The 144,179-nt window shown below is 44.5% G+C and overlaps 1 protein-coding gene across 3 annotated transcripts; it reads left to right on the top strand.

Annotated features, from left to right (window-relative positions):
• The first annotated feature begins 34,704 nt into the window (after nt 1–34,704).
• Nucleotides 34,705–138,212, top strand: DVL3 (dishevelled segment polarity protein 3). Of its 3 annotated transcripts, none has more exons than XM_088479727.1 (16): nt 34,705–35,372; nt 92,745–92,814; nt 97,989–98,110; nt 98,533–98,639; nt 115,449–115,584; nt 119,521–119,614; nt 119,759–119,828; nt 120,902–121,041; nt 121,527–121,603; nt 121,729–121,796; nt 129,973–130,122; nt 130,893–131,024; nt 132,215–132,382; nt 133,069–133,281; nt 136,375–136,776; nt 137,190–138,212. In XM_088479727.1, exons 1-16 carry the CDS (start codon nt 35,212–35,214, stop codon nt 137,219–137,221), a joined length of 2,142 nt encoding a protein of 713 aa, XP_088335853.1. In that variant the 5' UTR covers nt 34,705–35,211; the 3' UTR covers nt 137,222–138,212. The 3 variants fall into 3 exon arrangements, with proteins under 3 accessions (XP_088335853.1, XP_088335852.1, XP_088335854.1); XM_088479726.1 differs by having other exon boundaries at nt 137,187–138,212; XM_088479728.1 differs by lacking the exons at nt 34,705–35,372; nt 92,745–92,814; nt 97,989–98,110; nt 98,533–98,639 and adding an exon at nt 109,515–109,915 and having other exon boundaries at nt 137,187–138,212.
• Nucleotides 138,213–144,179: the final 5,967 nt, after the last annotated feature.

The following is a 144,179-nucleotide window of genomic DNA, read 5'->3' as shown; positions in this document are numbered from 1 at the left end:
CCCTCCCTCTGCCAAACGGGGGAAAAAACGTTGACAGCACTGGCTACTTTTCCCACACTCCTTCTGTGCTTGCCCCATATTCCTTTCTGGCCAAAACTTCCCTCTCCTTTCTTGTGAATTGTTTTTAATTTTTAGCTTTACGTTTCCATAACTTTTATGTTTGCACAATTATTAAATTTTTTGGAATGAACACTGCAAAAAAATGTTTGGGGAAAAAATGTGCATGAAATTGTTTTTATTTTCCAATAAATTTGAAAAAAATGTACGACATTGTATTCTGACATTATTGTAGAAATGGTTTACATTTAATCCTGGCCCACAAGGCAAAAACGCGCACCACCAACATTTTACCTGAGAAAAAAAAAGGGCTCTTTAAGGAACGTTTTTAAATTTACATAAGGATGCAAATTCACCAGCCAAAAGCAAAATGGCCAAAAACACACAAACATGATGACATTATTGTTACAATAGGCCAAAAACCAAATATCAACCCAAACCCCCCCCCCACAAATGTACGCTAATTGATTGTGTAATCCTGACATTAGCAGCTATGATTTCCACCTGCGTACGGTTTTGTGCTAACCCAAAAAACTGATTTCAAAACACAATCCAAGCCGGTTTTCAATACAACACTAATTGATTTTCTGACAAGCCGTGATTAATCGATGCAACATCGTGGAGTGCCGGGACGGAGGAGAAGGCCATCGCCAATGTGGTCGAGTAATCCAGACCCTAAGCTGTGCGAGCATTTTGAACGGAAAGAGGATCATCCAGTGACGTATGACTTGGTACGAACACATTTGACGTTCGCATCTGATAATGTATGTACGCCCCAAAAACGCCTCGCCACGCCTGCGTTTTTCCATCTCCACCCCCGTCAACGCCCAAAAACGCCATGTTCTGTCAATCACATTTGACATGTCACTTCCTGTACGCTATTTGACGAACGAGACAAAAAAAGCTCGCAATCTGCCGTACGCACATGCGCAGTGTTACACCGATGCATGCGCGCTTTCTCAACATCGGAATGCAACGAGCGTACTGCTGTTAATGAACGGCTCTGAATCAGGCCCTAAATTTGAAGCCGCAATTTGTTTTAAGACAGATTACTGCTTCAAATTTAGCGGCTTTATAATGCCAAAATCATGCCGTTTCCTTCAAATGATAACCTATTATATATATCTATGTCTGTTTCATTATGTTTTTATACAATAATTAGTTGAATAATTGGTAATTAATACGTTCAACTATAATTAGCAAACTTCTAAATGTTTGTCTTCTTCATTGCTAAATATTAGAGAAACTAGTTTTGGTATGTGGTTTTTATAATGGTTCTGTAACAGACAAGAACAGTACAGGGGGAAGTGTTTATTATAGGGGCAGGATGGAATAGGTCCCAAGGAAATTAGCTCACAGACATGCACATCCTCCTGGGCATGTGGTGTTCTCACAGTATAGTAGAGGTGTGAGCAGTGGCATCCCTCCCCACAGTGTCACGCGGTGCGGGGACGGATGCTGTGTTCATGCCAGCGAAAAGGGGGCGTGGCCTTGTGGACAGAGTCGTGGCCTCGCGGCCGAACCCCCTGTGGTCCCGTTATTACTGAGGGGCTAGAGGGTTGCCCGACGTGCGGACTGCCCTGTGTGCAGTGCCGGCTGGCTCCCTCACAGTGTCAGGAGTCGAGTGCTGCGCTTATTATACAGTGCAGCACCCGGCTCCTGTCACTTAGGGGGAGTCTGCACCTGGTGTCACCCCTCGGCGGGTGACACCTGGGTGTGGCCAGCAATCCCCTTGTAACGCCACTGGGTGTGAGATAATGAGAGACACAAAGTGTTATAGTGCATTGATGCAGCATTTGGGAAGGAGAACATTACCTAGATGTCATGTTTTGCATAGACTTTGGTGTTTATTATATAGATGAGCTCTCTGGGGAAAAACTGTTTCAATATAAAATAATCTGCTAAAGGCTGTCCCATCTCCAACATGCCTGTCACTACGACTCGAACTACTAGGGAGACAGAACAGACCCTAGCCTAGCAGGAGAGGAGGATGACAAGTACCCAAACTGCAGGAAACACGGTAAGTATGGGAGTGGGATAGAGCAGGGGCAGGACAGTGCGGGTGGGAAAACAGTGTGGGGGAAGCAGCAGGACAGCAGCAGAAAGAGAGGAATGGGGCACAGCAGGGGATCAGAGCAGTAGACAGAGAGGGGACGGAGCAGAGCAGATTGTGCCAGTCAACCCGCAGCTAATTTAATCAATCCCTAAGAATTTTTAGTACATCAATTTCTGTAACTTTATGTGATCTATTAAAGCAGGGGTGGGGAACCTTTTTTCTGCCGAGGGCCATTTTGATATGTATAACATTATTCACGAGCCAGGTGCAGGCCACGCCCCTGCGCGTGAGTCACAAGGGGCAACGCCACGATTGTCGGTGATTACAGCAATGCCCGGAGCATCCTGAGGATGCTTCGGGGAGTTGTAAGGGCAGCTGTGTGATCGTCTGAAGTATCCTAAGGACGCTCCAGGTGGCACTGCTGCATAGATTCTGGCTGAATGGTCCCAATCTAGACACTCCGCTAGCCAGATGAGGCTAGCAGGAAAAAGCTCAGAGGGCCAGACCAAAAGATACCGAGTTCCTTATATGGCCCTGGGCCTCAGGTTCCCCATCCCTGTATTAAATTGTCTGAATGTTACAAGATATAAAACATTTGACTATAGTTTACATTTGAAATTGGCTGAATGTTGATCTTTCACAGGTAATTATAACACATACATTTGTCACAACATCTAATGACTATTATATTACATGTCTCTTTAATTGCCATCCACTTAGCTCCAAGTTCCTCAAAATATCTGTAACTACAACATCCGTTGCGTCCAGCGGGCTTTGGACTCTTTAGTGGATCAGGCAGAATCCTTCTAATCAATGAGGACACAGATGTCTCAGATCCCTGAGTACATTTCAGAAGTGAATTTCCTATGGAATTTAGATAAAAATAATTAGCAAAAATGTAAAATTAATACTACACAGTGGCGGAACTGCTGGAGACAATGGAGTCAGTTGCCGCCGGGCTCCAGTCTTGAAGTGGGCACCTACTCCATTGTCTCCCGTTTCGTCACTGTCCTTCCTGCTGCTGCCTGTAACACAGAGGAGCTGCAGAGTGGAGCGCCGACCAGCATCAGCTGCGCTCTTCCTCCGTGACCAGGACTCTCTGCTCAGGTCGCGGACGTCATGTGACATCTGACCGCGACCCTGACTGAGCCTGACAGAGGAGCCGGGATGGGAGACAGTGCAGCCGGGTGTGCATGCAGAGAGGAGGACAGGGCAGCGTCTGTCACTGTGTGGAAAGGGACACAGGAGTGGACGAGAGTCGGAAGAGCAGCTTATAAGCGGGGGCAGTGGCCTAAAGAAATGGTCACACAGAAACAGGTGCTGGGGGGGTGCTTGGGGTGGCATTACATATTCCATATTCCAGGTCACCTTTGAAGACAGAGTGATATATTTAAAGAGCAAAGTATATCACTCTATCTTAACAATATCTTTTTCTTTACATTTATCATGACAGAGTATTAATGTTTTTAAGATAGATTAGATAAACCTCCAGTGCTAATATATATACACTATATTTATATTCCATATATAAATGTATATATACAGTATATATAAATATATAATTACACTAGCTTTACACTAACATGCTCTTTAAATATATCATGACAGAGTCATATATTTAAAAAGCATGGTAGTGTAATAATGCACCTACAGTGCTACCCAATTTTTATTTTTTTTAAACACTAAAATCTGTTGACACCTAAGGAGACCACTTCATAAAGGCAAAGATGTAAATACATTTTTATTTATTTGTAGGTTTTAATTAACAGAAACTATTCATTGTCTGATGTATGGTTTTTATTTTTTTTGTTCATTTAGATTTATTCATAAAAAAACACAGTAGTATAGATGGTATAATAGCTAGCATTATGCCTTACAGCACTAAGCGGAATCCCATGGCAGTGGAGCCTGTTGTCAGGGGGTCAGCAGGCAGCAGGGGCACACAGATAAATCCATCTATAACTTCTGCCAGTGGTTATAGGTGGATCTATTTGTGGGGTCCGTGGAGCCGCTGTCTCCTCTTCAGGCACAACCATCGGCGGCTGATGGCAGTGCAATAAAGTTTTTTGTTTATTGCGAGTTGCAATACACTAAAAAAAACTTTATTTGACCAACCGCCGGCGGTTCCTTTAAATATGCATCACGGCATTCAGAGGAGGGGATGTCTGGAGAGACACAGGGCTGGCTGGAGTTAGAGACACATGTCTAGGTCTGGAGCAAGCTGGAGCCTACGGGGCGAGGGGGGGCACCATCATCTATTTTGACTCCGGGTGCCTGGTATGAACTTACGCCACTGATACTATAACAACCATTTGTTTAACAAGCCAAAAATTATTTCAGGAGATGAGTAGTCTTACAATTAGGAGATTACTATAAGATTAGAACTGGTCTATGATGAAGAATTAATATATGAGCCATGCTGAATTTTTAAATCCAGATCATTTCAAAATGTGACTTTTGAGATTTCAACTAAATTTTACAAACTCTCTTCCACTGTCTGACTATAGAGGATGGATGGTGCTCCCACAAGACTGAGGATGTCAATCACATAATAAGCTACTTACTCTTGGTTTTAGAGGTTTCAGGATAACAATTGACATCAGGTGCTCCTGGTAGACTGAGTCGTTCCCAGGTTAGGTAGATATTTAATTTTTTTCATATTTCCTAGCTAAATTAGCTAATCCATTAACCACATTGCTTACTATACCGTACATTAGGTAATGAAGATCATTTTCTACTTTGCCTAATGCATCACAGTGATTATGCACAATGTCTAAGCATCATCCACAATTCTCGATTTCCCACTTTACCTGTTACATATACATTGTATGCCTCTCACATGTTAACACCCTTTTATCTATATGTTTAATAGACGCATTCAAAACGTGTCCATGTCCATGATGAGATGTATAACTAAATTTGGTGCAAATAGCTTAATATGCAGGTCACAACCCTCTACAGCAAGGGTGGTCAACCCGAGGCTGTTGAGCCGCATGTGGCTCTTTTGAGTTTTCGATGTGGCTCCCCGTTCGGCAGACCCCCACTAGTACTGAGAACGCTGGTCTCTGAAGCGATCAGAGACTAAAGAAGCCGCTGATCGCTTCAGAGGCCAGCATTCCTAGTAATGCATTGTGCGGGTGACGTCATGACGTTACCCGCAATGTGAGGAGCCCACGCACCTGCTGGATCCAGTTAGATACAGCAGGCAGCGGCAGTAGCAGCTTGGGAGTTCTGATGGCGTGGAGCGGTGCCAGCATGAAGACAGGTGAGTTTCTTCATAGGGTTGTGGGCGGGGAGTGGGAGCTAGTACTGGGGGCACTACCTTAGGGGGCACGACTACAGGGAGGATTGCAGAAGGGGCACAACTACTGGGGAACATTGCATAATGGGCACAGCTACAGGGGGTATTGCATAAGGGCCGCAACTACTAGGGGCATTGCAGACGGGGCACAACTACTGGGGGCATTGCATAATGGGCACAACTACAGGGGGCATTGCTTAATGGGCACAACTATGTACCATTGCAGAAAGGGGAAAACTAATGGGGCATTGCAGAAGGGGCACAACTACTGGGGGCATTGCAGAAGGGGCACAACTACATGGGGCATTGCTTAATGGGCACAACTATGGGGCATTGCAGAAAGGGGAAAACTACTGGGGTATTGCATAATGGGCACAGCTACAGGGGGCATAGCATTAAGGCCACAACTACTGGGGGCATTGAATAAGGGCCACAACTACAGGGGGCATTGCATAAGGGCCACAACTACTGGGGGCATTGAATAATGGCCACAACTAGTGGGGGCATTGAATAAGGGCCACAACTACAGGGGGTATTGCATAAGGGCCACAACTACTGGCGGTATTGCTTAATGGGCACAACTACAGGAGGCATTGCAGAAGGGGCACAACTACTGGGGGCATTGCATAATGGGCACAACTACAGGGGGCATTGCTTAATGGGCGCAACTATGGGCCATTGCAGAAAGGGGAAAACTACTGGGGGCATTGCAGAAGGGACACAACTACTGGGGGTATTGCAGAAGAGGCACAACTACTGGGGGTATTGCTTAATGGGCACAACTATGGGGCATTGCAGAAAGGGGAAAACTACTGGGGCATTGCATAATGGGCACAGCTACAGGGGGGCATAGCTACTACTGGAGGCAGTGCTTAATGTGCACAACTACAGGGGGCATTGCATAAGGGCCACAACTAATGGGGCATTGCTTAATGGACACAACTACAGGGGCATTGCAGAAGAGGCACAACCACTGGGGGCATTGAATAATGGTCACAACTAGTGAGGGCATTGCTTAATGGGCACAACTATGGGCCATTGCAGAAAGGGGAAAACTACTGGGGGCATTGCAGAAGGGACACAACTACTGGGGGCATTGCAGAAGGGGCACAACTACTGGGGGTATTGCTTAATGGGCACAACTATGGGGCATTGCAGAAAGGGCACAGCTACAGGGGGGCATAGCGTTAAGGTCACAACTACTGGGGGCAGTGCTTAATATGCACAACTACAGGGGGCATTGCATAAGTGCCACAACTAATGGGGGCATTGCTTAATGGACACAACTACAGGGGGCATTGCATAATGGGCACAGCTACAGGGGTGCATTGCATTAAGGCCACAACTACTGGAGGTAGTGCTTAATGGGATCAACTACAGGGGGAATTGCATAAGGGCCACAACTACTGGGGACATTGCTTAATGGGCACTGGCTTTCTCAATGTATTTTATGTGGTTTTGGTTTTCAATATGTATTTTCTTTGGATGTGTATTTTAAATGTATTTATGTAGATCTGGCTTGTTTCTGTGTATTTTATGTGAACGTGACTATTTCAATGTTTTCTATATTGCTCTGGTTTTTTCTTTTACTTCAACAGTGAAAAACTTATATTGGGACTTTATGTAAATTGTGTATTTTCAATGTGCTGGGCTTAGCCACCAGCGTGACTAAAAACGGGGGTGTGACACAAGGTCATGCTCCTGCGAATGTCATACCAAAGGCGTGCGCACAAAAATAGGATGTGGCCTTGTGACAGCTAGGCCCCGCCCCATTTTGAAAGCTTTGAAAGACCGTGAGCAGGAACCTCAAACGCGTTTCATTGAACCCTGAGAAGTTTAGTTCAAACAGAACGCGTTGGGGGTTCCTGCTCATGGTCTTTCAAAGCTTGCACCCATTGAAGATGGCTGTCAATGCACCCATTGAAAATTACTATGGCTGTCAGGAGTTCCCAGAATTCTGTACCATTTTGGTCGGACTATCCAGATCCTGGTTTGGGTGATTCACACTTGTTTATATGCACTGTAGCAAGTGATTTTTATGTACGTGTTCTTAATCTTTACTTTTTGATAAAGTCTTGACATACTACCCTATGAGTTTTTTCTGATCTTGTTTTTGGTGCTGGGCTGTATTCCGATATCGGAGGCTTTAAAGAAGCATTGGATCTTGATTCATCATATCATCGTTCAAAGTGGAATTGAGATAAGCTTGAATATTCTTATTTAATGTACGCACAATACTTACCTTAAAAACCAAACAGCTTTTGATTTATTACACTATCAGCACCTTCTTGTCTTGTCATTTACATTAAAAATAAATGTATAAGTTTGTGAAGCAATGTATTCAGTGGACCTCCCCAATGTACATCTATGGTTTCCTCTATTCTCTTCCTTCTCACACATGCTCCCCAAACCCAGGTTGGGTACGGGATGCTGGCACTCGGGTTCTCGGTGGTCAAAATCCTGATGCTGCATCCCTACAGTGTTAGGATACCGACACCTGTTGGTAGGTATCCTGACCCTTCTCCTACCCCTAGCCCCTCCCTCTCCAGTGCCTAAACCTAACTTCCCCCATGATGCCTAAACCTAACCTTCCCCTCCCCACACCCTAAACCTAATCCTCCCCCCTAGTGTCTAACTCTAACCCTCCCCCAACAGCCTAACCCACCCCCTAACACCACTGCTTATCTTCGGGATGCCAGCACCGGGATTCTGACAGTTGTTGGGATTCTAAGCGCCAGCATCCTCTTTGCTGGGATCTAGACTGGATTCTCTCCAGACTCATATCTGTCTTTATCTGTCATTATTATAGTGTCTAATTTTCATTATCTCTTTCCCTGTTTGTTATGTCACTTTTCCAGTTCACTACAAAGTTCCACTCTTTTTCTGGTATGGTAACACACAGAGACTGGGCCTGATTCAGGGAATCAGGGAGTTGTTTTTTTTTGTTTGGAGCGTCCTCCTGGATGCTCACATAGCTGTGGGTTACCACCCACAGCTTATGCGAGCGTCCATGATGATGGTTGCGATGGTCAAGACCATCGCGACCATTGGGCTTGCGACGAGACCCTGCGGTAGGGTCTCGGTGACCGCAAACCCTGGAGTGATTTTGGCTCTATCAGAGCCAAAATCACTCCCACTCACATCACTAGTGATGTCAGTGGGGCTGGACCCAGACGGTAGGCGTTCCCATGGGAACACCTCCGTCTGGCAGCCACGCCCCCGGCACACCCACCAAAGGGGGCGTGCTGTCACTCAACATCGACAGCACGTTGTCACGGCCAGGGTATTTCAGCATGGTGCTAGGCGGGTGTTACCTGTGAGGTCGTTGTGGTGCGGGCTGTCTGGTGGCGGAGCTGGTGTCTGGCGGGGGGCTTTGGCTGCGCGCATTGTTGTGCGGCCCTGTTGTCACTCTGCGCTGGTGAGGCCTGGCGGTGTCTCCGTTCCGTTTGGCATGGGCGCCGCCATCTTGCCTTCTGGCCATGTGATGCAGCTGGCCAATCCTGGTGAGTCACATGTTCCCTCCGGCCAGTAACAGCACGGCATGGGGTATTTAGGAAGGGTCAGTGCCTTCCTTCTTTGCCAGTGCAACGTGTATCTCAGCCTAGCTGAGAGGGAGTTCTCTGTGCTTTCCTGTTCCTGTGAATTCGCTGTCTGCCAGTCTGCCTGTCAGCTCCTAGCTCCCACTGGACTACCCCGCTTCCTCCATCACCCTTGCCCATACCTGAGTGCCTGAGCCTGCTGACATCCTGCGCTTCTGTTCACTACCTGCAAACCTGGCTTGTTTATTTTCAGCTCACTACAAACCTGGCTTGATTATTTTCAGTTTCACTACCTGCACACCTGGACTTTTATTTACTGCCATTATCCGTCTACTCAAGCACTTATTAAAAATTCTAGTTTTATTTTTAAATCTGCTTCTGTGTTCACTCCTGCTACCACCCCGGGTCCACAAACAACCCAGAACATCACAGTTTGCACTGGCCACATGGAGCCGGCCATGGATCAGGAGTCAGGAGTGGATTTGTTCAGGTGCATTTCTGGTCGTTTAGAAAATCTGGAAAACATGCAGCATCAGATGGCTCAATTTCTGCAAGAGATGTCCAAGCGACAGGATAGTTTGCAAACTTCCTTTTCTACCCCTGGAGTACCAGCATCTACATCCGCTTTAGTGTCTGGGAATACAGGAGGCAGATCATCTCCCCGCTTACATCTTCCTTTACCAAGTAAATTTGATGGCAACCCTAAACTCTGCCGAGGATTCCTAAATCAGTGTGACATACATTTTACCCTGCAGCCTGACAACTTTCTAACTGCAAGAACTAAAGTGGCTTATATAGTCTCTCTGTTATCCGGCCAGGCCTTGGAATGGGCTTCCCCACTCTGGGAGCGCTCAGATCCGCTGCTGGATAATTACGCAGGCTTTGTGTCATCCTTCAGGAGGATTTTCGATGAACCTGGGCGTACTGTATCAGCATCATCAAACATCATGACACTGAGACAAGGGGTCCGTCCTGTCAGTCAATATGCCGTGCAATTTCAAATTTTAGCATCAGAGCTCAAATGGAATGAGGAAGCCCTCACCTCGACCTTCTGGCATGGGTTGTCAGACCGACTAAAGGATGATCTAGTCACTCGAGAGCTTCCTACTAATCTGAATGACATGATTTCGTTGTGTATCAAAGTTGACCTACACTTCAGGGAACGTCAGGCTGAAAAAAAACAGAACTGACCGGCAAAGGTCATTTACCCCCTCCATTTCTACCTGTCCCATTCCTTCCCCTACTGAAGAGGAGCCTATGCAGGTGAATCATACACATCTCTCTAAAAGAAGAACGTCAGAGAAGAATGCAAAAGAACCTCTGTCTGTACTGCGGAGAGTCCGGTCACCTGCTGATCTCCTGCCCCCGTAAATCGGGAAATGCCAAATCCTAACTGACCCTGGAGACATCAAGTTAGGAGTTATGAACCCGTCTCCAAAGATTAAAGATTTCACGATTACCCTAGCCTTGGATCTTAAACCCAAACCTGTCTTTGCTACTGCTCTACTCGACTCGGGAGCAGCCGGAAATTTCATAACGTCTAGTTTCATAGATAAATTTCAGATTCCTTGTTTGTCTCTCAACCATGCCATCTCTCTGACCTCTATAGACGGACGCCCTCTAACTAACGTGATAGTCACCAAAGACACTCAACCAGTATTGGTCCGAATTGGGGCACTTCATTCTGAGTCCCTAAAATTCCTGGTGATATCAGAGGCCTCTCAAGAAATTGTTCTTGGTCTACCCTGGTTACGTCAACATAATCCCAGGATTGATTGGAGTTCTATGCAGATTCTGTCATGGGGTATGGACTGTCTGAAATCCTGTCTTCCAAAAATTTGACCTGTGAGAAAGACAGTTCCATTAGTTTCTTCTGCCATTCCCAATGAATATCAGATGTTCGCCGACGTTTTCTCTGAACAACAAGCAAATATCTTACCCCCTCATAGGGAATGGGACTGTCCAATTGAATTGATACCTGATAAGATACCACCTCGCGGTCGTACCTATCCGCTGTCCTTGCCTGAGACTCAAGCCATGACCGAATACATCCGGGACAACCTGGCAAAGGGGTTCATTCGCCCCTCTACTTCACCTGCCGGAGCTGGGTTTTTCTTCGTTGGCAAGAAGGACGGTGGTCTAAGACCATGTATCGATTATCGAGGCCTTAATGACATTACCGTAAAGAATCGATACCCTCTTCCCCTGATTACTGAGTTGTTTGATAGGGTCAAGGGCTCTGTCATTTTTTCGAAATTAGATCTAAGAGGGGCTTACAACCTCATTCGTATCCGAGCTGGCGATGAATGGAAGACCGCTTTTAATACCAGAGATGGACATTTCGAGTATTTAGTAATGCCTTTTGGATTGTGTAACGCCCCTGCTGTCTTTCAAAGTTTCGTTAATGAGATTTTCCGGGATCTATTATATGTTTCTGTTGTTGTCTATCTGGATGACATACTGATTTTTTCACCCTCTGTGGCTAAACATGTTAAAGAAGTTCTGACCCGTTTGAGAGAAAACCACCTTTACTGCAAACTGGAGAAATGCGTCTTTGGAGTGCCCAGTGTACCTTTTCTCGGCTATGTAATATCTGGCTCCAGTTTAGAAATGGACCCCAAGAAGGTACAGGCAATTCTGGATTGGACCCGACCTCAGACACTGAAGGCCATCCAGAGATTGTTGGGCTTCGCAAATTATTATAGACGCTTCATTAAGGGATTTTCTACACTGCTGGCTCCCATTACAGCCTTGACCCGCAAAGGTGCTAATCCTGCCCAATGGTCACCTGAGGCAGAGTCTGCCTTTCATCTTCTAAAACAGGCCTTTATCTCAGCACCAGTTCTTCGACAACCCGATCTGAACAGGCCTTTTTTTGTTGGAGGTAGACGCATCATCTGAAGCTGTGGGAGCAGTCTTGTCTCAACGTTATGAGGACAACCGAGTCCATCCGTGTGGGTTCTTTTCTAAAAAATTCTCTCCTGCCGAAAGGAACTACGCCATGGTGAGCAAGAACTACTAGCTGTAAAGTTGGCGTTGAAGGAATGGAGATATTTGCTAGAAGGCGCCAAGTTTCCATTTACTGTATTTACGGACCATAGAAATCTCCTATTTCTCAAAAACCTCCAATGTGTGAGTCCTCGTTTGGCCCGCTGGGCAATATTCTTTGCCAGGTTTCAGTTCACCCTAACCTTCCGGTCTGGAGCACTTAATCAGAAGGCTGATGCCCTATCGAGATCTCTCCTCTGTGATGATCAATATGAAAATCAAAGCAATACCCCTGTCTTGGAATCAAGAGTTTTCGCCGCATTACAACTTCAGCCTCCTTCGGGAAAATCATTTGTGGCCCCGGAATTAAGGAAGCAGCTTCTCACTTGGGCACATTCCTCTCGCTTCGCAGGGCACTCAGGCACTCGGAAGACCTTGGAGTTCCTGAGAAGACACTATTGGTGGCCTTCTATAAAGGCAGATGTAATGGAGTTTATCTCTTCCTGCTCCTCCTGTGCCCACCATAAATCATCACGACAAGCTCCAGCTGGGGAATTGCTTCCATTACCTACCCCATCACGTCCATGGACGCATCTCTCCATGGATTTCGTCACAGACCTGCCAGTCTCTCAAGGTTTCAACACTATCTGGGTTGTAATAGACCGATTTTCTAAGATGGTCCACTATATACCGTTGAAGAAGTTACCTTCTGCCCCTGACCTGGCACAGTTGTTTGTCCAACACATATTTCGTCTACATGGCCTTCCTGCTGAAATTGTCTCTGACCGTGGTGTGCAGTTTACTGCAAAATTCTGGAGGGCTTTGTGTTCTGTTCTTCAAGTGAAGTTAAACGGCCTACCATCCGCAAAGTAACGGCTCCACCGAGAGAGTTAATCAAGATCTAGAGACTTTCTTAAGAATTTTTATGTCATCTTCCCAGGACAATTGGGCTGCCTTGCTGCCGTGGGCTGAGTTTGCACATAATGCTTCCTACCACTCGTCAACTAACCAAACGCCATTTCAGGTTGTATATGGCCTTCATCCTCGTGTTCCCGAATTCCGAAGCCTGCCCGTTTTCGATGTTCCGGCCGTGGAGGACACGGTGCAGAATTTTGCTGCCATCTGGACTCAAGTACGGTCTGATTTGTTGAAGGCATCCTCTCGCTATAAGACCCAGGCTGATAAGAAGGGGAGAATAGTCCCACGCATGCAAGTAGGAAACCAGGTCTGGTTGTCTACTCGGAACCTTCGTCTAAGAGTTCCGTCTATGAAATTCGCACCCCGCTTCATCAGTCCCTTCACCATAACAGAAGTCATTAATCCAGTGGCCTACCGTTTACAGTTACCCCCATACCTAAAAATTCCCAATTCCTTCCATGTTTCCTTATTAAAGCCCCTAGTCCTGAATAAGTTCCATAATGCTCTACCTGCTTCTCCTCGAGTGCAGACGGAGAGAGGAGTTGAGTTTGAAGTCGCCCAGATCTTGGACTCTCGTCTGCGCAGAGGTCATCTTCAGTATTTGTTGGACTGGAAAGGTTACGGTCCAGAGGAACGTTGTTGGACCGATGCTCGTGATGTCCACGCTCCCACGCTCATCAGGAGATTCCATTCTGCCCATCCGGAGAAGCCTGGTGAGTGTCCTGAGGCCACCCCAAAAGGGGGGGGGGGGGTACTGTCACGGCCAGGGTATTTCAGCATGGCGCTAGGCGGGTGTTACCTGTGAGGTCGTTGTGGCGCAGGCTGTCTGGTGGCGGAGCTGGTGTCTGGCGGGGGGCTTTGGCTGCGCGCATTGTTGTGCGGTCCTGTTGTCACTCTGCGCTGGTGAGGCCTGGCGGTGTCTCCGTTCCGTTTGGCATGGGCGCCGCCATCTTGCCTTCTGGCCATGTGATGCGGCTGGCCAATCCTGGTGAGTCACATGTTCCCTCCGGCCAGTAACAGCACGGCATGGGGTATTTAGGAAGGGTCAGTGCCTTCCTTCTTTGCCAGTGCAACGTGTATCTCAGCCTAGCTGAGAGGGAGTTCTCTGTGCTTTCCTGTTCCTGTGAATTCGCTGTCTGCCAGTCTGCCTGTCAGCTCTTAGCTCCCACTGGACTACCCCGCTTCCTCCATCACCCTTGCCCATACCTGAGTGCCTGAGCCTGCTGACATCCTGCGCTTCAGTTCACTACTTGTATACCTGGCTTGTTTATTTTCAGCTCACTACAAACCTGGCTTGATTATTTTCAGTTTCACTACCTGCACACCTGGACAGCTTTAATTGTATCTACTTGGACATTAACCCTTTTACTCCCACCACAGAACTCTTGTGCACATTATATATTCCTGGACTTTTATTTACTGCCATTATCCGTCTACTCAAGCACTTATTAAAAATTCTAGTTTTATTTTTAAATCTGCTTCTGTGTTCACTCCTGCTACCACCCCGGGTCCACAAACAACCCAGAACATCACACATGCCCCCTTTGGTGCGAGACACGGAGCGACAGCTTGGCTGTCGCTATCTGGGTCTCGTGCATGCGCACGACAGAGCTCCTGCCGTCGTGCGCATGCGCACTAGGGCACCATCGACCCGCTTGCAAGCGCTCGTGACCGGGTCTGAATCAGGCCCTCTGTTCTCCTGGTTTCCTCTCTCATCTGATGTGAATCAGCTGTAGGTTGCTTTCAATGATGTTCTTTATCTGGTCATCATTTTCTGCCCTCTGGTTCACTGATGGATCCAGTTCTTTCTGTAACTGTACCTGCTGATGAAAGCAGTATGTGAGTATAGGTAGTGCAGATTAGAGGAAGTGGTGACTGGTAATTTAGAAGAGAAGTAATAGTAGTTAAGGGCCTAATTCAGAGCCGCTCATAAGCGGCTGCTCGCTCGCTCCGAGCGATGTTCGCACAACTGCACATGCGTACGGCTCGTAATACGCATGCGCGAACCAGTCAGTGCGGTCGAAATTCATGTGCTCGCAAAATAGCGAATGCCTGATAATTTGAGTGACAGAATGAGGCGTTTGTGGGTGGTAACAGGGGAAGGTGCTTGAAAACGGGGAGTGGTGATCCGAACGCAGGCGTGCCAAAAGGTCAAAACGGGCATTTTAAGGGTGTGCATAATTAACAATGCAGCGTCATCGGCCACGTCACTTGTTTGTTTCTTAGCCTGAACTGTTAGCATGATCGTGGTAGGAAAATCCAACCACAAGCACTGCGAGCAGTTCAGATGCCTTTCGATGTACTCGATTAATCTAATAAATAGCGGAGATGACGTAGGATGCGAGCGGCCAGGGGGCGTTTTTATAAAAATAGCGGCAGCAGGTTTTGTTCGCTCGTTCAGACTTAGAGGCGTCAACAGGCCGCAAAGAGCGAGCACTTCATTTAAATAGCCAGCCTGTTTTTCAGAACGACCGGCTCTGAATCAGGCCCTAAGTACGGTGAGAGTTAGGGGTGTAGAATGGATCAGCTGAGGCTGAGAAAGAGGCCACTGTCTCACCTGTGCTAGAAACTCTCCCAGTTCCTGAATCAGTTTATCAAGATCTCTGTGCAGCAAGTTCAACTTCTCCTGCTGGTCAGGGAGATCCTAGGTGTCATCAGATGGAAGGAGAGGTAAGTAAGTTTTACATAACATGAGTCTGTATATAAAGCACAACGGAACTTGGCATGGAAAGAGCTGCAACCGCTGCACCGTAGCACTTTGTATACAGATTCAGACCCAGTCGCACACAGAAATACAAATGTTGCATATTGAATTAATCAGTGCAGTCTCATGGTGCGTCATAGTGGTATCACATTTTAAGTAAGATGTAGGTGAGTCTCATTAGTGGCTGACTTCTAAATAATTTCTTGATTAAATATAGCTATTCAGCCAGTGTAGAAAAGGAGAGACCGGTCACCTTACAGTATTACAAGATATTGTATTATAGATGTGTAATTCAGCTGGGATTTCCATCATCAGTAGAAAAAACAAAGTATAGTCACAGCTTTCATGATGGCTAATGAACAACCTCAGTAGTTTTGCTACATATATACTCAAATTTTATTTAACAATAGTAGTATAAGTGCATTATACAAGTATTACCTGTACTTCCCTGGTGTCCGACTTCTGTGTTTTCAGCATTTTTAGCACTCTCCCAAATAGTTTGGGAATCCTGCTAAGAGAAGGAGAGGAAACTATATCACACAATTTGAAATGCAAACTATTATAATGTTACTCCACTTAATGCTGCCCTGACTACAGCACATTCAGTCAGTGTACAAAAGACATATTTGGTTAATTAGATTCTTTTGTATTGTGAAATTTGCCTGGAAATAGCACACTTCATGTTATTGATGACCTTAAACAATCATGTTTCAAAGCATATGGGGCCTATTCATTATGGTAATTATCAGGGGACTTCTGAGCTGCATCTTGTCTCATCTGTGGCTTAGTCGGAGTAACTGGACATTCGCATGTATGTTAAGTGTTCAGAGGGCATTTTGTGTAGCTGTAATTGTGGACTATTCAGTTTTGAGTGCAGGTCGAGATTGATCTGATTTCAGAAAGATCTCTTGCAACAATGATAGGCCTAGTACAAAAGTCTGCTGATGATGACTCTTGCTTTCACAAGCAGATATATATAGTGGCAGTATGCCCATATGTAACGGGCTCTGGTGGATGTCCGAGGCGGCCTGGATCCAGAGGGATACTGGCCCCATTCACTGGTGCAGTGGAGGCCTCTGGCATGGCGGCAGGCCTGGGTTCTGGAGGATCCAGTCCTCGCCAGCCAACACACCAGAGTTTGGCAACAGCCATGGGTTTGGCGGTGCATAATGGTGGTTGGCCTAAATCTGCAAGGATTCAGGTCCCGCTAATCACAATTGCTCATTTAAAAATTGGCACAGTGAGCAAGCCAATCAGTAGACACTTCAAAAGAGCTTAAACAGACCAATGATCGCCAGGTGAAGATTGGCACCAAAGGCATCAGAAGCCCTGGGGTCACAGAGGGTGCTGCACCAAAGGTGAAGAGATACATAAGCACTCAGGTGAAGGCGCAGAGTCAGGGAGGCTCCCTGGCTGAACTAAGGCTTGGTGCTAAGATTGAAGGACCGGTAAGTCCAGCTCTATTGTTTACTTATATATCCCACTAGACCGCCATGGTGTCAGGAGCCAAGTCCATTGGTATTATCAGGCATTAGGTCTGTGGCACAGTAGATGGGCACTAGGTCAGGGAGGTATAAGAGGGCACTAGGCTTAATAGTTGTATAGTATTTTCACTGTCCACTGTTAGGTGGGCTCTAGACCCGAGTCTCAGAGGTGCATTAGGCCCTATCCGCAGCAACAGGCCCACAGTTATGTGGGCACTAGGTCTGGGGCTGCAGAGGACATTAGGCCTTATAGTAATTATGAAACAGGTCCCTTGTTAGAGGATCACTAGGTGCAAGGCAAGGAAGGGCCCTAGGCCCAGCAGTAGGTTAATTAACCCATGCAGGGCCAGCTCCAGGGGGAGCTGCACCCTGTGCAGGACAGTAATTTCTTGCCCCTTACCCTTTGTCTGAAAATGTGGGTGTGGCCTAAATGGGACACGTCCCCTAAATGGCGTTATTTTGGGGTGTGCCCATATGGCATGCCTCCTGTTAACGTGAGGCTGGGGGCGAGCCCAGCACTACATCAGTAGCTGGGCTGCCCCCAGCTCTCTTCCTGCACTGAATGGATCCTCTTCTCCAGGGCCCGCACCACTGTGGTGGTGGAGGTACCCAACCTCGCAACCGCGTGCAGGACACTACGTCCAGTGGGTGGAACAGCGGGGCCGTGCTGAAAAAACTGGACTGTCCCGCTGAAATTGGGAATGGTCGGGAGGGGTGCGCCCTCTATGGGATGGAGCCCCTGTTCTACCGCACTGGTCGAACATGCCTCGAGCCGGCCCTGAGCCCATGGTTAGGCAGGCACTGGGTTCGTTTTGTGTATAGCAGACATGCCGACATTCTGGCTGCCCCTTCCGGGAAATGGCAGCCAGATCGGCAAAACCGGGGGCGTGGCTGGTACTTGTTGGCGGAACTGGGGGCGCACCCCCGCTACACAATGCCGAAAATCTCGTGCCTACCCTTCCGGGGGTGCGGGGGGTTGCCCGAAAAATCGGGAGCCTCCCGCGAAAACCGGGAGGGTAGGCATGTATGATCCATCCTTTACCTTGGAAGTGTTGATATGTCCTATTGGTGCAGAACAATAGGCACCAACAGATGTGAAATGGAGTTTAGGCCAGACAGTTTATCCTTAAAAAGGTTTGGAGGTTTAGTCAGGTCGGATAACAGCGGTTATCAGTGGTAACGCAATGTTATACAGAGTAAGCGGTAATGTCATCAGAGCCAGTGGTAGCAGTAATAACTGTGGTACTACATGTCTGGAGGAACATGTGCTGCACATCCGTGCAGTACATCACACAGTCACAGAGAAACTATCTAAGATGGTGCAAGGGCGAGGGGAGCGCACTCCTCTCTAACACCCCCTCACTACAGAAGGTCTCTGGCTACTATAAGCATATTTACCTCATCCCATTGACATATGGTACATTTCTGAAACCGAGGTTACGCATCAAACACATTAAATAGTGAAAACATATCAACATGTCAAATAGTCTTCAGTCTACAATTCCCTATGAATATGCCCCTTTGTGAACGTATCGTCAGGATTATCTTCACTTGCTACAAAGATAACACGAAAAGCTCCACTCCCTCTAGCTCACAGATGAAGTGGTGTCTAAAGTTGGGTACACATCAAATGACTTGCAAACGATTTCTCCTGTACTCCCCGGAATTCCTGGACTAACGATATAGTGCATACACACTGTGCAGTTCTATCAACGACCAAACAATATATCGTTCGTCATTAACGATTTCCAAATCGTTACATCGTTAACTTGCCAAAACACCTTATATAGATTTGGGTATATCACTAGTGCGCACAAACAGCTGCCTATGTGGAATCTTAACACCAAAATGGGATATCACCTCTATCCTGGAAAAACAACAATATTCACAGCAAAAATATTGGAAAAGATAATACACTGGCGCTATAAATAATATTACTTCCCTTGTTTGTTCGATATTTTCTTTGATTCTTCCACCAACATGCCAATGGTAATGTTTATATGAAAAGGAAGCACAAAACACGGAAAATGTATCCTTGTGTATTATTTGAGAGGTATATATGAGAGAGTTTCTTTTCTTTAGATATCAAATCAGTTTTCGGGGATATCCCCTTAACCAAAGACTCACACTTTGTGTGGATAATATAGACTCATCAGCAAATTATATCAATTCCACCAGAGAAATAATTTTGGGGGTGAACTCCCCCTACCAGTGTGCTCACACACAACTCGTATAAATTATACACATCAAGTGATCCTTTCGTCAATCTTTCTCCCTTATTTCTCCTGTAAGTGTGTAAATTCCACCCGGTGAAAAATAATCTAGGGGGATATCTCCCCCTAAATGCGTACTCACACCCAATACAAGTGTAGCAGGCACATCAAGTGGTATTTTCTGACAATCCGTCTCCCTCTCTCCTTTCTCCGAGTGGGATCCCCCACTCTTGGTTTCCCCACCGGAAGTAAATGTCAATCGGAGGAGAGATTTCAAAATAAATTTTTTTATTGCACACTCCTTCACAAAATTTTTTATAATAAAAGTAAAAACTGGAGGGACACCTACCCGGGTGTTACAAAAGAGGTTCCAAGATGTCAGTTGGATAGTAAGAAAAAATGGGGCCCCGTTATTCAAACATGCTCCTAACCCTTCCGGTAAGGCTCCTCTTCAGTAATGTTACACTTGACCACCAACGCGTTTCGATCTTAACGATCTTTTTCAAGGTGTAAAGCTATGTCAAGCGTCTCTCACTTAAATACCCTCTAAAATTGGCTAATACATTTCAGGTGTATACACAATTACACCTCCTCCAAGAGGCATAAAACATACATTCCTTCATCGTCTTTATGTTGCAATATACATAATCCATGTTCCCCATGGTTACGTTCTTTCCGGTCCGTCCGTGACCGGAAGTGATGTCTTCAGTCCGTTTACGATAACCATTCCCCCTTCTCAAAATCCATCTCCTCGCGTTCCGCGCGTCAAAGCGGGCCTCTCTCCCACGCCGTCCAGGACTTCCTGGAGTCTTCTCTTCGCCGGAAGTGACGTACCGTCTCTCCATGGACGACGCATCTCCATGGTGACCATCTGCACACACCGGAAGTGGCGTACCGTCTCTCCACGGACGACGCGTCTCCATGGTGACCATCTGCGCACACAGTTTAACCCATTGTATCTCCATTTCAAGTGTCCTGAAGGCAACCATACACAAACATAGTTTCTAAGAGAGGGGAGAAAATGAGTATAGCAGTGGGTGTATATTGTAACGCTAAACATATTCTATCTCACTAAAGTGCATAGAGACTTAATAAATTCAGAAGGGAGAACTCAAAAATAATCTTCAAGATTCCACATAGGCAGCTGTTTGTGCACACTAGTGATATACCCAAATCTATATATAGTGTTGCTGTTTTTTCACCTAGGGTATTCACCAGGTGCTGCTATAATGTTTCAATTTAGAGAGGAAAGGAAACAGAGATTGGATTCTCTATTTGATTCAACAATAAGTGAAAGTGATATACATGATGAAGACTTTGATAGCCTCATGAAAAGTCTTGAAAAAGATATGTTAAAAGAGAGTAGGATATGGTGGGAGGTGGTGACTATTGAAAGATATATAGCTCACCAACTAATACCAAAAGGACTAAAAATGGAAAAAAAATCATCATTTACTAATGCAAGTAAAGATTTTCAGAGGGAATGGAACGATATATTAAATACATGTTCCTTTTCATTGATGCATCTAATAGTAACGGAAAGGAGAAAAGATTTAAGAGATAGAGGAAAAGATAGAAATGAATAAAACATTAGTGGCTCCATTTGTTAAATCTAGAGAATATAGAGAAATGGAAGAAAAAATAAAAGAAAACCTAAAAAGAACGGAAGAGACATTAAAAGAAAGGAAAGTAAAGAAATTTAAGAGAGATAAGAATGAAAAGAACATAGATCAAAGGGAAGGAAATGCCGGTGCACAAAAAGATTTTAAGAAAGGAACCCCAAATGTGAGAAAGGGGCTGAGGAATCAAGAGAGATGGGATATCATAAAAAAATCCCATAATAGAGAACCGAGGTGGGAAAGGAGGGAATATTATGGGGAGGAGGTTCCCCACTATTGGAAAGATAGTCAAAGGGCTCCGGAATGGAGAAATAATGAGAAAGAACATACAAATTGGAATAGATATCCGTCCAGAGAGTATGGAAATTATAGAAGGCTTCCCACACATAATAGATACGAACTTTTGAACGATGTGGTTCCTCCATTATCTCCTTTTTTAGAGGAGGGGCGAAGGACAAATTTTCAAAGATAACATACCACAAAAGAGGGAAACGAGGAGGGAGAAAAAGAAAGAATAAAGTAAAAGATAGGAAAACTCGGAAGTCAAAACATAATAAAAAGGATAATGAATTAGAGGGGGACCAAAGTATCAATGTTGGAGAAAACACTAAGGAAGTAGAAATAGAAAAGGGAAAAGTAAAATTTTTTAACATTAGTTCCCATTTATTGGAATATAATGAAAGAAAGGTTTTAGAAAGGGGTCTTAAATACGCACCTGCAAGGAAAATAAATGATTTTGAATTTTTTATAGATGTTCAAAAATTCATTAAAAAATTGATGGTTAAAAAGTTCTTCCTGTCAAAAGAAAGGGAAGATTCTAACCCTAGGATGGAGGAGGGGTCCACTTCCGCATTCAGGCTAAAATCAACCTTTTTCCCAAAGTATATGAAGGGAAGTTATTTAGAGACTTTTACTGCACAAGTTATGGAGGATAGTAAATTAATAAGATCTAAAAAAATTAATTTTAATTTAACTTACAAGGAAAGACGGGCTTTGGATGGATTAAAAGAAAATAAAAATATCATTGTAAAACCCACCGACAAGGGAGGAGGAGTAGTAATAATGGATGTCACAAAATATGAACAGGAGGTATTTAGACAATTGGGGGATGGCGAGACTTATAAGAAACTAAGAACAGACCCTACTGAAAAATTTCTACTGGAGTTAAAAACTCTAGTAGAAAGATATACAAGTAATGGTATGTTGAAAGAGAAAGAGGAAAAAAAATTTTAATAAATGAAACTCCTCAGATCCCTGCACTGTACATATTACCAAAGGTCCATAAAAACCTGACCAATCCACCGGGACGGTCGATAGTGTCAGGGATCGACTCATTAAGTGCCAATTTATCACAATTTATTGACTTTTTTTTACAGCCTTTGACTATAAAAAATAAATCACATCTAAAAGACACCCGAGACATCTTAAGTAAATTGGAGAATATTGTATGGGAGGAGGATTTTATTTTTGTAAGCGCTGACGTAAGTTCATTATATACAATTATTGAGCATGAGAAAGGATTAGAGTCAGCTTTAACACACTTGAACAAATCAGGCTTAGACCCCGCTTTACAGGAATTCCTTATTAAGGGAATTTCATTTATTTTAAAACACAATTATTTTTTATTTAAAGGGGATTTCTACATCCAGTTGACAGGGACAGCCATGGGGACCAGGTTTGCCCCGAGTTATGCGAATTTATTTATGGGTACATGGGAAGAAGAAACCATATGGAACATCAATAACCCATACGGGGCAAACCTGGTCTCATGGTCAAGATACATAGATGATATATTATTCATCTGGAAGGGTGATCGGAGTACCTTAGATGAATTCTGTATGTATCTTAATCAGAATACATTTAATATTAACCTAACGTTTGATATTAGTACTGAGTCTATTAATTTCCTTGACATCACAATTTATACTATAAATAAGAAAATTTGTACAAAAACCTTTAAGAAACCTACGGACTCCTCTGCCTATATTTATGCCGATAGCTGCCACCATACCAATTGGTTACAATCTATTCCAAATAGCCAATTTAAAAGATTGAAAAGAAACTGCACGGAGAATTTAATTTTTGAGGAACAGGCGAAAGAAATGAGGGAAGCATTTCAATCATGTGGCTATGAAGATAGGAAGATAGAGAATGGCTTAAACATCGCAAGGGCCACAGATAGAAGAGATCTGTTGTCTTTAAAAGATAAGAAGGAAAAAGATGACAAATTTCAATGGGCCTTTATAACAAATTACAATTCACATCACAAGGAGATAGAGAAAGTAATAAAGAAACATTGGAGCATTTTGAAAAGGGATCCGATTATAGGTGAACATATACCAGCAAAACCGATGTATATATATAGAAAGGCAGCTAATTTAAAAACCAGCCTGGTGAAGAGTTTATATCCTGGCCAACCGGAAAGATTGAGTTATAATAGATCAAGGGGTTTCTATAGATGTGGCCTATGTTTAGGATGCAAAAATGGTAGAGTGGCGACAACAATGAAATATGAATCAATACAGATCAATAGTTTGGAACACAAAATAGAAGAGTTTATAACCTGCAACACTGCAAATGTGATTTATGGAATAAGATGCAGTTGTGACAAGGTATACATTGGTCGAACAACGAGGCCCCTCAAAGTAAGAATCGGAGAGCATCTCCGGAACATAAGAAAGGGGTTAGAGTCTCATTCCCTGTCATCCCATTTTAAGAAAGAACACAAATGCTCAACTAGAGAAATCAAAGATTTTTTTGGGCTAAAATTAGTCAAAACAACTGAAAGAGTTAAAAATATAACTACACTATTGGCTAAGACGGAAATGAAGTTTATATATAATTTTAAAACTTTAAGCCCAATGGGTCTAAATGAAGACTTTGAGCTAAAATGGTTTTTATGATTAACTATATTACATTTTTTATTTTATTGAGCCAAGCTTTTGAAGAGTTTATTAAGGTTTCTCCTTTTTAACAAAATATTTTAGTAAGGATGAATTTTATTACTTATTGCTGAATTGATCTTATCTTTTTTATTTTTATTTTATTTTTGATTTTTTTATTTTTATTTTTTATTTTTATTTTATTTTTTTTATTTTTTTTATTATTGAAGATTATTTTTGAGTTCTCCCTTCTGAATTTATTAAGTCTCTATGCACTTTAGTGAGATAGAATATGTTTAGCGTTACAATATACACCCACTGCTATACTCGTTTTCTCCCCTCTCTTAGAAACTATGTTTGTGTATGGTTGCCTTCGGGACACTTGAAATGGAGATACAATGGGTTAAACTGTGTGCGCAGATGGTCACCATGGAGACGCGTCGTCCGTGGAGAGACGGTACGCCACTTCCGGTGTGTGCAATTGGTCACCATGGAGATGCGTCGTCCATGGAGAGACGGTACGTCACTTCCGACGAAGAGAAGACTCCAGGAAGTCCTGGACGGCGTGGGAGAGAGGCCCGCTTTGACGCGCGGAACGCGAGGAGACGGATTTTGAGAAGGGGGAATGGTTATCGTAAACGGACTGAAGACATCACTTCCGGTCACGGACGGACCGGAAAGAACGTAACCATGGGGAACATGGATTATGTATATTGCAACATAAAGACGATGAAGGAATGTATGTTTTATGCCTCTTGGAGGAGGTGTAATTGTGTATACACCTGAAATGTATTAGCCAATTTTAGAGGGTATTTAAGTGAGAGACGCTTGACATAGCTTTACACCTTGAAAAAGATCGTTAAGATCGAAACGCGTTGGTGGTCAAGTGTAACATTACTGGAGAGGAGCCTTACCGGAAGGGTTAGGAGCATGTATGAATAACGGGGCCCCATTTTTTCTTACTATCCAACTGACATCTTGGAACCTCTTTTGTAACACCCGGGTAGGTGTCCCTCCAGTTTTTACTTTTATTATAAAAAATTTTGTGAAGGAGTGTGCAATAAAAAAATGTATTTTGAAATCTCTCCTCCGATTGACATTTACTTCCGGTGGGGAAACCAAGAGTGGGGGATCCCACTCGGAGAAAGGAGAGAGGGAGACGGATTGTCAGAAAATACCACTTGATGTGCCTGCTACACTTGTATTGGGTGTGAGTACGCATTTAGGGAGAGATATCCCCCGAGATTATTTTTCACCGGGTGGAATTTACACACTTACAGGAGAAATAAGGGAGAAAGATTGACGAAAGGATCACTTGATGTGTATAATTTATACGAGTTGTGTGTGAGTACACTGGTAGGGGGAGTTCACCCCCAAAATTATTTCTCTGGTGGAATTGATATAATTTGCTGATGAGTCTATATTATCCACACAAAGTGTGAGTCTTTGGTTAAGGGGATATCCCCGAAAACTGATTTGATATCTAAAGAAAAGAAACTCTCTCATATATACCTCTCAAATAATACACAAGGATACATTTTCCGTGTTTTGTGCTTCCTTTTCATATAAACATTACCATTGGCATGTTGGTGGAAGAATCAAAGAAAATATTGAACAAACAAGGGAAGTAATATTATTTATAGCGCCAGTGTATTATCTTTTCCAATATTTTTGCTGTGAATATTGCCAAAACACCTGACAGCCATCTTAAAGATTATGCTAAATTTAAATAGGGGGCTGTACTATGAGACACAGATGCATGCACAGATCAGTGAGATCTGTGCATGCATCTGTGTAAAAACTTGTAAAGTGTTAAAATAAAATAAACATTATGTGGGAGGACCGTTCTTCTGACGGTGACCGTGCTTTAATCCTCATTGTTTTTGCATTAACAGCCTGCCTTTATGTAGTTACAAGCACAACCAGCCCCGGACTTTTCAGAGCCAGTCCTGGTTGTGAAAATATGTGGTACAAATAATGTGTAATGCCACAGCCAGGGAAATCCTTTCACCGGGTCCCCCGGCCAAAGCATTACACTTGACCACAAGTGAGCCCAGGCCGAGGATCCCTGGGAAGGTGGGGAGCCCCCCAATAAAGGGGTCCCCCTCTCCAGGGCACCCCAGGCCTGGGCTGATAGCCCGGGGCTATCCCCAGCACCCCTGGTCGTTGGATGCCGGGTTGGTTGTATAAAGTGTGGTGTAAAAAAGATGAACTAATATTGTCTTTTGCTATAGAGCTACAGGTCCCAACAAGCCTCCCCCGCATGCTGGTACTTGGAAAACACAAGTACCAACATGCGGGGCATTAAGGGCCCATGGTACCTGCAAAATACCTGCAAAATATATATTAAAATAAAAACAAGAAACACACACCGTGAAAGTCTAATTTTATTACACTCCCACTCACACTTGCTCACCTACAATTCCTGGACACGTCTCCTTCTCTATGTAGGCATCCACCGTCTTCTTAAAACAAAAAAAAGTCCCGACCCATGAACTTAGTACCGTCTTCTAAGAACGGTACTTCCCAAATGACAGCTCAGCCACAGCATTTCTTTATAGAAATGCCTGGGCTGAGCATTCATTGGCTGAGAGAGGTGAGCCTCCACCTCTCTAAGACAATGAACGGTTCCCATCATTGACTTCAATGGCGGTAACCGCTAGGTTAACTTTTGTCTTTAGAAGACGGTACTAAGGCCCTGATTCAAAGCCGGACGCTCTGTCAGAGTGCTCACTCTGAATCAGGGCCATCCCTCCTACATTTTGGAGCGGCCTCCTGGCCACTCGCATAGCTGTGGGTGACCACCCACAGCTATAGCGAGCGGCCAAAATGATGGTCGCGATGGTCAAGACCCTTGCGGTAGGGTCTCGCTGCCGCAAGCCCTGGAGTGCTTTCGGCTCTATCAGAGCCAAAAGCACTCCCACTGACATCACTAGTGATGTCAGTGGGGCCGGCCCCAGACGGTAGGCGTTCCCATGGGAACGCCTCCGTCTGGGCAGCCACGCCCCCGGCATGCCCACCAAAGGGGGCGTGCTGTCAATCACCATCGACAGCGCGCCCCCTTTGGTGCGAGACCCATGACGACAACTTGGCCGTCGTTATTTGGGTCTCGCGCATGTGCACGACGGAGCCGGCTCCATCGCGTGCATGCGCACTTGGGCAACATCGACCCACTTGCGAGTGCTCAGCTGAATCAGGCCCTAAGTTTGTGGGTCGGGACTCTTCATTTGTTTCTGTTTTAAGAAGGCTGTGGTTGCCTACATGGACCAAAGAGGACGTGATCTACGCTAGGAATAGGTGAGTGTATACTATTTTTATTACAGGTGTCTAGACCTAGCCCAGGCCTAGAGATCCTTTATTGGGGGGGTCCACACGTCCCCAGGGATTCCTAGCCTGGGCTGACTAGCAGCCAAAACCAGGACCGGCTCAATAGCAATGTGCTTTGACTGCCCGTGGTGCTTGTTGCCAGGGGCTGGCTGACAAACTTCAGCCTAGGGGGCAGACATAAGTATGTGACCTCAACTTTTCTACAAGTGCAGTGCAGTATCAGGTCTTCTGATCGCCATGGGTTGACCCAGCCCCCTGAGCCCATGACCATGGGGGGGGGGGCGGGGAGGGGGTGGAGCCGACAGCACCAGGAAGTGCAGCACTGCCTGAAGCCTCCTCAGGACGCACCTGGTGGCACTGCCGAAGTGACACTGGCTGCAGGGTGCCACACCAAACACCCTGCAAGCCAGAAGTGAGGGCCATGGGGCAGCAATGATGCAGTCCACAGAGTCCTGAGTGGCTGCACCAGTCGCACACACCTAGTTATGGCCTTTTACCAGTGCCTTGCAATGAAAAATCAGGTGTGATAACAACCCTTGTAGGCATGGTATGTCTAAAGTGTATGTGGTTTGAATTACCAATAAAATATATGACACTTTTTATGTCAATGTGCTATAAACAAATACAACACCTACTAGCCCCATCTGACAAAGCAGAGACACTTAGAAAATATAGGCAGTGTGTTAACTACACAAGGGTGAAGCTAGGCTTTATTTAACCGAGGACAAGGACCCCCCTCTTTCCATCCCCCCTGTTTCCCAGTAGTAGTGGCTTGCTTGAATACAGATGTCAACACATTACAATAAAGTGCCAGTGCCTGCTGCATTTATTCTGTGGTTCAAGAGCATCTTCACTTTTAATTTGAGCATGCGGGCTCCATTGTCTCAAGACTTGCAGGCAAGTATTGCTGCTTGTACTACACTACCTCACCCACCACAGTGCCTCAAAGTGACCACCATACTATACAGAGAGCATTGCAGTGACCGCCATACTATACAGAGAGCATCACAGTTACCTCCATGTAAAAATGAGAGCATCAGTTATCGCTATGTAACGCTTCAGTGATTGCAATATAATACAGACAGGGTTGTTTTCAGCAACCAGTAACCTACCCGGCAGGGCCGTCCATAACAATTATGGGACCACAGACAAATTTTGATCCTGGGCCACTCTCTCTCCTTGATAGATAGGTGAGCTTAATTAAACAGCGATATGACAAATAGTCAGAAACATTTTATTTTAAAAAATCTGTTAAATTGTGTGTGTCATCACACTATACAATAAATGTTAATGTGGAAATAAATATGTTTTTAAGGATGAAGGTGTAGGAGGCCACTGACCTCTATTTGCATACTGTCACCAGGCTGCTGTTGAGTATACATGTTGCCATCAGTTTTATGAATGTTTTGTATTACTGCTTCAGGCGGCACTCTCTCATTTTGGCTGCTACTCAATTACTACATGATGCCTTTATTTATGTGTGACATGCATGTATCAATGGACTTAAATGTCTGTATTTTTATACTATTTTTGGATTACAAATTTTGCATTAAGGTGGTGTGCTGGCCTCTCATTTCTGTTCTTTGTGACTGAAGGCTGCTATATACAGTGTGTATATATATATATATATATATATATATATAGGAACGGGGTGGAACTGGGGGGGGTCATTCAGACCCGCTCGCGAGCGCAGGACGCTCGCAAGCGGGTCGATGTTCCCCCACTCCGCATGCGCACGACAGAGGGAGCTCCGTCGTGCGCATGCGCGAGACCCGGCGAGCGACAGGCTCTCCATTGCTCCGGGTCTTGCACCAAAGGGGGTGTGCTGTCGATGTTGATTAACAGCACACCCCCTTTGGTGGGCGTGCCGGGGGCATGCCTGCCAGACGGAGGCGTTCCCATGGGAACGCCTAACGTCTGAAGCCGGCCCCACTGACATCACTAGTGATGTCAGTGGGAGTGATTTTGGCTCTGATAGAGCCAAAATCACTCCAGGGCTTGCGGCAGGGAGACCCTATCACAGGGTCTCCGTCGCAAGCCCAATGGTCGCGATGGTCAAGACCATCGCGACCATCATCATGGACGCTCGCATATGCTGTGGGTGGTCACCCACAGCTATGCGAGCGGCCAGGAGGCCGCTCCATTTTCATGGAGGAGGGCCCTGATTCAGAGCGAGCGCTCTGGTCAGAGCGTTCGGCTCTGAATCAGGCCCTGAGTTCCATCACCTCTAATGGTAGGTGGAACTAGTTCCCCCTCCACCAAATCTCTGAATAGAAGTCCTACAGACAGAGTACCACTGTCTGGTGGCTTTCACCTCCCCATCCTCGGTTTCTGGCTCCATGCTTCTCCTCCTCCTACGCCTGCGGCCTGCCCCTCCCTGTCACTCACTTTGTGGCCCTGCATCCTGGCGACTTCTTATGCGGCACAGTGTATGTGACGTCATGCCTTAACTGCTGCTGCATAGTGCACTGAGGAGCCATGAAGAGGAGCAAGGTCCAGGGCAGGCATGAAGATGAGCTGCTGCTGGAGGGACATGGGAGGGATAAGCTGCTGGTGGGAGAGGAGACACAGGGGCAGGGAGCTGCTGCTAGAGGAACATGGGAGGGATAAGCTGCTGGTGGGAGAGGAGACACAGGGACAGGGAGCTTTTGGTGGGGGACACAGGGACAGGGAACTGATGGTGAGGGACACAGGGGCAGGGAACTGATGGTGAGGGACACAGGGGCAGGGAGCTGCTGAAAGGACATGAGGGGTAAGCTGGAGAGACACAGGGGGGTGGTGTTGGAGTGAAGACATGGGAATGGAGTGAGATGCAGGGGGGCTGATGCTTGTGAAACACGGAAGATGGTGCTAAACAGATGGTGGGATAGAGAACTTTTTTTCAACTTTTTAAGCGACCTAACATTGTAGACTTAGCTGATTGCAGGAGTGCTAAAAAAGCATCTAAAGTGCATTTCACACTGTCATAGCCCCCAAAGCCATTTACTTTAAAGTTTCCTATACACAAATGTGTGTAAAGATCAGTCTTCACATTGTCCTGATCTCTCAGAGTAGCTCTGTCTAAAGTGAGTGTGAAGGTGAGGGGGGGGGGGGGGGGGGGGTAGGCAGTGGGGGAGATGAGTTCCACCACCTCTCTAGGACCACTTTAAGCTCTGTATACAGTATATATATATATATATATACATACTGTATATATATATTTTTACTCACACCCATACACATAATATCCCCATCCCACACTGTGCTTCTGTATTCCACTGTGCACCCCCATCTTATACTATACTCTCTCATACCTCATCCCACAATGTGCTTTCCTATCCCCCACTGTGCTCTCCCATCCCACACTGTACTCTCCCATTCCCCATCCCATTGTGCTCCCGCATCCGGACGCTCAGTGGCTGGGACCCATATGTAACCAGCCAATCAGCGGCCGCTATATGTAAAGCAGCCTCTAATTGGCTGGCGGCCTTTGGGATCTCCCGAGGAGGCCCGTCAGCTGTCATTTGCGAAGTATTGGTGTGTGTGACTGACAACACATACCAATACATGGTCTCCTTGCTGTGGCATTACACCCCAGTCGGTTTGGGTCCGGTGCTTTTTTTAAATATAGGGGGACCCCTACACAATTTTTACCCCCTTATACTTAAAATCAGGACTGGCCCTGCAGCCACGTGCTGGTTCCTAAATTATGGTGGAACCCCACTTCTTTTGTTCCCCATAATTTTAGGAACTAGGACTGGCTGAGCAGTCCGGGGCTGGTTATGCTTTTGGGGGGGACCCTACGTAATTTTTTTTTACATTTAACCCATTTTTTACAGGTACAGCACACAAGCAGCCTTCACATATCTCACTGATATGTGCAGGCTCCTTGTTGGGGAGAGTTTTGCAGAGAGAAAACACTGCAATCTCGGGTGAGTAATCTCATTTTAACTTGCTGCTCGGGAGAAATCTCGATCTACTTCACCATCGGCCAACTCACTTTCAGCTAAACTCACTTCTTAGTAAATTTTCAAGTTGAAAAACGGAAAAATCACCCGCGTTTCGGCGATGCTAATCAAGTTTAAAAAAAAACAAACTCGATCAGACTCGATTCTTAGTAAATTTATTCCTAGTGCTGTGCCAGAGTCCACATTCTGTGGGTTCCAAGGGCTCTATTTTTAGGGAGGAGGGCCCTGATTCAGAGCGAGCGCTCTGGTCAGAGCGTTCGGCTCTGAATCAGACCCAGAACTTGCGATAAAGCTCTGTCTCTGCGAATCCAGTCCGCAAACTTCTCTCTCCATTTTTCGGAAAAAATACAGGGAGAGTGTGTCTGCGCATGCCCCCGCCGCTGGATACCGCAACCCCCCCCCCATTCTGGTCAGATTACACTTACCTCCGGTGATCGGTGTTCCAGTGATGCCATCTGGGGCTACGGTCAGCTTGTCTCCTGGCTCCTGCACTGTGATCCCGGTCAACTGCTGGTATCAACAGCTGACCGGGATCACAGTGCAGGAGCCGGGAGACCACCTGACCGGAGCCCCAGAGTACGTTACCAAAGCAATGATGACCGGGCCCTGGATGCAGGTACGTATTTTTATTTTGCATTGATGGCCTATTTAGATCACACAGCAGATCACTGGAGCCCATCTCCCGGATCTGCTCTGCCTGTTAGAGCAGAGCAGGAGTCGGGCCCACCAAGTTCTAGTTATGCTCCTGGGATCCAATGTTTTCTTTTTAATTTCCGACATCACGTGCTTAGCCTTGCCCCCCAGTGGCCAACTATGCCTCATCCCTGATTTTGATTAGCTCACTGTGGGGCCTATTCAGTGGCGTAACTTCATCCCAGGTGCCCGGAGGCAAGATAAATGTTGGTGCCCCCCCCCCAAACTAAAATGTACCACCCTCAGCACCTATGCCAGCCCCAGCTGCCTCCGCCCCCCTTATGCAATTCCTTTTATATAATGCCCCCAGTAATGGTGCCCCTATGCAGTGCCCGCCTATGTAGTGCTCCCCAATAATGGTCCCCCTATGCAGTACCTCCAGTAGTGAGTCCCAGGTAGTTGCCCCCAGTAGTGAGCCCCCTGTAGTTGCCCCCAGTAGTGAGGCCCCAGTAGTTGCCCCAGTAGTGAGGCCCCAGTAGTTGCCCCCAGTAGTGAGCCCCCTGTAGTTGCCCCAGTAGTGAGCCCCCTGTAGTTGCCCCAGTAGTGAGCCCCCTGTAGTTGCCCCAGTAGTGAGCCCCCTGTAGTTGCCCCAGTAGTGAGCCCCCTGTAGTTGCCCCAGTAGTGAGCCCCCTGTAGTTGCCCCCAGTAGTGAGACCCCTGTAGTTGCCCCCAGTAGTGAGACCCCTGTAGTTGCCCCCACTAGTGAGGCCCCTGTAGTTGCCCACAGTAGTGAGGCCCCTGTAGTTGCCCCCTGTAGTGAGCCCCCAGTAGTGAGGCCCCTGTAGTTGCTCCAGTAGTGAGCACCCTGTAGTTGCCCCCAGTAGTGAGTCCCTGTAGTTGCCCCCAGTAGTGAGGCCCCTGTAGTTGCCCCCAGTAGTGAGCAGCCTGTAGTTGCTCCCAGTAGTGAGGCCCCTGTAGTTGCCCCAAGTAGTGAGCACCCTGTAGTTGCCCCCAGTAGTGATGGCCCCCACCGCGCGCGCGCGCACACACAAAACAAACAAACACTTACCTTTATCCCCGCTCCAGTGCTGCTGCCGTCCATCCCCGGCGTCCGCTCCTCGGCACTATGGGAGCGACGTCATTACGTCAGTCCCATAGTGCTCTGCGGGACCCAGAAGACGGAGCTCACTCCTGAGCTCCGTCCCTGGCGTCCGCTCCTCGGCACTATGGGAGTGACGTTATGACGTCACTCCCATAGTACACTGCGGGACCCGGAAGACGGAGGGAGCTCCGTCCTCTGGCTGCCGCCGGGGGTTTCAATAGGTGCCGGGCGCCCGCTGGTAACACACTCAGCGGGCGCCCGGCAAATGGAGGGTGCAGGGGGTGCGACCGCACCCCTTGCACCCTCCGTAGTTACGCCAATGGAGGTGGAGCGCCGATCAGCGGCGTTCCTTCTCCATGCAGCTCCCGGGGACAATGGAGCCATGTGCCTCCTTCAGGGCTGATGCCCGGCGGCAAATGACTCCATTGTCTAAGGGAGTTCCGCCACTGGGCCTATTCATCCACACTAAAATAAAGTTTTTAAGGACATTTTCCTTAATTACCGTTATTTTAGTATTCATGAAGAAACCTAACACAGGAGATATCACTGATATCTCCTGGTTAAATCCGCCTGCGTTCATTTCCACACTCCCCAAACATTAGTATGGGATATGGAAATTATGCTATTCATCAAATTAGGCATTTTCGGAATTTGATGGTGTTACTTTCCGCCACTGTCAGGTGGCTTATAGCAGGTTACACTTACCTGCCTTCAGCTGGGCAGGTCCTCCGACGGCTCCCTACATCACTCTGGTCGCTTCTCAGGCTCCGTCTGCTGTGCTGACACTCTGGGAATCAGTATGATTTACTGCCGGCCACGTGAATCCCTACAGCGGAAGTCCGGCAGTGAAGATCCCGACAGGTTATTTTTCTATTTACTAACCCTCCCTTAGGGTGCCTTAGCCTAACCTCCCCACCCCCCAAGTGCCTAACACTAACCCCCCTCTAAGTGCCTAAACCTAACCCCCCCTTCCCCGTAGCCTAACCCTAAGTCTGCGGGGGGGGGGGGGGGTGCCTAACCCAAAGTGTCCCTCCCCCGTGGCTATCCGCGCCCGGATTACCTTCAATCAGTAAGCCGGGTGTCGGGCTCCTAGCGTAGGTCTAATGACAGGCGTCGGGATTTCGACGCCAGTCATTAGACACTTGCCGGGATTAGACAGTCGGGATCCCGACACTGTGTTCTCCCGGCAGAGCACAGTAAAGTTTAGAATATAAAACCCCTTTTTTTTCTAAACTTTACTATGCTCTGCCAGGAGAACACAGTGTCAGCACAGCAGACGGAGCCAGCGGCGGCTGCAGCTGCCAGGTAAGTGGTGAGGTGTGCGGAGGGGGGGGGGGGGGCGACAGAATTACTGCAGCTGTAGGCAGTGCTGCGCATGCGCTGCTTTTACGGATGTAACTGCACATGCGCAGCACTGATTCCAGCTGCAGTAAGGTAGGACTAGGTAGGGAAAACTATCTATTTTTCAAAAAGCTGTCATCGCAAAAATGACAGCTTTTCGGGATAGTTATGGGGAGAATGATGAATTCCTCCGGTAATTAGGTAGAACTCCATGCGAGTTCTAAACCTACTTACCTCCAGAGAATTTTATGTGTTAATGAATAGGCCCCTCAGTCCCCCCAGCAGCGAATGCCATTGAAGGGTGCAAACCATCGATGGTTCCTATAGAGGGTTTTGTGTAATCAATGGTAATTGCCGATGTAACAATCGATGGTGTCCATCGATGGTCAGTATACCGATGGCCTTCCCTAATAATAAGTGAATGATAAGCTGTAGCACGAAAATGAAGTGAATAAGAATCTGGTCAAATAAGTAGCTAGCTTCAGCTTTGTAAAATTAATGTGTCTTAAACTGATTGTGTGTTTACTTGCACATGGAATCAGAGGTTGCTTAATCAGCTGTGTTTAGAGCAGCGGATATCCGGAAGTGTAGCAGGTCACGTGATACGAGTAGGCGTGGTCAGGTTTTGCTGCTAGCCTCTGCCACGCATGCGCATAGAGAAGCTGGAGAATCAGCTGCCATTGCGCCTGCGCAGCGCTCTAGAGACGGGCACCGAGTGACAGAAACAGACAGAGGAACCGGCCTGGAGAGACGCACCGAGGGGATAGACCAAGGCCTCTGTGCGGACACCGGGACCCCCGAGTCCCCGGGGAGTGAAAGACATCTGTTGTTGCTGAAGTGACTGTCAGGGGAGCTCGTGTGTGGCAGGATCTGACAGGCCACACACACACATACACACACCAAACTGTTTATTAGTGTCCCCCAGCACCCAGGCTGCTCCCTGTCCTCCTCACCTCCCTGCTGCACCCCTGCCACCACATCGCCTCTGCGTTGTCACTCTGTATCTCTATGGCCTCCCCTGCATGACAGCCACCGGGGCTGGGCCCCTTCCCACACCTGGATAAAACCCCTCTGCGCTCCTCTCACCCGGCTGGATTACCATGGGGGAGACCAAGGTTATCTACCACCTGGATGAGCAGGAGACGCCGTATTTGGTGAAGTTGCCGGTGCCCTCTGATCGGGTGACACTGGGAGACTTTAAGGGGGTGCTAAACAAGCCCAACTACAAGTTCTTCTTCAAGTCTATGGACGATGACTTCGGGTGAGTAGCATACAAGGACCATGGCAGAAGGTCTATCGGGTCATAGGTTACTATAGGGGACTTAGGTGGGGTATTATGTTTGTATCAGTTACATCATGGCAGCATATTATTTCAGGCACAACACAATTGCTTACACTTATGGTTATTGGGTAGTCTTTGGGTGTTACTATAGATTTAATGTTGGTAATATTGGGCTGTTTTTTTCCCCAGGACATTTATACCAGGTACTTACTGTTGGAAACCAGGATTTCATTTGTATAATGGTTTTAAAATGTTGGAGATTTTTTTTTTTTTTAAATCCTAACCAAGATTTATCAAATGAATATCAATGTACCACTTTGTATGGAATGGTATTAATAGCTGGGTACACACTAGACGATGTGCAAATGACGTGGTGGTCGTTCCGATTTCCCTTGAACCCCAGAACAAACAACATATTACGTACACACACTGTACTGCAATTTTTCAAACGCCCAAACGATATATCTTGCATGGTTTGGTGTTTCATCGTTAACTACATAATGTTAACATATCTCCTGGTCATCCGGTAGGACGTACACACTAGACGACTTGAACAAAATCGTTAACGATATCTTAAGATCTGCCTCCACTCCAGGCAGATCTTAAGATGCGATGAATGACGCATGGGAGCACATGATAGTGCAGATAAACGGGGCAATGTAGACGATTTGTCGTTCCTATTCAATTTGTCTAGTGTGTACCCAGCTTATGGGGCATATTCAATTAGCCAATTGCCGGCCAAAATCCCTGCGGACCGGGGGAAAAGCTATTCAATCAAATAGCCTTTTTCCAGCTCTGAAGAGTCAGGACTCACGCACGGAGACACACTGATTCCTCATAAACTGTAGAATCAATGGGTCCCCCCCCCAGGTGGTTTTTATATTGCACCTCGAAGAGCTGCGAGGTAAAGTCTGACTGCGGGGACTCCCGCTCGGGGTATCCCCGCTAATTGAATAGGTCTGGCGTAGCTAACTAATTGAATATGCCCCTATATGTTGGTTCAGGACAGACTATGCCCCATGTTCTGCAAGGAGCCCTCATAAATCAATAATTTTCAATAATATGAATAACATTCATATTCTGGTTGGGCACGTGACTTTTTGGAAAGTACCTTGAATGTAAAATCTGTTTAGGGAATTTGTAATGATTCTGGAAAAATTAAATATAAATGGTAATGTAGTTTCAGATTTTTTTTGTTTCACATATTTGAGTAAGCATAGTTTTCAGAGACCCTAATATAGATTATTTCTTCAAAGGTGAACATGCTTATATTGTACGTTCTCTTTCTATTAAGTACATTGTTGATTCAAATTGTAGAGCGCAACGGAATTTGTGCGCTATATAAGAAACTGTTAATAAATAAATAAGCAATAAGTACATCCCTTGTGACAAAATACCCAAGAAAAATGAGTCCAGACACCCTCTTATTGAGTGACATGATTTCATTGTTCACTAGGATTAGACAATAACATTGCAGTGGTTCTACAATAGCACAGATTTGTGTCTCTAATCTTAAAAATAAGTCATGGATATTAAAGAATTCTTCTATAAACTTGGGGATGCAATTTGTAAGATGTGGTTAAGGATGGTATGAGCTCTGCAGCAGTTTCTAGATGTAAATAAATACAATGGCACAGCTCTAGCACTGCTCCCGTCATCCAGCTCTCCTGTGTGCTGTGCCCAGGCTCTTTGTCTAAGGGAGAGAGAGAGAGCACAGCTGCGGAAGTTAGCTTTGCTGTCACAGGCACCCAGGAAGAGTTTGGAAAAAGTAACTGTTTTCCTGCCAAATGTAAACCAGTGGTATAAGTCGATGAACATTGGCTGCTATTGCAAACTATGCTATTTATATTAGCACTCTGCAGGATGGGGCATGCTGCTATTCATTACATTTTTCTATTTCAGGAAATTCATCTGGTGGTTTTGTCTTCCAATTATTGAGATCTTCCTATTATTGAGATCTTTCTACTACCAATGTTTAGGCTCTAGAGCAGGAATGGGGGGATATATAAGGGCCCAGATATAAGGGCCCCGGAGTCATTTGGTCTGGCCCTCCTGAGCTTTTTTCTGCTGGCCTCATCTGGATAAAGGGGGCCTATAATGCACCCTGTGGCCAGAATCTATGCAGTAGTGCCGCCTGGAGTGTCCTTAGAACAGATGGTCACACTGCTGCCGTTACAGCTCCCCAGAGCATCCTCAGGATGCTCCGGGGAGCTGTAATCACTGGGGATTGTGGTACCGTCCCTGTGTGACATCACACGGAGGGAGCGTGGCCTGCACCGGGCCCGCAAATAATGTTATATATATCAAAATGGCTCTCACCAGAAAAAAGCTTCCCCACCCCTGTTCTAGAGATTATTGCTGCTGGCTTGGAAAATAGAAAATATCTTTACAATTGCTTGGAAGTGTGGTGCTAGTTTGTTACTTTGTATTTCTGGTTTAGATGATGTTTTCTCTGAGTCGATGATATCCATCCAGGTTTTATTTTATTTATCTCCCCACTGGTTTGGGTTTATAGTTAAGTACAAAAGCGTCCGTGTCCTTCAGTCTATAATTCCCAGTCTCTGAGATCTTGCAGCATGTCCTGATATGCAGGTAACTCCTCAGTGTGTGTGGATTACTCCCACATGATGCTTTTTCACTATACAAGTGACATTACACAATATATATACTTTAGGTGCAGAAATATGAATTATATATGCTTTTATTTTGTAATAAATTGTTTACATGTAAACAGTATATGAATGTTTATTGGAAGGACATGAATATAAACAGTCACTTTAGAAGCATATTAATTGACTTTATGAATTTTTTTTTTTTAAATCTCTGAACAAGTAATAAACCTTTTACATTTATCTACTGTTAATATGTTTTTCTGCCACTAAATGTGTCTTCTAGGCCATTTCCACTAATAATAATAATAATAATAATTTTATTTATATAGCGCTAAAGGACTCAAAGTGCTTTACATTAACAGTATAAAATATAAAACAAGCTTTTACAAGGGACATTAGTGAAATGCTTGGGTGAATAGGTGAGTCTTGAGTCTATTTTTGAAGGATTCTAGAGTGGAGGCCTCTCGAACTGTGCGGGGAAGTGAGTTCCATAAGGTTGGAGCCACAAAACTGAAAGCTCGACCCCCAGACGAATTCCGTGAGATTCTAGGTACTGTTAATAGACCTTCGTCAACGGATCGCAGTAATCGAGTGGGACAGTAGGGAATCAGAAGCTGCTTCAGGTACCATGGGCCATGGTCATGAAGGGCTTTGTAAGTTATTAATCCAATCTTGAAAACAATTCGCCATCTGACAGGCAGCCAGTGATGGGAGTAGAGAATGGGTGTTATGTGGCTGGAACGGGGCTGGTTGGTTAATAGCCTGGCAGCTGCGTTTTGTACCATCTGCAAGCGGTGTAATTCTTTTGCTGGGAGACCGAGGTAGAGGGCGTTGCAGTAGTCTAGGCGTGATGATATAAATGCATGTATGACTTTAGGCAGATCTTCTGAGGGAATTAAGTGCTTGATTCTGGCTATGTTCCTCAGATGAAAGAATGAGGATTTGATTGTGGCTGATACCTGATGTTTAAGTGTCAAGCCACTATCCAGGACAACACCAAGATTCCGCACATGTTTAGTGTTTTGTAATTCTGAACCCCCAAGCGTAAGTCCTGTTGGTTCAGTCGCAGCCAACTGGCACTCATCCACTCCTGAAGCTCAGCTAGGCAGCCATTTAGGGTTGTTATTGGGGAATTTGTACCTGGAGCAAAGAACAGGTACAGTTGTGTATCATCTGCATAGCAGTGGTAAACCAGGCCATGACGTCTGATTATTTCACCCAGTGGCAGCATGTATACTGCAAAAAGCATGGGAGATAGTATAGAACCCTGTGGGGCACCGCATGGAAGTGATACTGGTGATGAAGAGTTTACTCCAGAAGAAACTCTCTGTGACCTGCCAGTGAGAAATGATTTGAACCATCTAAGGACTGTGCCATCCAGTCCACAGAAATTTTTCAGGCGCTCAATTAGGATCCCATGGTCCACAGTATCAAATGCTGCTGAGAGATCCAGAAGGATTAAGATTGAACAATCACCTCTGTCTCTTGCCATCAGAAGATCATTAAGCACACATACCAGGGCTGTTTCAGTGCTATGTCTTCTCCTGAATCCTGACTGGAATGGATCATAAATATCATGGGTAGACAGGTGGGTTTCCAGTTGCATTGCCACCACTTTCTCAATGACCTTTCCTAGAAAAGGAAGGTTTGATACTGGTCTATAGTTGGTCATGCAGTCGGGGTCTAAATTAGGTTTTTTAAGAAGTGGTTTAACCATTGCTTCCTTTAGTGACTTCCATTTTCATGTATTAATGCTACAAGTACAGTTCATGGAGCAGTAAGATCACAAGATATCAGAAACATATGGAACGCACATCAATAAAATATCTAAAGTGCATATTTTCTTATGTTTTTACCCAATTTTCCCAGCACATGTGAGAGCAAGACCTAAAGCTGTAAGTACTGTAATTGCTACAATTAACTAGTATAAGGTGTCAGAACTTCAGTATGTACAGATGGGAAAAAGGGGATTGGTATGGGATGCCGACGCTTGGGAACCCGGCCGTCAAAATTCTGACGCCGGCATCCAGACAGGGTTAGGATACCGACACCTGTCAGTAGGTATCCTTAACCCCCCCCTCCTCCGGGGCCTAAACCTAACCTCCCCCTTCCCTCCCCCGCTACTTACCTTCGGGATGCCGGTGTGGGGATTCTAGCGCCGGTAGTCTAAGCGCCAGCATCCCCTGTCCCGATACTGAATGTATCCTGGAAAAAAGATTGCAAACAGTATAACAAAAATGTCTTAAAACAAAAATCGTACAAACAGAAAAAGGTCATGTAAGGTTGATGGGGAAGGTACAGGCATGAGGCAGAGGGTAGATTATTATTTAGTAACTGACAACAGTAAAGGAAGGGGATTAATACAAAAGGGAGAATAACAATAAAAGTAATTTATGCTACAAATGGCCGATCTCTGGTGTGGTAAAATATATGTCTATACATTTATGTGTTAGAAAAACTGAGACTGCTGCCCTCATTCCCAGTACATGCCACCATACCCTCGTGGTAAAAGGTATCTTCAGCAGTTGAAGTACTATATGTAGGCAGATATTTCTGCAATCTGTTAACGTATAATTTGCGGTGAAGATAAGTGTACTACAATTTTAAGTGAGTTTGCACAAGCCTCGACAGTAGGTGCCAGAGACATGGGTCACTTCATCTATGAAATCAACATGAAATTTTGATTTTTATGTGCAACAATTTCAAGGGTGTACCGTGACTACACGTCATCAGGGAAGACATGCAGTGTGCGACACCTCTGTGGCTGACAAAAACCTCTGAATAATAATACAGTGTCGTCTGGCATGCATTGTAACATCTGGCTCCAACATTGCCACATATAACAGCAAAATTGAATGCTGGGGCCACAGGTAACATCAGTGAATTGTTCCCTTTCTTCTAGGGTTACAGGATCTGAAAGCCAACTAAAGTTCCATTGCTGACACCATGGCATAAGGCACTGCACATCGCCTTGGCTTGTGAACACAGATACTAGACTCAAGGGGGAGAATCCAATTACTAGCGCTGGGCGTTTAACTAAAGGACGCCTATTGCAGCAATTCAATTGTTGCTCTGATCAGACGCCCATTAGTATTTTACACACCCAAAAGGTCCGGAGTTTCCTGCGTAAAGCGGCTAACCCCATCTAAAATCCTGCTTTGGGCGTCTACAGTCCTGGTTTGGGCATCCAAACTACAGTTTAGAGACCTAAACTAAAAACTTTTCACACATTATTTCTCACACCTCAGGAGGCTGCGAGAAAAATGGGACTGTTGCAGCTAATGGACGTCTGACTGGAGGAACAATTGAATTGCTCTTCGATATACGCCTATTAGTTAGACGCCCATCGCCAACAATTGAATTCCCCCAAATTGTCTGAAAATGTGTAGCCTGGTTCGATGCATTGTTCCAATTGTTCTGGGCAGTTGGTCGATTACAGGTGTGAAGAAAACCCCACAAGGCAATGCATTCTGCATGCCAGCAACGGACTGACCAGGGCGGCTGTGGCTCTATTATGGTGTGGAATGTTTTCAGCTGGCACACATTAGGATCCCTGTTATATCTGCAGACATAACTCACTGGCGGAAGCTAAATAACCATCCTTACGGATCATTTGCACCCGCTCATGTCATGCATTCACTCAGATGAGAGTGGGCTCTTTCAGCAGGACAAAGCACCTCCATACAGATCCTTAGCCACCAGATTATGACTGTAGGAGCATCTTGAGTTGGCACACTTGTACACCGGATATGAACCAAGTAGAATGCACACTGAACTGCATCCCTCTTGCAATCGGTGGTAGCCAAATATTAGTGAATTTTGGACCATTATTTAGGAGACTTGGTGTACACCAGCAGTTTTCAACCGCTGTGCTGCGGAACACCAGTGTGCCGTGGGCGGTTGTTCTGTGTGCCGCGCCGCCGTCGGAGCCCATGGTCAGTCGCCAATCAAATTATTGCAGTCAGTGTGACCTGGGCAGCGCTGCCGCTGAACTCTTCTGGGAAGCTCAGGCGTGCCCGGGCCGTGACATCTGTAAGCGCGACGGTGTGACAACACATGTCACACCCACCAGCTTAGCCAGCCAGTCATCCCGCCTGCTCCGCCCGCCAGCCCGCTTCACCCACCCGCACTCTGCTGTGCTGACAGCTCTGCACTGCCAGCCGATGAAACACCGGTAGGTGACTAAAAATTTATATTTATTCTTAATGTGTGAGGTTTTTTGGGGGGGAGGGGGGGGGGCATTGTGGTGTTTTTATTTTATTTTTTCTGTAGGGGTCAGCCGGTGATGGTGTTTTGTTTTGTTTTTTTGTTTGTTTTTTTGAGTGAGGAGCAATGTGGTTGATACTTATTCTGTGTGGCCAGCCAATGTAATTGTTTTTCCTGTGGGGGCAATGTTTTTTTTTTTTCATTTGTTTCTGTGGGGGCCAGCCAATTCTGTGTGGGCAAATGTATGTGTTTTATTCATGTGGGGGGCCAATGTATGTGTGTGTTTTATTTCTCTGGGGCCAATGTAGTGTGTGTTTTTTTTTTTTTTTTTATGTGGGAGCCAATGTGTATGTAGTATCTTCATTGGTCGCGCACAACACATCGCCGGATGGTATGCCTTAAAATCTTGCGCAGTGTGCCTCAAGTTGAAAAAGGTTGAATATCACTGGGTACACTATCTACACAGTACATCAGAGAGCTTGTGTAGTCCATGCCCTGTCGTGTTGCTGCTGTAGTCCGAACAAAAGGAGGACCTATGCGTTATTAGACAATTGGCTTAGAGTTTCTGGCTATATGTGTATATATGCCTATATAAAATGTAAAAAATGTGTATATGAGGCCATACTTGAATACAAATTGCCCTGACTAATTGTTATTGTGTACCCAGTGCACTTTGACTGTGAAATCATCCATAAAGCTCCACTTGATCGCGTACGCATGATTCATCTCATTCATGATACAATTGTTGTTGATATGGGAAAAGCAATGGGCCATCAATTAATTTAATAAGGGCATAATTTAAAAATGCTGGCTGATATAAAGTGTTAAGGTGGTTACACACTTGTGCGACCAGCAATTGTGCCGATGTCCAACGACATCCTGGACATCGCAAGATTGCCGGTACACACTGAAGTGATTATTGAGGCGCCACATGTGATATTGTCACGTTTCAAACCTGATGAGGTCGCATGTGACCGCAGGAGCATGTTAAATGTCCGTAGCTATTCAATTACCCCCCCTCCCAGTTAGCACATAATTAGCCCTTAGTGCGGATTCTTGCTCACACCCTCTTGAGGATGCAAGCGTGCAGTAACTGCATCTCGCCCGACACTTAACCCAGGAGATGCAGCTTACTGCGACTAAGCCCCTGGCATTAGTTACATAAGATGCAGCTACCGAGTTAAGTGCCAATGCATTGCAGTCAATTGAATAGCTCTGGTGACTTATCCCGGGAGCTACATTCCCGCGGTACTAATTGAATCTTCCCATTGGAACACATCGGTGCAGGTCTATAGCTTAATTCTTTCTGACGCTCTAGTTTTATAACATTTTGAAAAATACTCTAGAGCAGGGGTTCCCAACCACGGTCCTCAAGACACACTAACCGTTCTTGTTTTAAGGATAGCCATAGTTGAGCACAGGTAACTTAATTAGTACCTCAGTTATTTTGCTTTAGCCATCCGTGCTTAAGCATGGAGATCACTAAAACCAGGGCTGTTAGCGTGCCTTGAGGACCGAGGTTGGGAATCACTGCTCTAGAGCTTGTTTATACTTTTTGATGAGGACATATTTGATAAGTAAGGAGAGCAGTACTTTCATCGGAGACAAGACCACAGGTGTAGTAGTAACAGTGACCTAGTGGTGATCATGCTAAAGGGAAAAAATGGTAACATTTATTCATTTATTTTTGAATGCTGTTTTTGTTATATGACAAGTTTTATATGGGAAGATAAACAATAACTTTTGGTGTCTTTTTTTTTTTTTAACAGAAAAAAAGCTAGAATCTAGTTGCTAAGTGTAACGCCACAGTTACTCAGGAAGATTGTTCATAACTGTTTTTTATGTATAAATTCATAATTTGCAGCTTCCAGTACATAGGACAGGTGTTAAATGTTTTGTTTAGCATACATTACCTACAGTACAATGTATCTTTCACTATTAAGTAGTAATTGTCAGTTTAAATACTGTGACAATTATGTGCAAAATGTTCACTAGTCTACAGCAAACTGTACTTTATGCTGTCATCCATTGGTTTTGTCCCTGCCACTTAATGATTTCTATATTAAATGTAAACATGAAACATGACAACACAAAACTTTAAGGTAGTTCCATAGAAAGTAGAAATAGCTTTGATGTCATCGTGTTTTGCAAATAATTGTCAGCTGTCTTCTGTTTCTTGTCATTGTTCATGATTTACCATCAGTGTACAGCAGTAATATGTTGTGCTTTATAAATGAATGATCATAAAGCTGGGCTTCATTTAGGTGTCACCCACATCTTAATGTGCCAAACCTCCTCCATGCTCTTTTTCCATAATAAACTTGAAGGCCCAAACTGCAGTCATATAAGGCTCTTCAAACAGCAGTAGCAAAAGCTTGTAGTATCCTGAGGATCCCTCACATAAACTTCTACACTGTAGCTATCTGTGTCACACAGTTAAAAGTACAGTGTTGTAGAGCATTAAAAACCAAAATATCCTTCTTTTCCATTAACAAACTCATTTCTATTCAGTTTTAAGTGGAATTGGAAATAAAAACACTTACTGAAATTATATATTTTTTCTATCTTTTAGGGATTATAGCAGCATGCATTGGATGTATGTTTGTAGATACATACTAGCTGAAGTACCCATGGTTGCCCTGGTTTTATTATGTGATGTCATCTAAATCCATCCAGTGGAAGGCCCAGAACAGGGTTACCTGGGTCAAAGTTCTGCCCGGCGCACTCGATCGGGACCCCAACCACTCCATTAGGCATTCCAAACCAATTGCCAACCCTCTGAAGTTTTCATCCATATCCATCCAGTGGAAGGCCCAGAATAGGTTCCCCGGGTAAAAGTTCTGCCCAGCGTGTCCGGGTAAAAGTTCTGCCCAGCGTACCTCAATCGGGACCTCAAGCCCCCTAGTATGTCTTCTGGGATCCAATGTTACCACTCTGAAGTTTTTTTCCAAATGTAGTGGAAGGCTCAGAGCAGGCTCCCTTGATCAAAGTTATGCCCAACATAAACCAACGGGAGGTCAGACCTAATCCCCCTAAAACCTGGCCAGAATCCAACTGGACCACCTCGAATTGGTTTCATCCCAATCGGTTCAGGGGTGTCCAAAAACGTAACCAGACAGACCAATTAATAGTTATATATAAGATAAGAGAGGAAACTAGAGTTGGCGTGAGACAAGGAAAAAAAATGCTTTTGACTGATTGTGGGCTTTTTATTTTTCTGACCTATAACAAGAATAAGTGTTACAGACAAAACATAAAGTATGAGCAGTAATGAGTTAATTAGCATATTTTGTTTTAACTGTTTTGTTGCGCAAACTAGAAAAATCTTTTCCATTGAAGCTCTATACCATATTTGGTTTATTTTTCCGATCCTTAGCTGTTTTGAATTTAACAGCACTGCCTATATGGAGAACAAATTTATCGAAGGATTTACCAAGCTGTTTTAGAGGACTGGTAAGCAGCACAATTAGGTAGTCGTAAGGTATCTGGATAGTAGTTAGTTGTTAAATCTAGAGTGTTTTAACCAGAATTGGTATATAAGAACAATCCTTTCCACAAACAGTATTACAAGATAGTGTTCCCGCTAGGCTGCTGGCATGGCAGGGCGCTGGGGTGGCCGGCCGGGAGTCTCTGCATGCGTGATACTGAAAAGGATGGCTGTGTCCTTGGGACACACCTCCAATTTGTCATGTTTGGGGCTGTCTCCAGCTCTTACGGAGGTGCTGGGCTTCCCCCAAGCTCTCCCCTCACTGTGAATAGATGCCATGTGCATGGCGTCTATTCACCCAGTGGTGATCGGCACTGCAACTTTTCTCACCCGCGGAACACTGCGGCCTGCGTATGGGGAATGCTGAGGGCATGCAGTTTTAGCTATTTTTTTTAATCTCATTTTTGAAACCCTTTTTGTATTTGCCCATTTTGTCAAATATGTTACTATAATTAATTTGGTGCATATTCACCCATATTGGGCATATTCAATTAGGCGCAGAGTCCCCCGGAACTGGTTCCAACCACTTCCGTACATTAACTGCAGAAGGCAGATTCTCGTAGCCTGTGGAACTGCAAACTGAAAGGTTCTACAGTACCATAATTGGCAGGAAAAATGCGCCGTCAGAAGCTCACGGCTAATCGAATCTCCCCCATTTGGTAGATCTTTTGTAATTTGGCAACATTTCTTAATGGAAGAAAAGTGTATGTCCCAAAATGAGAGAACTTGGGGCACTTTGTTTAATTCAGTTTATGCATATTTGGAAGGTAAATGATATGCAGAGGCTTGTCTGTGATTCCTAGGAAGCCAGGGCCATTTCTTTAGGCCTGATCAACATGCCAGGACACACTGGGAAGCATTCTATTAACACTAATACACAGGAAAATCAGTAAAGATTGCCTTCCATGATAAGGTTAGAATTAGCTGCCACATCACGCTGAATTGAATTCACACAAATGTGTCCTAGATATGCCTAAACCTTCTGCAGTACTAGATTTTGTTAAGCAAGATTTTTTTTTTTTTTTCTCCATTAAAATTAAACTTGCAGCAAATTGCTCATAACAATTTCAGAAATGGTCCCCAAATTTGAAGTTTAGAACAAGTACATAGCTACCTAAAACTCACAAGTTGCCTACCACACCCCCCAGGGAGACATATCATTTCTGGTGTTGGGTCCCTCGCCTCTAATTTATCTCACTTTGTTGACACACATTTACAAAACTACGTCGCTAATCTGCAGTCCCATATTAAAGACACTGGTCACATTTTACAAAAAACAATAGGACTAAATTGGACATAAGGGTGGGGATTTCTCACTTTTAATGTCCAAGCTCTTTAATCCAATATTTTACACCCAAGAGGAGTAGAATCAGTAGAAAAATATATAATACAACACTGGTTCCCAAACTTTCTTGAATCACGGTGTGCTAGAGTATCAGCATTTTATTCACGGCTCCCCTAGGCCAAAAGTTTGTTGGGTTTTTTTTAATTGAGAAGTTTGTACAAAAAATTATTTAATTTAAGTAAATTGTACAACAATTTGTATCTGTGGCGCTAGTGCAGTGAAGTTTCTTGTATTTGTATATTGCTATAGGCAAGGGTTTTTGCACACCCTAACCTTTCACTTGCTGTAGTGCAATGATATGTCAGAACACTAGCGCCAGGATTAATTACAATATGCAATTTCCCACTCGCATATTGTAATTAAAAAAGTGTACAAAATGCATAACTATTTGTTCAGTTTTAATACATGGAAAAAGTTATGGACCGTTTAACTGTGGAGGGCTTTTGAGATTTGATTGGTTGTCTTTTTTTTTTTTTTCCTTTCCTGTGACATCTAAAGCAGGCCCGGCCAAAACGTAGATCGCGAATTACTGGTAGCTCGTGGAGCTCCCCCGCCGGTAGATCGCGACAAATTTACTTCCAGCATCCGGAAACGCTGGCCTCTGAAGCAATCAGAGGCTAAAGAAGCCTCTGAACGCTTCATAGGCCACAGCGTTCCCAGTGATGCAGTGCACGGATGACACCATGCCGATCCAGTCAGCCTGGCAGCGGGAGCCCTGACGGCGTGGGACGGTGCCAGTGTGAAGACAGGTAAGTTCAGCACTGGGAGGGGGAACTAGTACTGGGGGCATTGCATAAGGGGCACAATTACAGGGGGGCATTGCATAAGGGGCACAACTATAGGGGGCATTGGATAAGGGGCACAACTACAGGGGCCCCGCCAAATAGCCTAGCGGGAACACCAATAATGTTAAAAGTCCTGAAATGTTTTATTAATAGAACCAGGAGCTTAAGTGAGGCTTCCCCTTTTTGTTTCTTGCCACCATTATAACTAGTGGTTCTTATCTTTTAATTTGTTATATATCCTCACATCTCATATATATATATATATATATATATATATATATATATATATATATATATATAATGACAGTCGGGATGCCAGCTCTTAGAATGCTGGCGCTGGAGTCCCGACAACTGTCAAAATCCCGGCGCCGGCATCCCGACGGTAAGCACTGTGGTTGGGGGGAGGGGTTAGGTTTAGGCACTAGGGGGAGGGTTAGGGTTAGGCACTAAGGGGGTAGGGTTAGCTTTAGACACTAGGGGGAGGTTAGGTTCAGGCACTGGGTAGGGAGAGGGGGAGGGTTAGGATACTTACTGATAAGTGTCGGGATCCTAAACCTGTTGGTATGCCGGCATTGGGATACTGACTGCCGGGATCCCGAGCGTCGGCATCCAGTACCCAACATATATATATATAATGATAGATTTCTAAAAATAGATTTCTAGAGAGAGATAGTTTATAATAGCTTTTGGTTACGCCAGGGGAGAAGTTTTTCAGCTAATATAGACTGAATTTGTGTATATATCTAGTTTTGTTATCTGTGTATACAGCGCCTTGCAAAAGTATTCACCCCCCCTTTGCATTTTCATGTTTTTTTGCCTCTCAACCTGGAATTAAAATGGATTGTATGAAGGTGTGCATCATTTCATTCACAGAACATGTCTACAACTGTGAAGTTGTGTTTTTTGTTTTTTTTTCATATTGTGAAGCAAACAACATTTAGGACAACATTACAGAAAACTTCAGCGTGCATAACTATTCACCCCCCTAAAGTAAGTACTTTGTCGAGCCACCTTTTGCAGCAATTACAGCTGCAAGTCGCTTTGGATAAGTCTCTATGAGCTTGTCACATCTTGCCCCTGGGATTTTTGGCCATTCCTCAAGGCAACACTGCTCCAGCTCCTTCATGTTGGATGATTTCCGCTTGTGAACAGCAATCTTCAAGTCTGACCACAGATTCTCATTTGGATTGAGATCTGGGCTTTGACTAGGCCATTCCAACACATTTAAATGTTTCCCATTAAACCACTCGAGTGTTGCTTTAGCAGTATGCTTCGGGTCATTGTCCTGCTGGAAGGTGAACCTCCGTCCCAGTCTCAAATCACAGGCAGACTGAAGCAGGTTTTGCTGAACAATATCCCTGTATTTAGCACCATCCATCTTTCCCTCGATTCGAATCAGTTTCCCAGTTCCTGCTGCTTAAAAACATCCCCACAGCATGATGCTGCCACCACCATGTTTCACTGTGGGGATGGTGTTCTTGGGGTGATGGGATGTGTTGGCTTTGCGCCAGACATAGCGTTTTCCTTGGTGGCCGAACAGTTCAATTTTAGTCTCATCTGACCAGAGCACCTTCCTCCATACATTTGGGGAGTCTTCCACATGCCTTTTGGCAAACTCAAATCATGTCTTCTTATTTTTATCACTAAGCAATGGCTTTTTTCTTCCATAAAGCCCAGCTCTATGGAGTAAACGGCTTATTGTAGTCACATGCACAGATACACCAGTCTCTGCTGTGGAACTCCTTCAGGGTTACCTTTGGTCTCTGTGCTGCCTCTCTGGTTAATGCTCTCCTTGCCCGGTCTGTGAGTTTTGGTGGGCGGCCCTCTCTTGGCAGGTTTGTTATGGTACCATGTTCTTTCGGTACTATTCAGTGAAGATACGTAAGTAGCGTAAACTTGAGGAAATACCATTCCGCCCCTTGCGGGCTCGCTCCACTCGCCACGCTGTGGGCACGGTGCCTTGCTTCGCTCGCCACATGGATTCATTCCCCCTCCATGCCCACTTGGATGGTAGGGAATTACGTTTGATGGTAGGGAATGACGTTGGACATTAGCGTAAAGATGAGCCAGTGTCCAACATCATTCCCTACCATCCAACGTCATTCCCTACCATCCAAGTGGGCATGGAGGGGGAATAAATCCATGTGGCGAGCGAAGCAAGCCACCGTGCCCGCAGCGTGGCAAGCGCAACGAGCCCGCAAAGGGCCGAATAATATTTCCTCTTTATGGTACTTACGTAGCGTAACCAGGGGGCCGCAAAGATACGGAAGTACCGCTCTTTCCATTTGATGATGATGGATTTGATGGTGCTCCGGGGATCATCAAAGATTTGGATATTTTTTTTATAACCCAACCCAGAATTGTACTTCTCAACAACTTTGTCCCTGACTTGTTTGGAGAACTCCTTGGTCTTCATGGTGTGTTGCCTTTTGCTTAGTGGTGTTGCAGCCTCTGGGGCCTTTATACAAAAGGTGTGTTTATACTGACAGATCATTTACCACTTATATTTCACACCGGTGGACTTCATTTCACTAATTACAGTCAGGTGCATAAATATTGGGACATGGACAGAATTTTCATATTTTGGCCTCTATTCACATTCAAAGGAGATATATACAGGGCCTTGCAAAAGTATTCACCCCTCTTGGCTTTTTACCTTTTTTGTTATATTACAACCTGTAATTTATTTATTTTTTTAATCTGAATTTTATGTGATGGATCTGCACAAAATAGTCTAATTTGGTGAAGTGAAATGAGAAATATATATTTATATGTGTGAATGTGTTTGGGTTTGATCAAGCTTTAGTAAAGTGGATATATGGTTATCTATCCTACATATTGTAAGTTTGTGAGCAGGGCCCTCTTACCTCTGTCTGTCATTACCCAGTTTTGTTCTATTAATGTTCCAATTGTAAAGTGCAATGAAATATGTGCTATATAAGAAACTGTAAATGGACAAATCTATGGGGGGGTTTATTTTAGAGAGAGACTGACTATGGGAAGATTGTTTAACATATATGTATTATTTTTAAACCTCTATTTTTCACCTTCTTATATATGCAGCAGTAGCTGCTCTTATCTATCTTAAGCTGGCCACACACTAGACCAACTTACATCCAACCAGCCAACTTGTTGATTGGTTGGAATGAAAATCTGGTAACGGATGGGAGTAACTGATGATCAGCAATTTGCTCCCTAATGCCAGAAAACAGATGAAAATGGTCATCAGACAAGTTTGTTAAATGTTTGATCTAAACAATTTGTTCAAACAACAGTTTTTGTCCCTTTTCCTGTGTTTGGGAGCAAATTGCTGATTGTCATTTGCTTTCATACCTTACCACATTTTCATTCCAACCAATCAACTAGTTGGCTGGTTGGACAGATACTGTATATACTCGAGTATAAGTCGACCCGAATATAAGCCGAGGTACCTACTTTTACCCCAAAAAACTGGGAAAATTTATTGACTCGAGTATAAGCCTAGTGTGGGAAATGGCAGCAGCTGGTAGTGCCCCCAGTAGTAATTCCCCCTGGTTGTGCCCCCAGTAGTAATCCCTCCTGGTGGTGCTCCCAGTGGTAATCCCCCCTTTCAGTGTCCCCTGTAGTGTGCCCCCTGTAGTAATCCCCCCCCTTGTAGTTCCGCCTGTAGTAATCCCCCCCCTTGTAGTTCCGCCTGTAGTAATCCCCCCCCTTGTAGTTCCGCCTGTAGTAATCCCCCCCTTGTAGTGCCCCCTGTAGTAATCCCCCCCTTGTAGTGCCCCCTGTAGTAATCCCCCCCCTGTAGTAATCCCCCCCTGTAGTAATCCCCCCCTGTAGTAATCCCCCCCTGTAGTAATCCCCCCCTGTAGTAATCCCCCCCTGTAGTAATCCCCCCCTGTAGTAATCCCCCCCTGTAGTAATCCCCCCCTGTAGTAATCCCCCCCTGTAGTAATCCCCCCCTGTAGTAATCCCCCCCTGTAGTAATCCCCCCCTGTAGTAATCGCCCCCTGTAGTAATCGCCCCCTGTAGTAATCGCCCCCTGTAGTAATCGCCCCCTGTAGTAATCGCCCCCTGTAGTAATCGCCCCCTGTAGTAATCGCCCCCTGTAGTAATCGCCCCCTGTAGTAATCGCCCCCTGTAGTAATTGCCCCCTGTAGTAATTGCCCCCTGTAGTAATTGCCCCCTGTAGTAATTGCCCCCTGTAGTAATTGCCCCCTGTAGTAATTGCCCCCTGTAGTAATTGCCCCCTGTAGTAATTGCCCCCTGTAGTAATTGCCCCCTGTAGTAATTGCCCCCTGTAGTAATTGCCCCCTGTAGTAATTGCCCCCTGTAGTAATTGCCCCCTGTAGTAATTGCCCCCTGTAGTAATTGCCCCCTGTAGTAATTGCCCCCTGTAGTAATTGCCCCCTGTAGTAATTGCCCCCTGTAGTAATTGCCCCCTGTAGTAATTGCCCCCTGTAGTAATTGCCCCCTGTAGTAATTGCCCCCTGTAGTAATTGCCCCCTGTAGTAATTGCCCCCTGTAGTAATTGCCCCCTGTAGTAATTGCCCCCTGTAGTAATTGCCCCCTGTAGTAATTGCCCCCTGTAGTAATTGCCCCCTGTAGTAATTGCCCCCTGTAGTAATTGCCCCCTGTAGTAATTGCCCCCTGTAGTAATTGCCCCCTGTAGTAATTGCCCCCTGTAGTAATTGCCCCCTGTAGTAATTGCCCCCTGTAGTAATTGCCCCCTGTAGTAATTGCCCCCTGTAGTAATTGCCCCCTGTAGTAATTGCCCCCTGTAGTAATTGCCCCCTGTAGTAATCGCCCCCGCAGTAGAGAGAAAAGTAGTAAGAATTAAAAAAAAAAAAAAAAAATCACTTACCTGAAACTCCCGCTCTTGGTCCCGCCGCTGTCCGCTCCTCCGGCCGCTTTGTATGGGAGAGACGTCGTCATGACGACGTGTCTCCCATCACCCACTGCGGGAGCCGGAAGATAGCTCCCGCAGTGGGAGCAGCAGCAGCCGCTGAGAGTCTGACAGACTCTCAGCGGCTGCTGATTACACCAAACACGCAGCTGCCGGCTCCGGCGGCTGTGTGTTTGGCAGTGTGTAGCGCTGACCGAACTCCGTCCGGTCAGCGCTACACTTGACTCGAGTATAAGCCGAGGGGGTACTTTTTCAGCACAAAAAATGTGCTGAAAAACTCGGCTTATACTCGAGTATATACGGTAATCTTTAGATGTGTGGCCAGCTTTACACTTTCTTACACTTCACCTTCTCTGAGTGATACCCTGGGGTGGCTCAGCTGGGCCTGTTTGGGAGTGTCCTGTGCTCTGGATTTCAACCCTAGTATGCTAGGGACTTACCCTCAGAGGTTACCTGGGCGCGGTGGATAGGCCCATAACCATGGCCATGATTATGCCAAAACCTCTATGTATTGCAAAATTCTGTAGCATAATGTATTATATATAATTACTAATGTGGTAATTGTGAACTTGTACTTTCTCTTTTTGTGTTTGCAACAATAGTCTCCACAGGTAGCACCTCCCAAAATAAATAAATAAAAATACATATATATACATTTTTTTTTTTTTTTATATATATATATATATTCAAGGTGTGCAGTCTAGGGCCCCCTTTTCTATATGGGAAGATTTATAAACCTTTCTAAAGACGACAAGTTTAAGTGTTGCGTATAATTTTATTGACTAATAGACCTCTACATGCCCTTTTTAGAAGATTTGATAAATCTCCCCCATTTGTAAACAAATATTGGTAGCAACGCAGATTAAAATTTCTGAAATCAACACCAAAAGTTGTACAAAGACCCCTAAACACAGGGTTCTGGCTCTTGTTGCTTTATAACGGCAGCCATTGAAAAATGCTCATTCATAATATTGTTACCGCAAACCAAAAATGTTGTAGTTTTAAATGTACTCATTTTAATGGCAGTTGTTTTTTTTCAACATCTTTTTTAGCTATTGGACTTCAAAAATAGCCAAAAACTCATTGCGAGATTTATGAGCGCAACTTGAAGTAATTATCACAGGAACTAAAGGAGTTTGGAGTCTGATATTTTACCAGTGTGATGGTGCCACCTAGGGAGTTGGCTGTATTGGTGTCATACTAAAATAATGTTTTCCTTTGGCGACATAAGCAGCTGAATTATCAAGTACACTATTTCCCTGTGCATTGTTCTTTATCTAGCCAAGTTGGCAAAAGCAATAGCAATCTCTTATCACTTCAAACAGATATGTTGCCTTTCTGTCTTTTTCTGGAATGCATCTTGCATCTACCTTCCTGTTCAGAGGATGAGTCCTCCCAATAACTTGGATAAATCTCAAGCATGCACCATTAAACTTTTAAACTTGCAGAGTTGGAAAAATATAGTATGAAGATAGAACACCACACAGACTCTGCTCGATAAGCACCTTGAGAATTCAATTCCCCTGTGGTTTACAATATGTAGGCCGAACCACCCGCCAACTCAAAGTGAGAATCTCAGAACACATCCGTAATATCAAGAAAGGGGTAGACACACACACAATCTCTCGCTCCATTTCAAGGAGAAACACAACCAGAATCCACAGGGCCTCAAATTCATAGGGATTGCCCTAAGTGAGAAGAATTGGAGGGGAGGTGACTTTGAGAAGGTATTGAACCGCAATGAATTTAAATGGATCTTCACCCTAAAAACCCTCAAACCCGAGGTCTGAATGCAGACAACGAAAGCAAGGCAGTAATCATGAATGAATGATCACAAGCCATCCAATAATGAGTTTAATATAATAAGCCACAGCCAGAAAAACAATAATAGAAATTTAAAATCTAAAATGAATATAAACATTAAGGGCTAGAACTGCACAAAAAAAAAATCAACAACTTTAATGAGGGATACCTTCTACACTGGAATGTACAAGATCCCATCATGTACATCTGACTAGACAGTTATAGAAGAGAGTGAACATTACTTAAGCAACCGATCTATGAAGAGTTGTATCTACTTCATCTTGATAACAACAGTAAGGAATATAGCTACGCCACAACCAAGATGGCGCTAGAACACAACCCCTATAAATAGACATCACACCAAGATGGAGCTCATTCAAACTCCCTGAGGAAGGCCAAGTGGCCGATACGCGTCGGAGCAGCATACCCACCTAACCACAGGATCCGGCATACCTGTGCACCATCACCATCAAGTCTCCTCGCTGAAGCGAGTAGTGCGACCGGCTCCGGAGCGTGAACACCGAGGACCGCGTCATCTCGCGAGAGCGCGACACCTTGGAGGGAGCGTGACGGACCGGTGATTCCATTGCAGGATAGGAGCGCATACAGGCAGACGGACGCCTGTGAGGACACTGAAGTAAGAAGAACATCGCTTACCAGGAGGTGAGCGCTACATCAGGTAAGTTTTGCACCTGGCGGACACGGGACGCCGCTCCACCAGACACAGCCCCCCGGACATCATTCACTTGATCCTATTACTTAAATGTACATTCTACAGTTAATCCAGTAAAGACTACACCCATTTAGGGAACTGATCTCAAATGCTTCACCCGGTCAGGGTAAGATCAACTACACAGAGCCAATAAATCCCGGTCAGGGCATTGACATTTATTTTAAAACACATTCAAAAAATCTGATTTATGATCAGAACCAGAGCAGTATGACTCCTTAAGAATATCCACCAATTTAACAAATTAATTAGACAACCAAACCTACATATTTGTGGTGTTTATTAATTTCCTAATTGACTCACTCTTAATACCCACATACACTATTTACCTGTAAGTAGCGCGGACCTCCCAATTTCCATTTTTGATTTCCACAAATAGGGATGGGGACCCTTTGTAAGTGCAGCAGCTGGTAAAAGCAAACTCATAATATCTAGAGAGCGCATGCCACAAGTGTATAACTAATGCTTGGAGTTTGTCAGAATTTGTGGGTTTTTGTTTGTCCACTCGCCTCTGGAGGATTGACCACAAATTCTCAATGGGATTAAGGTCTGGGGAGTTTCCTGGCCATGGACCCAAACTTTTGATGTTTTGTTCCCCGTGCCACTTAGTCATCAATTTTGCCTTATGGCAAGGTGCTCCATCGTGCTTGAAAAGGCATTGTTCATCACCAAACTGTTCTTGGATGGTTGGGAGAAGTTGCTCTTGGAGGATGTTTTGGTACCATTCTTTATTCATGGCTGTGTTCTTAGACAAATTTGTGAGTGATCCCAGTCCCTTGGCTGAGAAGCAACCCCACACATGAATGGTCTCAAGATCCTTTACGCGAAAAGTGCCGCTTGGGCGCCCAAATTGGTCACTTTTCGCACATTTCCGTTCGCACCCTCGGGGGGAGTAAGCTGAAATGCCGGCAGCTGATCGTGCCTGACAGGAGCAACAATTGAATAGCTCAGTCGGGCGCGAAGGGTGGCTCAAACAATTTAATTCCGCCTCTTGATGTAAAACAATACAATAACTTTCAAGCCGAACCCAAATTAAATTTTATATAATATATATTTTATTTTACTTTATAGAGACAAAGAAAAATAAAGTTGCTGCTTTTGATGGTTTTAAATGTTTCTTTACTGCTACTGCTTCAGGATGTATTATTCAGAGGATAAATTTGTCAAATGTAATTTCATTAGGGTGTCAAACAGAGCAATGGTCTCTGGTGATTTGGGCCTGGCTGTCTCTACATACAATTCTGCGCTCAGCACAACCTCTCCAGATAGCAATTGCTGTTAGCTCCACTTGTAGACTAAACAAAGCTTAATAAAGAACAGCAACAGTATAAAAAAAATAAAGACTAAATGAATGTAGCAGTCTTAAAATGGTTACAGTATTTAGAATACATAAATTTAAGAGCACATAACTGTTATCTTGATGGAACAGTCTCCCTTACAGCACATAAGTTCTGTGTGCAAAGTTGGGCATATGGAATCTCTTCTATGGTTTCTGCGATCACAAGCAGACTGGAATTTAGGGCTGGCCTTGGCACTTTTAAAATGGTCCCCCTCCCTTTCAAGCACTTTGCCAGACCATCTGAGGACTGCAAGCTGAGGGGCTGACTGCAGATGTGAGATTCCCATCGTGGGAGGCAGAGAGCACAAAAAGAATCTTGCACACACACACACATTCTGTAGCTGCTAGTAGAAGGCATAGGCCGGAGGTATAAATTCTGCTTGCTCATACAAAATGTTTGTGTTGTGCGACACTGACACTTACTATACTCTGAAGAGAACTGAGGAGTTCATGTACACATTTCCTTGCAGTAATAGAGACGTTATATAAAAACAAAGACAACCTTTTATGCTGATCAAGCTCATGAACATTTTTTTCTTTGCACATCTGACTGCATGATGTAAAACCATTCCTGGGGGTAATCCAATTAGCCCCTATGGCTTATTACCTGCCCCGCGCGGGGAAATGCTATTCAATGAAATTACATTCTCCATGCGGGTTAAGACAGAGTTAACACGTGTAAACCAGGGGCGTATTAAGGGAGAAGGAGGCCCATGTACATGCCCCGTCCGGGACCCCCTCCTCTCTCCGGGAGTCTATTGCGCATGCGCAGTTCACTGGGAATATGGCGCAGCAGCCATTTTCCTGGTGATTTCCTACTGGGCATTCGCAAAATGCCGGGAAAATGGCAGTTGCGCTTTCAGTAGCGCTGCTCTGTGGGACATCGGAGAGGTAAGTATGAAAAATAAATAAGTATGGGTGCAGTGTGGTCCCCTCCTGAACCCAGGGGCCCGTGTGCACCCATTATAAATACGCCTTTAGCGTAAACTCATTGATTCCACATAAAGTGCAAAATGAATGGGTTTTCCCTTCACATGTTTTGTCTGACTAAAGGATTTCTTCTCGCACCCCCCTGGTTCTGCCGGCTTAGCGCGGCACTAACAGCTGTACAGCCGGCACTTTAGTTGGAGCATGCCGACATAACCTGGATGTTCATTCGTGAGAACCGGCATTCTCTGACTTAACAGCACGCTGAATTGAATATCTCCGGGAGCTCCCTCCCGGGGCTATTCAGCATCGCGTTGAAGTGAATCGCCGCCTTTATCTCTTACATATCTATCCTATTTTAAGCTGGGTACACACCTGAAAGATATATCTGCAGTTGATGGTTGTTCATACACACTGAACAACTGTCACTGCAATCTGGCCGGGAGTCCGGATGGTCGGGGGTTGTGTCGCGCCCTCCACTCCAGCTGCCTGTGCAGCAAGTGTACGATGAGACCCGTACACACAGCACAGTGTGCAGATATATCGGCCATCAGTTGTGCTTCATAGCTGATGTGACATGTCTGTGAACGACCTCGTTCAGACATCTCATCTGTACACACTGGCTGACTTAAACACGATATATTGGCCGTTCAATTGAGCAGCCGATATGTCGGCCACTGTGTACCCCAGCATTATATTTGTTAAATCCCAGAAGTAAAAAAAAATATATATAATTGTCATATCTTTACATTTTTTTTTATATATTTTAATATAATATATATTGATTTCTTTTGTATCATGCAAAGAGTAGAGTCAGAATTTGTCATAAATATTGTGAATCCATGGAGCCTTGTGGCAGTGGTCTAATAGTTTTATAGAATGTTTTCTTGGTACTCATTAGGCCCCTTAATACCAGTTTAGCATAGTTTTAATACCACAACCTATAGGGTGGTGTTGATGTTCATGTGCATCTCTTTATGGCCACAGTCTACTCAACTGCTAATGGCAGCTTCCAGCAGGATAACACGCAGCGTCACAAGGTATATGTCTAATCAAACTGCTTCAATTCACATGACAATGAGTGCACTCCAATATTCTCCAGGCACTAGACCTAGATCAAATAGGGCACCTTTGTATGTAGGGGAATGTGAGAACTGCAGCAGCTGTGTGATGCTATTCTGTTTAACACCTTGTTGAATCCATGCTACAAAGATGTTCATTGGCAAAAGTGAATCCTACCCAATACTATAAATGTTTACATAAGAAAGTGGCCATTGATGGCCTTATTCATAGTTGGATGCAAACAAAATCCCAAAATGCATCTGAAAAAAAAAAAGATATATTTTTGTGTCTCCCTCCCCTTCAGGGTCTTGTGTCACATGTGCCAGGAATACCAGCACACAAAATGCTTACACATTACAGTAAATGGCCATATAGTGCACATAATAAGTAACTGAAATGCAAACAGTACGCAAATATTATTTTTCATTTCTTTTATAGCAGCACTGAAAAACATTTGTCCTTCCGTTCCCAACAGAGTTTAATGCATACTGTATGTGTGTAGCATTCATTGCAGTGCAATTTTTATTTTATAACACAGTTGTGGCTGTGTCACAGCATTTGCATTAATGTGTCACTTTCATCCAGTCAGGTGCAGCTTTACATACGTCATAATCATCAGTTTTCAACTTGGACCAGGGTTTTAATACCCGCAAGTCTGGTCCCTTCAGGCAGACACAACAGTGTTTCTTTTTTTTTTTTTTTTTCACTCCTCATCATAGAGAGACCCCAAACTTTCTTCCCATTTACATCTCAAGGAGACAAAGTATTTACGAGATAACATTGGATTAAGGGTGGCGTACATGGTTGACACAACACAGAAGAATCCTATGAAGATAAGCAACTCACAAACAGGTGAGGTGCATACTAAGCGAGGAGGGTCTCCAAACTGAGCACCAATAGTAGGTCTGAACTGAATATGCACATTTAAAAGCCATCCTAAGCTGATCAAATGTTTTAAGTTGTCCAGTCAAGTGTACCTGGCACAGACTAGAGACCTCAAACTGAAGCCAACAGCCAGGTCCATCTGACGTGCCCAATTCATTAATTCCAGCGTTCCCCACAAGTGGACATCAGGGTCTTATACTCCTCACCCTTCAAAAGGAAATCTGCCCAGTTGCAAACCATCTCCGCATTATGTAACAGAAAGGCAAGTACACGGGAACTCTGGCCTATCAGGAGAAAATGCAGCAGAGCCAGCAAAGCCCCACTTGCTCACCCAGAAATCAGAGCAAAGCCCCTGGAGGAGACACCCTCCCCACCCTGGAAATCAGATGACACAGTTGTGCCACGAGGTAATTTATTCTGAGATTAAGGAGGGCCAAAGCAACAGAGCCCATAAACCTAGTCAAAGTAGCCAATTTAAATTTTTAGCGTTTATCAGCCGGAAGACACAATTAGGAATGTACACTCTGGAGTGTTGTAGGACATGCAAGTATTTTGTCTGTACAATACTTACCGAACCCATTTTAGAAAACCTCACCTTCAAGTCCACACTCCCTGTTTGAGAATTGCTAAAATCAAACAAATATTATTTATTAAGTGAAAACCCTACTCTTGAATAGAACTGGTGCAATTTATTCTTGTCAGTGATCACACAATGTTTCTATTTATTTAAAAATATGCCTGTTTTTGAGAGGGACCATAGTTGTTTGTATTGGGTTTTTTTTCCCCCAAAATGAGCTTAATCGTGAATACTGAAAAGCATTCATTTGAGTGGGGAGTGTAAGATGATTTCAAATAAATGTAATAGCACCAGTCCATATTGCAGAAATGGAGAGAATACAACACTAATGTGAATTTGTCTGGAACCGGACATCTTCCAAAACAGAGCATCCAGGAGGAATAGCATGTTTTAGGGAGACCAATGGCAGCTTCCATTTCAAAGATGTGCGAAACTGCCCAAGGAGCAACGTTTACCCTGGCACTTCATAAATGTGCACTGTATGGGACGGCAAATAAATTGTTAAATATAACTCAAATTAAATCTATAGTTTGCCAGAAAGTAGATGAAAGGCACACTGAACTAGGGGAGGAAGATTAACATTTTGACCTCAACTTTTGGTAAAGCCTAACGCTGCTCATCATCTTCTACTCTATACTGGGCCTGATTCTGATATGTATGCTAATGTGAAAATATGCTAAGTATAGAGACGCCCACTGGTGGCTTCGCAGATCCCAGCAAGTGAGTACAAACGCTTAGCAGTGGTCGCAGATCCAAGCAAGTGAGTACAAACGCTTAGCAGTGGTCGCAGATCCAAACAAGTGAGTGCAAACGCTTAGCAGTGGTCGCAGATCCAAACAAGTGAGTGCAAACGCTTAGCAGTGGTCGCAGATCCAAACAAGTGAGTGCAAACGCTTAGCAGTGGTCGCAGATCCAAACAAGTGAGTGCAAACGCTTAGCAGTGGTCGCAGATCCAAACAAGTGAGTGCAAACGCTTAGCAGTGGTCGCAGATCCAAACAAGTGAGTGCAAACGCTTAGCAGTGGTCGCAGATCCAAACAAGTGAGTGCAAACGCTTAGCAGTGGTCGCAGATCCAAACAAGTGAGTGCAAACGCTTAGCAGTGGTCGCAGATCCAAACAAGTGAGTGCAAACGCTTAGCAGTGGTCGCAGATCCAAACAAGTGAGTGCAAACGCTTAGCAGTGGTCGCAGATCCAAACAAGTGAGTGCAAACGCTTAGCAGTGGTCGCAGATCCAAACAAGTGAGTGCAAACGCTTAGCAGTGGTCGCAGATCCAAACAAGTGAGTGCAAACGCTTAGCAGTGGTCGCAGATCCAAACAAGTGAGTGCAAACGCTTAGCAGTGGTCGCAGATCCAAACAAGTGAGTGCAAACGCTTAGCAGTGGTCGCAGATCCTTCAATAATCGACCATCTGATTAATCCAATCTCTGTCAAAATCCCGGCGCCGTCATCCCGAAGGTAAGTAGCGGGGTTAAGGGGAGGCAGTGGGGATATGCACCAGGGGGAGGGTTAGGGTAGGACACTAAGGGGGGAGGTTTAGGGTGCGGGGAGGGGGAGGTTAGGTTTAGTCACTGGGGGAAGGTTAGGTCTAGGCATCGGGGAAGGAATGTTATAGTTGGGAGGGGGGGAGGGCTAGGATTCCGACCGACAGATGTCTGTATCCTAACCCTGTCGGGATGCCGGCGTCGTACCCGGCCCATCTATTCTGCCCTTTTTTTAACCTTACGGTTAACTCAAACCCTATTTGATTCTTTGTTTTTGTAAGTATATCCTTATATCCATCTCAAAATGTTTAAATTGCTCTACTGTGTTAGCCTCCTACCACCTCTGATGGAATGCTATTCCATTTATCAAAACATTATACTGGCGCTCATCAGTTACTTCCTGAGTAATATATAAATTTAAACATATAAGTCACTCCAAAAGGATTCTATCCAGTTCAGCAGCAATTCCTATAAAATGTCTGTGGTGTTCTAAAAGTAAAAAGACAAACAAAACTGTCGGCCTGATTCAGCTTTGGGAATAGAGTGAGAATTAGCACTTAACTGTGTATGTGGACAAACCATGTTGCAATGCAAAGGGTGTAAATGCAAAATTTTTTTTTTGCATGTAGTGTAAATACTGACTGCTTTTGTATGTAGCCCACAAATACTGCACAGCTTTATCATTACACTGCACTTTAGATGTCAGTTTGGACACCTCCCTCCCATTTTTAAATCTCTCTGCACATTTTAAATCTGCCCCACCTGCAGTGCAGCATGGTTTCACCAAGATGATCAGTTAAGTGCTAAATCTCACTCTATTTCCAAGCTGAATCAGGCCCTGTGTCCTAGTAATAAAATAACAGTTAAACACAGCAAGCTTTGAACAGATTGCATAGCAAGAAAACTGTGCTATTGTAATTATCTCCAGCTGAGAACGCCAACTCTCAGTGAATATGCACCAAAGTTCTTATTATAGTAGGAAAACAATGAGCTTGCTTATATAACTTGGGTTCCTGTCACTTAATTATTCCTCCAAGGTTAATATATATAATAAGGTGCAATAGAATGTGAGTCAGGCATGTTATACTGTTGTGTGCGGAGGCTATAACATCAGGTCATAATCAAAGTCCCGCCTGACGGAGCTGCTGATCACAATATTGAGCCTTACCCGCTTTGGTCTGTCCAGTGGTTCCCAGGGTGCGGCTAGTGGTCCGCAATGTAAGGTGGTGGGAGTACTAGCCGGTTCTCACGAAGTCCCAATACAGGCTGCACACAGTTGAATAAGCCGCATTCATGTAGAGATCCTCCCAATGTGACTGCGGTTTGACTAACGCAGATGCAGCCGTAAACCGGGTAACCAATGTATTCTTGGAGTGAAGTAAGAGACAATAATGGATAGTCTTTCTGGGTCTCAGATACTTGGCAGAGAAGCAATAGACTAACGCGTTTCTTTACACGGCTGGTAATTTTGTCAGTATTCGGACTTCATGAGAACCTGCTAGTACTCCCACTGCCCTACATTGCAGACCTGCGAGTAAGGCTCAATATCTGAGCAACAGCTTCATCAGACTGGACTTTGGTTATGGTCTGGGAACCACTCGACAGACCACACAGAATAAGGCTCAAGATTCTGAGCAGCAGCTCTGTCAGATAGAACTTTGATTATGGTCTGATGATATAGTCCACGGACACATGAGTATGAGAAGAGTGACTCACATTCTATCTCACCTTATTATATATTAACCTTGGGGGATATTGAAGTGACGGGAACCTTAGTAATATAAGCAAGCTCATGGTTTTCCTACTATATAAGAACTTTGGAGCATATTCACTGAGAGTTGGCGTTCTCAGCTGGAGCTAATTACAATAGCACAGTTTTCTTGCTATGCAATCTGTTCAAAGCTTGCTGTGTTTAACTGTTATTTTATCACTGGGATCCAGTTCAGAATTGTATCTTTAATGCATCAATAAATATTTATTCTTTTAATTGCTAAAGCTGCATATACACACACAACTATTTTCTGAACGATTATTGTTAAACGATGAACGATTATCGTTCATGCGCGTTCACGTTTGTAGTTCAGTCAGACTTGTCAACTCAACGATTTTCATTAAGGGAATATGCAAAAATCATTTGTAGTTCAAAAAAATCGTTCATTACACTTTAAAAAATCTGACAGATTATCTGACAGAAAATCGTTCATAAAATCTTTGTGTGTGTATGCACCTTAAGGCAAGGGTGGCCAACCAGTCAGAGGCAAAGAGCCCAAAATATCTGTAGATATGTCAAAGAGCCGAGATCATGCACATGCAAAAGTGGCATGGCCGCATAGGCCATTCCCCTGGTATGATGTTTGTAGGCTCATGTAAAAGCTCATGCACACAATCACTGTGGAGGTAACTATTAAAGAGAGAGAAAAAGCCAGAACAATATAAAAACATTGAAAAAGCCAGATCCACATAAAATACACTAAAAAAGCCACATACACAAATAATACACTGAAAAAGCCACAATCCATAAAAAAACTAAACAAGATTCACATAATACAATCCAACCCCTCCATGTGTCACTCCAGCAGCCTCTTGTGTGTCACTCCAGCACACCCCCCTCCCACCGGGCCCCTCCAGTCCAGCCACCTTCCTCCACACTCCCTTCCACTCCACAAGCCACTCTAGCCCCCCCCCCCATGTCACAAATAAAATGAAAAAAAAAAAAAAACTCCCATAGCTCTTGTTGTGACTGTCTGTGTCACGTAGGTAGGCTCTGGCGTCTGCAACCGCGTCCTCGTTGCTGCAGGTTCAGTCACAAGTTGAGCTCCGTCTCCGGTTTGTGGCATGACATCACCACACCGCCCATACATGCCTCCAGAGTGGAGCAGACAGTTGCAATAAAGGACGAGCCTCCTCTGAACAGCTGCACGCCTATCAGAGGAAGCAGGCAGTGTCAGGGCAGCCAGCAGGAGAGCCGCATCAGAACAACGGAAGAGCCACAGGTTGGCCACCGCTGTGCTAGGGCAACTCTTTATGGTATTTTATCATTTCCACTAAGATTCTTAGCAGTGGAGCGCAATTCCACATTTTGTTTCTGTTATTCCATTTATCCATTACCCTTCCATGAAGTAATTTTACCTCGGATTTCCCCTGAACTACCTCCCTCCAGTTTCAGTGCTTGTCCTAGTGTTCTAATACTTTTTCTTTGAAGAATGCTTCCCTCCTGTACCTTGCTAGAAACTATCAAATATATCAAAGGTTTTATCATGTCCCCCTTTCTCTTCTCTGCTCCACACTATACATATTAAGATAATTTAGTCTTTCCTGGTATGTGGCCTCCAGAATCAAACCCTGTATTCTAGATGAGGCTGTACCAATGACCTTATATAGTGGCTTTATTACTTCCTTCTTCCTGCTGCTGATTCCTCTTTGTTACACTGATTACTTACCTTTAAGCCACCTGAAATAGTGACTCCTAGATCCCTTTCCGCCTTAGTATTGTCCATTATAGTGCCGTTAATATTTCAATTTAGCCATTGGGTTTATGAGACCTAAGTGCATGATTTTGTTTTTTGGTATTAAACTGTAGTTGCCACGCTCTTGGCCAGAGAGGCCAGTGGTTTTCAAACTCTGTCCTGAGAACCACCAAACAGTTGACGTTTTCCAGGTCACCCAGCAGGTGAACAAGTGAATTAATTACTCATTGACACATTTTAAAAGATCCACAGGTGGAGCTATTAATTTCACTTGTGATTCTGTCAGGAGACCTGGAAAACATGCACTGTTTGGAGTCCTGGGGACCAAGTTTGAGAACCTGTGCTCTAGTCTACCTAGATCATCAATATATTTTTTTTAACCCTCCTGGTTTGTCTACTCTGTTGCATACCTTTTGTGTCATCTACAAAAAGGACTTGATTTCTCTTCAATACCATTTTCAATTTCACCAGTAAATATATTATAAAGCATTGGTCCAATATTTCATCCCTGGGGTACTCCACTGGAAACTGTTCCCTCCAGTGAATGCACTCCATCTACTACAACTCTCTGGGGCTGATTCAGCAGATGACGCAGATGATGATACTCACGCAGATTCACGATTATCAAACAGTCTGTTATATTGGGACAGTGTCAAAAGCCTTACTAAAGTCTTTATATGCTACACCTATGGCCCCTCCCTGATCTATTACTTTAGACATCCAGTCAAAACAGTCAATAAGATTTGTTTGGCATGATCACCTCCAGGTAATCCATGCTGTTTGGGATCCAGCAAGCTGCTGGATCTGAAATAGTCTACAACTCTTGCTTTTAAAGGCCCCTACACACTAGACGATGTCTTGAGCAGGATACAGTCAAAATGCAGACGGCCGGGAAGCCGCATGACTAATCCCGGCATCTAAATACCAACGCATGACTGAAGACAGGCGTCGAAATCCCGACGCCGGAATCTAGACAGACGGCATCCTGAACAAAGGTGAGCCGGACAGTGTTAGCGCTTAGTCGTGTTTAGGTTCAGGGACCCCCGGGGTGACTTAGGGTTAGGCACCACCCCAGGAGGGTTAGGTTTAGGGGAGGGGGGTTAGGTTTAGGCACCTCTGGGAAAGGTTAGGGTTAGGCACCACCCCAGTAGGGTTAGGTTTAGGGGAGGGGGGTTAGGTTTAGGCACCTCTGGGAAAGGTTAGGGTTAGGCACCACTCCGGGAGGGTTACATTTAGGGTGCGGGGAGGGGGGGCGTTAGGTTTAGGCACCCCCGGGGCGGAAGCTAGGGTTAGGCACCACTAAGGGAGGATTAGGGGGGGGGGCGGAGGGGAGGGTTTGGGGTACTTACCAGCCCCAGTCAGGATCTTTAGCATTCGTGTTTGCGGCGTCAGGATTTAGTTAGATGGCTTCCTGGCTGTCGGCATTTCATACCCAACCCAATTTGGCTGATTCCAACGCATCGGAATGACAAATCATTCACATCCAGGGTGTACATATGATGCTGACGCACGCTCTCGCCGGTCGTCCGTCACATCCTCAGTTCTTTTGTACATGCAGAAAGATCTGAGCCGAATGTAGCATGGCCCCCGCTACCCAAACCCCCACCGCCAACGCTGGTGGCATCGGCAAGTGTCCCATCGTTCACGAGATCATGCTGGGTACACATAGTCTAATGTGTTTCCATCAATTTCCCTACTACTGATGTAAGGCTCACTAGTTGGTAGTTACTTGCCTCTTCCTTGCTTCCTCTATTTTGCAGTGGGATATTCTTTTTGCCAAACCTCTGGAATTACTCCTGTAGCTAGTGACTTGTTGAATAATTCTGTTAATGGCATTACTGGCACCCCTTTAAGCTTTTTAAGTATCCTTGGATGTGTCTCATCTGGCCCCATTGAGCACTTTGTGTTAACCAGTAAACTCATTAAGTTCATGGTGTAAGTGCTTTGTCAAAATTGTAAAGTGCATATATTTTTATTTTTTAACCATATGTGTGTGTATAAATGTTTAGATACAGTATGTGTGTGTATATAATATATATTTATTGCAGCATGGATGGTGTGATGGTTAGCATTACTGCCTCACAGCACTGAGGTCATGGGTTTGATCCTCACCACAGCCCTAACTGTGTGGTGTTTGTATATTCTCCCTGTGCTTGTGTGTGTTTCCTCAGGGTACTCAGATTTCCTCCCACAATCCAAAAATATACTGTAGGTTAAATGGCTCCCAACAAAAAAATTACCCCGTGTGTGTGTGTGTGTGTGTGTGTGTGTGTGTGTGTGTGTGTGTGTGTACATGTGGTAGGGACTATAGATTGTAAGCTACACTGGGGCAGGGACTGATGTGAATGGCCAAATATTCTGTAAAGCTTTGCGGAATATGTGTGCGCTATATAAATAACTGGTAAGAAATAAATAATAAAAAAATATATATTGTGTACACAATGGAGTTCCAGCAGAAATACAGAACCCCAACCTCTCTGTAATCTTGTGCTGTAATGTGGTGTATTCTCTGTGTTCAGCTGTGGAGTACAGTAAAGTAATCTATTGAACCATGCATGGATAGTTTTCTGAATTAACAGATATGTATGAGAGACTGGGCCAAGCTAGAAAATGCTACTCTTGCCAGTCCGCCTTTTAAAGTGTATAGCAGCAAAAAAATGTTCATCAGAGAATATTTTTAGGAATTTTGTGATACATTTTGTATAATTTATTGCAAAAACTACAAAGTATTTGTGTGGGTATTGTTTAGAGACCGACACACCTTTTTGTTTATGTATCCCTTTGCAAAAAGAGAGAATGTTTATATCAGGGTTTTCCCTTCTGTATGATGGATATTGCCACCTACCAAGCATATTACCACCAAACACTGCAGAATACTTTTCATGGTTCAGAGAAATGTCCTGGATATGGAAGTACTCTTTTCAGTCAAGGGGGTATATTTACTAAAGTGCGAGGTTATAGAAGTGATGTTGACCGTAGCAACCAATTAGACTCTAGCTATTATCTTCTAGAAGGTGCTACATAAATGATAAGTAGAATCTGATTGACTCTACAGCAGGCCACGTCCCCTCCGTGTGCCACTTTCGCCGGTGATTACAGCAATGCCCGGAGCAACCTGAGGATGCTCCAGGAAGCTGTAAGGGCAGTGATGTAACCTTCTGACGCATCCTAAGGATGCTCCAGGCAGCACTGCTGCATAGATTCTGGCTGCAGGGTGCCATTCTAGGCACCCTGCTAGCCAGATGAGGCTAGCAGAACAAAGCTCAGAGGGCCAGACCAAATGATTCCGGGGGCCTTATATGGCCCCCGGGTAGGAGGTTCCCCATCGCTGCTCTACAGTGTTAAACATGAGTAGTTATTGATTGAAGTCTAAATTGTGTTGTTTTTTTGTATTTCCATTTTAATAATATGTATGGCATGTCATAATTGGAAACCTGTTATCCAGAAAGCTCTGAAGACAAGAAGCAAAGTAAGTTCTAGCTACAGAAATGTGATCACTATGTTCAAACTGAAGAGATGTCCTAATGTAAAGGGACTTTAACTTTTTAATTTTTTTTCCCATTTGCTTAATGCAAACGGCTGACTGTATAAAATGTTTTTATTCTAGGTCTGGCGCTAGTAGTTTGCCATTTCTTTATTTTAAATTCTTCCCGTAATCCCTTTTGGAAGACCCAGACTATCCTGCCAGTTTAATTAAAGTATGACCATCCTTGTGCAGTACCAAAGCTTGAGCATCTGCCATAATGTGGAAAAGAAAGGCAATCTGTTTTGATGTTGGACTTTCTCTAATAAACCGGTGGATATAGGAACAAGCAGGGAACATTTTTTAAAATGTCATTTAGTATATTTTATGCATAATATTTCACCTTCTGGGAGAAAGACCCAGATCCTATAACTGTACTATTTTCTACGGAAGGACTAGGTAAACTATTCCTCTCAGGTTGTTGCAGAACGACGCCCTGGCTTGTCCAACATTCCCTGTGGAAAGGCAAAGGTAGCTTAGTTCTAGTGTTGTTAAATAGCGGAGGTGAAAATTTTTTTTTTTTTTTTAGGGAAATTAATATAATTTGCTTTATTCAGTTGTTAGGGAACAGGACTAAATAGTGGGGCCTTATGTAATGGCCTGTGCAATGCACGTACAAGCGTCATTCTGACGTGTTGACTTTTTTATTTTTAAAGCGGCAATAATTTAAATGGCAAAGCCAGGCTTATTTTGCTTTTTAAATTGATACTTTAAAAATATGGGATAACTCGCCGGAGTTGCTTCCGTGCCTGCTTCTCGCAGGCCATAACATAATGTCCATGCTGTGCTTTATGTATAGTATGCACATAATATATACACATTAGGTTGTTTGTGGTACCAATTTTTCTTCTGTACATTTTTATTAGGTGTTAATGAGCACTAATTGTATGTCCAGGAATATTTCACTTCAGCAGATTTGCTAAGCGTATTACACAGGACAGGTGTCCTTCCGTTTCATTTCTCTACTGGCAGCTGCCTTGTCCCAGGGGGAGTGAGAGATGCTTTCTGCTAGAATGACACTTCATGTATTGATATCCAGCTTTTCACAGTCCAGGAGGATGGGGGAGGTTTTGACAGTTTTTGGTGTCACAGCTGTGACTCTGACTGTCTGGATTTTTTGTGTTGTATTTAGTGCATAATATACAGAATACTGTATTCTTGTGCCATACATCTGTTCACAAGTCGGTGAGAAATAAGGAAGCAATGTTTTAGGGTAACTGGTCAGCGACTGTTAGTATCGCCCCTGGGATTACTCTTTGGGAACTCTCACATTTCTGTTCTGCTTCAATGTATTTCTTAAATTGCAAAATAAACATTTACATGAATACTGTGATTTTTTTTTTATTTTTTTTTTATGCATAACTTGTTTACTGGGTGCCTATATGATGCTATGCTATACATTTTGAGAAGGTATAATGATATTCTAAAGGTGCGTACACACTAGACGATATATCATGCCATCTAGCTAACATTGGCCGGATCGTACGATATATCGTTCACATAGTGCGCACTCCCGCGGGTCTTTACATGCAGCTCAATCTGGGGATATCATTAGCGATGCCATGCTGCCGAATGCAGCATGGCCCTGCTCCACCCCCTGTCCCCCCGTCCCCCTCCATTCGGCGTAGCCAGCATCGGCAAGTGTGTATGCACTTACCGATGCCGGCACCCTACACCATGTCCCACCACTGCCGATAACGCTGGTTACACACATCTTTTAGAGTGTGCCCAGTTTTATATTTACCATAAATTGCTAAGAGAGAACAACATGTCTGTTGTAATGTAGATTGTTTCCAATGGAGCACTTTGTCTACTCTTAAACATGACCTAGAGTGACTGAAAACCAGGCCGATCACAGTTCTCACTGCTTGCACAGTTGGATGTGTCAATTCAAATTGATTTCAGATTCAGCTTTTATGTAATTGGATTGAATAATAGGTGAATATTAACATGTGGAAAGTGAATGAGTGAGTCGTTTTTGCTGTAATTTATTGCATAATGTGAGCAATTACTAATTCCTTAGGCGAGTTGTATGCTGCAGTTCTCTGTCTGGGGGCGATACAATCCAGTAGGAGTGCGAATTTACGACTTAAATATCACACACATCACAAGTAATTTTCTTGAAGTGTGCTGACGCACCTCTCGTATTGGCCATACCTGGGAATCCTGACAATACTCTGTGTTATTCTGCAAGGTGTGACCAGGGAGAAGTTGATGAACTCACCCTGAACCACTCCAAAAGTGGCAAATAACACAGCAGAATAGTATTAGAAGGTGGTCAGTGATCTTAAGCAAAGTATTGGTGGTTCTTAAAAAGTGTCCAATGGTTGATTTTTAAAATTTTTTAGTAATGGTGGAAAAATGGTAGCCAAAAAGTATTTTTCAGTAAATTAAAGTCTGTACAGTATTTGGGGTACATTGAAATAATTTCTGTGCTTAATAATGAAACTCTTAATTACTAGAAAAGGGACCTCCTGGCCCCTCTGCAATCCTGCACCCACCCCAGTGTCTGCCGTGCTGCCGATCAGTGCTAATCGGTCAGCATGGCAGGACCCCCGCTCCCAGCGGCTGCAGAGAGGAGCACCCACCAGGGGAAACCAAAGTCGCGATGTTCTGATCATTGATGGTTTGATATATCGATGACCGATATAAAATAAATCAATGTTAAATGTCATGTTTAAAATAAAATTGTGTTGGATAAGTTATAAAATAGCTGTTCTTGACCCAATTCAATCATTAAAAACCTGACAATTTCTGAATGGTTTTTGGAAAAAATATTCACCAGTTAAGTGGTAAAAGAAGGAGTTAGCATCCAGCAATTCAACTGCTGCTGGACTAACGTGATATTAGAAGTGCAAGTGCATCACAGAGAGTGAGGTTATTATGAGAGACTATTTTTAATAAAGAGACAGTCCAAAGAGTTCAGAACCATTTTGGACCTCAAATAATTCAACATATTTGTAAAGTCTCAGCATTTCAAGATGGATGTGGCAGCCTCAATCTTGAAAGCTATAGAGAGAGGAGATTTAATGGCGTAGGGCCTGATTCAGATGTGGATGGTATTGCACAGCTGCAAGGTCCATCCAGCAAATATTTAAATGCTGCAAGAGGCGTCTATAGGAATCAAACGCCTCCGGACAGCAATTGCAATTCAAGTGCAGGGTCCGTAGACACTGCATTGGATCCGATGGTCATGATGGCGGCAGCACTGTCCAGTCTGAGTAAGCCTCACCTTACTCAGGCTGGCAGCTAGCTAAGCTAAGAAATCTGCATCCACCGACGCAGACCATCACCTCTGCGCTCCCGGAAAAAGGGGACGACACCCCCGTTTCCGGGAACACTGCCCAGGCATGTCCCCAAACACCACAGTATGTCAGCCATGCTGTGGCTTGTTGGATCTGCGAGCAAAATCGCAAGGCACATTCGCGAAACGGGTCCTGTGTATGCGCAAACCCCAAACAATCTGATAAGTACATAAACCATCACGTTTGCATATTAATCTGAATCGGGCCTTGGTAACCTTCAGTACACCTATCTGCATACACTGATTGCTCTGCCATATCATAGGTTGTATTGCCTATAGAGACACTTCCAGTTTACATGTCTTTATATTGGACTTTCCATAGCACTGAGAACATTTACAAAGGTGTTCGTTATCTTGATGGGAATAATCAGAGAACAAATTGTCTGTCTGGCCCTATCTGGATGACTTACTTACAGTAGCAGACTCGCGGGCACTGCACAAATCAAGCCACAACATGTGATGGCCTTTCTACAAAAACATAGGTGGATTATTATCAACCACAGCAAGAGTCATTTAGTTCCATCCCGACAAAATCAGTGCTTAGGGCAGTGGTTCCCATACTGTGCGCCTTGGCACCCTTGCCTCTGGACACTTGCTTTGGTGCCTCAGGTTAGTGGTCCAGCTCCAAATCAATGTATTTATGGTCAATGCAAAGTAAATATGTCTACAAACAGAAGCTCAAACCTGTCCACACATAACTGAACCTAAGGATGACAGGTGAGCATAATTGACTTCACTTTACTACATTTTTTTTCTGAATTTCTCAATGTCAAATTTTTGGCTTAGGGTTGCCGCGAAAACAATGCAGATACTCTCTAGGGCGCCGTTTCTCAAAAAAGTTTGGGAATCACTGGTTTAGGGATACAAATAGACACTGAAAATGTCAGAGCTTTACTTTTGGTAGAAAGGCTTTTGAAACTATAAAGGCTGACCCTGGAGGTACAATTTCTCTGAAGGTGCAGTTAAAGTTACATTGAAAGTTCTATTTCTGGTTGCTATAATATCTGCAAGAAGAATAGGAGAACTGCAGTTCTTATGGCAAAAAAGAGCCTTATTTAAACATCTGTACATACAGAGTGGCTAAAAACAAATCCTCAATTTCCTCCTAAAGTAATTTCAGCAAATTATCTTGTCAGCTTTGTGTCCTACAAATCCAGAAGAAGAAAGACTGCACACTCTAGATTTAGTAAGAGTGATTTCCATTTATCCTGCCAATCCGAAACAATTTCGAAGAACAGATCTTCATTCTTCCAGATGGTCCACAGAGAGGTCAGTCTCCTACAAATAAATACCCTTGCGAGGTAGATGAGAAATGTTATTGCTCAGGTCTATGCGAGGAAAGTTGTGCAAGTTCCAAAAGTATTGAGGTACTTTCAGCTAAGCTGTTTGAAACTCCTTGGGCTCACAGAGTGCAGGCATCAACAAAAGAGTTATACAAGGCAGCAGGCTGGTCTACTATCAAACCAGTGGTAATTTTGTAAGCATAACCACACACTTGTACACTGTTGGATTCATTGTCATATGAATTTAATTGGTGATTTGACACATGGGGGTAAATTTACTAAAGTTCAATTTGGGATTTATTTTTATGAATCTCTTAAATCAACTGAAATTGAATTGAAATCGAACTGCAAAAATCCCTTAGCAAATCTCAAATTTACTAATATTCGATTTTGCATTCGATTTTGGTTGATTTTAAGAAGGGATTTGATCGATTTTGCATGCTCATGTACAATCCGGGGCTGGTTGTGCTTTTAGGGGGGGACCCCATGTCAAATTTTTTTTTTTTAAATTAACATTTGACAAGCTTTGTACACTAAGATACATGCATGCATCTCACTGATGTATGCATGCATCTGTGTCAAATAGAACTGCTCATGCTAAAATCGAAAGCATGAAGCACTCTTCATTTGGTGATTTAAAGTTCGATTTTGAGTTTGTTTTACATTTGATTTGCAAATCGAATGTTAGTAAATGAAGGGATCCTATATTTTTCTATAGGAAAACATCGATGTTTTACAGAAATTCTATTGTAAATTAGATACATTTTTCTGTTAGATTTGACATTCGATTTGGGCTTTAGTAAAAATTCTCTAAGAAAATCGAACCAAAATCCAAATGAAACCAAAATCAAACCTTTGTAAATATACCCCATGGAGTGTTTGAGATGCAATTAAATGAGGTGATCCTGTAAGCACAATCAGAGACCCTGCCTGTCTTTTTTTTATTCTTTATTTTTCTATTTGAAAGACTCCTTTCTCCATAATTAAAATAACCTGGGGAGCCCTAATTTTTCCATAACAGACTGCACTATATATTTTTCTTTTATTTTTATGTTCATGTTATCTTGGATGAGATTATCAGAAAACCATAGGAAACTGAACATCTATCCCGTGCACTTGTACGTAACACATCTCATTTTAATTCCTTAATAGTTTGCTGAAATAAAGGTGCGTACACACGGTACAACTTTGCAGGACGATATTAACGATATCGTTATCTTACATATGGTCCATTTCTTGGCCCCTTCCAACTCCCAAACGACTGACTGCATGCATGCAGTCCAACCTGGTTGATATCGACCAGATTACTAACTGGTTCTAGTCGTTTGGAGTTTTGTGGTGTGCTGGATGTTCGATATTGATCATCCAGCACATGCAGGTCAATCAGACGATATCATTGTCTGATCTGACCGTCTGTATGCACCACTACAGTTTCCTTTCCATTATATTTGTTTGCAGTAATATACTATATTCTCTTTCAAATTACTTTAAAAACCTCTTTTGTAAGTTAAAATGTATTTTCTTATATGTGCCTAGTACTAGCAGTTGCATATGCAGGATTTCAGCAAACTTAGGGCCTGATTCAGAGACGCTCGTAAGCGGCCGCTCGTTCAGAGCGATGTTTGCCCAACTGCGCATGCGTACGTATCGTAATACGCATGCGCGAACCAGTCAGTGCGGCCGAAAATCGTTTGTTCGCTAAATAGCGAATGCCTGCTAATATGAGTGACAGGAGGAGGCGTATGTGGGTGGTAACAGGGGAAGGTGCTTGAAAACGGGGAGTGGAGATCAGAACGCAGGCGTGCTTAAAGGTCAAAACGGGCGTTTTATGGGTGTGCATAATTAATACAGCAGCGTCACTGACCACGTTACTGGGTTATTTTATAGTCAGAAGTGCTCGCAAATTTGTGGTAGAAAAAACCAACCACAAGAATAGCGAGCAGTTCATACGCTGGTCGATGTACTCGATTAATCTAATAAATAGCGGACATGACGTATGATGTGAGCGGCCAGGGGGGCGTTTTTATCAAAAAAACGTCCGCATGTTTTGTTCGCTCGTTCAGACATAGAGGCGGCAACAGACCGCAAAGAGCGAACGGTTCATTTGAATAGCCACCCCCTTTTTCTGAACGAGCGAGCGCTAATAGCGACCGGCTCTGAATCAGGGCCTTAGTCAGCTACATTAAGTCTGCCACCACTTTGCCTATTCCCGTTCATTCCCAGACTAGCCCACAAGTCATGTTGCACATACCCACTGCTATAAGGCCACATCAAAGTATGGTACGGGGTGTGGGTTATCAGGACCAGTAAGTTTGACACAAGAACTCTGGGAGAAAATCATTAGGGTTAGGTTTTTCTAATAAGAATTGAAGCAAAAATGATCACTTAATAGAACTGTAGGCAAAGCTATTAGATTTGTCATAGAAACTTAAATTTGTCCTTTTTAAACAAGACTATATTGATACTTTAATCTTTTTGTTATTTAAATGTTATTGACGAATCACATTGTACATCAAACCAAATTGCAGTAACATAATGTACAACTCACGTGGTAAGAGAGCAGACAGTAGTGATGAAATCGGTACAAACCAGACAATGCTGTACTTTGTAGACTACACTGTGTCAATCAGAGATGTAATCAAAGCAAATAATTGTTTCCTAGCCAGGAAAAGAACTATAGATTGTTGAAGAGTTTAACGTACAGAAACCTAAGCAGACAACCATTTATGCTTCCTGGAAGTAGTAATGGTGCGCACACACTAATCGATATTATGCAGGATTTGGCCGATTCCGACGCATCAGAATGACTAATCGTGCATATCTGTGTAAATCGTGCAGTGTACACTGACTATGACGATGCGTGTTCCCACAGGTGGTCCGTCATATCCTCAGATCTTTCCTACAGCAGGTAAGATTTGGCAATCTCGTTAACGATTCGCGGCATATCGTACAGCGTTTAGACACTAACGATATGTCGTTCCGATCCGTGCGATGCCAACGTCACTTGACACGGATGCAGTATTCGCAAATATGAGCTATATTTTTAAAAATGGGTGGGTCCCCGGGGACGCACTCCGCTACAGCCAAGCCCTTGCCGGCAACCCTTTCAAACATGCCCAACAGTCACGGCACGTGCTGCTTATAAACTTGGTGGCTTTCAGTGCAAGGGGAGTTGTCGATGGTGGCAGTAGTCCGCAGCCGCTGCCATGTTCGCGCTGCTCCCCGGCTACTCCCACAGCTTTAAGAAGCCCTCGGAGGTCATGCGGCTGAGCCGGCGAGGAGTCTGAGCCAAGGCGGAGCTCTTCTCCCTGGGGGATGCCATCAAGCGGATGGACGGGGTGCAGCCCTGTTTCCTGTGCCTGCAGCAGCAGAGCGAGGCAGTGAAGCGGAAGAACCCGTTCCCCAGCCTGGAGACCACGGTGCAGGGATAGAGTTGTAGTAGTTGCGGGTGGTGAGCTGGGTGCTGTCGGAGCAAGAGAACACGCTGCCGCCTGCTGAGGTGAGAGAGGGGAGCAGAGTGACCGTGCCGCGGGGAGCAGAGGATGAGTAGTGACCACCAGGGAGTTTCAGTTCTACCAGCAGGGAAGAGAGAGACCGTGCGGCTGGCAAGGTGAAGGCGAGTGACTGCATGGGATCTGCAGCACTGCCAGCAGGGAGTAGGAGAACAATCGCTGGGGAGTTGCAGTACTGCGGACTGGGGAGGTAGAGTGTCTCCTCCAGGGAGCTGTACACTGCTGGTGAGGGACTTTAGATTATTTCCTTACAATGTCCTCCCAATAGAATATTGTTAGAAATTGTGGACACTCCTGTGTGTTACACTCTCTAAATGCACTGCTGTGTGTGGGCCACTATATCTATGGGGTACTCCTGTGTGTGATGCACTGTAAATATGCCTGTTCTTAATCTCCTTTCTCCAGCTGCTGACTACCCTTACCCCCTCACCACCCCCAGCACTGCCTGCTCCTTGCCGCCAGTACTGCCCCAGCTGCTGTCTATCCTTGCACCCTCCTTACCCTTCGGCACTGCCAGCCCCTAACCACCTTTTTGCCCCCTGTACTGCCCCAACTATCTACGCTTTCACCCTCCCTACCCAGCATTAACTTCCACCTTGCCTCTAGTACTGCCCAAGTTACTATCTATACTCGCCCCCCCTCCCTACCCCCAGCACTGCCTGCCCCTAACCTCCTCCTTGCCCATAGTACTACCTCAGCTGCTATCTACTCTTGCCCCCTCTCTACCCTCAGTACTGTCTGCACCTAGCCCTCTCCTTGCTGTTAGTACAGTACTGTCAGCTGTTATCTATCCTTGCCCCCCAGCACTGTCGCAATTGCTGTCTGCACTTACCCCCTCCCTACCCCCAGCACTGCCTGACCTTACTCCCCTTTTCCCTGCCTTTCCCTCCAGCTCTACCCCAACTGCTGCCTGCTTTCACCCCTGGGACCCACAAATTTTTTTTTGCTTTTCGCGATCACTGCAGATGCATGCATAGATCTGTGAGATCCGTCCATGCATCTGTGTTAAAAAAAACAAAAACAAAATGATTGAAAAGTTTAAAAATGAAAAGAAAAACGATGTGCCTGTACCCCTTCCTAAAGCACAACCAGCCCCGGGCTTTTCAAAGCCCTGTAGCTGTCAGGGGTTATGCTTTGGCCGGAGGACCCGGTGAAAGGGTTCTCCTGGCTGCGGCTTCCCCCCCTCTAGAAAGAGTCCGGTACTGGTTATGGAAAGTACAGGGGACCCCTACTCTTTTGTCTCCTGTATTTCCAAAACCAGGACCGGCTCGCTTAGCCCAGTGCTGGTTGTGTTAAATACAGTGTACCCCTACGTCTTTTGTCCCCTGTATTTTCACAACCAGCACTGGCTCTAAATAGCCATGGGCTGGTTGTGCTTTTGGGAAGGGGGGGGGGCGTCTGTTTTTTTTTGTTTGTTTTTGCTTTACTTTTTTTTTTTTTTCCATGCATGCATATATCGTTGGTCAGATTGTACAGTTTATGCACCATATCGTGCCCTGGAGTGTCGGAGAGAGTTCAAGGGAAATCACTGTCGACATCGCGTCATTTGCAGGTCGTCCAGTGTGTAGGCACCTCAAGAGAGGAGCCACGTGACACCCCGTCTTCTCAAGCCGCATTCCAGATCAATAATCACAACTGTATAGGGTGATCGTCCCTGCTAATTTATTGTATCGGTCATGTTCCCTTGAAACGTTTACTAGATATATTTTTTAATTTTTAGTTGCCTTTTGACATTCAGTAAAAATCCTCTTTGAACATCCTTTAAAGTAGATGACTGTCAAATAATGAAGTACAATACACATTAAAATGGATCTTGGGTCCCAAGGCTGTTCAGATATAATCTGGGTGCCCCCCCAAAAAATGAAGAACCCCTGGTGTGCACACGGATCTCAACTTGTGACTGAACCTGCAGCCACGAGGAGGACGCGGTTGCAGACGCCGGAGCCTACCTATGTGACACAGACAGTAGCAACAAGTTTTTTTAATGTTATTTTGACATGGGGGAGGGGTGAGTGGGTTAGAGTGGCCTGTGGAGTAGAAGGGAGCGTGGGTGAAGGTGGCTGGACTGAAGGGGCCCGGGAAGAGAGGGTGGGGGGCCTCTAGTGGCACATGGGGGGGTTGCTGGAGTGACACATGGAGGGGTTGGATTGTATTATGTGAATCCTGTTTTTTGTTTTTTTTTGTGGATGTGGCGCTTTCAGTGTATTTTATGTGGATCTGGCTTTTTCTTTCCCATTAATAGTTACCTCCACGGTGATTGTGTGCATGAGCTTTTACATGCTTCTACAAACATACCAGGGGCGTGGCCTAGCTGGCCATGCCCCTTTTTGCACGTACGCCTTTGGCACGCGCATGATCTTGGCTCTGACATGCCTACAGATATTTTTTTCTTTGCCTCTGACTGGTTGCCCACCCCTGCTCTATTGCTTTGTTTACGGTGTGTATCTGTGTTCCCATGTAACAGATCTGGGTTTGTTCAGCTGTGCTAGTAGATGCAGTCCTCAGCCGTCCGCTGCTACCAGCAGGAATCGCTATACTCCTCTCTGTTGTTGTTATTGTGTTAGTATATTCCCAGTGTGGCATTTATTCTGAAGGTTTGTTATTGGGAGTGTCTGCTGCTTTGACATCTGTTCATGTTCCAGGGGACCCTAATTGGGTGTGCAAGTGACAAGAATGTTTACTAAGACGGTAAAGGTCATGTCTCTGAGACCATCCAATTCTACCCCTAATGTACTGTACCATGTGGTTCTGTTTATAGCATGTATTCTCCATTTTGCTTCAGATAGGTTCGATTTGAGGCCTTTTACTTTGCAATGCTTAGTTGTATTGCAGACACTTACTCAAGTGTGCTAGCTTTTATTAAAACAAGTAAGTATAAGTCTATTGGGAAATATGAAGGGGTGTTATAAAATGAACTGTGCCTCCCAGCTGTTCTGCACTCTAATCATATACAGCAGAATGTTTCTGCTTATTCACTGATGCTTTTTATTAAGTCTGTGGGGAAACCTTAACCACGTCATCGGAAAGCAGCAAGGAATATGTTGCTAAATGATACTCAGTTTTAGGGGTCAAATCAGATAGCGGCAAGGAGGGTGAGTTACTGTTGTAGTGGCATGGAAATGCCGCCAACAGCACTGCAACTAGTCTACCTCGAAGCCCGATCCCAAACCCAGACTTGTTGATTTTTGTACAACAATCCATAAGTGTGGAGGTACCGTAAGTGCCACATATAGCTGCACGGACTTTCAGTGTGAGTGTATTTGAATTGACGGGATGTAGTTATCAGACCGGGGGGACGGCAAGCCCCTGGTCTGAATCCCGTCGCTGAAAGTCCGACTCGGGACTTAACCTAGGCGTCAAATTACCGACGCCTATCTGAATACCGACGCCGGAACACAGGGAGATGCCAGCCCAAACCTGTTAAGTCCGAGGCGTCTTCGCTTTTAGCCGCAGGAAGGGTAGGTTAGGTTTATGTAGCATAGCGGGGTTAGGGTTTAGGGGGGGGAGGGTTAGGTTTAGGCACGAAGGGGGAGACTTAGGATAGGCACTGACGGAGGGTTAGGGTGTGGGTTGGGGAGTGTTAGGGTTAGGCTACAAGAAGGGAGGGTTATGGGGAGAAGGGGGGAGGGTAAGTGTATTTACCCAACCCCTGTCTGGATACTGCTGTCTGTGGTTTCACAGGAGGCATCCCAACTGCCGGCAGTACATACTGATTCCGATTTGACCCCTTAATGTGGTGATGACATGTGTCAATCACCACTGCTGGATGCCGTGTTCCGTCCGCACTACGTGGTGGCATTGGGGTTCCAGCCAGAGTCTTCGCCGTCTGCACTCGTCTCTTCGGTGATGGCTTGTCTTCACTCCCACAGCACTCTACTGAGCACCACCATCTTGCCTGTGTCTTCCGCACGGTTACTCTGCACCAATGGGCATTTTCCTCCATCCTATTTAAACCAGTCTCTCCTACAGCACATACTCTGCTGTATATTCTAGTGTCTCCAGTGAGTACTCTGCTGTATAAACTAGTGCCTCCTGCACATACTCTGCTGTATATTATAGTGTCTCCAGTGAGTATTCTGCTGTATAATCTAGTGTCTCCTGCACATACTCTGCTGTATATTCTAGTGTCTCCAGTGAGTACTCTGCTGTATAATCTAGTGTCTCCTGCACATACTCTGCTATATATTATAGTGTCTCCAGTGAGTACTCTGCTGTATAATCTAGGGCCTCCTGCACATACTCTGCTATATATTATAGTGTCTCCAGTGAGTATTCTGCTGTATAATCTAGTGTCTCCTGCACATACTCTGCTATATATTATAGTGTCTCCAGTGAGTATTCTGCTGTATAATCTAGTGCCTCCTGCACATACTCTGCTGTATATTATAGTGTCTCCAGTGAGTACTCTGCTGTATAATCTAGTGTCTCCCGCACATACTCTGCTGTATATTATAGTGTCTCCAGTGAGTACTCTGCTGTATAATCTAGTGTCTCCTGCACATACTCTGCTGTATATTCTAGTGTCTCCAGTGAGTACTCTGCTGTATAATCTAGTGTCTCCTGCACATACTCTGCTATATATTCTAGTGTCTCCAGTGAGTACTCTGCTGTATAATCTAGTGCCACCTGTGGATACTCATACTGTTTCCTTACTCCTTGTACGAATTCTCCTGTACCCATGTCTCTTTCTCCCTACCAGTGTATGCCTTCCAGCTGCCTGTTATAGACTATCCATAATTATTATCATCATCTCCTGTCTCAGGGGGAATCCAATTGTCTTTGCTGCCCACAGCAGTATTGCGCGCTCGATGGCAGCTATTGATCCTGTCGACTGGTGCGACAGCATGATTTCTGTTTGCACCCTCCTAAGGCGGTTTTTGCCACCCATACTACTGTTTGGGCATGCTAACCAAGACTTTAGACGTGTTTAGCCACTCCACGGCTAAACCTGGTGTATTTGGAGGTGAAAAAAAAACTCCCAACAATTTAAAAACCTAGATTGGGCACGCAAAAACAAGTGAATTCTCCACTTAATTTACGGGCTTGTTACCTCCAGTGACACTCTCCCTGCTAGTTGCATCTGGTTTCCACTCATCGGGCCATGACCTGCGAGAATACTGCAGCTAGTCTAAATTCCCTAGCAGGAAACTCTGGTGAATACCCCGTTAGACACAGAATCCCAATAATCCTAGTGTGTCACATACCCTAGCGTGTGAGTGAAGGTTGAGGAGTCCAAAATCTACAGAGGTGTGTCTGGAATCGGGAACACCAGGGGAGATCATGACAGGACCACACACAAACAAATTGGTTAAGACAAGTATTAGTTGCAGAAACCACTCCAGCACATTTATTTCTAGTGTACTGCAAGGCTTTTCAATAGATATATATTTTAGATATAGAGATGATATGTTAGATACACAGGAGATAATATCAGAAAATGTGAATGTAGCAGTATAGCAAAAGGTCAAATGTAACTGAACTATTTAATTGCAGATAGAAAAGTCAGACAATTCTCTGAAATAGTGTGTTGGTAGTCGATGATGAATAACTATCAATTAAATATGAAGACCATTGGCAATGTATATGACACTCAAACCTCTAAGGGGAGGAATTCGAGTATTTGCTGGACTTATCGTGCGGTTGCAGCTCCCGTGTTTAACACCCGGAGCTATTCAATTAGCAGCAGGTTTCTCAATCAGTAAGCACCTCTGCTAACGCATAGTAACATAGATTCTGGATTAAGTACCCGGAGCTATGGGGTAACTGATTGCGGGCAGCCTAGGTAAGCCCCGAAAGCCCTACTTACTATGAATTTCTGTTTTGCACCTCAGGAGGGTGCAAAGAGAGATCATGTTAAGTTCAGCCTGAGGGCTGTAATTGAACAGCCCCAGGTACTTAACCCGGCAAGTACAAGCCCCCAATAAGTACCACAAGTAAATAAATTTGGCCCCATGTTTACCTTCACTATATGACTATATTTCTTCAGGGTCCATAGGGATCCACAGGGATACCATGGTGTGTATGGTTGGAGTGTTCCGGACACCAAACAGTCAAAGCTTTAGCTCCCAGGATGCACCAGTCCTCCTCCACATATACCCCGTTCACAGGCAGTCAGTTTTACATTTGGTGCCAGCAGGACCGGTCGCACCTTTAGACAGGGGGACTGCTTAGGCAGCCCCAAGCTTTATTTTTATCAGTTTTTTTTTTTCTTTTCTTTTACATCAGAGCAGTGCTGTGCATCCTAATGAGCGCCTATGCTGCTGCTCCAACTACATTCGCCGGTGCCGCAACACCGGTAAGTGGTCCGGTGATTACAGTGGGCGCCAGCGGGGCTCCACTGGGGATCCAGGGCTGCAGCCGGACAAGAACAAGTAAGGGGATTCCCCGCTTGCGGGGTATCGTGGTGTGTGCTGTCCTTACCTCCGGAGGTGGAGACCTGCCAGAGGACGCTGCAGTGGGGCGACTGGTTCGTCTGCTCCCCCACTAGACTACCAGGGCAGTTAAAAACTGGCGTCGGGAACCATGTAGAGGCCAGCAGCGCCCGGCAATGGATGCAGCAGCCAGGGAGGTAAGCTCTCCCCCAGCCCAGAGCGCGATCCCTCAAAAGAGGTTTCCCGTCTCTGAGTTGCTCATTCTCCATACCCTCCTCCCTATATGAGACGCTCAGCGGCAATTAATCAGGGCTTTTGTGAAGCTACAGGCCTCAGGAGATTCGGGTTCAGTCTCCCTGTATACCTCTCCCTGGGGCCAGATTAAACAGCGCACAAGTCCTACCAGCCCTTTGAGGCTTGAGTAGTTGATTTAGTGCCCATTATAAGTATATTTATATGCGTTGTATGTGACTTGTGCTAGCTCTGCTGTTGTGTTATACTGTCTTAAAACTTTCTGACTGTCAGTTATATCTATCCCTGCTGCTCTACTTTAGCCCTCAACTACCAGGTGTGTAGGGGTTCATTATTACTTTACATTTACCTGTATTTGTGAAAGGTGTCACACTGCATTACTAGCCATATATTGATTGTGTGCTGCTGGCTGGTTATTACTATGTCTTCTAAGGGTAAACAGGAGCCTGCGGTGCCTGTGCTGGTTACTTGTAGATCCTGTTCAGCGGGCTTGTCCCCTCAGGATTCCGTGCAGGACGGTCCGTGTGCTATTTATGTGCCACTTCTCCTGTCCACCATACCAGCCCCTGTCCAGGAGCCATCTTGGGCGTCCTCCTTATCCCAGGTTATGACACAGCTAGTGGACCGCTTATCAGCCACCACGCTGTCTTCCACCATGGGGTACCCACAGCTATTACAGCCTACTATGTCTGTACCTCCTATGCATCCTCCTTGGTTGGATGTTTATGCCCACTCAATGCAGAATATGGCTCAAACGTCTGCCGCCTATCAGCAGATGATACAGGTGGACAGTTAGCCACCAAAGCACATAGGCGGTATCATCCTCTCAGTCCATCCAGCTTTCGGATTCTGACGCATCATCTGAGGAGGCAGATGATGCATAAGGTTCACTCCCTGAGTCGCCCTCGGGGGAGGAGAACTGTCATTCAACAGTGGATGTCCCTTCTTTAGTGAGGACGGTTAAATCAATCCTGAATATTGAGGATGATGAACTGACCCCTAAGCCTAAATTCCTGATGTTTAAACTTCAAAAGCTAGTGAAGGCTAAATTCCCTCAATCAGAACAGCTCACTGAGCTCATGGGAGAAGCTTGGGGTACTCCTGGCAAACAGTCTCAGGTCCCAAAAAGACTAACATCTTTTTACCCTCTCCCTACTGGTGAGTGTATTAAGTGGGAAGTCCCTCCCACTGTTGATTCGCATATAGCACGCTTAGTCAGAAGCTCTACACTGCTTTTACCATCTACATCCTCCCTTAAGAATGCCACGGATAGAAAACTGTAAACTTGTCTCAAGTCAGTCTACTCGCTTTCTGGCGCTATTACTCAGCCAGCTATGGCTGCGGCCTGGGTAGCTAAGGCTATTGAAGAATGGACAGAGGCACTGGGAGACAGCCTGCCATAAAATGCTACCAGGGAACAGCTTGCCTAAATCTCCTATATTCAGGAAGCGGCCTCTTATTTGGGAGAAGCTGTGTTGGATACTGGACTCCTTGCCTCTAAGGCATCTGCGGCCTTGGTAGTCGCCCGCTGAATCCTTTAGCTATGGTCCTGGAAAGCGGACACGGAATCCAATAAGGCCTTCAAATCCTTACCCTTCTCTGGAGACAGACTGTTAGGTGCAGAATTTGGCAAAATTTTGGCTACCATGGCAGCCTCAAAATCTGCCATTCTGCCATCAGCAGCTGCTTCTAAACCTAGGCCGTCCTCTCTTCTGTCCTTTCGCCCTCAGGGTAAGGCAAAAAGGACAGTCCCAGGCAATCTAGTTCTCACAAGTCCACCAAGCCGCAATCCAAGCAGTTTTGGTCGGCCAGACGTCCAGCTTCCAAGTCTGACGACAAACCCACCGCCTGATGGGATGGACCTCCTCCTAGGGTATCCCAGGGTGGGAGGTGGACTTCTTCTATTTGCCGACTCTTGGCGTCAAACAACAACAGATGCCTGGGTCCGAGAAGTGGTCTCTCAGGGGTATGCTCTCACCTTTCTTAAGTGTCCTCCCCAGCATTTTTTTTTGTTCAGTTTTCCCATCAGACCCTATCAAGGCCCTGGCCCTCCAGGAAGCCATTCGCTCCCTACTGAGTTCAGGTGTGATAATACTGGTTCGACATGGTGGAATATGCCCAGTTCCACTCCAGGCCCCTTCAACAACTGATTCTCTCCCGGTGGAAGAGGCAGTATCATCTGTTCTGGTCCCAGATGATTCGCCTCCCTCCAGAGGTTCGGCTTTCTCTTATGGTGGCTGCAGACGTCCCATCTGGACAAGGGTCGCCCCTTCTGGATTCCAAATTGGGAACTTCTCACTAAAGATGCTAGCCTTCATGGATGGGGCACGGTAACCGGTCATCATTCCGATCAGGGATGATGGACAACCCAGGAAAGTCGCCTGCCCATAAACATTCTGGAGCTTCGAGCAGTGTACAGAGCGCTCACTTGGACACACGACCTTCTCCGGGGCAGGCAAGTCCAAATCCAGTCCAACAACGCAACTGCAGTATCCTACCTCAACCATCAGGGAGGCATGCGAAGTCGGACAGCCATACGGGAAGTGCCAAACACCCTGGTCTGGGCCGACTGTTCTCTCCCGGTAATCTTGGCAGTGTTCATCCCCGGAGTATTCAACTGGGAAGCGGACTTCCTAAGCTGTCAGGACATAAACGCTGTAGAGTGGACTCTCCACCCGGATGTCTTTAAATTCCCTGGTGGACAAATGGGGCCTACCAGAAGTACACCTCATGGCCTCACTTAACAACCACAAGGTCCCCAGGTGCAGGACCAGAGGATCCTTAGCCACATTTGTGGACACTCTGGGAATGAGTTGGGACTTCAATCTTGCATACCTCTTCCCTCCAATCTCCCTCCTCCTGAGGGCTCTCTGAAAGTTCAAACAAGAAGGCGTCACGGTGATACTAATAGCCCCAGCCTGGCCTAGGCGCCATTGGTTCACCGACCTACGGAGTCATTCTATAGACACTCCTTTTCCACTTCCTCTATGGCAGGATCTGTTAGCGCAGGGCCCTTGCCTGCACCCGGACCTACCTCATCTGTCTTTGACGGTGTGGATCATGAGTCATCCCTCTTAAGAGCTAAGGGTTTCTCTTGCTCTGTGGTCTAGACGATGCTCAGGGCACGTAAGCCTTCCTCAGCCCGCATCTAATAGAGTTTGGCACTCTAACTTTCAATGGTGCTCCCCCAGAGACTATGACCCTGCAGTTTTTAGGGTCTACCAGGTGCTTGCCTTTCTCCAGGCTGGGTTAGACCTTGGCCTCCCCTAGAGTTCAGGTGTCTGCACTAGCAGTCTGGTTCCATCGAAGGATCGCTCCCCTCTCTGATGTTAGAACATTCTTACAGAAGAAGAAATTATGAGTTATGGTAGACTTACCTTTAACTCCTATTTCTTCAAAGTCCATAGGGTCCACAGGGTGCCCACCCTGACGTACCTGGTTTCAAGGGGTATTTTTCTCTTTGTCACAGATTCCTTCATCTTTTGTGAGAGTGTTTCTTGTGTACATTATTCTACCTTCTCTCTCCTGCTCCTGCCTTGGGCTTGTTTACAAAACTGTCTGCCTGTGGCCGGGGGCGGGGTATATGTGGAGGAGGACCTGTGCATCCTGGGAGCTAAAGCTTTGACTATATGGTGCCCGGGTCACTCCAACCACACACACCCCATGGAATCCCTGTGGACCCTATGGACTTTGAAGAAATAGAATTAACAAAGGTAAGTCTACCATAACTCTTAATATTCTGAGGTAAATCAAGCTCTAAGCTGTTATAACACATATACAAAAGTGAAGTAGTTATGAATGTCTGCAAACTTGTCACTATCACACACCTAACAAACATGCACTAATATTAGAAATATCTACTCACCGCTTTTTGGAGTTTAGTACATAGTGGTTAGATCGTAGTCCCCATTGATGATGATGGGGACTGTGGTCCGAAGTGCTAATTAGCACTTTGCAGGAGATTTCTGTGAAGTCTACTGCCTTGTGCCATTAGTACATAGGATTGTAATATTGTCAAATTTAATTGTGTCACACTTGGGTGAGCGCTGAATAAATTTATCTTTGTCTCTACATCCTAACCAAGCAGGCGGGGTGGCCTGCACTTTATTTAGCGGCCCCTTCTCTTCGTGTATTTTGATTAAGTTACAGCGCAGCCTCTTCCCATTCTATGAAGAGTAGTGGGAGCTGCGCAATCATCGTCCAAGAACCACAAGGAATATCGTTTCTTTCATTTATTTCTGAGTATCCTTACTGTGGTGGAATTTTTTATCACCAAACTCTAGCAACAAGGGAAAAATCCAAGGGACTACAACTACTTTCACTGTAACCCTTATTATATGCATGCATTCAGCTTCTTTACATCTGTGATGGGTTCTTGTATATAATTTGCAACTTGACTTTTTTTTTTTTTGCAAGAAAAAGCAATAACCTACAGGTAGATAACAATATGAGAAATTGTATCCATTAATGGTCTTATAGCCTTGGAAACAATAACAAAGACAGAAGTATAATGGTCAATATACAAGGTGTGTCTATTAAATAATGACTGTACTTGTAATAAATAAACCATACTGCATGAGGTAATAGGGACTGGGGGAACACCAGGGCCGGATTAAGGCTATAGGGGGCCCGGGGCACATCAAACAGAGGGCCCTATTACAGAGGTAGGCAGATTAATTATCTCTCTCTCACTCTCTCCCTAATATGTATTTTGTTACCATATAATGTGTGTGTGTGGGTGTATGTTCTGCCGTATATGCTCCCAAATGGTATTACTATACCCCTCACCCCACATAGTGAGCCTGATTCCGAGGTGGGTGCAGCTATGGTTACCAACGGGGGACGCATATTGGAATTGCACGGAGATCTATGCAATTTCAATAGGTGTTCCTGGGCGGGGACGTAAATGGCGATGGGCGTGTTGGTGTCGGGCGCAGTTTCACTGGCACCGCTGCAGACATTCTGAGCAACCATAAGGTTGCTCTAATGTCTGATGGTGCAGTTGATGTTCAATTGATGGTGCGTCTTCATGTGGGCATTGGCGGATTTGTTTTGCGGCCGGTGGGTGTCTCAATAAGGTGCCTACCGACCGCGGCATTAGCATCAAGCTGCTACTGCAAATCCATCCACCTCTGAATCAGGCCCAGTATTACTACACCCCCACCTCATCACCCAGATGGCAATAATATACCACCCATAATATTACTGCACCCCACCACCCAGAAGGCAGTAATATCCCCCCATAATATTACTGCACCACCACCCAGATGCCAGTAATGTACCCCCCATAATATATCTGCACTCCCACCCCACCACCCAGATGGTAGTAATATACTCCCCATAATATTAATACACCCCCCATCCCATTAACAGTACCCCCACAGATAACATTAATGCACCCCACCCCCAGACTGTATTAATATACACCATACACCTTCTCATACACTGTACTTACCTCAGCAGGAAGATCATGGTGTCCTGGTCTCAGCAGACTGTCACTGCAGAGCTCGGAGGAGGAGAGAGACAGGCTGCCCTACACAGACAGGGGACACGAGGGAGAGAAGAGGACTGGGTGGTGGGTGGAGACTAGGGGAGGAGAAGGCTAAACACAGGGTAGAGTGGGGGAAAGGGACGGGGCTTAACGGAGGCAAAGGGGCGGAGTCTCAGCCGGGAGGCCTCAGGGAAGAAAGAGGCTTCCTTACTGCAGCGCACTCACAGCCCTGCATAGTTTACTGCATACAGGGCCAGGACTGGCAATACAAATCCCGGTACACTGATATCTCTGGGGGACCCTCCCTCCCAATCATCTCTTACCTCCTCTCCCCCCTCAACCCGACCCCTGTGGATGGCTTAAAAAAAAAAAAAAGATATAGAATATATATATATATATATATATATATATATATATATATATATATATATATATATACACACACACACACACACAGGAATATCGTGGGCGGCACTCAAAGGACTTCAATATTTGAATAGTAAAACAGGAGACAGTACTCCAAGCGTAGCTTAACGTTTCAGTTGCTTTATCAACTTTCATCTGACGAAAGTTGATAAAGCAACTGAAACGTTAAGCTACGCTTGGAGTAGTGTCTCCTGTTTTACTATTCAAATATTGAAGTCCTTTGAGTGCCGCCCACGATATTCCTGTATACACCTGAGTTGTGTACTTGCGTCACTGCCCGGGAGGGATGGCACCAGGGCCAGCTGTCTTTGAACGGAATTGAGTGCCGGTATTGTGGAACTGTATATATATATATGTGTGTATGTGTATATATATGTGTATGTGCATATATGTATGTGTGTGTGTGAATAGATAGATATATATATATATATATGAGTATATGTGTGTGCATATATATATATATATATATATATATATACACACACATATACACACACACACATTATATATATATATACACATACATAGATATATATACACACACACATACATAGATTATATATATATATATATAAACACACATACATATACACACACACACATAGATATATATATAAACACACATACATATACACACTCATATATATATATATATATATATATATATATATATATGTATACACATACATACAGACACACACATGCATTATATATATACATGCATGCATACATACACACACACTCATATATACATACACACTATATATATATATATATATATATATATATATATATATATATATATATATACACACACACACATATACATACACACATATATATGTACACACACACATACATACATACATACATACATACACATACACACACACACACACACACACACACACACACACACACACACACACACACACACACACACACACACACACACACACACACACACACACACACAACATCCACTCTGCTTATACTCATTTTTATATAGTATATAATTGGAAGTAGCAGCAAAAGGAAAAATAAGCTGACTTACTTACCAAACTGTCTGTTGGTTGCTGCGTTGCCAGTGGAACTGCAAGGGAGGGTGTTTGTTTTGTAGTGGGAGAGGTGGTGGTGCTGCAGGCCTGCAGTTGCTGTGCTGTATCTGACAGTACACGCGGGAGCCAGTTACTTTGTGCTCCCTGCCCTGGCTGGGGAGTCGGACTGCAGTCCCAGTGTTGCTCTTCTCAGGCCGCGACAGCAGGGAAGAGCCGGTGCCTGGAGGGAGCAGCGTGATGACGTCGCGCGTCACACGCCAGTCATAAGCCCAGGCCAGTACAAGACTGCCGGACCAGACCAAGTGACAGCGGTAAGGGGGGTGTTGGGCGGCTTAATATTTTTTTTATTTTTGCCTATTTGGATGGGCAGATGGACCATTCAGTGTCTAAATAACTATTATGTTGGAGCCGACCACAAAGTTTTCTACAGGTCCAGGGGGGCCCCTTGTGAGAGGGGGGCCCGGGGTTACTTGCCCCCTTTGCCCCCCCCTTAATCCGGCTCTGGGGAACACTGACCTCGGACTATCCCAAAATGGTTTTGCAAGCTTCACCACTCTTGCACAGAGTTTGCTGTCACTCAGCGTTCTTGTATTGGTACTCCTGTGCAGAATCCTCCCCAGATTTCCCCATTTCCCATTTCTTTATTTCTTTCTGGAATAATCGGTACTTTCAACAGAGATCCGGATAAAGCTATTTTTTTGTATAGAAGTATTCCGGTGCTCCCAAGGATCAGTGTTATTTTGGGGAAAAAAAAAAAAAGAGAATGGAAAAAAATATAGTGTAAATCTGTGATAAAAAACAAAAAAGAAAGTATATAGACATATACTCACCCTTTATAGGCGAGATCAGTACAATGGACACAAATCAACACCGTGGTCCTACGGTGGTTGTAATAGCAACGATGAATTGATCTGGATGGGTTTCAAATCCTGGCAGTAGTCGTTATGTGAAGAAAATAAAACATGCCTCCATAGTGCAAATCGGTTATCATTAAGTCAGAATAATAGTAAATAATATCCTGCTCACCTTATTCCAATTGCATAAGCGCCTTAGACATTCATTTTAAATCCCGATGTCCGTCGGTAATGAAAAAATATATATCTCTTAAAAATAATTTTATTTAACTTCCATTAAAATAATTTCATATATGGCCATACAAAAAAAAGAAAATCAATAAAAATATAAAATATAATATAATTATAAATTATAAAATAACCATAAATAGGGCCAAACCGTAATGTAAAAAATGTGAAGAAGGCACCAATAGCAGCCTATGGCCATATTTGAAATTATTTTAATGGAAGTTAAATAAAATTATTTTTAAGAGATATATATTTTTTCATTACCGACGGACATCAGGATTTAAAATGAATGTCTAAGGCGCTTATGCAATTGGAATAAGGTGAGCAGGATATTATTTACTATTATTCTGACTTAATGACAACCGATTTGCACTATGGAGGCATGTTTTATTTTCTTCACATAACGACTACTGCCAGGATTTGAGACCCATCCAGATCGATTCATCTTTGCTATTGCAACCACCGTAGGACCACGGTGTTGATTTGTGTCCATTGTACTGATCTCGCCTATAAAGGGTGAGTATATGTATATATACTTTCTTTTTTGTTTTTTATCACAGATTTACAATATATTTTTTTCCATTCCCTTTTTTTCCCCCAAAAAATAACACTGATCCTTGGGAGCGCCGGAATACTTCTATACAAAAAATGTCTGTGTATATAGCAAAATCACATGATGCAGTCATTTTAATGTCATTTATTTGTTTCTATTTTCCTTCTCTGAGAACTTTTGGGATTTATCAAGTTTGTTAATAAGAGAAATCCCATAGATGTACTTATGAAGATCACTAGTAGAGGTTTTTGTGTATATTAACCTTTTATATGGCTTCCATCTGTCCCCTAGTTCAGTTGGGATAGGGGACCTAGTTTACCTCCCTTCACTACTGCTATATGCTATAAATATGGGGAATGTTTAAAGGCGCATACACACACAACGATTTTGTAAATGAACGATTTTAGTAAACGATTTTTTCCCTTGAAAAAATAAACGAAAATAGGTTACTAAAATTGTTCATTTACTAAATGTAATGAACGATTTTTATGAACTACAAAAGATTTTTGCATATTAACTTACTGAAAATCGTTCAGTTGACAAGTCTGACTGAACTACAAACTACAATCATGAATGCGCATGAACGATAATCGTTCATCGTTTGACTCAGAAAGTGAACGATTTTTAGAAACGATTATTGTTTAACGATAATCGATCAAAAAATTGTTGTGTGTGTATGCACCTTAAGTAATTGCCCTTTAGTGTCAAACTCATTTAATGACACGTGAGTGTGCTTACACTGTGACTGTGGCAGAGCATATAGCATAATCTTTTATGACTAAACTGTAAAGAATCAAGCAAGCAATGTGGGCTAAGGTACTGTATTTGCATAATATTAGAACGCCACTTTTTACTGCATAAATAATCCTTAAAAATATAGTCTAAATTTTCTTTCTGTTCTTCCAGGGTGGTGAAAGAAGAGATTTCTGATGACAATGCAAAGTTGCCATGTTTTAATGGAAGAGTCGTATGTTGGGTAAGCCTTTCTCTAGTTAAGGATGTAAATCAGTTGTTTAACAATAAAGAAATGTTGGCTGTTTAAATGCATCAGAACTTATGCTCTTATTGTTGTAAATTTGAAACTTATGTTTTAAATATTGTTTTAGTCTAAGAAATTCAAATACTATTCATTTTACATATGACCAGCAGTTTCTTTAATATGATATTATTTTAATTATTTTACTGTGAGCATATGGGTGTTGTCATACATATAGGGGCTAATTCAGTTCTGCACAATGTGGGTTATGTACTCTCGAATGTGTTTAACTGCCACACAGCAGATCCAGAACTTTGCACTGGTACCTTGCACCCCCATAGAAGTGGGGAGAAAAATAGGGATGTTGTGCTACTGTAATTTGTAGTGATGTGCGCAGACTTGCATCGCAAACACGTATAACTTGGAATCTAATCGGCTTTGCGATTTGTAGTTGTAAAGCCATTAGAGTTCAGTTATTCTTAGTGAGCATATTGTTCTGTGCTGACACATTGGGCCGAATTCAATTCAGCACGATGATGAATAACTCGGGAGGGAGCTTCCGCAGCTATTCTATACACGCGCTGTTTGGGCGGCTGAAGGATTTCCTCTCGCACCCCCCTGGGGATGCAAGGAGAAATCCGACAAAAGTCCCGGGCTCGCAGCTGATTGCCGGCAGTTTAGTCAGAGAATGCCGGGTACTGCGCATTAACACCCAGGTTAAGTTGTGCGAACCAGCATTCTCTGACTTAACCAATTCCCGACCAGGCAAACAGCGCATTGTATTGAATAACTGTGGGAGCTCCCTCCCGCAGCTCTTCATCATCGCACTGAATTGAATTCGGCACATTGAAGGAAATGAGCACACTGGAGTGCTTCTGCTATTAATACACTACATGCAAAGTTTTCTTAGGCCAAGCACTCCTGTGTGACAGGGCATGAGAACATAGTGATAAGAGAATTGTGCTTTTCTAGCTACAAAAATGACACTGCAAAACACCTCTGTGACCTCTTTACTGTATTGTGTTCAGAAACATAATCCTAAATATGTGTCTGAGCATTTTCATGTTTTAAATGCATAACAATGAGATGGGTTTCTGTGGCATCTTGCATTGTTAGTGCATAGAATTTGCTCTGTTCCTTCATCAGGTTGGTCTGGATATAGAAATGCAGGCTGATTTCAGGTCTCATTTGCTTCTCCGTTAGCCTGGTTGTCACTAGGTGGTGGTGGTGGGCGGCTTTGTAATGCTGCAGCAATCCCCAATTATGTGAGAGTGCATTGATCTCACACTAGGGGGTAAATTTACTAAAGTGAGAGTTTTTAGAAGTGAGTTTTAAAAGTGATGTTGCCCATAGCAACCAATCAGATTCTAGCTATTATCTTCTAGAAGGTGCTAGTTAAATGTTAAGTAGAATCTGATTAGTTGCTATGAGCAACATCACTTTTAAAACTCACTTGTAAAAACTCTCACTTTAGTAAATTTACCCCTAGGAGTATGCATTGTTCACGCAGTTCCTGGCCCAGAGACTGAACCCTTGCTGTCAGTGAGAGTGCTCATTGAACTTCATAAATAGCCCATTGGAATTGGTGGATTTTCTAATAAAAATATCTGCACTATAAACAAAGTAACCAGTGGATTACTCTTAAAATAGGTACACACTATACTATAAGATTATCTGTCCAATCTGGCTTGTTGGAACGAAAATCTGGTAATGTACTTGGTATGACCTCTCCCTTTCATGCACCTGAAAAGTACTGCCAGATTGATTGAGCAGCTGCCATTTTTTGTTTAATGTACATATTGGAGCAAATGACAATCGACCATTTGCTCCAAATGCCTGAAAATGTACAAAAATGGTCGTTCGGACAAATTGGTTAAATCAATCTTATTTAACCATTTGTCTGAATGACCATTTCTGTTTGTTTCCTATGCATTACCAGATTTTAGTTCCAACCAGCCAGATTTGACAGATAATCCTATAGTGTGTACCTATCTTTACATGAGGATAGTTCCACAAGTAATTGCACTAATTGTTTTCATATTAACTGCCTATCTGTTTTTGAGGTCTGTTACGTAATTGCTTGTTGTATTCTTTCATTAGTTTATTTATGTAATCAATATGCTGATGATAAAATGGGTATACATATCACAAACATAGAGTGTTAAGAGATGAAAATCACTATAAAGTCTGTGGTCTGTGACACCTCACAGTGGGTCAAGCTGGGTACAAAGTACTCGGTTGGTCGGGAGCATTTACCAGATCAACTGAGTGATCGCAAAGGTGTGTACCCAGTTTAAGGCTTAAAATTAAAGACTATCATTTCGCTATGGTTAGTGGTATCATGCAGGGGTTTTAACTTAGAAACACTAAGGAAAGCACTGAAATCTTATAACATTATTTATGATTAGATATACAGTAGCACGGGAGGCACTTGATTGACTGCCTGTTGACCATCACTACTACAGTGCCTTGCAAAACTATTCACCACCCTTGGCTTTTTACCTTTTGTTACATTACAACCTGTAATTTTTTATTTTTTTTTAATCTGAATTTTATGTGATGGATCTGCACAAAATAGTGTAATTTGGTGAAGTGAAATGAGAAAAATATACAGTATATAAAAAAGAATCTTTATAAATAAAATTATGAAAATTGTCATGTGCATATGCAATCACCCCCTTTGCTATGAAGCCCCTCAAAAGTTCTGGTGCAACCAATTACCTTCAGAAGTCACATAATTAGTGAAATGAAGCCCACCTGTGTGAAATATAAGTGTCACATGATCTGTCCGTATAAACAAACCTTTTCTGAAAGGCCCCAGAGGCTGCAACACACTAAGCAAGAGGCATCACACCATGAAGACCAACGAGCTCTCCAAACAAGTCAGGGACAAAGTTGTTGAGAAGTACAATTCCGGGTTGGGTTATAAAAAAAATATCCAAATCTTTGATGATCCCCCGGAGCACCATCAAATCCATCATCATGAAATGGAAAGAACATGGTACCACAACAAACCTGCCAAGAGGGGGCACCCACCAAAATTCACAGCACGGGCAAGGAGGGCATTAATCAGAGAGGCAGTGCAGAGACCAAAGGTAACCCTGAAGGAGCTGCAGAGTTCCACAGCAGAGACTGGTGTATCTGTGCATGTCACCACAATAAGCCGTACACTCCATAGAGCTGGGCTTTATGGAAGAATGGCCAGAAAAAAGCCATTACTTAGTGATAAAAATAAGAAAACACAATTTGAGTTTGCCAAAAGGCATGTGGGCGACTCCCCAAATGTATGGAGGAAGGTGCTCTGGTCAGATGAGACTAAATTTTAACTTTTCTGCCACCAAGGAAAATGCTATGTCTGGCGCAAACCCAACACATCTCATCACCCAAAGAACACCATCCCCACAGTGAAACATGGTGGTGGCAGCATCATGCTGTGGGTATGTTTTTCAGCAGCAGGGACTGGGAAACTGATTTGAGTCGAGGGAAAGATGAATGGTGCTAAATACAGGGATATTCTTGAGCAAAACCTGCTTCAGTCTGCCTGTGATTTGAGGCTGGGACGAAGGTTCACCTTCCAGCAGGACAATGACCCGAAGCATACTGCTAAAGCAACACTCGAGTGGATTAAGGGGAAACATTTAAATGTGTTGGAATGGCCTAGCCAAAGCCCAGATCTCAATCCAATTGAGAATCTGTGGTCAGAGTTGAAGATTGCTGTTCACAAGCGGAAACCATCCAACATGAAGGAGCTGGAGCAGTGTTGCCTTGAGGAATGGGCAAAAATCCCAGATTTGGCAAGCTCCTGCGACTTGCAGCTGTAATTGCCGCAAAAGGTGGCTCGACAAAGTACTGACTTTAGGGGTTGAATAGTTATGCACGCTGAAGTTTTCTGTTATGTTGTCCTAAATGATGTTTGATTCACAATATAACAAAAGACACAACTTCACAGTTGTAGGCATGTTCTGTGAATGAAATGATGCACACCTTCAAACAATCCATTTAAATTCCAGGTTGTGAAGCAACAAAACATGAAAAATACAAAGGGGAGGGGGGGTGTGATTACTTTTGCAAGGCGCTGTAAGTATATTGCACAATTATAAATTGGGATTCACAAGCAGAGGAAATCCCATTACTTCCTGTGACTTGCAGGCTGCCATGTTGGAGGAGGCAGTTGTTAGCCATTCACTTTGAGAGCCTGGAGCACACTGACACAGCCTAGACATTCAGATAGGACAGGGACAGCTAAAAAGACAAGAGGAGGAGCTATGGCGGTTCACACCAAGCACTGTGCAACACTTCAGAAACACATGATCAGCCAAATAGGATAAAGCAGGTAGTTTGGTACTCATGTCTCACTTGGGCGTCTATAGGATCAGGAGGTCAGGTCAATAAATATTAAACAGCACATAAGATGCGACCTCCCAATCCTACAGCCATTGCAGGAGCGTTGTTAGCCATTTATCAGCTAACAGTCCTGCATTCACACCTATACAATCGTTGGCCTGATAACCCCTTCTCAGGTGTTCGGGCTGAGTATTATATAAGTGTATGCCCAGCATTAGACCAGCAAACCATACAGTCAATCTGATTACTTACTTTTCCCGATGTTTTTGGAATTTCTTTTATTCTACTCCTAAATAACAAAAAGTTAAAGAACCATAAATCTTCAAATGCAACTTTTGAAATATGAAAATGACGGTTGTTGTGCTCCACCTTGCTATTGCTGTGACTTTATATTTTGGGGAAGATAATCTATGCTGTAGTTGCTGCTGGTGAGTATATACCATTCTGCCTTCACAATCCAAAACATTTCTGCAACATTAATAACTGAACTGGTTCCTATATGCACCAAATTACATTTTGTAAATAAATCCCTTTGAAAATCTCCGGTTGCCTGACAGTGATGTATGTTAATAAGATAATGGAGATATTTGAAGGGATGCTCGGCTCTCACTGTGCAGCGGGCAATTTAGTTGTCTGTCTTGCACTGGAAACATAAGTAGAGGTGGCTTTATCTACAGTGACCTCCTATAGTTATATTCAAGGGTGTGTATTTTAGTTGTACCACAAGGTGGTAGCAGACACTCTGCTGTTGTAAAGGTTGGTGAAGGTTTGTGAAACTTAATGATTCCCTTTTAAGTATATTTTGATGTGTCCCTTTATTCTTTTAACAGCTTGTATCTGCAGAAGGCTCACAGTCTGATGCAGGTTCTGTCTGTGCTGATAGCCAATCTGATTTGCCTCCGCCAATTGAGAGGACTGGGGGAATAGGAGACTCTCGCCCTCCGTCTTTTCAGTAAGTATATAAATTGCCTGACCACATGGCTGCTTTATCCAAAAACTCCTAGTGCCAGAGAGTTAGTATCATTAGAAATATATACCATCACCCCTTGGTTATCACTTGTTATTAAAATGGGAAAACATTTTCTGGAGAAACTACCTCTCTAGACAATTCAGAAGAATATTAAAGAAATGTAAACTGCTTGCTAGGGGCACCCAGTGCTGAATGAGTTAAATGAGCCTCTGCTCCTTAACCAATGGCAACCTTGTTTTCCACATACCAGCCAATCACAAACTGTTTGTACGTATTTAATTGAGAAATGAATATGGTTTTTGCTGACATCACCGGAGCTGCCTTGTCCTAGTGTTCACTTTAGCCAGGGGATGTAGTGAGTGTGGTTAGACTGGTCCTGAGTTCTTTTTTTTTTGTCTTCACAGTCCAAATACTAGAGGTAGTCAAGAAAACCTGGACAATGAGACCGAGACGGACTCTGTTATATCAGCACAACGAGATAGACCAAGGAGAAAGGAGTCATCAGAACATGGTAAGTTGTGTATGAGTTTTGAACAGATGTCTCCTGGATTGTTATAAAGGTTATGCTGAGTCTCCAAAAGTGACCACAATTATTGGGAGAGAGGCCTGCTTCAGGAATCACTCCAATCTTTTTACAACTGGTCATTTGAAGTGTCAATTTGCAGCACGATTTTTTGTTACTATGTCAGTAAGTATATTTACTAAAGTGCAGGTTTTTAGAAGTGGAGATGTTGCCAATAGCAACCTATCGGATCCTAGCTATTCTCTTCTAGAACAGCGTTTTACAACCGAGTGGTTCTCTGGTGTGCCCGCCAGGGCGCATCCACCGCCGCTGCCAGTTTACCTTGAAACTTCAGGCCCGGGCAGCGCTGGGCTCTTTTGGACTGCACAGACGCGGCCCGGGCCATGACCTATGGAGACGCAGCGGCGTGACATCATAGGTCACGCATGCCGTTTCGCTGTCCCTCCTTCCTGCACAGTGTTCTCTGCTCTGCAGTGAGTGACTAAGCAGGACACTTTCCACTACAGTGCTGCAGCAACTCCTGCCGCTGAGAGACAGGGACACCTGCAAAGCCAATGTGTTTTATTTGTTATTTGTGGGGGCCACTGTTTTTTTTTTTCTTTGGGGGCCATTGTGTTTTTTTTTCTGCAGGGGGCCGCTGTTCTATTTTTTTCTGTGGGGGCCATTGTGATTGTGTTTAATTCCTAGTAATTTTAACAGAAATTATGAAAAACATCAACATGAGATATATATATATATATATATATATATATATATATATATATATCTCTATCTCTGTGTGTGTGTGTATATATATATATATATATATATATATATATTAATAATGAGATATCTTGGGAATAGGACCCAAATATACACACAGAATGCATTTAAGTATTATAAGTATTATATACACCTTATACACACAGCCTGCAGGTAATTAAATACAATATTTTCAATCATTTTGTGGCTCAAACACACATCTTGTAGGTCATTTTATACATTATATTTAATAATTTGTGCCTTAGACAAAGTTTATGTACATTGAACCATCAAAAATCTAAAGTTTCATTATCTCAGCCATGCCAAAAAAATTCCGTATTTCGGAATATTTGGATATGGGAGATTCAACCTGTGTGTGTGTGTGTGTATGTATACATGTATGTGTGTGTGTGTGTGTATATATATATATATATATATATACATACATATATATATTAAATATATATATTTTATAAAAATAATATACTCATGTATATGTATGTGTGTAAATTTGCAAAAATCTCCAAAAAAACTTTTTACACGTTGTCATTATGGGGTATTGTGTGTAGAAATTTGAGTTAAAAAATTAATTTATTCCATTTTGGAATAAGGCTGTAAAATAACAAAATGTGGAAAAAGTGAAGCTTTGTGAATACTTTCCGGATGCATACCTTAGAGAGTGGCACCAGTCAGTGCAGTGTATTGTATGGCAGTCTCAGAACTGCTCATTGTAGTGTGTGGCACTCACAAAAATGCTCTCTGTATTGTGTGGTAGTCACAAAAATAAGCTTTGTATTGTATAACGATCACAAAAATTCTTTCTGCATTGTATGGTGGCCACTGCAATTTTGTGTGTACTGCATGGGTGGTCACTCAGGGTTTTGTTGTCTGTATGGAGATCACTGAGTTCTGGCTGTGTTGCTTAATACTTGTGTGTGTGTGTGATGGTATTAATGTAATGTCAGGGGTAATTACTGATGTCATTTATTGTATTAGATGTTGTACAAAACCTATCTTGCTTTCTCTCCTTTGATTCCATTCTCAAATCCTATCCTCCATGCTTAACCTCATGGACCACTTTGCTGCTTTTGATACTGTTGACCAACCTGTTCCCTTCACCAATTACTTGACCTTTGTAACACAGTCCTTTCCTGGTTCATTTCCTACCTATCTTACTGCTCAGTGTCTCTACCTCTGCTGTTGACCTGTAACAAAGCTTTGTTCCTGGCTCTCTGTTTTTCGCTGTGAAGTTTATGTACTCATTTGGCCACCAGTATCACCTGTACAGTAATGACACACAAATGTACCACTTTTTGTGCTGTCTACACATCTAAATCTCAGCATGTCCAGAATAGTGGTAAAACTCCCTCCTCTGTCTCCAACCCTTCTAAAAATATTAGTGTTGGCATTTTACATTGTCATACATAATATAAACACAAGCAAATATTAAAAAAAAAAAAAAAAAAAAGCTGTTTTATTTGTTATGTTCACTTCCATGCAATTAGCCCCCTTCTACTATTCTCAAGACTTTCATCCCAATACATGTCGTCCGCATGTCGCAGCAGATATGTAGATTCGAACATCCAGTGATGTTTTTCCAATCTTCAGTGAAGTAATTGTATAGATCTGTTTATTTTTCCCAGATATGTACAGCCATGGCCAAAAGTTTTGAGAATGAAACAAGTATTGGTTTTTACAAAGTCTGCTGCTTCAGTTTTTATGATGGCAATTTGCATATACACCAGAATGTCATGAAGAGTGATCATATGAATTGCAATTAATTGCAAAGTCCCTCTTTGCCATGACAATGAACCTAATCCCAAAAACATTCCCACTGCATTTCAGCCCTGCCACAAAAGAACCAGCTGACATTATGTCAGTGATTCTCTCGTTAACACAGGTGAGAGTGTTGACGAGGACAAGGCTGGAGATCACTCTGTCATGCTGATTGAGTTAGAATAACAGACTGGAAGCTTTAAGAGGAAGATGGATCTTGAAATCATTGTTCTTCCTCTATTAAACATGGTTACCTGCAAGGAAACATGTGCAGTCTTTGCTTTGCACAAAAAGGGCTTCACAGGGCAGGATATTGCTGCTAGTAATGGAGTATACACACGGTCAGATTTGTCAGATGAACGATTTGAACGATTTTACCAAAGTTTTGAACGATTGAACGATTTTTGACTGCATTAAAATGAATGGAATCATCCAAGTCTGACTGCAAACACATCAGATGTCAGATATCGTTATCTGACAAACGGGAACGCGCATCGTTCATCGTCCATCGTTCAGGCATGTCAGATATGTCAGATTTTCCTTCAGATATGAACGACTGAACGATTTTTAAATAGTTATTCAGATCTGAAGGAAAAATCTGACCGTGTGTATGCACCATTAGATTGCACTTAAATCAACCATTTATTGGATCATCAAGAACTTCAAGGAGGGAGGTTCAATAGTTGTGAAGAAGGCTTCAGGGTGCCCAAGAACGTCCAGAAAGTGCCATGACTGCCTCCTAAAGTGCATAGCTTGCTCAGGAATGGCAGCAGGCAAGTGTGAGTGCATCTTCACGCACAGTGAGGCGAAGACTTTTGGAGGATGGCCTGCTGTCAAAAAGGGCAGCAAAGAAGCCACTTCTCTCCAGGAAAAACATCAGGGACAGACTGATATTCTGCAAAAGGTACAGGGATTGGTCTGCTGAGGACTGGGGTAAAGTTATTTTCTCTGACAAATCCCCCTTCAGATTGTTTGGGGCATCTGGAAAAACGCTTGTCCGGGGCAGGAAAGGTGAGCGTTACCATCAGTCCTGTTTCATGCCAACAGTAAAGCATCCTGAGACCATTCATGTGTGGGGTTGCTTCTCAGCCAAGGTAGTGGGCTCCCCAGACCTTAATCCCGTTGAGAATTTGTGGTCAATCCTCAAGAGGCGGGTGGACAAACAAAAACCCACAAATTCTGATAAACTCCAAGCATTGATTAGGCAAGAATGGGTCTAAAAACACTGAAGCGGCAAAGTTTGTGAAAACCAATACTTGTGTCATTCTTAAAACTTTTTTGGCCATGGCTGTAATCTGAAGGGAAAAGTTTACATTTGGCCCAAGTGGTATTGGTATGACATACCGCCGGACATAAGCCCGGCAGATGTAATACCGACGCCGGAAGGCAAAAGACTGAAGATCCCGACGGTAAGTATTTTAACTAACCCTTTCTCCCCCTAACCCTCCCTTAGGGATGTCAAACCCTAACCTCTCCCCTAGTGCCTTAACCTAACCTCCCCCCAGGGGTACCTAACCCCCCTCCCCGCACCCTAAACCTAACCCTCCCGTCTCTGCCTATCCCTAAGTCACCCCAGGAGCCCTAAACGTAACCCTCCCCCCCTTACCCCGTGGCAGTCCGCTCCTGTTGCCAGCTAACCTTCGTTCGGTATGCCGGGCGCCCGGGTTTCAGTGGGTGGGTAATGATAGGCGGCAGGATTTCGACGCCTATCATTAGTCCCATGCCGGGATTTCACAGTCGGGAACCCGGCGGTCGGCATTTCAACGATCTGCTTTTTTGACCGCATACCGTGACACCTGACATGTAGTAGAAGGCTGTAGTGCATGTATACAAATAAAAGACTAGTGTTTTAATATCTCATTATGTACTAGCTTGCCAATTCTAATTTGCATTCTTACTATAACCACACACCTCTAATAAGCATCTGTCCCAATAGTAAGCAAATGGATTATTCCCTATAACCCTGTGTAGATTCTTAGTGATATTGGCCATCACAATCATTTAGACTTAGATAAAGCATTCCATGTTAGTTTTATTATGGTGATATGATATTCTGATCTATCTAGGAAGGTCACCTCTGACATGAAGTTATACAAGCACATATTTATTACTACAGGTCTAGGCTCAACCCTGATTAGACAATGCGTTTTGGAGTGAAGCGCGTGAATAAGTATGTGATTTGTTTTTAAGCACAGTAAATTCTTTGTGCAGAATGTTTATTCATATTTCTAGGTTATTGATAAAAGTGTAAGGAAAACCTATTTAGGAGATTATATTTACTGAGGAGGAATTTGTTCTCTGCTTCTCATGGCCTATTCACAAGCCTCCAATAGCTACTATGACTTTTTAATTACATTGCTTTAAGGCTTAACCCATTTAATCTCTGCTGATTAGGGACAATGTCATTTTACATGTTGTTGTATAGTCTTTGATTTTGCTGTAGGTGAATAAGCCGGTAGCCTGAGGAATTATTTCTTACCAAAAACTCAGATTAGACATGAAACCAGCTGTCATCACAAACATTTGGTGTATAAAACACTTCAGCTGTCCAGTAATGAAGCTATCACATTGCTATTTCAGGACAGAACATTAATGTAATGAACCAATTTGTACGAGGGGTGCAATGTAGTGGCAGCGCAGATGGTGTAATGGCTAGCATTACTGATTTACATCACTATGGCCCTAAAGGTGCGTACACACTCTGCATTATTACTGTGCGATTGCACGTTACCTAATGGTAATCGCGCAATAGCTCAGTAATCGATTATTATAATGTCGGAAACGACCAGCAATGCGCACTCCGGCTGGCCGTTTCCGACTTTGTCCATCGCCTGAACATGCAGGCCAATCTGCCCACAGCGACAAATTGGCCATGTTCAGGAATGATGAAGGGTGCCTACACTGAACAACATATCATTCAGTGTAGGCACTACAGGGGATCAGGAACGACTGTACGATTACAATGTCGTAATCGTACTGTCTTTCCTAATCACCTTTCCTGTGTGGAGTTTGTATATTATCCCTGTGCTTGCGTGGGTTTCCTCCGGGTTCTCCGGTTTCCTCCCACACTTCAACAAATATACAGGTAGGTTAATAGGCTCCAACATAAATTAACCCTAGTGTGTGTGAGCATGTGGTAGGGAATATAGATTGTAAACTCAACTGGGGCAGGGACTGATGTGAATGGCCAAATATTCTCTGTAAAGCGCTGCGGAATGTGTGTGCGCTATATAAATAACTGGTAATAAATAATGTAGTGAATTTACAGATCGTGTAACTGCCAAATGGCTGGATATTGTCATCTACTCATTACACAATTAACTGGATTTTACACCAATTGTATCTGGCCGGGAAGTAGAAACATAGAATTTGATGGCAGATAAGAACCATTTGACCCATCTAGTCTGCCCTTTTTTACCTTTTGGTAACTTCAACCCTATAGAAACACAGAATTTGACGGCAGATGAGAAGTAGTCATAATGTCGACATTTACAATGTTGACATTGAACATGTCAACATTGTAAACATTGAATGTCGACAATCTGCAGGGACAGGACAGATGGAGTTAGGCTGCAGCAGCAGAGGGCTAGGCTAAGGGAGGAGTGGGATACTAGGCACAAGGGGTAGTGTTAGGCTACGGGAGGGGATGTTAGGGCTAGACACTAGGGGGAGGGTTAGAGATTAGGATGTCATCAGGACGTCACCGCCAGACCTGGAAGACCGAACCAGGTTTGTTTCCAATAGACCACCAGGGACATTCTAATCATGTCAACATTAGTCGATAATACACCCATGTTGACAAAATATACCACATTCTATCTGGTCTGTTAAAAAATTTAAAATGTTGTTTAGCTGCTCTTACATTCAGACACCCAAAATGTAATCTGCTGCTTTTCGCATATGTAGAGATTTCAAAGTCAGATGTAGTTAACAGGCTCTAAAACATATGAACATTGTTATATGTATGGACGGTGATGATAACAATAATAATATAGTACAGTAGTTAGAGGAGTGCACATTCTCAAAACAATAAACTAGATATTTTAGTGCCCTGGGCAAGAGAAAGCACTGTAATTTGCATACTATCAATCCCGACGGGTACACAGCAGCTTGCAGGAAAATAATGGTACTGGGCGATGGGCAATGGCCATTCCGCACCCCATGGCTTTGTCCCCTTGGTGACTGTACTAGCTGCACCTCCCTCCTTACAGCCCTGCACATCGTATGCAAAGTAGGCTCCTTGCCACGTGTGCAAAGCAGTAAAGCATCCTGAGACCATTCATGCTTCTCAGGCAAAATTGTGAGCGAGCCCACTCCCTTGGCTAAGAACACAGCCATGAATAAAAAATTGTACCAAAACATCCTCAAAGAGCAACAATCCAAGAACAGTTTGGTGACAAACAATACCTTTTCCAGCATGATGGAGCACCTTGCCATAAGGCAAAAGTGATAACCAAGTGGCTCAGGGAACAAAACATCAAAGGTTTTGGTCCATTGCCAGGAAACTCCCCAGACCTTAATCCCATTGAGAACTTGTGGTCAAACAAAAACCCACAAATTCTGACATTCCAAGCATTGATTAGGCAAGAATAGGTGGCCATCAGTCAGTATGTGGCCCAAAATTTGATTGACAGCATGCCAGGGCGAATTGCAGAGGTCTTGCAAAACAAGGGTCAACACTGCAAATATTGAGACTTTGCATAAACTTAATGTAATTGTCAATAAAAGCCTTTTGACACGTCCAGCAAGTGCCAGGACCATCTCCTAAAGTTGATTCAGCTGCGGGATTGGGGTACCACCAGTGCATAGCTTGCTCAGGAATGGCAGCAGGCAGGTGTGAGTGCATCTTCACGCACAGTGAGGTGAAGACTTTTGGAGGATGGCCTGGTGTCAAAAAGGGCAGCAAAGAAGCCACTTCTCTCCAGGAAAAACATCAGGGACAGACTGATATTCTGCAACAGGTACAGGGATTGGACTGCTGAGGACTGGGGTAAAGTTATTTTCTCTGACAAATCCCCCTTCAGATTGTTTGGGGCATTTGGAAAAACGCTTGTCCGTGGCAGGAAAGGTGAGCGCTACCATCAGTTCTGTGTCATGCCAACAGTAAAGCATCCTGAGACCATTCATGTGTGGGGTTGCTTCTCAGCCACGGTAGTGGGCTCCCCAGACCTTAATCCCGTTGAGAACTTGTGGTCAATGCTCAAGAGGCGGATGGACAAACAAAAACTCACAAATTCTGACAAACTCCAAGCATTGATTAGGTAAGAATGTGCGGCCATCAGTCAGTATGTGGACCAGAAGTTAATTGACAGCATGCCAGGGCGAATTGCAGAGGTCTTGAAAAAGAAGGGTCAGCACTGCAAATATTGACTCTTTGCATAAACTTAATGTAATTGTCAATAAATGCCTTTGACAAATGCTTGTAATTTTACGTCAGAATACCATAGTAACATATGACAAAAAGATCTAAAAACAATGACGAAGCAAACTTTGTGAAAACTAATACTTGTCATTCTCAAAACTTTTGGCCATGGCTGTATGTCTCAGCACACCTGTACTGGCATGATGGAACCTGAGTCAGTTGATAAAGGATTGTTACCCAAAGTGTTATCTGCAACCGATGATATTACCCAGAGTGATTGTGCCAATCTTATTGTGATTTGTTTATTATGTCATATGTATATATATTAATTAAATAATGAATGTACTGATGACGACTACACGAAAAACGCACAATTAGTATGTTTCCACACTGACAATAGAAATATCAGAATGTTTTTCTATTAACAGCATTTTATCAACAATGAATAATCTTGTCTATAGATTATAGTAAATGTGCCCATACAGTACATGCTGCAAATGAAAAGAACCTACTGGCCTCCCAAACATAATTTGCCACAAATTAGTGTATTGGGAACAAGGACTTAATCAACTGAATTTATCAGTGTTTTCTAAACTGGTATCAAATATGTGTTTTGGAGAATTTCAGTAATGAAGAGCATTGTGGCTAAGAGCTTTTCACTCTATTGATGAAATGCAGCCAGCTTGTTTAAAAATGTGTGTGTGTGTATATATATATGTGTATGTATGTGTGCATATATATATATATATATATATATATATATATATATATATAATACAGTGCCTTGCCAAAGTATTCACCCCCTTGGCTTTTTACCTTTTTTGATACATTACAACCTCTTATTTATTTTTTTTCATCTGAATTTTGTGATGGATCTGCACAAAATAGTGTGATTTGGTAAAGTGAAATGAGAAAAATATGCAGTATATAAAAAAGAATCTTTATAAATAAAATTATGAAAATTGGCATGTGCATATGCAATCACCCCCTTTGCTATGAAGCCCCTCAAAAGTTCTGGTGCAACCAATTACCTTCAGAAGTCACATAATTAGTGAAATGAAGCCCACCTGTGTGACATCTAAGTGTCACATGATCTGTCCGTATAAACAAACCTTTTCTGAAAGGCCGCAGAAGCTGCAACACCACTAAGCAAGAGGCATCACACCATGAAGACCAAAGGAGCTCTCCAAACAAGTCAGGGACAAAGTTGTTGAGAAGTACAATTCTGGGTTGGGTTATAAAAAAATGTCCAAATCTTTGATGATCCCCCGGAGCATCATCAAATCCATCATCATGAAATGGAAAGAATATGGTACCACAACAAACCTGCCAAGAGGGGGCACCCACCAAAATTCACAGCACGGGCAAGGAGGGCATTAATCAGAGAGGCAGCGCAGAGACCAAAGGTAACCCTGAAGGAGCTGTAGTGTTCCACAGCAGAGACTGGTGTATCTGTGCATGTGACCACAATAAGCCGTACACTCCATAGAGCTGGGCTTTATGGAAGAGTGGCCAGAAAAAAAAAACATTACCTAGTGATAAAAATAAGAAGACACGATTTGAGTTTGCCAAAAGGCATGTGGGCAACTCCCCAAATGTAAGAGGGAAGGTGCTCTGGTCAGATGAGACTAAAATTGAACTGTTAGGCCACCAAGGAAAACGCGATGTCTGGCGCAAACCCAACACCCCAAGAATACCATCCCCACAGTGAAACATGGTGGTGGCAGCATCATGCTGTGGGCATGTTTTTCAGCAGCAGGGACTGGGAAACTGATTTGAGTCGAGGGAAAGATGGATGGTGCTAAATACAGGGATATTCTTGAGCAAAACCTGTTTCAGTCTGCCTGTGATTTGAGACTGGGACAGAGGTTCACCTTCCAGCAGGACAATGACCCGAAGCATACTGCTAAAGCAACACTCGAGTGGTTTAAGGGTAATCATTTAAATGTGTTGGAATGGCCTAGTCAAAGCCCAGATCTCAATCCAATTGAGAATCTGTGGTCAGACTTGAAGATTACTGTTCACAAGTGGAAACCATCCAATATGATGGAGCTGGAGCAGTTTTGCCTTGAGGAATGGGCAAAAATCCCAGTGACAAGATGTGGCAAGCTCATAGAGACTTATCCAAAGCGACTTGCAGCTGTAATTGCCGCAAAAGGTGGCTCGACAAAGTACTGACTTTAGGGGGTGAATAGTTATGCATGCTGAAGTTTTCTGTTATGTTGTCCTAAATGTTGTTTGATTCACAATATAAAAAAACCACAACTGCACAGTTGTATGCATGTTCTGTGAATGAAATGATGCACACCTTCATACAATTCATTTTAATTCCAGGTTGTGAGGCAACAAAACATGAAAAATGCAAAGGTGGGTGTATACTTTTGCAAGGCACTGTGTGTGTGTGTGTGTGTGTGTGTGTGTCTATATATATATATATATATATATATATATATATATATATATATATGACGTCTTTTGTCCTAGGGAATATGAATAGCTCACCTTTAAAAATTTGGCAGAAAGTGCACCTCTACTACTAAGTGACTTATACACACTGCAGCATTTTCTAATAAATGGTATCGCCCACGTTTTGTTTAATGTACAGATTTTTGGGTTGACCTAATATTTCATTTTGGTATCCATGACTGGTTTGGAGCCACTGATAAATAGGACTCTGTACGCAGTGATGCTGTCAGGCTGTGCGAGCCTCTCTGTTTTCAGAGCTGTGCTGGTGAATTATTCAGGCTGTTCTCAAAGCTCCAGTGGCACCAGGTGTGTGAAGGGTGAACAATAGCTTCCCTCCAGACTGTCACAAAGCATTTGACATAACTTTCAGGAGACTGGGATCTGCCCACACCCTGCAGGTAACTACATTGTTTAGGGTTTGTTGCTCAGAGACTCTCTGGCCACCCCTTTACAAGGTAAGCGTGGGAGAGGAGGAGGAGACTACACAACAAGGCATGAAGTGCTGTAAGGGCAGACTCATACGTTTTCTCACAGGTGGCTCAGTGTGAAGAGCAAGTCTTATGAAAGAAGGTTTTCGCATGAAAATATTTGGATGGAGACTGACATCTGCTAATTCTGAGGAACAGATCCACAATACGTACCTGGAATTACTGGATACTGTGTGTTTTGTTTCATGCTGCTGGCCTCATACCTGCATCTTTAATGAGGGGTGGGATTATTCAGTGGACGAACGGCTCCTACTGTAAAGACAGCTAGTGTGATTGGAAGTACCGTACTATCAAAATGGTCATGGTTCTTTGCTTTGGAAGTAGGGAAAGGAGTCGAACAAGAACACAGTCTGCTGCCCACCAAGATAGGCATCCTCTCAATCTGCACCCTGAATTCTGGTACCCAGAGCCTCATCAGCGGAGTCCCCAGTGTGAGTGTCTGGTATCTGCCTTTTAACTTGATATGTAGTGAAAGGCCCTGCACAGTTCTCCATATAAAAAGTTGTTGTTTGCTGAACACAAAGTAAAAGCACTATATATCTTGGATAAAAAATTGTAGAATTAATTGAAGCTAAAAATAAATTATATTAAGGAGACATCCAGTATTTTACAGTGGTGTTTGTATTTATGGTTATGCTGGGAACATTGCTTTATGTAAATTCTGTTCAGTACGGCCAGTCCCTGTGCATTCTTTTTCCTGCTTTGTTACCGCTCTGTTTGTTTGGCTAAACCGGTTATTTTAGTTGCTGGAAAAGACATCACATGTCGCAGATCAGATATCAGTGTGAAATCTGTCCTGGTTATGTTTGTAATGTCATGCCCTGTGTACTGCCTGCGTGTTCCTGTCTTATCAGCTACTCATGCTTTGGCTGATGTGTCTTGACTAGCACAAGATGTGCCGAATGTTGCAGGTTCACAATTCATGCATTTTGGGATTTTCGTAGTTGAGGAAGAAACATTTGCTATAATAAAGTGCACTCCAGCTTTGTTTGTCATCGGTTTTAAAGATCTCTTTATACTGAGTGTGTCCAGGCTAATCACCATAGAGATGATGTGCCAGGCTGGAAGTGGGGCCTGTCACTGAGGGTGTAATTCAGGGCTTTGTGGCACGATGATTTAAATGCCAGGATTAAGATGTAGGGTAATAGGTCTTCTAAATAAAATAACATTTATAAATAAAATTTGCACAATAGGTTCCTTGTAAGAATAGTGTGAATTTTGAGACTAGAAGAATGTTGTGTAAGACCGTGCTATTCATAAGCTGGTGCTCCACGAGATCTAGTAGTACCAGGTTTGTATGTATGTCAATAGCATTGATTGGTTTCTCACAGTTCTCTCCTCTGATAACATCAGAAGTCACTAGTCTAAAGGATTATCTGATGCAAATGACTGGAGCCCACTCTTATCACATCCTTCTATGATGCATCTCCGGTATTCTAGTAATACAGCTTTTACAGAAAGGATAACAATAAGAGCTGTCCTAAAACAGAGGCTTTTTACATGCTAGTTTATGTATGCAAATTAAATAAAGATCCTGAAATGCCAGCCAGCCAGCCATGTTGCATGTCCTATGAAAAATACCGTTTTTAAAAAAAAAAATCTAGGCAAGAATTGAACAATGTTGTTTATAGTTCTCATACTATCTAAAAGAAACAAATAGCCATAAAACTCAGCTTGTATTTTATATTCTCAAGCTGGGTACACACTAGGACGACAAATCGGCCTTCCGGCCGATCCGCAGTCCTGTCTGACGATTGGTAAGTGTAAGTCGCCCATCCAGTTGAGCGGTCAGTCACTGGCGGCCTCTGCAGCAAGTGTACGGGCGGTCGTCTGACCGCCCGTACACACAGCACAATGCACCAATATAGCTGCAGATTTATCTGCCATCGCTGTGCTGCACAGCCAACGCGATTTGTCTGTGAACGACATCATCTGTACTCACTGGCTGACGCACACGATAGATCTGCCATCAGTTGAACGGCTGATATATAGGTCAGTGTGTACCCAGCATCAGAAACATGCTTCTATATAGCCTACTGCCAATTGTTTTATTTGTAGCTATAGATTGATATTTAGGACCTTATTGAACATCAATATAGAACCCCCTTAGCAGTCGTTAAAGGGGTTATGTCATGCTTTCAATATTTAACAAAGAGCTGTAATCTAAGAATACCGCTGTTTGTACTGCATCACTCTCGTCATCTGTAGATGGCGAGATCTATGCGACCTCCATTCCGGCTTCAGCGTAGCCTTCTCAAGGACTGCCGGGTCCCGCCGGGTTAAACAGTCATGCACATGTACAGACTGACCGTCGCGCATGTGCATGACATTGAATCCCGTCACTGGCAGCAATAGGCTAATAGATACTAAACTAAATATGCCGCTAGTATTTACATTTGTTGTTAAATGGGGTCCTTAGTGCTTAGTAAGGTTTGTTGATATTTTGACAGTGATATACCAGCATCCATATTTTTAACTCCTTGTTGTGTCAAGTTTGATTAATTTCATTTTAAATAGCTTCTTTTTGTGATTTATGTTGGTCTCTATAATATTTTTGTTTGTTTTATTTTAGTGGTGACTAATAGGCTGCATATGCCAGAGGCAATAGGCATGCTAGGGAGATTTTGTGTTCATAGACCGCAATAGCATAAACACCCACTCATTTTGAATATGGAATTCCGTTCTGTATCTGTTCCAGTCTTTATGAAGAACAACACAGAGCAGGGAACAGACCAGTTCTTCGTTATACATAGGGAATTCCATGAAAATATGGACATAGAGCATATAAGTCAACACAGGTACATGACGTTGGCATTATTAATCAGTTGAAGGGCTATATTTTGCAGATAGAGGAAAATGATTTTGATTTGTGATCTAGTATTTTATACGAGGGCTCTTTAAACGGAATCGGTATGAGATGCCAGCTCTCGGGATCCTAGGTGTTAGAATCCCAACGCCGGCATCACGATAGTTAACATGCGGACACTTGTTGATCGGTATACTAACGCTCCACTAACCCCCCCAGTGCCTAGTGGTGCGTACACATGGTCAGATAAGCTGTCAGATTTGTACGATAACAATCCCAATTGTTATCGTTTAAATCTGACAGCTTCTGGCCCCTACAAAAGACCAAACGATGATCAATGCGCGGCCACGTATGGTCGTTATCGACCACCATCGGTAGTCCGTGCAAGCAGGCATACCTGGTCGATCGTTAATCGTAGGTCGTTATAGTTGTAAGGGGCTTCCAGAATGTGTTGGATGTTCGATAACGATTATCCAACACATGCAGGACGATCAGATAACGATCATTATCTGACCATTCCCCCGTCGTACTGTGTGTACGCCCCATAACCCTAACTTCCCCCTCCCCGGTGCCTAACCCTAACACTCCGTTACTTACCTTCAGTGTCACGGCGGTCGGGATGCTGGTGCCGGGCTTTCGGCACCAGTAATAGGAGCGTCTGCATCCAGACCGCCGGGATGCGGAATGCATACCTTTTCCAGGGGTCTTCAACGTTTGGCCCTCTAGCTGCTGTGGAACTACAGATCCCAGGATGCCCTGCCACAGTTTTAGCATGCTGTTATATCAAATTGGTGGCAGGGCATGCTGGGATGTGTAGTTCCACAACAGCTGGAGGGCCAAAGGTTGAAGACCCCTGCTTCAGTGTTCACTGAATGAAAACAATATTATGTGCAGGATTTCATTCATTTGCATATAAAGCAATGAAAATGTGTTTGATTAAATTATCATATAATATCATTACCAGGGTTAATATAATGTAAATAAGGCAATTTAAAAGCCATAAATAATTCTCTCTGATGTGGTTAAATTAACACAATAAACATAGCATACAACATAAAAGTGATTCTGTTACCGAAAAAGGTAAAAAAAAAAAGTTTTTATTCAGATTTTGAGATATTGCTTCATAATTCGGTTTTATATTAAAATTTTTTAATACAAGCTCATTTTTAAAAGGAGATTATCCTAACATTTCTTTTCAGCCTGTCATATCATATATTTGGTAACAGAATCACGTTAGGTTGCTACTTTGATCAGGAAGTAGATCCAAGGGCGTAGCTATACTTGGTGCAGGGAGTGCCAATGCTATGGGACCCAGGGGCTTAGGGTGTTCCAGAACCAACTCATATAGTTGTCTGCCAAGTCCCCGAAATTGCCTGCTAAGAAAATGGGTCCAGCCCATTGCCCGGGCCTAAAAAGTTGGACTGGTCAGTGGCGATCTCTGTCTCTCCCTCTCAGTAAAGCCACACACTGATATGATCCATCTCACACACTCTGACACAGCTGAGCTAGTCAGTAAGCCCAGCACTGTCAGAGAGTAGGCTTCTCCTTGATTACAACCTTTGTGAAGCTGGGGGGCAGGAATTGAGTTCTGGCATAAAGTGAACTAGAGGCACTGTGTGGCATAATGTGAACTGGCAGCACTACAATGTGGCATATTATGAAGTGAGGGTAATGCAATGTGGCATCGTTAGTGACATCCTCCGTCGGACCTGCATGCAGTTTGGACGGGCGATATTCATGCTGCATTCAGCAGCATGGCCCCCCGCTGTCATTCCGTTTCTGCTGGCACCGGCAAGTGTGTATGCACTTGCCGATGCCGGGTCCCTCCACTGCTGAGGTCGTACACAGTAGACATCGTCTAGTGTGTACCCGGCATTAGAGTAAGTGCCACCATTTATACAGCTGATCTCAGTCATTGATTACACAGGCTGCAGTGAACCGTGTGTGGAGTAATTTTTTAAATAATCCTGAACAAGAGTGTTGGATATTATTGTCAATAAATGTTGTGTTTATTTTCCCACTAAGTGAGGACAATTGTTGGGTGGATGAAACACAAATGTTAAAATTGTTGCAACACATCAATATCAATAACAGGGGACAATATTATTTTAGACGTCCTGTTCCAGAGGCTACATTTCTTGAATGTGCTACTTGATTAGTTTTGATTTTGCTTTTATTGTACCCATTTTTAGTTGATCTTTTTGCTTTGCACTACTATGTATCTGAATCTGTTTGTATGTCTGTCAACTTTTATTCACAAGTATTGAGCCATGTTGATACATTCCAAATTGTGTACTTTTGTCCTCAAATATTTTGTAAACCATAGTAGGAAATATAAGTATTAGTAGCTGCATTAGTAGGTAGCAGACATATTGTAATCTGTATACTTTACCATGCTCGTTCCCCATTGGTGACTCCATAACCACAGCATGGTGATTCCGTTACTTTAGTAAATAATGCGCCCAGGTTACACAAATTGTCATACTGTTAACAATTGTATGCAGAGATATCCCCTGGATGTCCCCATCTTGCAATACAATTGTGAAAATCTGGAGCTAAATTTATCATTGTTGTGTACACGCACATAGTAACCTGTCTCATGAATGGTGATTGCGTTACAGACTGTGAAAGTAGGCGGATTTATCAAGAATAACTTGTAGATTGCGCTTATTTTGATAATACCACATATGGGGTTTATCATGGTCTGTTGGGTTATGATGACTGGTCACATTAGTGTGCGCAGGTGTATAATGAATAGAGCTTATCACTATAAAGGTGATTCCGTTACTGGTGGAATTGCCCACATGTGATTGCAGCAAACCATACTAAAGTAGACTATTGTCCCATTTATTTTTTTTAAACTGTGCTAGAAAGATTATTCAATGTGATTGCTAAAAATTCATTTTTTAGATCTATTTTCCTAAGTGACCCCATTGAGTTTCAGACACAGTTTCTCTGTTGCACCAAAGTGTTGTGGCACATTTTGTTCTGTTATGTCTCTTTTGTAGAAATTTGAGATTTGAAAGATTGTAAATTAGGATTTCTTTTTTTATTTAAATTTTTCTACAACCTCTCCAGATAGATTTTAAAACTGAACCTAATTCTGGAGTGGTATAATAATTTAATAAATTTTTCACTTTGTTTATTCCCTATCACAGCTCCCAGGCTCAATGGCACTTCAAAGATGGAGAGGCGCAGAGACACAGGAGGGTATGAAAGTTCATCCACCCTAATGAGCAGTGAGCTGGACTCCACTAGCTTCTTTGACTCTGATGAGGATGATTCTACCAGCAGGTATACCGAGGATAATTTACTTCACACATTGATCTGATTAAATGCTTGAATTCACATACTTTGCTAAATCTGGTATGCATTGTGACAGAGATACAGGTCTACATGTTTTCCCAAGTCCCCTGGGTCTCACTGAGCTTAAACTCTACACAAGTATACTATAATTTTCTATTCTTTGATAAATGTATTAAATACATGGCTTGTAGATATACTGAGATTTAGAATGGAAATGATAACACAGTGGAATTGTTAGGAAATAGGAGTGTAGGCATTATTTTCTTCTTCAAAGACTTATTGAAATTGTGTAATGGTTAGCTGGCCACAGTTGCAGTGCCTTATCAGTCTTTCCGTGGCACCCCTACTGCCTCATCAGTCTTTCCGCGGCACCCTTAGTGCTTCATCAGTCTTTCCACGGCACCCCTACTGCCTCATCAGTCTTTCCACGGCACCCCTACTGCCTCATCAGTCTTTCCGCGGCACCCCTACTGCCTCATCAGTCTTTCCGCGGCACCCCTACTGCCTCATCAGTCTTTCCGCGGCACCCCTACTGCCTCATCAGTCTTTCCGCGGCACCCTTAGTGTCTCATCAGTCTTTCCGCGGCACCCCTACTGTCTCATCAGTCTTTCCGCGGCACCCTTAGTGTCTCATCAGTCTTTCCGCGGCACCCTTTGTGTCTCATCAGTCTTTCCGCGGCACCCTTACTGTCTCATCAGTCTTTCCACGGCACCCCTACTGCCTCATCAGTCTTTCCACGGCACCCTACTGCCTCATCAGTCTTTCCGTGGCACCCCTACTGCCTCATCAGTCTTTCCGCGGCACCCCTACTGCCTCATCAGTCTTTCCTCGGCACCCCTACTGCCTTATCAGTCTTTCCGCGGCACCCTTACTGTCTCATCAGTCTTTCCGTGGCACCCTTACTGTCTCATCAGTCTTTCCGCGGCACCCTTACTGTCTCATCAGTCTTTCCGCGGCACCCTTACTGTCTCATCAGTCTTTCCGCGGCACCCTTACTGTCTCATCAGTCTTTCCGCGGCACCCTTAGTGTCTCATCAGTCTTTCCGCGGCACCCTTACTGTCTCATCAGTCTTTCCGTGGCACCCCTACTGCCTCATCAGTCTTTCCGCGGCACCCTTAGTGCCTCATCAGTCTTTCCGCGGCACCCTTAGTGCCTCCTCAGTCTTTCCACGGCACCCTTAGTGCCTCATCAGTCTTTCCGCGGCACCCCTAGGCCAGCATCAGATAACAAAAGCCGGCAGCGGGCGTCTATTTACAAAAGACACCTCCTGCAGCTTTTGTATATTTTAGCACAGCTGCTGCATACAGAGACACAGCGGTTATCCTATAGCACCCATCACTGATTCAGGCCCAGATACAGCAACAAATAAGCTGTATATTAGCCCTGGTGTGTGGTGGAAGGGTGTACTGAGGACCATGGTAATGACATTATTACATTGTTATAGGTATTTTAAATAGAGATAAAGTCCAAAATAAAAGTGTATAAGACTTTATGCACTGTATGTCTATTTAAAATATCTAAAACCATGTAATAATAGCTTTACCATGGTCTGCAATACTCCCTTTCACCCCACCCAGTGCTAAATATACACCAAGCACTGGAAACTCCAAATCTCCCCTGAACGACAGACCGGAGTGGGCCGGCAACCAGGGGAGGCGGTCCTTTCTAGGGGGGGGGGTTGTCATTTGGGAGGCAGTCTGTGACAGCTGTCACCAGGCAGGGAGAGATTATAGCCTCCCCATATGAAGCAGAACAGTCCGGATCATACGGGGAGGCTGTAATCTCTCCCTCCACGGTGACAGCTGTCACAGACAGCTTCCGAATACCAGCCAATCCTCATGCGGTAAACTGGTCCCGGGTCGGAATTCCCAGGTTACCCGTTTCCACTGAGCCTGGCCAGGGTTTTACCCGTGTAAAACCCTGCTTGAGACCCGGGAAGAAATACCGGGTCAATCGCCCCGGGATTTTTTCCTAGGAGCCTTTTACACTGAGCTGTTACCCGGGTTGACACGGCAATAACCCGGGTATTTTGGCCAGTGGAAAAAGGGGTATCAGTTGGGCTGGCCCTGGGTCCTGGGCGGCGTGAGAAAAAAGCCGGATGGAGCGCCTATCAAAAAGGCCTTGGGGAGAACACTGATAATAATGCTATAGGTGGAAGATGTTAACTTGAAACCAAAGAGAAGATCAGTCACTCTCCAGCTGCTATGGAGTTCAGAGGCCAATGTGTAAGGTCTAGATTCCTCTTCTACATTCCGGGATAGAGGCTATTCATACAGGTTCTCGGCTGTATCAGCTGTTAGCAACGTGGATATGCAGTCTGTGATAGCCTTGCAGTGTGATCAGTCTGTGACAGCCAGACAAAAGGATCTCCTCCTCACTATAGCAACCTCTTCAGTGTCAGCTGGGATCAGGTTTTAGGATGGCTGGAGATTTTAATCTCAACATCTTAAACGCATCCATGGTTCTGCAGCTGGCAGAAAATGTAAATTGGCATGGAGCAGCTTGTCAAGATCGATCAAGCATCCTCTTACAATCCCAAAATTTTGCAGGGGGAGGGGTGGTCGTACCCGTTCTGCCTGGAGCATCTTTAGGATTATTTAGGACGCTCCGGATGGTAGTGCAGCAGCGGTCCTGACTGCAGGGTGCTGTTCCTGGCACCCTGCTAGCCAGAAGCCAGGGCAGTGTCTGTGCTGCCCCCAAAGCTCTGCACTCTGTGTGACGGCACCACTCGCACACCCCTAGTTATGGCCCTGACATTAATAAACAAAATGAAAGTAAAAATCAGTCTAGAAGTACAGTAGCAGCTATATATGGAGGGGTTATCTAGAAAGCACAAAAATCTCCTCAGCACACTGCTCTAAACCAGTAAACAATAAAACCCTGCCATTCTTAAATTACTACAATTTCTACATGTTTTATTCTTATTTTACTTGTTTACACCAGGATCCTTCACTGTTAGAAACACTCTAGGCCAGGGGTCAGGGAACTTTTTTACCTTTTACCCCAAAATATATTTAGATACGCCGACGTTACCCCCTTGATTTGAAAGGAAGGAAATCACATAGTAGTGCCCCCATAGTTATGCCCCTAGTAGTGCCCCCATATAATGCCCCTGTAGTACTGCCCCCATATAATGCCCCTGCAGTAGTGCCCCCATAGTAGTGCTCCCATATAATGCCCCTGTAGTAGTGCCCCCCGATATAATGCCCCTGTAGTAGTGCCCCCATATAGTGCCCCTGTAGTAGTGCCCCCATATAATACCCCTGTAGTGCCGCTTGTGCAAAAAGTAAAAAATAACACCTTAATCCCCGCTCCTGCATCCGCTGCCGTCCTGTCCGCCCGGCTGCTCCTCGGAACTATGGGAGAGACGTCATGCAGGGAAGGAGCCGGGCACCCGCTGGTGGTAACATCTCACCGGGCGTCCAGCTTAGAGCCTCCCTGCAGCACAGCCGGACATGCATATGAATCATTCTATATTATAGAATGATTCATATGCATGCCCGGCTGTCCATCCATTACCCCCAGGAATGTGGAGTAATTTACCCCTGTTCCCCGACCACCGCTCTAGGCCAGGGGTCTTCAACCTTGGCCCTCCAGCTGCTGTGGAACTACACATCCCAGCATGCACTGCAACCTTTTTGATATAACAGCATGCTAAAACTATAGCAGTGCATGCTGGGATGTGTAGTTTCACAGCCGCTTTCGGGATGATTCAAATGTTTTGAGACCCCCTGCTGGGCGTCTATACAAGTAGGCACCCGACGGAGCATTTCAATTGTTTCTCCATTTGGGCGCCCATTTAACGTGGCTACAATCACCAGGTTTAGCCACGCAAATTTTGGGTTTTGAAAAGGAGCAATGCTTGTAGTGGTAATGCACATTACACCGGTAACATTATATACAATTATTCATCTCTTTACAGGTTCAGTAACTCCACGGAGCAGAGTAGTGCATCACGTTTAATGAGGAGACACAAACGACGCAGAAGGAAACCAAAAGCCCCACGCATTGATCGGGTGAGTAGGGAGTATACAGTTTGCTGTTTGTACATAAAGACTCAGCCACTTTATTTAAATGCAGCTAATTGTATATTACTATTATCTGTGCTGAAAGGGAATGTGTATAAACACACTAGTAACCCGGTTTTTCTCCCCTCCCAGTCCTCTTCATTCAGCAGCATCACAGACTCCACCATGTCTCTGAATATAATCACAGTCACTTTAAACATGGGTGAGTATAACTAACAAGCCACCTTCCTTGTAACATCTCCACGTTCCCTCTGCTGTCCCAATACTATAATAATTACCAGAGAGAGTATAACTTTAAAAAACCGCTTTGATTTGTACATTTTTTCTCCATAATACCAGTTTGGCTGTATGGTGGCACCGTGGTTAGAATTACTACATCCTAACCTTTTGGTCATGAGTTGGATTCCTGACCAGGGCACACACTGTATGAAGTTTGTGTATTCTCCTTGTTTGTGTGGGTTCCAAAGGAGCAGCGATTGATTTGATTCGAATTACAAATATTCTGGTACAATACTATGTAATAGGACGCAATGATACTATATGAATTTCATGACATGGGCTAGCGCTTTCTGTTTCTAGTATTACTACCCAGTATTTATCCACAACATCTTATGCAGCACTTAACAGAATGGAAGAAATTGTGTTAGAAAACATAAATAGACAAAGACACTTTGGGTATAGAGGTCCCGTTACTTTGGCGTTTCCATTCTAAAGGACAATGGAAGTGTGTGTGGGGGGATGGAAAGGAGAGCAAGTTACTGAAGGCAGAATAAGGAGAAGCAGAGAATGTGAGGAACAGCAAGGGTACAGTTACATATATAGGATTAGATAATAGTAATGTCAGAAGTTGTCCATAAATTAATTCCTGGTGATTTTTATAATTCATTAAAGAGTATTAGAAATGATCCTCTGCAGAGATTTTAACCTGGGCTGAGAAGGTCCGCTGCTGTGTACTGCTTACCCCACATGCTGTGTCCACCACCTTCCATATAGTGATCGTGGCCGGAAGAGTATGAAGTCAATGAATCAGATAATACATTCACATCTTAGATTGTTGTATACAGGGTTTATAAATAAGAAACAATGCAGAGCCAAATATAAACAACATTTGGATATGGCACACCATCAGGCGGCACACCATCAGGCGGCACACCATCAGGCGGCACACTTTGGAGAGATCCTATATTCATGTCTTCCATAGATGGTAATTTCTCAATCTGCTTTTTTTTTAATAAATGTGTTGTGTTATATTTTCTACCATATTTATTTAATTAGAAAAGTACAATTTCCTGGGTATCAGCATTGTCGGACAGAGTAATGAGCGTGGGGATGGAGGTATCTATATTGGCTCGATCATGAAAGGCGGAGCAGTGGCGGCTGATGGGAGGATTGAACCAGGCGATATGTTATTGCAGGTATTTGTCCCTATATAAAGAATGTCAGTTTCTGGAATATTTATGGTGATTGCAAATGCTCAAGAATTAGACTGAGAGGGGAATTCTAGTAGGCGCGGGATTTACCCCACAGATAATTGAACGTGCTGCCCGAATTAGTTACCTGCGGCAACCGCACGTGCTTATGCCTCAGAGGGTGGATATCTCCTCGCAGCCTCAGGAGCTGAGAGGAAAAATCTGCGATAAAATGCAGACTCTGCATTTTTAAGTGTGGAGAAACCCATAGATTCTAGCACTGTGTGCTGAATCTAAGGCTTAGCACGCATTAACCCATGGTTTACCGCGTGGGGAAAATGCACATTCATTGAAGAGCTCTGGGTGTGAAATCCGGAGCTTCTCCCCGCTCGGGAAATCCCGTGCCTAAATGAATTCTCCGCTGAATGTTTGCCAGTGGAATTTAAGAATTGAACTAGTTACTAACAGCTCATTATGTGTAATTTCTACAGGTCAATGACACAAATTTTGAAAACATGACTAATGATGATGCAGTCCGAGTCCTTAGGGAGATTGTGCACAAACCAGGGTAAGTACACAGTAAGCAGCAGGTAAAGGAGGCTGTAAAGCTGTTGTGATTTTATGTGTATAATATACATTTGTATCATTTGATAAAATCTGTAAATGATATCCCATCTTGTTCTGCTTTAACAGGCCTATCACGCTCACTGTAGCAAAATGTTGGGACCCTTCTCCACGGGGTTGTTTTACATTACCCAGAAGTAAGTTCAGATCCTGTCACTAAGCACTCATGTATGGTCCGTAATTAATTACTCCAAATTCCAATTTATTCCACAAATTGATATTGCTAGTATGATATAAATATTATTTGTTATATACACCCATCAGCCATAACAATAAAAGCACTGACAGGTGAAATGAATAACATTGATTATCTTGATACAATGTCACCTGTAAAGTTGATGTGTTGGAAGCAGGAAAAACGGACAAGCGCAAGGATCTGAGTGACTTTGATGGCTAGACGACTGGGTCAGCGCAACTCCAAAACGGCACGTCTTGTGGGGTATTCCCGGTATGCAGTGGTTAGTACCTATGAAAAGTGGTCCAAGGAAGGATAACGGGTGAACTGGCGACAGGGTCATGGATGCCCAAGGCTCTCATTGATGCGTGTGGGAGCGAGTCTATCTGGTACCATCCTACAGAAGAGCTACTATAGAACAAATTGCTGAAAAGGTTAATGCTGGCTATGATGGAAAGGTGTCAGAACACACAGTGCATCGCAGCTGCTGCGTATGGGGCTACATAACCGCAGACCAGTCAGAGTGCCATTGTTGACCCCTGTCCACTGCAGAAAGCACCTGCGATGGACACGTGAGCATCAGAACTGGACCATGGAGCATTGGAAGAAAGTGACCTTGTCTGATAAATCCGATACAACTTACAGGACATAAGGGATCTGCTGCTAATGTCTTGGTGACAGATATCAAAAGACACCTTAAAAAGAAAAAAAAAAGTGCATATGTATTTTCTTTAACTTTTAATATTGGGCTAAAGGTCTTATTTATTAATGGGGGGAGCACTGTATAAGTATTGGAGATGAGTATTAGAATTTGTTTTTCTGCTACACTGTGTATCAGTTATTCCACAATGTCATTACCTACTGTCCCCTCATACTCTGTAGTGCTTGCACTCTCTCCCCTCATACTCTGCAGGGCTTGCACTCTCTCCCCTCATACTCTGCAGCGCTTGCACTCTCTCCCCTCATACTCTGCAGCGCTTGCACTCTCTCCCCTCATACTCTGCAGCGCTTGCACTCTCTCCCCTCATACTCTGCAGCGCTTTCTCTCTCTCCCCTCATACTCTGCAGCGCTTGCGCTCTCTCCCCTCATACTCTGCAGCGCTTGCGCTCTCTCCCCTCATACTCTGCAGCGCTTGCGCTCTCTCCCCTCATACTCTGCAGCGCTTTCTCTCTCTCCCCTCATACTCTGCAGCACTTGCTCTCTCCCCTCATACTCTGCAGCACTTGCTCTCTCCCCTCATACTCTGCAGCACTTGCTCTCTCCCCTCATACTCTGCAGCGCTTGCGCTCTCTCCCCTCATACTCTGCAGCGCTTGCACTCTCTCCCCTCATACTCTGCAGCGCTTGCACTCTCTCCCCTCATACTCTGCAGCACTTGCTCTCTCCCCTCATACTCTGCAGCGCTTGCGCTCTCTCCCCTCATACTCTGCAGCGCTTGCGCTCTCTCCCCTCATACTCTGCAGCGCTTGCGCTCTCTCCCCTCATACTCTGCAGCGCTTGCGCTCTCTCCCCTCATACTCTGCAGCGCTTGCGCTCTCTCCCCTCATACTCTGCAGCGCTTGCGCTCTCTCCCCTCATACTCTGCAGCGCTTGCGCTCTCTCCCCTCATACTCTGCAGCGCTTGCGCTCTCTCCCCTCATACTCTGCAGCGCTTGCGCTCTCTCCCCTCATACTCTGCAGCGCTTGCGCTCTCTCCCCTCATACTCTGCAGCGCTTGCGCTCTCTCCCCTCATACTCTGCAGCGCTTGCGCTCTCTCCCCTCATACTCTGCAGCGCTTGCGCTCTCTCCCCTCATACTCTGCAGCGCTTGCGCTCTCTCCCCTCATACTCTGCAGCGCTTGCGCTCTCTCCCCTCATACTCTGCAGCGCTTGCGCTCTCTCCCCTCATACTCTGCAGCGCTTGCGCTCTCTCCCCTCATACTCTGCAGCGCTTGCGCTCTCTCCCCTCATACTCTGCAGCGCTTGCGCTCTCTCCCCTCATACTCTGCAGCGCTTGCGCTCTCTCCCCTCATACTCTGCAGCGCTTGCGCTCTCTCCCCTCATACTCTGCAGCGCTTGCGCTCTCTCCCCTCATACTCTGCAGCGCTTGCGCTCTCTCCCCTCATACTCTGCAGCGCTTGCGCTCTCTCCCCTCATACTCTGCAGCGCTTGCGCTCTCTCCCCTCATACTCTGCAGCGCTTGCGCTCTCTCCCCTCATACTCTGCAGCGCTTGCGCTCTCTCCCCTCATACTCTGCAGCGCTTGCGCTCTCTCCCCTCATACTCTGCAGCGCTTGCGCTCTCTCCCCTCATACTCTGCAGCGCTTGCGCTCTCTCCCCTCATACTCTGCAGCGCTTGCGCTCTCTCCCCTCATACTCTGCAGCGCTTGCGCTCTCTCCCCTCATACTCTGCAGCACTTGCTCTTTCACCTTTTTCTACTTCAGGGTCCATAGGGTATCCACAGGATACCTTGGGTATAGGTGTGACGACAGTCGCAGGGCACCAAAGAGTTAAGCTTTCAGCCTCCCAGGATGCACTAGGTCCCCCTCCTATACCCCGCCCCCGGGCCAAGGCACCTCAGTTTTAGTTTGGTGCCCGGCCGGAGTCGGGTGCACCTGTTGGAGTGGGGGCTAGAAGAGCCCCTGAAGCTTTTTCTTCATGCAGCTGTGGCTGCACATCTGGATGAACAGCATGGACAGTCAGTCCTGACGTCCATGCTGTCTTCCCTACACCCCGCCGGTACCAGAACGCCGGTACTGATCCGGGGATGCTGGTGGGCGTCTGGGGTCACAGCTAGCGGTGACCCCAGATGCTCCGGACCATGGCCGGATTCAAGGGGGACAGAGGTAAGCAGCGGGGTCCCGCGGTGGGTCCCCGCTGATCACATGGTCCTAAGTCCCCAGGCAGGGGGCTCCCTGGGGACTGGCTGCAGCGTGGAGCCAGGCGACCAACCTGCGCTTCCACTACCCCCTGGGACAGCGGACCGCAGCAGAGCGGTAGCGCTGCGGCGTCCCAGGGGTTAAATGCATGCCAGGGGAGCGCGCCTTCCCTGTCTCACAGCCGGCGCCTCCCCCGCTGCACACAGCCCTCTCTGCACTGTGCTGACTGGTCCTGTGTCAGCGCTCCTCCCCCAGGCCAGCTTCTCTCTGCTCCTCGGCGGCCATCTTCTCTGCAACGCATGGTGAACGCTGCTGGAAGTCTGGAAGGAAGCATCGTGGTCTGGGTCCCCCCGCATACCTCTCCTCCGCTGTGGCTCAGGTCTGTGTATGCAGCGCTGTGTCCTACCAGGCCCTGTGTCTGTGTAGTTGAGTGATCAGCGCTGTTAGTGCAGGAATTGTTATTTCTCTGCATTGTATGTGACTGTGCTAGCGCTGCCTGTAACTATTCTTCTCTAAACTGTCAGCTTTATTACTGTCCCTGTTCTTTCTGCTAAAGCCCTTGCGGTGCGGTGCTGCAGGGTGGTCTCTCGCCTATTTAATACTTAATTGGTGAGAGAGGTCACATACGTGGTGCCATCATGTCTGAAAGTGATTTTCCCCTCCGGCTACAGTGTACCACGTGCAAAGTACCGTTAGCGGAGGGGGAGGGTAGCGCGGAGGGCCTTTGCCGGCAGTGTTTGTCCATGGCGCGGCCTATTACGGTTACAGCACCGGTACAGGAGCCGCCCTGGGCTTGTTTCGCTCAGGCGTTAACAGCTTTAGTGGGCCAGTTAGCTCCGCAGCCCGCGTTTACTCCGATGGGTTTGTCCCAGCAGTCTGTGGTGTCGTCACCCATGCAGGGGTTCCCACGACAATTGGTGGTACCCCACAGTCTCCCTATTTCCCCGCTCCCGGGTTCTCAGGAGCCAGCGTGGGTTAACTCCCTGACGAGTTCTTTACAGCACTTGTCGGATGTGTTGCAAGGGGAGTCTGTGATGCGGCCTCATAAAAGGCCGGTGGCGTCTCTGTCCGCTCCTTATGAGGATGACGAAGGGACGTCTGATGATGGGGAGATTCTGGATCCTTACGATCAGGAACCTTTCCATACTAAGGACGCTGATGCTAAGTCCAAAGTATATATTCCTGGACTTATTCGGGCGTGGAAACAACCTGGCAAAAGATACCAGCCGCAGAGACGCCTGGCGGTGGCTTATCTGTTCGCGGATAATTATTTTGCTAAGTGTGAATCCCCTCCACAGGTGGATTCTCACGTGACCCGTCTTGTCCGTAGTGCCACATTGCCGATGCCATCCATGTCCTCCCTTAAGGATGCTACGGACCGCAAGGTAGAAATCTGCCTGAAGTCCGCTTATTCCCTTGCAGGGGGGGCAGCACGGCCGGCTATGGCCATTTGCTGGGTTGCCAGAGCGATGGAGCGCTGGGCGGATTCATTAGAGGCTTCTTTTGAATCCGACTGTCCGGCCGAACAAGCGGAGTTGATTGGCAATCTCCGTGATTCGGCCACCTACATCAACGAGGCGGCTCTAGACATTAGTACTCTGGTGTCTAGAATTTCTTCAGCAGCGGTAGCTGCTCGTCGCACCTTGTGGCTGCGATTCTGGAAGGCGGACGCAGATCCAAGAAAGGTCTGGAAGCGTTGCCGTTTACCGGAGAAGTTCTCTTCGGTCCGGATCTGGATAAGATTGTGGCCACGCTGGCGGCAGCCAAATCTGCTTGTCTCCCGTCGGCCGCTGCTCCTTCTGGTTCTGGACCATCGTCCTTTCGGTCATCTAGGGCCCAGGGCAGGCCCAAACCACAGTCGTTTCCTCGACAGGCTGGCCCTAAGAAATCGGTCAAGCCCCGGAAACAGGCATGGAGTACCAGACGTCCGGCCCCCAAGCCAGATGACAAGCCTGCGGCCTGACGGTCCGGGTCTCCCCTTGGGGGATCCCAGGGTGGGAGGCCGCCTGCTGCAGTTCTCCCGGTGTTGGTCGTTCACTACGACAGACACTTGGGTTCTGGAGGTGGTCTCTCACGGGTACGCCCTCTCCTTCCGGCACAGACCCCCGGCTCGATTCTTCACCACGGGTCTACCATCAGACCGGAACAAGGCTACGGAGCTGCGGAAGGTATTGCACACTATGCTCCAGGCTGGAGTTATAGTGCCTGTTCCATTCTCCCAGAGGGGCCAGGGTTTCTATTCAAATCTATTTTTGGTACAGAAACCCAATGGGTCATATCGTCCGATTCTCAACCTCAAAGCACTCAACAAGTCTTTGCGGGTCCCGAAGTTTCGGATGGAGACCCTACGGTCCATCATTCTGGCGCTGGAACCTGGGGACTACATGGTGTCATTGGACATACAGGACGCTATGGCGGTCATGGCGGCTTCTCTGCGGCTGCAAGGAGTCCGCATGTTGCCGTACTTGGACGACCTGTTATTGGTGGCAGGATCTCCAGAGCTCCTGTTACACCACTTGGACCTGACCATTGCACTGCTGCAACGGCACGGCTGGCTAATCAACTGGCAGAAGTCCACTCTAATCCCGTCTCGGAGGATTCTGCATCTTGGAGCCTTATTGGACTCGGGACAGCAAAGGATCTTCGTGACGGAGGACAAGATCTCTGCTTTACAGTCAAGGGTGCGCAGTTGTCTGCACAGCCGCCGGGTGTCCTTACACTCGGCGATGAGGTTACTGGGCTCCATGGTGTCGGTGTTCGACATGGTGGAATACGCCCAGTTTCACTCTAGACCTCTGCAGCACCTGATCCTGTCCAAGTGGAACGGGCTGCCTCAGTCTCTGAAGTTCCAGACGATTGTGCTCACCCCGGAGGTTCGCCTGTCCCTTGCGTGGTGGTTAAAGACGACCCACCTCAACAAGGGACGTCCGTTCTGGGTTCCAAATTGGGTCCTGTTGACAACGGACGCCAGTCTTCGGGGCTGGGGAGCAGTTTCGGGTCCACACTTGTTCCAGGGCAGGTGGACACCGACAGAAGCGGAGCTTCCAATAAATATCTTGGAACTCCGTGCGGTCTTCAATGCTCTCCTGCAGGCACAGCGGTTTCTCCAGGGTCACCCGGTGCAGGTCCAGTCGGACAATGCTACCACCGTGGCCTACATAAACAGGCAAGGAGGAACTCGCTGTCGGGCGGCTCTCGTAGAGGTCTCTCGGATCCTGGTTTGGGCGGAGCGCAATCTTCCGGCCATATCAGCGGTCTTCATCCCGGGAGTGCTAAATTGGGAGGCGGACTTTCTAAGTCGCCAGGACGTTCATCCAGGGGAATGGTCCCTGCACCCGGACGTTTTTCAACTACTGGTGGACAGGTGGGGTCTTCCAGAAATCGACCTCATGGCGTCCCGGCACAACAACAAGTTGCTGGTGTACGGGTCTCGCACAAGAGACGAAGGGGCGTCTCTGGTGGATGCTCTGTCCGTCCGGTGGACGTTCAGGTTCGCATACCTGTTCCCTCCGGTCTCCCTTCTTCCACGGGTAATCCGGAAATTCAAACAGGAAGGAGGGACGCTTCTGTTGATAGCTCCCGCGTGGCCCAGACGGCACTGGTTCTCAGACCTTCAGGGTCTGTCCGTGGACAGTCCTCTGCGGTTGCCGCTACGACCGGACCTTCTGTCTCAGGGTCCTTGTCTTCACCCGGACCTGACTCGGCTGTCTTTGGCGGCGTGGCTGTTGAGACGGCCATGCTGAGGTCCTGGGGGTTTGCCAGCTCTGTGGTGCGTACCATGTTACGAGCTCGGAAACCGTCTTCCGCGAGGATATACCATCGCGTGTGGCATACGTTCTTCCAGTGGTGTCGACCGAGAGGTTATGCACCGCGGGAGTTTCGTCTGTCTCGGATTCTCGCCTTCCTGCAAGCGGGACTAGATCATGGGCTTCGCCTTGCTTCTTTGAAGGTACAGGTTTCGGCCCTATCTGTCTGGTTTCACCGTAGGATTGCTACAATCCCGGATGTGCGCACCTTTATGCAAGGTGTTCTCCGTATTCAGCCGCCCTTTGTTCCACCTGTGGCGCCTTGGGATTTGGCTGTGGTCCTGAGGGCTCTCCAAGGACCGCCGTTTGAACCACTGGGCTCAGTGGATATTAAATGGCTAACAGCTAAGACTGTTTTCCTTCTGGCCGTTGCTTCAGCCAGACGTGTTTCTGAGTTAGGGGCTCTTTCTTGTAGACCCCCTTTCTTGGTTTTTCATGGGAACAGGGCAGTGCTCCGCACTCGGCCCGAGTTTCTTCCCAAAGTTGTTTCCCAGTTTCATGTTAACGAGGAAATAGTTGTTCCGGCCTTTAACTCACCGGGTCTTTCCGTGGGTGAGGCCTCTTTGGATGTTGTGCGGGCCTTAAGGACTTATGTTGACCGCACTTCTTTGTTTAGGAAGTCGGACGCTTTGTTGTCCTCTATGGCTTCTGTAAAAAGGGTTGGCCTGCTTCAAAGCAAACTTTGGCAGCCTGGATCCGTATGGCTATTTCTGAAGCTTATCTTCATGAAGGCCTACCGGTCCCTCCTTCTCTGAAGGCTCATTCCACTAGGTCTGTGGGTCCTTCGTGGGCAGCTCGACGTGGTGCCTCGGCAGTTCAGATCTGCAAGGCTGCTACGTGGTCTTCTGTCCATACCTTCGTGAGGTATTACAGGTTTGACACCTTCGCCTCTCAGGATGCTTCCTTCGGGCGGCGGATTCTCCTTTCTGCACAGGAGCGTCCCCACCCTTAAAGGATACTGCTTTGGGACATCCCCAAGGTATCCTGTGGATACCCTATGGACCCTGAAGTAGAAAATATGAGATATGGTAAGAACTTACCCTTGTTATCTCTATTTCTACGAAGTCCATAGGGTTCCACAGGACTCCCGCCCTGTCGCACCTGTGCTGCAGATGGGCTTTGCTCTGGTCACCGGTTTTCCGTCTCCCTCTGGTGAGAATGTGATTCTTGTATGTGTCCAGATCTTTGTTCTCTCTCTTCCTTTTCCTCCTCCGGCCTATGGCTTGGTAACTAACTGAGGTGCCTTGGCCCGGGGGCGGGGTATAGGAGGGGGACCTAGTGCATCCTGGGAGGCTGAAAGCTTAACTCTTTGGTGCCCTGCGACTGACGTCACACCTATACCCAAGGTATCCTGTGGAACCCTATGGACTTCGTAGAAATAGAGATAACAAGGGTAAGTTCTTACCATATCTCATATTTTCTCCTTGCAGTTCATTGTAATTCTCTCTGACATGCTGTCTTTGCTTCTCACCAGGTGAACCAATCAGGCCTATTGACCCTGCAGCTTGGGTTTCTCACACTGCAGCAATGACTGGTACCTATCCAGTTTATGGCATGAGTCCATCGATGAGTACAATCACTTCAACCAGCTCCTCCATTACCAGCTCTATTCCTGAAACTGAGCGTAAGTAGTGTATGGTTGCACAAGCCTTATTTACAATTTCGTCAGGAGACATTTTGCTGCTATGACAAGTGAAATAAAATATCTGTATAATAATTATGGATGACTGACATGGCAGCCAACCTGCAGGAGGGGAGGACCGGGCAGTAAGTATAGTGAGGAGTGGAGCAGGGGCGGACTAAAATTACCTGACATTTTTAGGGGTCCATTTTACTAGTAATATCATAACATAGTAATGGTAATTCTCTATCATACATCTACCGTATGATATTATATAAAATTTCTTCTACATGAAGTTAATTATAAAACACGATATATACTGTATGTATACCACACTTGGGACCATGCAAGTTCTGCTACAGTAACATTACCTAAGCTCCTGTATGTAACTAACCACCTAGAAGAGGATGTTTCTGTTGTTATAGAATTAAATAATTGTATATTTATGTGATCTGTCTTGTATTTTTACACTATGTCTGAGGAGCAGGACGATACTTAAACACTGTGTTGCATCCATGTAGATTAAGCTCCTGCTACATGAGTGTTTGTACACTATGATCATGTGTACAGTGTTCATAGAGCATCCCAGGACTCTGTGTAATAGGACTTCTCCATTTATGGGTTCCCTGGGACTAAAGCACATGGGTGCTCTAAGTCACTTTGCGTTACTAGCTTTGCTCTGGCGATTTTATTTCCAAGCACTTTCTCTGCCCACATTGAAGTACCTTTTGATCTCTTCCTTCAAAACCCTGCTTTATTTTGTCTTCTCACAGGCTTTGATGACTTTCACCTGTCCATACACAGTGACATGGTAACAATTGTAAAAGCAATGAGCTCGCCAGAATCAGGCCTAGAAGTACGGGATAGGATGTGGCTTAAGATTACCATTCCCAATGCTTTTATTGGTAAGTAAGAAAATATTGGCTAGAACAGTGGTGAATGAATTAAAAAGATGGTTTCTGCAGCCATTTCTGCAATTGGTTACCACAGAAAGGTCGAACATTTTATAGTCCATTTTGCTGATAAGGGCTAATGCACTCAGTTGAAGTCTGTTCTGGCTCATTCATGCCAGTTACATATGAAGGCAGGCCTGGGCAGGTCTGATATAAAACCAGGTTAACTTAGTGAGAAAACAGGCCGAAAAAATGATTCTGGAGTAAATTGCACCAAATTCTGTAAGTGCTTGTACATGAGGCCTTAAAGAATTCATGTGTCTTTCCGAGATCTGTATACTGTGCATAGAGCTCACCCTAACCACAGTGGTACTTGTCTGATATTTTTGGGTTTTAAGCTGGCCACACATTAGACCAACTTGCATCCAACCAGCCAACTTGTTGATTGGTTGGAATGAAAATCTGGTAAGGAATGGGAGTAAATGATGATCAGCAATTTGCTCCTAAATGTCAGAAAACAGATGAAAATGGTCGTTCAGACAAATTTGTTAAATGTTTGATCTAAACTATTTGTTCAAACAACAGTTTTAGTCCATTTTCCAGCGTTTGGGAGCAAATTGCTGATTCTATTCCTTACCAGATTTTCATTCCAACCAATCAACAAGTTGGCTGGTTGGATGTAAGTTGGTCTAGTGTGTGGCCAGCTTTAGATCTTCAATACAAAATCTGTAAACCTGGTTAAAAGAAAGCTGGACAAACCAGCTACTATTACATGATTGTGTATTAGCCGTGCTTAGCATGGAAGAGAGAGCTAGCTGATTTACGCCTCCCTTGCATCTCTCTGCCTCCTGCTGGGACTCTTCCTTATGCCATAAAAAGAATGTTTTTTTTAGTAATTCAGAGGCACTGTGTACTTGCATGGTCTGTGTAGTGATCATTGGGGCCAGGGTCAAACCACATTGTTCTAAACTCTAAGCTTTTGGGTAGTTGTTTGGCGATGGAGGTCCACTAATGGTGATATAGATGTGCAAAATATGTGTATATGGAGCTCTTTATGGGAATACAGTGTGTACAACCTTTGCCAGGGTTCAGAAATAGCATGTTGTGATGAAGCTGTTATGTCCAGAATCTGATGTACTCAAGTGTTGTCCTAAAAAAACCCCACTAAGTTTAATTCATCATGGAAATTGTTTTGTTTTTAGGTTCTGATGTGGTAGACTGGTTGTATAACCACGTTGAAGGCTTTACAGATCGCAGAGAAGCAAGGAAATACGCCAGCAACCTCCTAAAGGCTGGATACATCCGTCACACAGTCAACAAAATAACGTTCTCTGAGCAGTGTTACTACATTTTTGGAGATCTTTGTGGCAGTATGTACCGATCCAGCTGCTTTCTTTCTTGCATTACATATGCTTACTAGGCCCAACCGTCTGCTTATTCAGAATAGGATGCAATGGGGCTGATACAGAGATGAGCGTAAAGCCAAAAATCAAGTAACTTTGCACCTTGGCAGAACCACTTGGTTGATGTAAAATGTGCAGAGAGATTTAGATTTGGAGAAGGGTTGTGTCCAAACTCAAATCTAAGTTGCTGTGTAAAAATAAAGATGTGCAGCACTTGTGGGCTACATGCAAAAGCAGCCGGTATTCACTCTGCATGCAAAAAAAAAAAAGGATTTGCCCATGTATGCGCAATAAAAAAGTGGAGATGGGAGGTGGACTGTACACCCTAATTTTAAACATAATAATTGGTGCTACCATGCTGAGACTTGTAGTGCCTTTCAAAAATAAGCAAATGCAGGTGCACACTCAGTCTAAGCACTAAGAATACTGATAATCTAAACATTTATAATAAACTAAACAATTAACATGGACCAATAAAAAAAGAGAACAGGTTGTGGGGAAAAATCTGACACTGCTTTTACATCTAACTCTGAATGAGGTTCTTTATGTCTTCCTATCCTAGCTATAAGTTCTGCTGCACCCATTGCCCTCTATGATATATGCTTGTTATATGATAGTATTAAAACATGGCTATCCTTTTTGTAATCCATCAGACATGGCAAACCTTTCCCTGAATGATCATGATGGCTCCAGTGGAACATCTGATCAGGATACACTGGCTCCTCTTCCGCATCCTGGAGCTGCACCCTGGCCCATGGCATTTCAGTACCAGTACCCCTTGCCTCATCCCTACAGCCCACACCCAGGATTTCCAGACCCAGTTTATAGCTATGGAGGTGGCAGTGCTGGCAGTCAGCACAGTGAAGGTAAGGCTGTATTAAACACAGATGCATCAATGTACTTTTGCACAATTAATTGTCAAGTAACCACAGCTTGTATTCTCATCAATTATATCAGTGTTTTCCCTAATTTATTGTTGATAGTAGGCTCGATTCAGCAGAAGACGGACTTGTAAAGCGGCACCACCTTCCTGCATCTGCTATCCCAGCACTGCAACCTACCTTAGGTCAGGCTGCGGTAGCTGAAACTTACTGCAGCCTGGCTGGGTCCTGTAAGCCTGCGTTGTCAAGAAGTCTGCGTTCATAGACGCAGATGCTGGACCTGCCACTCCCGGAAAATGGGAGCTACATGCCTCCATTTCCTGGAATACAGGCCGCCCCGCAAACGCCTCTGCCTGTCAATCAGGCAGAAGCATAGCGGGGCCTGCGTGCAATTTTGTAGGATGCGTTCTGCACATGCGCAGATTCCCTATAGTCAGGAATTTGCAATCAGCAGTGCCCGCTGTAACGGGCACAGTGTGTGTTGAATCTTTTGTACTCTTGGTAATAAAATAGTTGTTAGTTGAGAATGATTTTGGTTTAGTTGCAGCACATTTTACATGCTTTGCTAACTGGGTTTTCTCCATTTTCAGTTTTATTACCCCATCCTACTTCTCTGCTGATAAGGATAAGAATATCAGGATGCTGGTTACGTTCACAATTATGGCCCATATTCAATTAGAGGCGAAAAGAAGCGATCCGCAAAAAGTTTTAGCCGATGCACAGTTTTTGCCTGTTTCCGAAGTATCGCCCTAATCCAGGACGTTTTTGCCTAGGCGAAAACTCCATAGGCAAAAACAGGCAAAAAAGTTTCTCCACCAAAAGGCAGGAGAAAATAAGTGCAAAATCCTTACTTTGGGGTACAATGTTGAAACTTGGGCCCTCATTCAGAGCCGTACGCTCTGAGCAGAGCGCACGCTCTGAATGAGGGCCGTCCTCCATAATTATGGAGCGTCCTCCTGGACGCTCGTATATAGCTGTGGGTCACCACCCACAGCCTATACGAGCGTGCAGGTTGATGGCCGCGATGGTCTTGACCATCGCGACCATCGCCACTGCGAGCCGGAGCCTGCGGTTGAGTTTCTCAACCGCAAGGCCCGGAGTGATTTTGGCTCTATCAGAGCCAAAATCACTCCCACTGACATCACTAGTGATGTCAGTGGGGCCGGCTTCTGACGGTAAGCGTTCCCTTGGGAACGCCCCCGTCAGGGAGGCACGCCCACCAAAGGGGGCGTGCTGTCAATCAACATCGACAGCACGCCCCCTTTGATCAGACACAACGAGCGAAGGAAAGTCCTTCGCTCCTCGCGTCTGGCGCATGCGCACGACGTAGCTCCCGCCGTCGTGCGCATGCGCAGTGCACACCATCGACCCACTTGCGAGCGGACAGCCACTCGCGAGTGGGTCTGAATCAGGCCCTTGGTTCAGAACACTTTGGTTCTCCCCCCCCCCCCAAAAAAAAAAAAATTACTAGGCAAAAAAAAATATCTTCGTTCAACTCCAAAAAAAGACATGTCATTCTTGGGGTGAAAATGTAGGAATATTATAAAGTACTGGGACAGGTATATTGGGGGGCTGTATGGATGGGACAGGTGTACTTAGGATTGCAGGTGGCTGCAGCAGGTGTATTTTTAACATTTTTTAAATCTGCACTGTATAGACACAAAAATATACTAGTACACATTTTAATGTATTCCCAATTTAACTACAGCAATTAGTTCCCCCCCCCCCCCAAAAAAAAAACTTTCCATAATTTTTGCACACTTATGCAAATATGCATATAACAGCCCTTTGACTCAATATAAGTACCCTAATTACTTTTATTAGGGTTATTAATAAACCTATATTGATTCCCTGGGTGAGTTAGGCATTATTGGGGGTACAGACTGATTTGCTCCCAAAAAAAGGGACCTTTTCACCAGTTCCGCTATTCACTGCATTCGCCAATATGTGTTTTTGCCCATTTTACAATTTAATAGGGCGAAAAGCGGGTGCGCGCATTGAGTAAGCAGATGAAAACTTTGCCTCAAAACACGCAAATGAGGTGAAAACATTGCTCTTCTCACCGATCTGTTTTTCGCAGCTGATTGAATTCGGCCCTATATGTTTAAACGTTTCAGTATCCCATCACATTAGAGGATATTTAATATATTTTTGTGTACTTAACAGGCTTCTGGTCCGTAATACTATTGGAGAACAACGCAGTCAGCTTCCTTTGAGCTTTAGAAAACGTCCAATAAATGAGCAGTTATTATTTATTTATTACCAGTTATTTATACAGCGCACACATATTCCGCAGCGCTTTTACAGAGAATATTTGGCCATTCACATCAGTCCCTGCCCCAGTGGAGCTTACACTCTATGTTCCCTACCACATGTACACGCACACATACAAACTAGGGTTACGTTTTTGGTGGGAGCCAATTAACCTACCTGTATATTTTTGGAGTATTTACTATTTTTTTTTTTTTACAAGCATCTACATATTACACAGTGCTTTACAGAGAATATGTCAGTATGTTTATGGAGTGTGGGAGGAAGTCAGATTACTCAAGGGAACCCAACAGCTTGCACTCTTGTTGCACAGCAAATATAAACACTACACCAAATGTATTTTTTTGTATTCCGACTGTATGGCTGATGAATGTACAATCCTGCTATTATACATATGAGGACACTTACAATCTGATCATTTCACATTATTTCAAAATTATTACAGTATTGTTCTGACATGACTGAAATACATTTGTTGTCATAGACGCATGCTTTTTATTTTTTATTTAAATCAATTGATAATGAAAATATGGTATTAGCTAATCAGAAAGTAACTTGTAGTAAACCTTAGTAAAATGTGGATAGAAAGTACTAATAATATATAATATACACACGCTGTTACCATTCTGAGCAGTTGCTGCATTGTCCTCGCTAATCTCACTATAGCACTTGCTTTTCTGCAATAATAATAGGGGTACTAACTGGAAATTGGTTTTGGAAAGGATAAAAACATCAGAATAACTAACATCCTTTGCTTATATTTCTTTAATGTCCAAAATACTCAACTTATCTTTTTGCCTTTCACAGGTAGTAGAAGTAGCGGCTCCAATCGCAGCAGCACAGAAAAGAGGAAAGACAGAGATCCGAAAACTGGTGACTCAAAGTCTGGAGGGAGTGGAAGTGAATCGGATCACACCACACGCAGCAGCCTGCGCAGAGACAGAGCAGCAAGTGAACGCTCAGTGCCAGCAAGCGAGCACAGCCATCGGAGCCATCACTCCATAGCACACAGCATCCGGAGCCACCACACGCACCAGTCTTACGGCCCCCCAGGGATACCCCCACTCTATGGTCCTCCAATGATGATGATGCCAGCACCTCCCCAAGTCCTGGGGCCTCCTGGAGCTCCACCTGGCCGCGATTTAGCCTCTGTACCACCTGAACTCACCGCTAGTAGACAGTCTTTCCGCATGGCCATGGGCAATCCCAGTGAGTTCTTTGTGGATGTTATGTGAGCAAAATTTGCAACATTGGCCCTGTTTTTAGCAGTTTGTGTTTATCTGGAAATACTCTAATTATTATTTACATCTTGATACTAAGAACAGAAATGGAGATCCCAGCACGATGAGGTGTGTGTGTGATGTTCGCACGGACCCTCCCACTTGCCACTAATCCATGCACCTAATCTTTCAGACCCCGCTCCAGACTGTGTGTTTGTGCAGAGGGAGGAGGCTGGCCATATTCTTGCCTGGTTGCTTGGCTTTTGTAACAGATTGATTTTTAACCAATTAATATTGCATCTGTTTTTTTTTTTTTTTAAAAGACACCGATAGTAGAGCGGTTTTACTCATGTATTTACATTTTTCCCCTTTTTTACCATTGTGTTTTCTCTCATTAAGCAGCCAAGAATTCGGGGGTCTTTGACTTTCTCTGAGCAAGTTGCCAGTGAAAGTGCATGATCCTCAGTCGGAGGGTATCCCTACCTTTCATCATGTCATGGCATCATTGTATAGATGAGAAGGAGAATTCTTTGCCACAGGAAGATTTTGTTTTTTAAGTAGAAGACAGCTGCCTGGAGCGAAGCACCACAAGCCTTACACATTCATAAAACAACAAAGAACATGACCCTTTTTACCTTGGAGTGCCATGATTATTATTATTATTTTTTTGTATTCTCCATAATAAACTCATTTAGAAAAAACCTTGTACATCTACACTACGATTATAAAGAAGTCTTCTCTCACAGCTCTCTGACATAAAAAGGTACTTATTTTTGAAGTGTAGTTGGGATCTTAAGCAGAGTTTTTATGTTTTCACTTTTCTGCCAGCGAGGCTTGCTACGTCTTATAATCTTTATTTTGCACATCATACTGGCAGCAGAATGGTCAATACCGCTTTCCAGGAGATGTGGCTATCCTCTAGCTGTTACACTATTCTGTTCTTGCTCTTTACAGATCTTTTGCTGATGTCCCAGGAAAGGTGCTAGTATATATATTTTTCTTTTTTCACAAACAATATTTTTAATCCTCTGCCAGACGCCCCAAAAAAACTAATTTAAATAAAGGCACAATAGGGGCCAGAGGTAAGACAACAGATTGTACTTTCATTGACTCTTTAACCAACCTCAGACTCTGCATAAAAGCAACAACATGACTCAGTGGACAGTGCGGAAATGGCACAATGGCAGAGTATTGATAGTATGCCTTAGCATCTGCCCAAAGGGAGACTAGTTTTGTACAGCAAGGTCTGCTCCCAATTTCTAGGCTCTGCAGCGGACTGAGGTATTGCTGCAACACTGGTGTCTGGGAGCAAAACACATTTATACAACTGTGAGCAGGAGCCTTTTTTGTGTTATTTTTTGTTTTGTTTTTCATTGCTTTGTTGCACTGAGATGTTTCTGCTGCAATAAATCTACACACATTTTACATATTGTCATATATTCTTCTTGCTGGTCTAACCCATAAAAGTATTTATTTCATACAGATACTATTACGTCATGCAGCCCACACTGTAAGGCATCTTGAATGTTAGAATCTCAAACTAAAGGGCCCCATATATAAACAATCAATTGTCCCAAATCTGTGTTTTGCCACAGATTTTTAAAAAAAAAAAAAAAAAATCTGCAATGTGTGGGGTTCACTGATCTTCGATTCTGAACAAAAAAATATCGGAATCGTCGGATTAGGATTTCCAGAATGTTGGATTTTGCAAATTTTTTTTTTTTTACAAAATTGTCAAAACGCCGAATCAGGCCTTTTGGTTGCTGGTGAATGGGTGCCATAATTTTTAGATGCCTCCGGGGACGGTATTCTCTTGTTTCCTGCTCCAGATGATCCTTTCAATCTATGCATTTCATTTACACACCATATACCTCCCAAGTCATACAAAGATACCCTGATTTGATCATATTCTTACAGAGGTAAGGTATTTTGGTGACAAATCGTGTTTAAATTATATTATGTAATTTTAAATGTTGCCATTTTGTACAGACTCTTGTTCTCCTTTATATCTGTTACATTATCTGAATACTGACTATAGCCTTAAAAATACTCAAACCACATGATCAGTTAATACCTGTATAATTTAAGACTATGAAACTTTTTCACAGAGGTGCTTCAGGGTCTGTGACTGTACACTGTATAAAGGGCTAGTACATTTGTACAATTTGGGGCTGATGCAAAGTTGGTACCCAAAAGAAACATATACAGAAAAATAGGGTATTTTTGTACCTAGGTGGAGTTGTACGCATCCTGAGATGCATATTCCTCTACCTTGGCAGCATATGCACCTGTTTTAGGAAGTCATCACCATTGGTGTGTACCCGCACCTGGTCTATAATAGATGTGAAAGTTGTAACTCCTTACAGGTACATGTATACTTATGAGCTGGTGTGCATGGGCCGCGTTTCATGAACATACCCTTACTGAAATTAGCCTATGTGAGACTGGCCTTTAGAGGCTCTGCATTCTCATATTTGTGTGTGCTCATTTTCTCCAGCTGCTGTGGAACTACATATCCCAACATGCCCTGCCACAGAATTGGCATGCCCTAATAGCAAAATTGTGGCAAGGCATGCTGGGAATTATAGTTCCACGGCAGGTGGAGGGTTGCATTTAAAATATTCCTTAATGGCTGACCCTGGAGCCCAATGATTCCCAGTGTTTCTCTTCATCCTGCATTATGTTGGTGCCAATTGGACACCACCCAAAGGGAAGGAGGTAAATTTAATTCAAAGCGATGGCTGCAAGTTGCCTTCATTTGGACCGTTTCACAGGCAACTTACAGTCACAAAAAACACAGGTTTTCCTTCACAGCAATAAGTCTCAGCAATGTGTGTATTTGCGCATATTGACGACTGGTGACTTTCCCCCATCGGAAAACAGGAAATTATAAACATACTAAACAGGTTTCATAGTGAAAATTCATTAATCAGCACTGTGTACTGCCTCTTTGATTATTATGAGAACTTCTATATTTAAATCTGTTTTTTTATGATTGCTGTTTATTATTTTACACTTTATTCACATGACAGATTTATGATTGCAATGATTCCCACTGTAGGTCTGTTATCAGCAATTACTTATACGGAGTTTCTGTGTAAGCCAGAACTGTCCCTGGCCCCAGCAGGACAACATAGGTGACTGTCACAGTAAAAACAGAAGGTCTCAAGAACACTTTTAATTGGTTGCTGACATACTTCCAACATAAAGAGTCTGTCTTTGTTTTAAGAATCAAAAAAAAGTATAGGTGTAAAAAGCATGGTACACACATTTCCTATCATTGTTCATAGCTGACTCATTACAATTACATGTGTACATGTGATAGTAATATACACACTCAAAAAGGTGCAAAAAATACTAATTTCAGTCTTGAGGTAGTTTACGAAGGGCCTGATTCAGAGATATACACTAATGCATATGCAATTGCATTCTCTAACAGCTAGCATTTGCTAAAATATGCTAATGCCTTCCAAAGAACAGCTGAGCATAGGGATGCCCTCTGCTGCCTTCTCATATCCACCCGATGACCTACAACAGTGTAAATATTGATAACATCAATGTACATCGGGCAGCCATGATACATATGCGTCAAGTCTGACCAGCCGCAAACACTGCAGCTCTCCTGACACGCAGAGAGCTCTCATGCTGCACAGGAGATCGCAATGATTAATGTTTGCATGCCCCAAGGCATGTATACTGTCAGACACGACCCCCCCCCCTCCCCCTGGTACCTCCCTGTCACTCACTTTGCGAATGGATCCTCTGCACAGGTGTAAATGTAAAACAATTGCTGCGCATTTGCAGTGCGGCTGACACATACGCATTGGCAAACAATTGCTCCATCTGCCTTGTGCCCCTCTCTGAATCAGGCTCTAAGTCGTGGCCAGATCCTATCTATTTGTAATAGGAGACATGAAAATCCCCAGACTTTCTTCATTGGTGCCCTCTTATTCCCAAATTTGTACTTTTTCCTAATTATTTACAGATTTTATTTTATTTGAAATGTTTAATTAGTGTATCAGCAAAATAAATTGTCTGATGAATCATGAGGGAGCTGCTTCCAGTACTGTCAGTTTCCCAGATGAGCTTGCTGTTGATGACGTGCTCAGATCTTCGGTTCTACAGTGACAGACCAAAGGAAGATCTAAAATACGAAACAGTTTAAAATAAAATAGAAATTAAATAAAAATATTTAGTACATTTATGTAACACCTGTGACCTGTATTTACAGCTGCTGTAGTCACACGTCTGGGTGGAAGTCAGAGCTGTACGGTATACCAATGTTTTCACAGCTGAATGATTTTTTTTTGGTGCTGCACATGCATGATACGCTTAGGAAAGCCTCACTGTACACGTGTGAGCTGTACTTTGAGGCAGCATTCACAATGTCTCTAATCGCAAGGTCCTGAGTGGACCTCTGCAATCCATGGGCGTTCCTAGGTGGAGTCAGGCATATGGCCGAAAGTGCAAAAATAGGCCAGCCTGTGGGCGTGTCATGGGAGTTCCAGAGGTGTGTCTGCTATGGGTGCTGCATTCACAATCACAGAACCACACTCTGAGGCCATTTTTAGAGAGAAAGTTGACCAAGAATTTGTGCAGCCCAGTATTTACATGAGTCGATGAGGTTTTCATGTGTTGTTGATGGTGGTGTGTTCTCATCCCCTGGGAGATCTGTACACAACGCAGAGCGGGAAGTGGGGGCAGCAACATTTGTATAGTCTGTTCCACAGGCGGGGACTCTGTTAGCAGGTATTAGCATATTTTCACACATAGGGCCTTATTCTGTAAAGATCGCCGCTGAAAAATTGCGCAGTATGCAGCAGTGAAAATATGCTAATGCTTTCCAAGTTCAGCCGGCATAAAGACGCCCACTGCTGCTTTCTCACTTCCATCCAATGTCAGTCTTCTGAGTAAACTTCGGTACACATTGTACAGGTACGCAGCATTTACACCAAGTCTGACCAGCCACAGAAACTGCACGTCTCCTCACACGCAGTGGGCTCTCATGCTGCGTATGCAATCGCTGTGGCTAATTTATGCATCCCCACGCAGCGGCATTCATGAGGATGGGAACGTCTCTGTTTTTCTGACCACTCCCCCGTCACCACCTCCAAATGCTCACAGCCTATCACTCATTCTGCAATGGATTCTCCTGTGCGTAGGTAATGGCAGCGCACATGCTGTGCGGCTTATACCCATGCGCAATGGCTAACAATCGCCCGATATGCATACAATAGGGCTGTATTCAATTAGATGCGAAAAGCCGAGATCCGCAGAAAGGTATCACGGGTCGGGGCTTTTCGCTTGGCGGAAACTTATCTCCGTATTCAATTCCAGCCGGGTTTTGCCTACGCGGAAAGTCAATGTAATGTAATAGGCGAAAAAGATTAGCCTCTGAATAGCAGGAGAAAAGAAGTGCAAAAGGTTTATTTTGGGGTGCAAAGGTGGGGAAACCTCAGAACCCTTGGGACAGTCCCCCAAAGGACAATGGTGTCAAAAAAATCCCAGGAAAAAAATAACCCCCCAAAAAAGTACTATCATTTTGAGGGTGAAAAAGCACAAAGTGGGGGGACAACTTCAAAAACTAGTGAAATAAGGTTCTGGGGGTGCTCTAAGAAGGGGTCAAGTATTTTGGGGATTGCAGGTGCTTATATGACGCAGGAATTTCACTTTAGAGACATAAAAATATGCTAGCCCCCATTTTGAAGTACCCGAAATTTGCCAGGACTACTTATTTTCACCCAAAAAAACTGCTTAATGCCATTCTTCCCACTTGTGCAAAGACGCTAATAAGAAGCTATTAAAACAACTTAAGTACCCCAAATAGCTTTATTAGGGCTATTCGGGCACATCTACATTCATCCCCAATGTTAGTGCATCTTTTTGGGGGGTTCCGGCTGATTTCCCCATTTCTGACAGCACTTTCCATCTGTTCCCACTTTGCGGCTTGCCATTGTCGTGTTGTTTGGAATTGAATAGGGAGAATAGCTGGGGCACGCATGATAAGTTTCCGCGTCCAAAACACGAGGTGTAGGAAATACTACTATATGGCATTACTGTGTGGTATAAGGGGCACCACTACTACGTGGCATTACCTGAATGGGGTCTGTGTGGGGGCACGGCCCCGCCCCCTTATGCAGCGCCAGACCCCTTCCTGCTTGGCCGACCTAGCTGCCTCCTCCTGGCAGACCCGGGTTTAGACCTCACGGGGCCCTAGGCAAGCCATTGTTTAGGGGCCCCATACCTCAAACAATCCTGTGCATATATTACAGTAGGTGTCACTGGAGCAAGACACACACGTCATATATACACGCATCATTTTATATATATATATATATATATATTCTCTCATCTCTCATTTCTCCAAAGGAAACCTGTCCGATATATGGAAAGGAATAGGCGGCAACCTTGAATCCTGACGAAAAGATCTTAGGACCTTGAAACGTCGACTATGTATTTAATCCATCAGTGATCAATACACGTTTTATTGGAGACAAAAGAATGCCGCCTATTGTTTTCCACATGGGGAGGGCCAGGTTTTCCTTATCTTGCTCCAGTGACAGCTACTGTACTATATGCACAATTACTACAGTCTTCCTAGGTCACTATATATATATATATATATATATATAATCATCCTGTAACAACTATATACATGAAAGCAGTGTGCATGTATGTGTGTGTATACATACATACAGAGTGTAATATAATGAACAGAGTGGTCCGCGCTCTAGGTCTTAGAGGGTATGTCTATAAGGTGTGTGAGGAAGGGAGATTAGGGAGCAAGATGGGGGGAAAGCAAGAAAGGTGGGGCTATGGTGGTGCTGCACGTGGAACAGGAGTACCAGATCCTGTTAATTACAAGTTGGACGAGGGGGGTTTACACGTGCGCTCTTGTATGTGGATACATGCTGCGAGGGGAGAAAAAAAGGGGGGGGATTTGTGGGAGAAATGTATGTATATATGATGGTGGGGTGAGGGGGGGGGGGAAAGGGGGGGGGGAGGTGACAGGGGAGGGTAGGTGGGAAAGCGGAATATGGGTGGTTATGTAATAACAATAGATGGCGTGTATTAGTGTTTGTCTACTGTGTGGGTGTTGTTGGTGTGTAATGAAAAGCCAGACACTTGAGATCGAATCCAACCTGTTTATTGGTGAGTCACAGTGCTCCCCAGGCGGTATCGTGAATGAGATTGGGGTTGAGTGGCGGGTTTAGTGATTTCCTGGTCAGGGAGTTGGTGAGCCCTTTTAGGGGGCTCCTTTCCGTGCGGCCCTTACTTCTGCACGTCCCCTCTGCTGGACCTATGGTCACAGTCTTAGAGGACCAGGATAGTGATGATGTCTGTGATAAAGTCCCGTGAAGTGGCAGTGGCGGCGTCCCGCACTGATGTTGT

The sequence above is a fragment of the Taudactylus pleione genome, unplaced genomic scaffold (genome assembly GCF_031769625.1).
Source record: "Taudactylus pleione unplaced genomic scaffold, aTauple2 ptg000244l, whole genome shotgun sequence".
In the NCBI taxonomy this organism is placed as follows: Eukaryota; Metazoa; Chordata; class Amphibia; order Anura; family Myobatrachidae; genus Taudactylus; species Taudactylus pleione.
This window is presented reverse-complemented; position numbering and strand designations above follow the sequence as displayed.

Coding starts and splice junctions, on each gene's coding strand:
- DVL3 (XM_088479726.1), top strand. CDS start 35,212: ATGGGGGAGACCAAGGTTATCTACCACCTGGATGAGCAGGAGACGCCG. Junction 121,042..121,526: donor CAGGCGATATGTTATTGCAG/GTATTTGTCCCT, acceptor TAATTTCTACAG/GTCAATGACACAAATTTTGA. Junction 132,383..133,068: donor TTTTGGAGATCTTTGTGGCA/GTATGTACCGAT, acceptor GTAATCCATCAG/ACATGGCAAACCTTTCCCTG.